General features: G+C 37.5%; 1 protein-coding gene across 3 annotated transcripts; it reads right to left on the bottom strand.

The window, feature by feature from the left end:
- Positions 1 to 14,623: 14,623 nt before the first annotated feature.
- OLA1 (Obg like ATPase 1) lies at positions 14,624 to 113,377 on the bottom strand. Of its 3 annotated transcripts, none has more exons than XM_030454487.1 (11): positions 113,287 to 113,377; positions 112,791 to 112,891; positions 111,027 to 111,170; positions 102,539 to 102,666; positions 67,293 to 67,468; positions 55,167 to 55,247; positions 54,805 to 54,902; positions 22,133 to 22,273; positions 21,353 to 21,449; positions 19,169 to 19,291; positions 14,624 to 15,147 (listed from the first exon to the last, which is right to left on the bottom strand). In XM_030454487.1, exons 2-11 carry the CDS (start codon positions 112,889 to 112,891, stop codon positions 15,046 to 15,048), a joined length of 1,191 nt encoding a protein of 396 aa, XP_030310347.1. In that variant the 5' UTR covers positions 113,287 to 113,377; the 3' UTR covers positions 14,624 to 15,045. The 3 variants fall into 3 exon arrangements, with proteins under 3 accessions (XP_030310347.1, XP_030310348.1, XP_030310349.1); XM_030454488.1 differs by having other exon boundaries at positions 113,130 to 113,339; XM_030454489.1 differs by lacking the exons at positions 102,539 to 102,666; positions 111,027 to 111,170; positions 112,791 to 112,891; positions 113,287 to 113,377 and adding exons at positions 68,783 to 68,786; positions 83,265 to 83,270.
- Positions 113,378 to 118,084: the final 4,707 nt, after the last annotated feature.

Genomic DNA, 118,084 nt, shown 5'->3' on the forward strand with positions numbered 1-118,084 from the left:
TCGTCACCCACCCAAAGCCAACGCCCCCTGCCCTGCGAGGATGTGGCACCACCCTGAAGCCCAGTGCTTGCCTGTGCCAGGAGAAGGGTCACTCGTCGGATGGCACTGTCCCCAGGCTCCCTGGAGCTGTGCCGGTCCAGCCGAGCTCACTTCTTAGAGCAGCATCCCAACTCCCATCGGGCTCCAGGGCTTGTCGGGTCCCAGGCGCTTCACTGGCACCAGAGAGGAACCAGCGTGGGCACTGATGCCTCTGCGGGGAGGTGACATGAGCCCCTGGCACCGCTCAGCTGTTTAAAGTCAGAGAGTTTACAGTATCCAATCAGCCCGTCGGGGGGAGCAGGGACAGCCCGTCAGGCACAGCAGGAATAATTGGAGGGAGCTCCTAATTAATTTGATAATAACCCTATCCTATACTAACACACTCCACATGCAAAAATGGGTAAAAAGTGCCAATTAGCAGTGGAAGTGAAAAGAAACACATGATGGAGATGCAGAGAACTTCACAGCCACAGCCTGACAGCACACAGGGGTGCAGACACCTCAGCAGCACAGTCCCTCCTCAGGCACCAAAGGGACCTGCTCACATCTTCTGTTGCTTTGCATCTGCTGTAGCCTGCATCTCCCATCGAATGAGTTAGCTTTCTTCTCAGTACTCCCATCTATCAACTTTAGATGGGCTCATAACAGTTTTCAGGGGTGCTCTGAATTGTTTCCCTGATCTATTTTGCAAGACCAAAGATCCTCATCCTCCTGAAATGCATGGGAACCAGTGGGATTTGCATGCCTGAAAGCTGTGGAGTAGGTACAGCCAGCAGAGCAAGGTGGGCATCAACAGACATATTAGTCCTTCTGCAACAGTGTCATCGGTTTTCTTATCCTTCTCCCTACTCATCCAGTCCACCAGGAAGTCAGAATTAAATGAGCAAAGCCACCCCCATGAGCTCCTCTGCCCACCTCACACCACGACCTGGCTGGGGACACTGGAGCCAGCCTGAAGGTGACACCTGCAGAGAGCTGGGACCATGCAGGGACTCCAGAGCTGTCCCTCTCCCTCCACAGCACTCATCCCAACCTGCTTCTAGTCCACAAATCAGATTTAGGACTTAATTCTGGAGTGAAAATACAAACCAGCTTGATGCAGACTAATAGGAAAACAAAAACCAAACAAGAAGGCTATCTTAAATGCTGGTGGCAGGCCAATATCAGTATTTTAAAATTTTCTCAAAACTCTCAACATTCTGTATTGCAACCTAATCCCAGGGCCAAAACTGGCAAATAGTTAAATATATTTTTCAGAAAATAGGTAACTCAGATCTAAAAAGTGTTAGCAGGTATCTTACAGTGACCACTTTTAAACCTCCCAAGAGCACTCAGCTGTACTGAGCTCCAGCTAGCTTTCTGGGCAAATACAAAAGAGGGAGTTTAAGTAATATTTGTGAATGTGGACAAAAGTCTTTGCCCTGTGGATGCTATTGGGATTGCTGGAACAGACAGGCAGTGCTTTACTCATTTCCTAATTTGTGCCTTGCAAAGCAGAGAGCATGTACATTTGCATAGTCCAAAATCTGTGTAGGCAAGAGAATAGAAAGGCCATCACTGCTGGCTTCTGTCAGGGCCAAGAGCAGAGCAAGGGGACCCAAGCCCAGGACCCTGTCCTAACAGCAGGTCCCCATTCACTGAGAAAGGGGTGACTTCCATCTGCTTGGTACCCAGTGCTTGCTTTCAGCCAGGGGATAAGGATGGTTGGGATGAAGTGGGTGACCCAAACAAGGTGGTGTCCCACACCCCAGACTCAGCAGCTCTTGGAGACCTCATCCAGGGAATAAATGGACAGGAGGGTAATTGTGGGTGACTCTTGCCTGGCTGAGGATGCCCGTGCCTGATGTGCTTGTGGGGCAAGACGAGCCCCAGAATCATTTGCACTCCTGTGTATTCTCAGCTGGGCTGAATCCAGGTTTAATGAAGCTCAGAGGAATCCTCTACCTTTGAGGAGCCCCCCAGGCTCCCCTTATAGTTGAGGGTGAGCAGAGGAAGCCCAAAGCCACAGCATGGGATAGAGTGGGAAACATGGCCTGCACCTGGGCAGCAAAGCTAAACCAGATTTCACTCCTCACAGGGCAACACCTCTACCTCTGGGACCAAATCTGGGGTTGAAAACAAAGCCAAAAAAGAAAACCCTCCCCCAGCACTCATAAGCCTCTTCAAAAAGCTTCAATTTAAAATGAAACACAAACCTGGCACCTTGCCATGGGACTCCACAGCTTTTAAGTGACCCCATATGTAAAATTAACCTGAGTGAGCTGTTAAATACTTTAATCCAGCCCTTCTCCCTTGCCCTACAGGCACCTTCCTCCCGGGAACTCTGGAGCCAAATCTTTGCAACAGCAAGCTTTAAATCTGGAAACATTAACCACCCTTCCATCTTGTTAGAGAATGAAAGTATTTTCCAGGGCATAACAAAGAGTAAACTAAATGCCCAAATCAGGGATAAGGCCAACCCAGTCCTGCTGCAAGGAGCTGCAGTGAGACACAGTTTCAAACCCTCTCACCTTTGCTATTCAGTTGTACAGCTCTGCATACCTTGGGTAACACTGAGCCCACCTCAGGCTCCACACAAGCTGCTTTTCTCCATAAAACACTCAGATTTGGAAAGTGTTGTCAGCTGTTAGTGGGAGCACTCAGTCAGGGCAGAGTCTGCCTTTCCAATCCGGCAGCAATCCCTCCTACCATGTCCAGCAGCCAAGGTGTTGGTTGTAGAAGCTGTCCCAGCTGCAGCCCTCAGCTCCCACCCGAGCACACTGCACAGGAGGATGGGTCTGCTCCTCCTTCCCTGGGAATTTATGAATTTTAGCCCACACTGCAGTAGAGCAGATTCATGCCCCAGTAGAAATAAGAAATAAAACATACTTTTTTCTCAGAGCGAAGAGGCCAAAACTGAAGCATAGGACATACTTAGTTAAAAAACCCCAGCACGCAGCTTTGATGTATTTGATGCAGGAAATGACAGGGTTTCTCTAGCTACATTGCTATGAAATCCTAAGTGAAAGATTGCTTCCAGCAGATCTCTCTGATTAAATCTGAAGAGATTTAAGAAAAATAAGATTTTCAATGCCCAATTAATTTTCTGATTAAGAAGTAAAAACAGGTAAGGAACTGGGAGCTGCAGCTGAGATTCAAGTCTTTCTCCTTGATTATGCTCCTGTTTATTAAAGAATTTTAGAAACCATGGTACAGGAGAACAAAAGGCTGAACTTTAATGTATGTGGTATGCCATAAACTAGAACCAGTCCTCCAGATTTTTGCTTTCAGCTTTGCATTTACAAAACAGAAGTTGCCTTTAAAGATAATTTAACATGATTACAGGTCCTTCTCTAGGACTGAAGTTCTCTCTTGAAAGCACCCAGTATATATTACCCCTTCCTAATTTAGTGTTAATAAAAAAAAAAACAAACCTGAAAGGTTTAAAGTTTGAGAACCAATGTTTCATGTTTGTCTCTTTTTCTTGGCATCCCAAAGTCACGCAAAATATTGTTGTCCTTTGCCAGAGAAACGTATAGATGATCTGGGCTTCTCCATGAGGAAAAGAGCTTTATTGCTCCTATGGAAGAGTAGGGAGGAGAAAGGCAGTTCCTCACAGAAAGAGCTTTTCTTAAAAATGCATTAGTAATTATCACCAAAATGAAAAAAAAGTGTAAGTAAGAAATGTTTCTGGGTGCTGAATGAGGATATCACACTCAGCAGAAGTGAGCTGGTATCAGCTGTTCTCCAGCCAGCCTCACAGAACAGATGTGTCATGTCGGTGTTTAAAAACATACAATTGAAAACCAAAACCCTTTCTAAGACCTTCTTTACACACTAATAATCAAGTAGTACATTATTCTCAAGGAATGGCTAGAAATTATTTCTGGAGAACCATGCTACTAATAAAATCTAAACTTCCAACTTTAAGTTTTGACTAAAAAGAGGGAAAACGGCCAAATATTCCCCTGTGCCAGGAATTTAAGAGACTTCCCCGTGCCCAAATCAGCCACAGAGAAATGCTAGAACAAGGGGCTACCTAAAAAAGTAAGGAGGGGAAGTGGGGAATCATCCAGTAGTAAAGTCGACTATACTGAGATTCCAATGTACTGCAGGCAGTGAAAGCTGCCTAACCCCCTGAAGTTTGCAATCCTCATCTAAAGTACTGTGTACTCATAAGTAAAACCTCCTGCCCCAGAAATCCAAGGGAGGGTGAAAGAACTCACTTGAAGGTTTGCCTCTTTGAAAAAGACCTGAGGAAAGGAAAAAAAAAAAAAGGTCCATTTCAGGGCTCACAGAATAAGTGTATTTAGATACTCCTCCTTAAGAAAGGACCCAGATGCAAGCAAGGTTTGTGCCATAGTTTAAATCCAGGTTCCCAGGAAAACTTGCTTACAGAAAGATCAGAAGATCTGAGGATCATTACTGCAGAGGATTCAGAGAAATTATCTCCTAATACACAGTTGAAGACAGAAGTAGTCTTGGTCTCTCTTTGGCTTGAACCTCTACTGAAATTTAATGCTGACAAATCAAAAAGGGATATATCCAGAATCCATAACCCTGATAAAAATGGGAAATCTGTATCATCTTAATCAAAGGATATGCCACCCTGAGCTGGATCTGTGTCTTGTCCCTTGGCCTCAGATGACTCCTGTGTGCTAGAGGTTAAGGGTTTGTTAAAGAATATCTGTTTTGATTAAGTGTCACATACGGCGTAAAACATCCTCTTTATCATTGGAAGTGAAGGTTGGGGGCCAGACAGTGCCTTTTAGTGAGCTTCTAATATAAATTAGGTGTCTTAGGTAATGGGTGGTTTTCAGACAGGATTGATCTTTCTATGGTCCAGTGAAAGTAGGTGTGTTTGGCGAGATGTCACAAAAGCAAGCTTCCTGGCACCTATACTAATGGGCTGGTTACCCCTTTTGGAGTAGGACTTGAAAAATGTAGCACAGGAACCCCCCTCTCCCCCTTCCTAACTTTTTCATTTTCTTGATGTAATGGGCAAAGGTCTATATATCCTTTACTCCTTTGGTATTTCAGTCCTTGTATTTGCAGTATCACTCAGTGAATCTTAAGCCACTCACCCTTTTAGTCACTTACAGCTCCCTAAACTTGCATGGACTTAAAGATGAAGCACTTATGAGTAGACTAGGTTCCTTACTATTTTTATCAGTGTACAACCTTTAAAGAAAAATGTATCAAGTACACCATCACCACCACAACCAAATGATTTCTATTCCCCATTATGTCCTCCTTGGAAACTTTGATTGCACAGAGATCTAGGAAGAACTGTAGAGATGTTAAACCCTAAGTTCCCCAGCCTCAAAAATAAGAGCAAACATGCATTTCTATAGACATCAAAACATTTGTATTTTCCTCTTTATGAAGCAGAAATTCTCTCAGCTTTGTGCAAAGAGTGGCATGATCAAAAGCACAAACTGAGCACACGAGACCCAGAAGCTCTAATGCAGAGTCTAACCATGGACCTCAGGTAAAGAGGGTATATACAAAACAAACCTTTCCTTTATAGTGCATTGACGTGTTGTAGTTAAAACTTTTCTGAAAAGTTGCCGTGGATTTATGAAGAACTGAAAGCACAAATGCACAGTTGGTATTGCAGGCTCATAAACCCAACCAATGAACAAAACCCATAAAACTTTAAAATATGCAAGAATATGTCACATACATTTTAGAAGTTCACTGCCTTTCCCACATACCCACTCATCATTTGGGCGCTGGTAAATATCAAATTTGTTGAAAGTATTTAGATAATTAAGATACAAAATTCTATTCTAATTCTCACTCAGAAAAAAGCTTCTTTGGTCCCCAGTTTGACTGGCCATGCTAACCAAGATCTAGAGAATGAATACCCTTAACTGGCTTACAAAAATGTATTTGTCTTTAGTCAAAAATCTAGGCACATCTAACACTAAGCTCAGAATAGAGCCACTGAATACAGTGGGATTATTATGACTAGAATTGCATTTGCCTGCAAACCGTAACAGAACTGGTCTGAGACATTGCTTTCCTTTTTGGCTATTTATTTTTGGCTATTAAGAGTTGGACTCGATGATCTCTGAGGTCCCTTCCAACCCAGCCAATTCTATGATTCTATTTCAGTGTCAGAAATCTCTGTTAGCATGGAAGACCTAGGCAACATTTTCTTTTTCCCATCTCAGACCTCTCATGCTTGTTTCTGCATGTTTGCTCACTGTTATAACAAGGTAACTTTATCAAAGTGCTTTTAAATGTCTTTCTTTAATTAGAAACATTTCCAAAACCTGATTAGCCAGCTGAACTTCATGTTTTTTTCCATAGCATTAGATGAAGGACATCTATTCTTACTCCCTACATTCCCAGACTGATTCCTAGTTGTCACTTCCTACACTCAAAGGGGACACAGGAACCAGGATTGTGACAGATGGGTGTTTCTGCTCCATAGATCACATACTGAAATGAGAAAAGAGATGGATGTTTTCCAGATTGTGGCTGCTCGGTGGGGACACTCTACATACCCTCCTGAAGAAACTCTCCTGCAGACTTTACTATTTCTCCGTACAGAAGTGACCCTTCAAGGGCTGACAGTTTTCCACGTATTGAGTGGAGGAGAGGTAAAGAGTAAGACCAAAAAACCTTGACCTTTAAAAGAACAAGCTCGTCAAATTCAGGGGACAATTTTCATGAAACAGAGTATTAAATTGTTCTGCCTAAATGCAAGGTTCCCGATTACAGTCCTGCACTCGGGTGTTCTTAATTTCTAATTCCTATTTGTCTTCATTAGATGGGAGAAGGGTGGGTGTTGTGTGCTGTGGTACAGATCCTCCTCAGCCATGGACACAAACCAGAGGCCACCTCTGCTCCCAGCAGAGCCCTGTCTGACCAGCTCACTCCCTGGGACCCTGCCTCCTCCTGAGCTGTTCTCAGCATCCCGCTGCCTCGGGGAGGCTTTGGCTGGTGGCAGAGGATCTGGTGCCACAGCCCAGTGACCCAGCATTAGCTCGCCTACGAGTGCAGGCACTCAGTAAATCTCATTCCTAATCCAAATTGCTCTTGATAAGAACAAAAGCTGCGTGCAAATGAATATTTCCATCTTATTTCAAATTCTAGGTTTCAACCGCAATATTAATGCTATTTTACAGTGTAATTTACTTGTAATAATATGTCATTATTGCCATTTTACAGTTTTCTCTTAAAGTAGTAAAGAAAATGTCTTAAAAGGCACAAATAGCTGCAGCATGAGTCTCCATTCAGCCTGAGAATCTGTGCTCTCCCCTCAGAATAGCACATAATTGAAAACAATGACATCCCCAATGCGTCAAACACTCCAGTCATTAACACATTTTCATTTTGGAATAAAAGGGAACACTTACAGCTTTTTTCCTAAATAGTAAATATAAATGAAACACTTCTCTGCCATTGCTAGAATGGCATCTGCCAGTCAAGCCAGGGCTGACCTTGAACCCTTTCCCCAAGTGCACCCCAAACAAACACACTAGGTTTAGACATGAATCTCCCCAAAGCAAAGGGTTTACCTGCAACAGAGTGTGCAGAAGGCAGCCTGTGATGGGAGAAGTGTCTTTACCAAGTGACAAGTTCCTGAGCACCAGGTATCGCTGGCTTGGCAAGAACTGCAGAAAACTGGGGCAAACCTTTGAAAGCCAAGCTGTGTGCAAAAGGATGGAGACGTTGCAAGAAGATGGCATTGCTCAAGGGAGAAGATGTGCATCATACATGTGATTTTACATGAGTTATGTTTCCATCTCTCCTATATATCTTTAGAGGAAAACTGATGCACCATTAGTGCTCTTCATGAGCAAGGGAACTCAGCTCAACAAAGAGCTGACAATCAAAGTCTTTGTTCTGTGAAAGACTCCACAAACATAAAGGTCAGGATTCCACTGTTTTTTATGAAAAATACGAATATGTCAACAGTTGGCCTTAAGTAGCAGCCATCCCTTGGTGAGAACCGGAAAACCCTATTTATGCCTTGCACAGACTTCCAGCCCCTTTCCATGTATTGTGTCCTCACAGCTCTGCCTTGCCCCCTGCACGCTCCCAGTCCACAGGAGGAGGGATGAGAGTTGTGGTTGATAGGAATGGAGATACAGACACTCCTCCTCCAGGCAAAAGTCCTTCCTGTGCTCTGTATGAGACAACCTGTGCAGCAATGTCTCACACCACCGTGCTGCTCAGGTACAAGCCCAGTAACCTGCTGAGGGACCATAAGGTGGATGCTGCTACTCTGGGGATTTGACTGAAACCTGATGAGTGAAGAAGATATCAGGCTCTGGAAGGAAGGACTTACAGTCAGGAAGTAAAAACATCTTTGTATAAACTTTCTCTCCTTGATATGGCAAGGTAAAAACAATTTTAAATTTTGATTAATCTTTATCCTTGCTCACTTTATAGTGTACTCATTTGCACAGGCAGATGGTTGCATTTGGTCCACCAGGGTGGAGGCCAGAGTCAAGGGCTGCAGGCTGTCTGTGTGGGAAAGTCTAAATGCCATCATGGGCTTCCCATCCTTCTCCCTGGTTCCCACTGCTCTTCACCCATCACAGCACTGCACAGACAGGTGGGGTGAAGGCTGAGATCCAAATGGTCAGGAGGGTTGTGGGTTACACAGAGTCGTCTCCTCAAGGCTGGGAGTTAATACCAGCAGTGACTGCTGCTGAGCAGTTGTGAGATTTACATAGCATTTCCAAAAAAATATGATTTGTCAATGTGATCTCTATCTGAATTTGGCAGAAAAGTATCTAATGACTGGCAAAACAGATCAAGATGATGTTGTTGCAATAACAGATCACATTAGTATTCTCTGTCCTTAGGAAAACCCTTATTAGACCAAGATCCTCACAGGGTCTTATGAATAAGTCAGGAAGGGGCATTAACAACCCTGCCTGAGAGTGTATGAGCTGCAGCCAGTGAGGTGCCAGGTGCCTCTCAGAAAGAGGCACTAGGCTGGATGACTAACAGCAGTTATCACTGGGGATTTGTTGATTTTCTTTAATAATTTGGTCCAGATTTTCTGCTAGAAGAAACTAGTGCCATTCTATTGAAGCCAAGAGAGTACTGCCAATTTATATCAGCAAAAACTGCCCCTTAGTCTATTTTTAATCCCCTTTTTATGTCAGTCTTCATTATCTTATTGAAGAATTGTACCTCAGCCAGATTATTTCCCACCATATGGGCAAGCAACAGACTTGCTACTCAAGGAACAGGAAACTCCAGTAGCTGGAGTACCCTTCCACCTTTGCAAGCACACCTAGCATTGATTGCTGATCTTGGATCTTCAGCTGCATAATTACTGAACTAAGAGAAAATTAGTTTTTGCTTGCAAGCATCAGGACAGCTCTGAATCCACAAATGACTCGCCCCCAGGCAGTGCTGTTTAATTTATGAGCTATTTATCTCTTCGCACACACCCCAGCACAAACAATTATACTTAGTAATTTGTTGATCTTATCAATGGTGTTTGATGTTACTAACTGCTACCTCCAATAATGCTGTGCTTTGAAACTTAAACAGGATTTATAACAAAATTTAGAGACTTCACACGATTCAGATTTCAGGGAAGTTTTAACTCTTTGGCAACTAAAAATTTTCACGTGCAGTTTTCAAAGAAGAGCAAATGTTGCATTATTTGCAGACAAAGTTGGCACGGTGGCCTTTCAGCAGCATCAGAGACCCAGGGAGGAGCTGTTTCTATTCTTCCACGGCATGGATGAGTTTTTCTAGCAGAGGACAAGAGAGGTGAGCAGGGCACCCGCATCCCCTCTATCCCGTCCTGCTTGGGACAGGCTGTAGCAGTGGGTGCAGCCAAACCTCACGTTGCTGTTCACACACCAAGGGGCCGTGTCCTCTCTCAGAGCGCCTCCTGCTACCCCAGCTAGATACCAGTATACTGATAGCAGTATACTGATACTGCTGATGCTGCTATCCTGCTACCCCAGCTCCTCCTGGAAATCTTTTTGTATAGGCAACAGCCTTCTTTGTTACAGAGCAAGGAACCTCTAATTAACCTCTTTACCATAAACCAAACTTTAGGAACCCCTTTGCACAATCTAACTCCTTATTGCTGGAGTGGGCAGCAAACCTGGGGCCACGTGTGCTTACCTCAGGCAGTGATCTGGATTCAGGAAACTCCTCCATGCATTTAGAGCCGTGAGGTGGAGAAGGTCCTCACAAAAGGGCTTCCCAAATCCCGCTCACAAACCTTTCTTCCTCCGTGAGTGCTGCCACCATCATTCATCTCACTGAAACAGCAGGTGAACTCGGAGTAAGAGGCGGGAGCAGTGCAGGGATTCAACTCTGCACTTCCCAGTCCAGGCTGAGCTGGGTCATAGGGTCAGACCCCGAGGCAGTGCCGGGGTGAGGTGTGGGGATGGCAGCTGCGGCGGGCGGGGTCTGCAGGCAGCGCACCCATCCCTGCATCAGCCAAGGGGTTTGGGCCACTGGGGATAAAAACATCATCAACAGAGTGGTACCACTTCTGTCCCTACCTTCACTGAAATGGCCCTTGATGTGTTACTTATCTGCATTTGGACCTACCCCTGTAGGTAACCTCAGCCTTTTCAGTTCCCCCGGCTGTGTCCCGCCAGGCCCAGCGGTGCCGAACCCAAACCCCTTCCCCTCCTGCCGCAGAGCCCCGGGGGGCAGGAAAGCCCCGTTCAGCCCGCACACCTCTGCAGACTCACTCACCTCCCGAGGCTCGGGTCAATCTACATTGCTGGCTTACACATCGGATGTGCTCCTGCAACAGCCACAGGTTGTATTTTCTGCACAGTTTATAAAGCTTTTCTGTGCTGAGCACTTACATTTTCCACGTAGAAAACACAAGGCTGGAGGCACTCTGTAGCCGTGCAGAGCCATAACGAGCCCTGATGAGCAGGCACCTACCAAATCATCGGCTCATGGCAGCAAGCACACACATGTAACTTATTTCACAATATGCAACACGCTGCCATATGTGTCTCTTCTGAGGGATCCAGAACGGGCACTACCTATAGATAGAAGCCAAGAAATATCTGCTTCAAAGACAACCTTGAAACACCGAATTTACTTCAAAACTTTCAAAGCCCAATTGGCACACCACTGCTTCAGTCCATCGGGATACTGAGGATATCACTACTTTGGTTTTTTCTTTTTTCCAAAGCTTCCTGTGGTTTTCTTGATTTAATTGAAGTGAAATTGTGGATTAGTACAATCAAACATGGAATTAGTATGGTGGGGGTAACATCTTTAGTGATTATAAGTTTTAAACAATTACTAATGATCCCACTCCCCCTTCTTCCTTTGGGAGTTGAGTTCATGTTTAGAGAGAAAGCTTAAAATTTACCTAAGTTTTTTTAAACTTAACCTTGCTGCACACATTGCTCTTTGAAAATGCAATTTTATGTTCCTGCTCTGCACCTGGTAGGAGAAATCCTCAGTGTTTAAACCACTTGACAGAAAGGGCCATGTGGGATCACTGCTGACTGCCACAGTAAGGACCGGCAGAGCTCTGCAAGGATGGTCTGAACAAGCCTGGCGGCCACAGGAACATACAACGCTGCACTGAAAAAGCACTTTGCTCTTACCTGTACCACTACGAGGGTTATTTGCCAGTTTCCTGGTGCAGAGGTGGGAGGAGTGGAGCATGCTGCCACCGGGATGAATGCCTGGGGATGCTGCTGCTCCCCACCAGGTGCCCTGCTCGGGACAGGAGGGGCTGAGTGGGGCTGCCCCTGCCCACTGCAGCCACTGCCCAGCGATGGTGACCAACAACAACAAAGCACCGGGAGGGGTTCAGCCACCTCAGCTACAGCACAGCCACTCCAGCTGGAAACTTGTTCTGTGGGAGAGGAGGAAGGACAATGTGGTTTACAACGTGGCATATAGACTCCTTGACTGAGCAGGCCCTCAGGTCTGGGAAGAGATCAGGGTGAACTTGGGTGATGAAGGGGAGAAGGCAGACAGACACCTGCAGCAGGTATGTAAGCCATTACTTGTCTGGGGCAATGTTTTTATTTGACCAGGAGCACACTTTTATGTGATCCTTGATCATGCCTCTTTGCACACACACACACACACACACACACACACACACACACACACACACACACTGGGAACATCAGAGCTCCCCAGATCTACTCCTAGAAGTCCCCCTGCATGCTGGTGCAGCTCAGCTGCTCTTGGTGTCACCTCCACACCACTTCCAGGCACTCTCTTTTGGCCAGCATGGAGGCAGGGCACGCTGATTTCCCTCTTACACCAGCATTTGTCTAATGCCAGAAAAATACCAGTGCTATGAGGCACTGAGGAATGCAAAAGGAAGGGTTAGGACCCCTCCTCCTCCTCCTCTGCAAAGTTCCCTCCTTGACATATTTTGGAAAAGCATTTTCTACAGTTTTCTCACCTTTCTCCAGCTGGAGAAACAAAATATCTCCTAATCACCACCACCATTCCCAGTGAGTACAGACCATGGAAACTTAGTGAAAAGCATGCAGGCAGATTTCACATTTTTTTTTCTTATATAAGAAATGAGAGTAGGATGGACACATTGCACCTGGAGTCATCTGTGCAGGTTGAAATGCATAAATAATGTGTTCTTGGCTTAAGTTAAATCCCAATTCTATTTAAAAGAGTTCAAATTGCTACATAAAACCACAAGTTTCTAGGAGCTGTACATAGATAGACCCACTGAGGACATACAAGGGCTGCCACAAGTCACTGGTGATAGGAGTAACATCTTATCAGATTATTCATTCTTTTAACAAAATTTGGTTTTATTCTGGAATAAATTATTAGCTTCAGTAGTTAAAAGAATAGTTAAAGCAGATAAATACAAACTATTAAGGCAAATTAATAAACTAAAACACAAAATGTATTAAAGTATTTTATAGATGGTGTGGCAAATATTTTAAATTAATTTTCTATTTTCAGGATGCTGTAACAAATTCAGAAACCCCTATGACAAGCAATTTTGTTCAATTTATTATTTTTAGAACAGAGAGGTTTCATGAAGAACATGCATTCAAATCTAAACAAATATGGTTTAATAAATTAAATGACGAAATGTAAAATAAAAATAAATCCATTAATTGTACCGTCCTTTCTAAAAACTTCTTCACTGACACTGAGGTATTTTGGAACCCAGAACAAATTTCAGACAGGAAAAGAGAACACGTTTCAGCAGGCACGACTGCAGTAAAGGGATAACTTCTCTGTCACCAACACATATACTTCACTTCTCAGTCACCTTTCATTGTGTCTAAAACCCAGCACGAGCACCTTGCTGGCTTCCAAGAGAAACAGATAGGCTCTGTTTTCTTTTGGGTTTAACTTTTAACATAAGATTTGGTGGTCCTAATCTTTTCTGGATTACGTAACATCAAAATAATGCCAAGCACAAACAGTAGCCAGGGAGACTACACAAAAGAGAGTTTCAAGAGTTCCAAAACACCCAAAGTCCTAATTTCCCTGCTTTACAACACCCTCCCCCCTCCTGCCACCATGAAAAAAAAGAGATGCTCTTTAAAACAAAATCTACAACTAGGTATTGAAGTCATCTGCCCTCCCTTGTCTTTCTCCTCAGTGCTATTAAAGGCACGATGCCAACTTTCCAACAATGAGCCTCCTGGCTCTGGCTGACCCATGTCTTACTCTTTCAGAAATGAGCAATGAAGCTCAAAGATGGCATCTCAAGGGAAGCCTTGGAGCAGGACATGACCAGCCCTTCCAGTATTTTAAATACAGAGGGGAGGTTAGCTAGTGATATGTAGCCTTTTCAAAGTTTATATCAAGCAAATTTGTCACAGAGTAAGACAGGTATGGCACACCAGCAAGCCACAGGTAAAATCAGCAACTCTACACCAGCCCTACTGAATCTGCAGCTGAAACCCCTGGCACAGGCACCTCAGAAAGGCCTTTTTAAATACATAAAGCAGACTGCAAGTACGGGCAATCCTGCTGCTTGCATTAAAAGAAGAAACGTGGCTTTATTTTTCCCCACAACTTCTTGTCCTGTGTTACCCCAAGAGGCTACTTGTCCCTGCTCTCCCTCCTGGTTAACGTGGCCAAAATGTCCTCTCAGCTGCAGCCTTGTTTCAGCAGAACCCCTCACCTACCTGGCACAACGTGACCTTTTCCTTCACAACACTATCTGTGTCACCCTCCACTGGCCTGAAAACCAGACCTGAGAGGACAGCACACAACATCAGGCACCACTGCTCCTGCCTCCACAATTTATTAATTTCAGGGTAAGAACGAAATACTTTTTCAAAATTATTGGAGCAAACAAGCTTCAGTCTGAAAGGTAACATGATTTTTCTGTGTACATTTCCTTTCTTCAGTGAAAATCATTTACGCTGCACCCTTCTTATTATTGTCTTTCAAGTGAATGTCCATCTACAAATTCATTAACTTTTTTGAGACAAATCATAGGCATCCTAATCTTCTGATTCCCATGAAAGACTCACTTTGGAGATACAATTGCAGCTGCCCCACACTGCCAGTTACTGTATCATACACGTCTTAAAATTCTGTAATCAGCATCCACCAGGTGCCGTATCGCATTCAGCACACCACAGTCAGTCAATACAGACATCCCCAAACACACCAAGGCTGGTTTTGTCAAATGTTTTATTGAGTGTAGACATCTGGAGTACTGTAAAACATGCATTATCTGTAGATTCAAAAAGGAGCAAGCCACATTGTCCTCACTGTCAAACGTGTCAGGCTTGGCATACATGATGGAGATTAATGAAGTATCATGAGAGTAATATGGTTCCTGAAAAGCTTCTACAATTTGGAGTAGGGTCTTAATCGTTTGAAATGCAAAGCTGTTCACATTTAGTGAACTTGCATGTTTGCTGGAGGTGCCATATTTTAATTCAAAACAAACAAGAATAATTTCACTGGGGGAGGGGAGGTTCCCTAGGTAGAAACTGTATGCTTTTTGTTTCCAGATATTTCATCCTAAATAAAAATTCATGTGCTTTTTGAAGCAGCACAGTTTATTTCTGAGCAATGAACAACATCTGATATTCATTTCTTCTTGGGTTGTTGAGGTGTATTAAATTTAAAGAAGATAATATCTCCATCCTCGACAATGTAATTTCTGCCTTGTTGTCTGTATTTTCCAGCAGCCTGTAAACAGAACAGACAAAAGGAAAATGGGTTATTTCATTAGGCATTTTACAGTATTTTCTAATTGTAATTATTTAAATACACTTTGGTAATGAAATGGTACTAACTCAGCATCTGAGTTTGACAGCCACTACTCATTTTGACAGAATTTGCTTTTACATATGTATAAAATACATACAAAAATAATTTAACCTTCACTCAATCAGTTCTGCTTAAATGCCAGCTGCATTACATAGCAGTAAATACGTAAACCCTGGCAAGTCTTAAGATAAAGGACACTAAAACAACTCCTTTTTTTTTCTTCCCAGCTTTCAGACTTTTTCTTCATCTAAAAAACCTGCAGACAGCAAATGCTGGCAGCATGAATCTAAGACAGCATTGCTGGCAGGGGTGATGGGCAACAGTTTGCATCATGGCTATTAAACTGGCCTATGAAGTACTTGTGAGTGGCTGGACACACAAGTACTGTCAAAACTAAAGATGGGAACACTATGCAAAAGTCACAACTGAACATGCCTTGTGCTTCGAGCAGGGCTTTCTTGTCTGCTTGTGCCCAGATAATGAAGGACTGAGGAGCACAAAATACAAGCTCGGGTTTTTTGTCAGAAATTTCCTTTAGAAGAAATTTGCTTCAGAAGGACAGATATAAGAGCAATAGGCTGTGAAACCAGGATTCAGGAGAAGACATACAGACCAAAGACATGAAAAGGAAATTCATTACGAAAATGCTGCACTTGAGGAGAGCAGAAAATAGGCAAGGAATCTATTAAATATCAGTACTTTCCGCATTAGAATTTATTATTATATTATTCTATCTTTATCTCATCGTAATTAAATCTGGTATTGTAGAGGCTACAGAGAAGCTGTGGTATTAGGATTGACAGACTGGGCGGGAGGTGGTCTGCAGAAGCATTTATCTTGAAAAGTGATCTACAATATGGAAAAGTTGAGAGCTTCTGCTTTAGTTCAATAACCATTCCTGTTTTGAAGTTTTCTCTTGCAGGAGAAAAGTGCTTCCATGCAAGACCTCACTGTGCCATTATTCTCAATGACACTATCACAGTGGTGGCATACTAAGATCCCATTACAGGAAAGCTGTTAACTAATGACCTTAGTTGCAGTAGAACAGATCAGATTAATGGTACATAGTTAACTTAGACACCTTTCTTTCACAAAACCTGCTCTGTAAAGCAACACATTTCCCTGTATTGCTGTCTAGGAATTTAGAGGCTTGATAACCTTGTTGCTGTTGTTCCTTACTTAAATATTGTCACCAGCTACGTTAGCCTACAGAAAACTGGAGGTAAGATGGCCTGGACAACAGATACATAGTGCAGCACTAATTATCCCATATGACACTATCGATAAATAATAAAGAGTACTTTGCTAATGTTTTTATATTTCCACCTCCTGGACATTTGTTTAGACTATAAAAGGTTTACTTTCAAGTAGACTTAGTAGTTCTTTCCTTTGAAGATGGTAATAATGCTCAAAGTCAAGAGTAATTAGACTAATTGATGGCATAAACACTAATAAAACAGTGCTGTAAAAATCATCAGCAAGCATAAGCTGCAGGCACAGGTACAGAGACATTTTACAGTCCAATACACTTATTGCTCTCAAAGATTTGCAGAAAAATCTGACTTCTACAAAGCAACAATGAGGATTTTTTTAAGCACACCATTGCACACTGTCAGCAGCATAGACGTCTTTAATAAAAGAGATTTTGACACACTAATGCAAGTTTGTGTATTTTTGTCACCGGTTTACAGTTAATTAAAAGTGACAGTGTTCCTTTAAATTCTCTAGAGACCATTTAATCCATTTCCATTGCTATCAGAAACACTGGTTGAAAAAATCAATACCCATTTGTGAATCTTGAGTATGTATTAAACAAGACACGTCTAACCAGTTCATTTGCACTTGAAAGCAGCCATCTGTAGAAGCCAGCTTTGCCTAAGCAGATATGATTGCTAATAATGTGATATCCCTGTAGACTACAAAGCCCACACAGAGCTATTCAGTGTATAGTTCACAGCACTGGTATTAAATTAGTTATGCTGTACTGGTGTTAGACACACACAAAATCAAACTTAAAAATCGATCAACTCGATAACACACAAAGCAAGCAACTCCCATTACCACTGTTATTTTAGTTGACTCCTAAAAGCTCCCAAATTTAATTTTGAAATTTACCAGCAACATAAAAGTAATTAGCATTGTGTATGGCCAGAAACATTGCATTAAATGCAAATTAGAAAAGACTAGAGTAATACAACACATATTTCCAAGGGTAAGGGTTTTTTTCTAACCTTGATTTAAAAACGGAGTAACAAGTAATAGGTTTGCTTTACAGGTACTTCAAAACAATAAGAAATCAATCATGCGTAATCTGACTACAGAAGTTTGATGTTTAGACTCTCACACTGTGAAAAGCAAATAAAAATACACAAGCAAAAGAGTTATAGATTAATTTAACAGGTATTAACTGATGCAGCTTCTCAGGGAAAACAGATCTGAACATCCAAAACTGTTGCTGGCACAATTTGAATCTTGGTTACATAAAGTGGTTTTTGACTGCAGAATATTAGATTTATTTATAGCTGGGATTTCACTTTACAGCTACAACTCTACTTCCCTTTTCATAAGGCAGTTCACATGCCGCAACGAACCAATTATACTGGGATTTTTTTCCCCTCACTTCCTGGGGTTCAAACAAACCTATTTAAAGTCCCGCTGCTCAGTATGATCTTCCTTAGTGATACCACTGAGAATAAGCTGAATTTCAAATCATAGTTTTTGCATACCTTTCAAGCTATCAAATGAAAACAATAAAGCTGAACCTTTTAAATTCTTTAACACATTTTAGTGTGTAGGAACCTTCAAATACTGAAATTGGTTAAATCAAACTAATGTGCTTTATAATTACAATCTTATAAAATATAGATCTTAATAAAACACCAAAAATACCAAAAAAATTGTATGTGTATAAAATAATGTTTCTCTGCTTAAAGAAGGTGGAAATAATGCAATAGTAACACAGAGAACTACAGCTTCTATAATGACATTTATTTGCATGTACGAGTTCATTTCATATTTAATAACTTCAAATCAAATATAATCCGTCAGCTATAAGAAGGGCACAACTTTGGGCACCCAAGCAGTCTCTGCCCTCTAGTGTTGAGAAAGCAGATAAAACTCTTTCTTAATACAGAAGTGTCACTACAAAAAGGCATGAGCTCAGGACAAAGTTTTGCATTAAATATCTTCACTGTCTACTCAGTAGATAGCAACTAGGAAACTTTAGCTATCACACTGTATTTCTGAAGACTGCAGACACCTACGACTGGCACCCTGACCAATTAAAAGTAAGCCATGGTATTTTTTAGTATTTGAATAAGACACCAAAGGGTAATTGAATTTGAATACTGAAATAGTAAATGTTATGATTATAACTATGCCTGTAGGAGTTTAGGAGTGGCATCTACTAATCCTGGAAAAAAAAAATAAATGAAAAAGGTACATGTTGGTACTTGATATTTTCTTAACAATTTGCATCCCACATTCATAATACCTTCCCTCCAAACTCCAAACAAGATGGCACAGTATTAGAAGAAATATATTTTCTGTGTTTCTTACATTTTCCTTTTAGAGGTGATTAAAAAAATCTGGTATCTCACTGTAAAAACATCATTTTTTCAGAACAAGGTAATCTGAAAGCTTATTAAATTCTGAACACACTAAGATGTAAACAGAGAAAAAATATTGCATAACATTTGGTCTTAATGTAGACATTTAGTCCATAAACTGTCATATCTTGGATACTGAAGTAGTTGCATTCCTGTTCAGTAAGTTGGAGTATTTGAATTCTTTCTGAAGATGAAAATAGATTTTGGTCTCTTGCTAGAGGTGACTGCTAAGATCTGCTTAGCATCAGTAACTTCTTCCCAGTGACAAATAGACGTGAAATGGAAAAATGGCACACATGGAGGAAGGAAGAAGAAAAAGATGGGGAGCTCACCTTGACAGCTGCTTCTGAACCTCCTTCTTTAAAATCTTCATATTTCATTACTTCAGCCATAATGAATCCCTTTTCAAAATCTGTGTGAATCTTCCCTGCTGCCTGAGGAGCCTTCGTCCCTTTCTGTCAAAGGAAAGACCGGAAGAAAATTAATTGCCTTTAAGAAGACTGAATGCAGGAAAGAGGTTTCTCCTTTTTGATAAGCTTTCAGCATCCACTGGAACTTTGTTTCGTATCAGTTAAGGTGTCAGGCATGCAGCTGGATAATTCTCAATACTGGGACCTACAAATAGATGCCTTTGCCACAGATAAACCAACTGGTATTAGAGAAGGGCAGCTTTGTTTTTCCTAATAGGTATCAACATTAGTATTGATTTTAGAAGCTCTGAGAGTGTTTTGTTGTAGGATTCACTTCGATCCCTCACTCTCCACACAGAAAGTGAGGAAAATAAAGACTTTAAAATAACTTTAAAATCAGAATTACTCAAGCCTTTAACTTACACTCAAATAACTTCAAATAAATTACAACATTTATTGGTGAACCACATTTGTAGTAAAAATTTATGGATCTCAAGCCTTACATACTATCTTAAGTTTTTATTTCAGAATTATTTTAGTTAGTCTAACATAGAACAACATAAGTATTCTTACAAAATGTTAACAACTGAATCACTAAAAATAAAAAATCACAGGCAACTATTGTAAGATGATTTAAGTTTACGCAATAGAGGAGAATGCATTATAACTGCATGCTTTAAATTACAAGGACATACATCCTGTGCACATAGAACCATGGAGAGAAATTTGAGAAATAATGGTGACCTAAAGGCTGCTTAATAAAGCATGTTAAAGTGCTAAGGAGTCTGACAGTGTAAAGCACAGTTTTTACAATAAAAGATGTATTGGGTTAATATGGCTACTCACTGATGCTTACCTGACTAAATATATTCGCACATTAAATCAAAGATCCTTACAATCAGTCTTAAGATAAACCAGCTTTCAAATTTTCTAATAAAGAGCAAGCATTTCTCCCACTGAAAACAGTGGAGTTTCAGAACGTGCTTTGAAAAGCTATGGCAAGAAACAGAAAAACAAAACTTCTGCTTGCATATTATTATGGTAGCTATCTCAGGGACTTAAACTGGCAGTGATTATAAAAGGGTGATGATATGAAAATGCTAAAAAAAATAAACGTGCTTACAGGAAAATAACATACTAAAACATATACACAAACTTCCATAGCAGTATTAATAGAAATATAAATTTACTGAAAATTACATTGATTAATGAAAACAAATTAATTCCATTGAATGAAATTAAAAACAGCACTAAAATTCACTGCACAGCACTGAATACACTGATGCGAAAAATTACAGCTCAGTGACAGATCTGCATCTCCACAAGTCAACGTTTCTGTAATTTTTAAGACAGAGTTTGCAACTACGTGCATTTCAAAATATTTTTCAGTACTAATCTTGATATTATAATATATTTACATTCAAAAGCAAACCACTACAGCTCAGCTCTTGATGTCCTCTGGGAATAAATTAGTCAATCTCTACAGCTATAATCATTCTACATCAATATTTAAAATTCCTAATATGATTTTAGGCATTACGTAAGTTCCTGGATAAACACATAAAGCTACCAAAATAAACTAGGTCTGTGAGTCAGTAAAAGACCCGAATTACTGCACACTGACTTTAGGTTTTTGAGCCCAACTGTGTATCCATGAGGAATATAATGATGTTATATTGCTTTTATTGCTGAAAATGTAATCCGAGCAAAGCAAAGGAGGAATGAACCACCCGCAACCCAAACAAACTTAGTGAATACAAAATGAAAAGCAACATCAATTTCACCGCAGACAAACCCAGTCACACAGATTAAGCAAGCACAATACTGGTACGTCTTATCTCTGACCACAGGAGGAGGGTAGACAGATTCTACAGGATGAAGAAATTCAGACTATGTAATAGGCAGAATCAATTGTTACCTGCCTCAATCAATGCAGCTCCACTTTCACTGTTCAGCAGCTCACAAATAATTAAAGTTATCCTGGACAAAAACCTCATCTGTAATGACTAGCTAACCGCCACCATGACAAACTTCAAAGTCAGTGATATCAATCTGAATTCAATAGTGTGGAACTGGATATAGCTGATGAATAAGTATGAATCTTACCCTGATGGTCCATGCACGCACTTCATCTGGGCCTGCAGTGAAAAAGTATTCTAGTTGGAGTGCTGCATATCCAGCCTTAATGATCTTTGCTAAAGCACTGAAAAAAAAAGCCACATTAATACAGTTCATTCAACATATACACATAAAGCAGCTAAATACTCCATGTAACCAATCTACATGGAAAGACATCACATATTTTGAAGACACTGCATTACTTTTATACACACCAATAATCACAGTAGCCTATTTCTTTGAACTCTTTTCAGAGAACTACTTTTGTACTGCAGCCTCATAAAGATAGTATTTTGATTTGTTTATTTGGCAGGATACAGAAACATGGGATAAATTTAAATCACCCTATCAGGCAGCACTTTTGGTCTCATGCGATTTCCAGGTCTCAGGTCACGAAAGCGTAGCAGTTTGACTGATATTCAGTACTGAAACAATTCATTGCAGTTCTTCAGAAAAATTATGGAAAAATTTTCTGCAACATTTTCTTCCCCGTGGATGACGAAATAGTTTTGGTGATCATTCCTTCTCAAAAATATACATAACTAATACCTATGTTATAATTAAAACACTGTACAGAGATGACAGATGACAGTTAAAAACTTAATTTAAAATAAATCTTTTCACTCTGTCTCATGGTAAAGAAAGGAGAAGATTCTCTCTTTATAATGGTAATTACTCTGTCATTTATTATTCTATCAGCGCAAGCAATTAAATTACTGCAAGGAAATAGTTGATAATAAAGTGTAGGGAAAATGAATGCTAATTAACCTTTGTGTCATGTTCTCTTCCAGATACTTCTGTTTCTCCTCAGCACTCATATCTTGCAACTTGAGTTCCAAGGCCCCACTAAAAGGAATGACCAAAGCTCCCGGGTCGTGCTTGTCCACCCACTCTTTAATTTTTATCAACCTGTAGACAACAAAGGGCACAACATTATCTTGTAGTGCATGCATGGCTGTACCACATTCATTATTATCAAGTAGCACATACATATTCATAAGAATTGCACGGTTTTATGATGCCATCTTTTTGTGTATTGCTTTCCAAGGTCAAGGCATTAACAGGCAGCAATTGCTTCAGGTGTACTCCATTAACATTTCACTGTTTCTTGGTTTCTGTCTGGCATTTAATCCATCAGAAATAAGCATAATTTGAGACAGTAACTATGTTTTTGGTAGAGCTTAAATACTTGAAATCTAAAATGATAACTGAATAAAACTTCATAGATCTGTGGACATACGTTTTTCCAAGAGTGATATTTATCAAATGCAGTAAAATTGACAGACTTCAGTTTTTCCTCTCATCTTTTCCTTTTTTTCCTTTAAAAACCCAAACAAACCTCAGTGGCTAGGGCAGCTGATATTAGCAGACAGAAGAGAACACTACAGTCTATGAACTCCTAGACAGCAAGCAGCACCTTGCTTTTTCTGGCTATTGATCTTAGAATATCCTACAGCTAACAAATACTGGGCCATGCTCCTCCTAGCTTCTCCCACCTGTCCTATCTCCCCACGACTAAGCTTCTAGATACTATACTACTTCCTAAGTATTAATTTTAAAATAAAGAATAAAATTTTCCATTCATCTTCAGTAACTGGCAGTATCAGTAACAGTTTGCTGTACATCTAATCATTTTTCTTAGCTGAACAGAACTATGAATTTAGAGCTGCAGCTTTATGGGACTAGTTTTTGTATGCTCAATATTCTATTAACAATTAAGAAAAATCTTCGCTGCAATAGTTGATATTTAAAGAGTGTTTAAACACAGGCATCACATTAATTACTGCCAATACTTTTTATTTTTAATTTAAGGGAGATACTCATAAATTACTTGTACAGAGTTCAGTGTTATTTGTAGGGCACTATTTCTGAACAGGTACGAATGGTAAGAATGACACCTCTGCATGCTCAGTAAGAAAACTCAGGAGGCATGGGAATATCTCCTGTAGACTGAGACACAAAGTACAAAATACAGTACTTTGGGTGCTGTAGATGTTTCAGACCTGAAGCACCCAGCATACAACACAGGGTTTTATGCTTGCTGAGTTCTTTTCTTAGTCCTGCTAATCTCCAAGATTTAGACTAAGGTTTTAACTGCTATTATACTGAAGTGCTTTGAAACTGTGGCCTGTAAACCTTTAAATAATCAATGCAAATGTCACTTCAGGAAAAAATGAACTGAACCACAAGTTCATCAACACACATTTGCCAAAGAAAATAGCAGGGGATCAGAGCTATTATGAGATTAAGTGCATGGCCCACTGAGTAGGGTTTTAGATGGGACAAAGAATATAAAAGTTCACTCAACAGTTTTCACACGTTTGTTATATAAGGCTGGACTTCTATCATTTACTTATGTAAATACCCCATCAGTGGTTTTCAATCCTCATTATACTAATCTTTTTTTCCTCCAGTTACCCAATGAAAATACAGTCTGGTATCCAGGGCTAATACAGAAACACTATTGCCTTAAAAACACCTGATTTGAAAATCACAATAAAGGTGCATTTCTGAACGTGACATGTGATATTTAACACCACTTCTAAAACTGACACATAGTTAACTCATTTATTTTGGCTAAAAAAGCTGCATATCAAAGTTCAGAGATTATCAATGCTAACCCTTTACAGAAAATTTACCTAGAACTGGATCTGCTATTCATAAGTGTACTTCAACATCTGTGCATACAACTTTCTTTAAAAAAGTATCTAACACTGATCTCTAGACTAATTAAGTAATGTACCACATAGAAATACAGAATGAAACATGCAAACTTGAAAAAGTGAAATGAGCATGGAAGTGATGTAAAAAATTGGATCCAAATTCTGTTTGGTAAATATGGTCATTGTAACTAATAAACTAAGAACTATTGTGGAACAACAAGATAAGAAATAATTACTTCGGCTAAAACACCAATTCAGAATAATAATAGTCTTACGACTGTCATTTTAACAGCTTTTCTATTGAGTCCTTAGAGGGATTATTTGCATTCCTCAGGTATTCTATTGTACAATTCAGATGAATAAAGACTTACAAATCATTCCTCTACCGCCAGTGTGAGACTTTGATCCAGTGAATACACCATTGTACCTTAACTATAATTGGCAAAAAACCTGACAGTGTAGAGCATCACAAGCTTAATAACAAAGGAGAATATCTCAAAGTGTTGACAGATGATCTTCATAATGCAGGAGCAGAGCTGGTACATTTTAGCAATAAATGAGCACTGAGGTCTAAAGGTCTCTGAAGTGACTGACATCAGACCTGCTACAGCCTCACTAAAAGAATAAGGTACTGCATCCCCCTCTGTACAGACAGTCGGGTTCTCTGCCTGAGTCTTTCACTTTTGTGACTTTTAGTGTCACAGGAATTACTAAAAAGTACTAAGGAATTCCCCTAAAAATAAAGAAACTAGAACAAGTAAATACTCAAATATAAATACTGATGTATTCCTAAGTTAAATCTTCCCCAAAGCAAAAATGCTTGACTAATGATCAATGCAGTAATAGTACAAGTTTGCTTTCCTGTTAGGGATAACCAAGTGTAACACATTTGGTTATATTCTCTTAACAAATGGTAACAATTAATGTCAAAGTCTGTTTTATTTGAGCACGAAATTTTTCCATGGAAATGCTCTATGTCTGTGAAAGGACAGGACTAGTATTCCCATTTAAGCCTTGGATAAGCAAATCCTGGAGCATCTCTCCATTATTTCATTACACTTGATAATGAATCACAAAGGGTACTGGATTTAAGCCTAAGAGAAAAGACAATTAACATTTTTTTAAAGTATCAATTTTTTAAAAACCCAACACGGTAAAATGTAGCCAAGTAAAATAAAATTTAAAACATAATTAAAACCTAAAACAAAACAGTAGAATTGGCAGAACCAATGACCATGATGAACAGCTGGAACTACTTTAAGAAACAAGTATGTACTCACAAAAACCCCTTCTTGAAAAAGTAAAATGAAAACTATGTAAAAACAATGTACACATGAAAAGCAATTAAAAATATACTCCTTCTTAATTAGGTTTCTAAAAATATAGTTATTAGTAGAGTTAAAACTAAATTTGATTATAAAACACAGAGCAGAATAATAACAGCAAGGGATCTTGCAGAGCATTTCTGGACATCCAACAGCCTTTCCCTATGGACGTGGTTTGGTTCTTCCCTCCTGCCTCCTGCTGCTCTGTGGACAGGAGTGCACCAGCAACTCTTAGAGGGTTGCTGAACAGAAATTTGATTCTATTAATCAGAAATTGAAAAAATACCCTTTCTGGAAAAAAATACAGACCCAAGATACAGTAAGACAACTATTCATTATGCGATAGCAAAAAGAAAAGCTCGAAGAAAAGATGAGCTAAAAACACCAATAAAAATACAAAAACCTTTGTAAAAACCTGACCTAAGAACAAAACTGACAGAAATAAAGCCAGACCTGAACAACTGCAAAGTGAAGACAGCACTCAAAATTCTGCCCAGTGAGAACAGCAAAGAGAAATTAAGATGCTCACATCCAGCTAAGATTGTTAGTGTTGTTTGATAAGGAGATAAGGAAGGGCAAAACCATGTCAGCCTATCTCCTACTAACTCAGAAAAGTTGTACAGACCGAGATAGTTTTCTATACTACTAGATCCCAAAATCTGACAAATTAAATATTTAAGGGAAGTCCAGTTTTTAATTTTGCATCAGCCTGACAAGAAAAAAGTGAAAAAAAGAAGGTGACTTCATGTACAAAAGGACCAGGACTTCTTACATTGAATTGGGATGCAGAACAGACCTTAGAGACAGGTTTAGAAATGAGGGTATTCACTGACAAGGCCAATAAGCAGAGGCCCAGACAGAGGAACTGTGCAGAAGGGAGTGCCTTCACTTTCAAATGGTGATGGTTCCTGAGGCAGAAGAAATCAAATCCTGCAGACAACCAAAATAAAGAGGTAAAAAAGTTGCAGAACATACATGAACTATAAATCAGTATTTGACAGAGTTTCACATGAGAGATCCAGCTGGGAACAGAGACAGAGTTCAGATGGAACTCAGAAGTAGTGATGGAAGAGAGAAGCTGAAGAGAGAACTTAAGCTCAGTGGACACCTGCAAGACAAGATGATCTGAAAAACTGACCCCTGAGAAGAACAATGATTTGTGAAAGTATGCTTTTGTACAAACAAGACAAAAAAATACCCCCATCTAACACATGGAAGGGAAACCACTGTTTTTCTGTTCTACGCCTGAACTACGAGTTCAGAAATCAGCAGAAACAAAACAGCATGGCAGGGAAGAAGAAAATACCAGACAGCACGACAAGAAGGAAAGAAACAAATGTAGATAATAAGATCAAAAGTGATCAAAAGATATAAAAGACTGGAAAAAAAGACCTGCAGATAGGAGTGAGAACGAGACCACCTAGCAATTCAAGCAGTCTTTTCTCATTGGCAGTTCTGAGCAACCCTGGATTTTTAAAACCTTCCAAACTCAATCTGTTTACTGCTTTGTTCCCCAGCTTTCCATACATGCAGCCTAAGCCACGTGTATTTCAGTTTAAATGCATTGGTCTAACTGAGCCTATTATGGACTGGGAATGCACACCCACTATTTCTTTACTGCCACATTTCACACACCTAAAAGCTGTGTGGTCTTCCTTCTTCTATTTTGAGCTTTCCTTGTAAGCCATGTATCACTTCTAACTTTGAACCTTTTTCTGGACACTCTCCAACTCCTGGAAGCATGCAGCACCTACTACACTCCTCAGAGCTCTCAATAATGTTTTACAAGTATTAAAAATAGCTAGAGGTTTGGGTTTTTTTCCTTTTTATAAAACCCAGTTTAACATTTGTTTTTTTCTTATAGCACTGCAACATTACCTCATGCTCAGTTTATAACTTATTGTATGACCATGCTTGACTAGGTGCTCTTAATACTCTATTTCCATAGTTGATTACTCCTGCACAAAATAATTCTCAGAAGTTGCACCTTAGTTCTTTCTTTCCTAATGATTTCTTCTATATCTTGAGATGCTCCTAAATTCTGATTTTGTTCTATACATACCTGGACATCTCCTAGTTTGGGGTCATCTGCAGATTTAACAAGAATGCTCATCACCGAGCTCATTAATGGAAATAAGTAACAGTCTTCAACCAGCAGCTGTTCCTGCAGATCTTATAATGAGATATTCTTCCACTGGAAAGTGAACCACTGATAACTGTGCTCTGTGTGTTATCTTACAGCAGTCTCTTACACTCAACTTCCAGTAGCTTCCTTCTAGCCAATATTCCCTATCCTGTTTATGAGAATGTTGTATGGCACTGAAACCTTTTACGGGCCTAATAAATAACCCAGTATGTTGTGAAATATACTTTCCCACCATATGCAAGACCATTAAATGTATCTAAATACTAGTTAAATGACAATTTAGAAAAGTAACAGCAAACATGAATTTATAAATACAACTGGATTGCTCCCAGGTGATTAAAAACAGTTGAATTATTCCAACATTTTTCTTGAAATTAAAGGAAAATTCCTTGACTTAAAAAGTCTTGTTTCTTCTTTCTTTGTGGCTTTTTTTGAAGCCCCACCCATTATCCACAACTTATCTAAAATGATGATAAATTAGGCAATTTAAAATTTTTTTTTTTTTTTTTGGCCAGGCTTAGCTGATTTAGTGGGATGGGAGAAGACCTAATTCACCTGAGCACCAGTACTGAGCGACACAGGTCACAAGTGATGTCCTTCTCTTCTGCTGTTAACTTGCACAGACTTCACAAAGACCAAGTTCCCAGTGCTGTTCTCACTGCTGTACAGAGATGCATATGCATATGTACTCTTACAAGAAACATTCACAGCTTCAGTAAGCTTAAAGTCCAAGTTCATATAACAAACAAAGAACAGAATGGTGAAAATGGTGAAACCAATGTATACAATGATTTTGCATCACATGATAGGTTAGTGGCAGAAGTTTAGAACAGGAAGCAGAAAGCCCAGGTGGTACTCAGATGTCAGAAATCAACATGCTGAACTCTTAATGCCTTTTTTAGGGTACCCTTTTCCTCTTACACTCCGTGAAAGTAAAGGAAGACTAAAGAGGAAAACAGTAAAGAATAAAAAGGTACTTTCTTCCCCACCATGATATTTTGCTGTTCATGAAGATGACAAATCCACAGAGGGTTTGGGAGTACCTGTTACCAACCTAGGCAATCCCATTTCAACTTGTCAGTGACATTTATTTTTTTTTAATTCCCCTTTCCCAAATGGCCAGGAGGAACACAGCAAACCTTACATTTCAACAGGCCATTTCCCACTTCCCCTTTCCTCCCCCCACAACTTGCATCTCTGACACAGGTTGACTTGAGCCTTCCACAACATTTTTGGGGACTTGTGCCACATCCCATGATCTTACACACCTTATGACAGAATAGGTACACAAAGTACCTCATTCTACTGCACTTTTAAACTTAACTGTAATAAGTTACTTGCTCTTAGAACAAATCCAGAGGAGGGCCACAAAGATGATCAGGAGGCTGGAGCACCTTTCCTGTGATGACAGGTTGAGAGAGTTGGGGTTGTTCATTCTGGAGAAGAAAAGGCTCTGGGGAGACCTTATAGTGGCCTTCCAGTACCTGAAGGTCCCACAGGAAAGCTGAGGAGGGACTTTTTATAAGGACATGGAATGATAGGACAAGGGGTAATGGTTTTAAGCTGGAAGGGGGTAGATTTAGGTTACATTAGGAAGAAATTCTTTGCTGTGAGGGTGGAGAGAGACTGGAACAAGTTGCCCAGAGGAGCTGTGGCTGCCCAGTCTCTGGAAGTGTTCAAGGAGAGACTGGATGGAACTTTAAGCAACCTGTTCCAGTGGGGAGGTGTTCCTGCCCTTCCAACCCAAACCATTCTATAATTCTATGATTCAACTGATACTGTACCAAGAAAAGAAGTTCCTGATGAACACTGTCTTTTGCCATTTCTTACAGATGTGTTCATAACTTTCCTTAATATTCTCCTTTGAAACATAAGTAATCCCAGGCTCTCTGCCTCATGTGTGTCAAAGCAAGTTTTTCCAGGACCTTGATCTCTATCACTGCCTTTATCTTAAATCCCCTATAATTCTGCAAAATTATTTATTAGATGGGGTGACCAGTATTGCACCTACTATTTTAGTTCATGTTACAGACCAGATTCTAAAGATACATTATTGTAACCTGAACACAAGTTTCTTATTCCATCCCCTACCCATCTAGATGTCACACTTGCTTTTCTGACACCAGCTGCACAGGGAAGAGAGGCCAGCACTCCTTGCAGCATATTCACAATGTTCACCAACAAAAACAATCTGGCAAAAAAAAAAATTGGGGGGTGGGAGGGAGGGAAGCGGGGAGTGAAAATTTATTTCTTTCATAAATGCCCTTCCCACGTCTTTACTTTCAAACTGGACCAATTCACTTTCCCATGTATCCTTACAACTGGTTGTGCCAATACAACTAAAGAAAAGGATGCCAAGGATGGGAGTGTCTTAAGTTAGCCTACCATCAGAAAAAGAGCAATGGCATGAAGCCAAGTTCAATAAGGAATTTTGGTAGATTTTATTGGAGAATGCTTGTAAATGGCATGACTCTGAAGTGAAAATTATCCCATATGAGATCACTGAAAAACAGGTTCTTAAAGGCTGAAAAAAATATTAAATGACAGGGGGGAAAACCAAGGCAATATCCTGGAAATTCATATGAAAGTACTTCATGCCCTCATGACAAAATTCTGTTAACAAACTGCCTAATAAAATAGGGAATTAGTATACAGTGATCAGTTTATCTGGACTAGAAAGCTACCTGGAGATATTAACTGTTTAATGGTATGTTAAAAACACATACAGAAATAACATCACACTTACAACTTCATACTATCAACCCCATTTCTTGAAAGTACGTCTTACAAAGATATGGCTTAACTGACATAAAACATTTCTTTTTTGGGGGTTTGCAAGATATGTTGAAACTGTGAAAGAAGTAATACCACAGAACATTATATTACCTGTAAATAGAATATAGATAGCAGTTAATGGACAAAATACTTTTATAATTAGGAGAAATAATGCATGCATAATAACATTGCTGACCTACAACCAAGTTTTAATTAAAAACTACCAAGATGGTGGAAAGACAGGGAAAGCAGCCAGCAGGGTGAGGAAGGTGGTTCTTCCCCTCTATGTCACTCTTGTGAGACCCAGCCTGGAGTACTGTGTCCAGCTCTGGAGTCCTCAGCAGAGGAAAGACACGGATAATCCCTGTTGGAGAGGGTCCAGAAGAGGGCCACAAAAATGTTGAGAGGGCTGAAACACCTCTCCCGTGAGGAAAGGACCAGAGAGTTGGGCTTGTTCAGCCTGGAGAAAAGAAGGCTCTGGGGAGACCTTATAGCAGCCTTTCAATAACTGAAGAGGGCATACAAAAAAGACGGGGACTAACTTTTTGCTAGGGCCTGTAGCAACAGGACAAAGTGTAATGGTTTAAACTTAAAGAGGATAGATTTATACTAGATATATGGAAGAATTTTTTTATGCTGAGGGGGAACAGGTTGCCCAAAAAGGTGGCAGAGATCCCTTCCAACTCTAACCATTCTATGATTCTATGGAAGAGGTACAATAATCCAAAATTACTTTTCCAACTAATCTGTAAAAGAGCTCCCAATAAGAGATTTTTCAGCACTATATACAGCAAACTCTATCTAATAAAAGGTCAGTCAAGGTAACTCTATTTTAAACATTTATAAGAAGTATAATTCATGAAGAATACAGATCTCGAAATCCATTTTTAAAACACTTGTTTCTGGTCTAATTTTAAAGACTTCAGAAATACCACTTTATCCAAACTGTGCTCTCCATTAAAGTGATCAAACCCCATTAGAACTTAAACAATAATGAAAATGGTACTACACTGCTGCTGGAGCACCTGCTGGTATACGAAAGGTTTACAGTGTTGACTTCTCATTGGTCTGCTACTTCTGAAAATTAATTCTGTCTTAATAAAAAAAAAAAAAAAACAAACCAAAAAACAACAAAACCCCCCAAACCAAACAAACATAAAAAAAACCCCAAACAAACAAACAAACCATAGCTCTTGCTGTCAGCAACCATCAAGCACAGTGAAGACTGAACTACTGATGAGACTGCATAACAGGGCTGACTGCAACAAATCATGCACATTACAGTTCATAGTTACAGCATAACAGGCTCCCCTTGAAGCACATATGCTCTGCACTGAAAAAATGCCTTTGGGAAGTCAAATCTTGTTGTTCTTTCTTCTATCATGTATGAAATGCAGTTTTGAAATGTTATTTTGAAAACAACAACAAAATAATTTAAGAAATGTCTGTTTGTAAATTACAGCAGAAGGAGCAAATCTCAGTCACAAGACATGCAAAATGATGAGGACTGAGATACTGCTAGAGATCATGAGGAAGAATCCCTGTTTCATAGTCAGGTTTACATTATAGCATGATAATTTTGTCTATTGGCAGAGCTGCTTATATCACATGGCAAACTGAAGGGTCTTGTACAAAAAAGGTAGGACAATTTATATCAATGCTATTATAGCAAACTTGCAAATAAGCAATATCATAAAAAAGTAAGGAGAATATGTTATCAAAACGCATGTGATGCCTTAAGAGAAACTTTATACAAAATGCACAATGGACAAAACCATTTTTAATTTACATTCAAGTCTTCTACATACTGTGTGCACACAAGCAAATATAACACCATATCCTAACAAAAAATATGTTCCTCATGAAACTTCCACATAATGAAATAAATACATACTAGCAACTCTTTAAATAAGAGCCTATAAAGAATAATTGGGAATATATTCCACTAGTGTCAATTAAAAATGCTGCAATGAGTAACAAATACAGACTGCAAGGTGTTAATTCTGGCTTTCACAGAAGGTCACATACTTTAATGAAACCTAAACAAAATTGGTCAGAATATTCCCATCTCAGTTCTCTTAGTGCTATACCCTCTCCAGCTCACACATGACAGAGGAGAAGCCTTCCTTGCTTCTCCAGAATTAGTCTGTGTGATCTTAATTGCAGAGCCCCTCCAGATCACAGAATTCACATAGATGCTCTCTTCCTCCCTCCATCACCTGTTAAGGACTCTGCAAGTATTCAAATTGCCAGAGTCAAATATTACCCTAAAAAAAAGCTTCAGATTTAAGATGATAAACCCTGCTTATTCCACTGCCCCCTCACACCATTACCAAGTACTAACATTTTGTGATAAGATGATACTATGAGTGATGCTTTAAGAAACAACTTGAACAAGACTAGTAGTAAGAATAATAGCAGCTGGTGATGCTGCACTAAGTTGGAAGGGATGGAGGCCTTGTTGAAGAAAGGATCAAACTTGTTATTAGGCTGGAGTATGCTACTCAATAAATCAGAAATTAACTCTGATATTTAACCAGAGAAAGAACATCATCTAAGCTCTCAGTATAAAGAGTTCTTTAGTTCAGTGGTTAATATTCAAAATACAGCACCTCAAAGAATACAAGGCTTAATTTCAGACACCTGATTTAGATACTTAAATTTGCTTTGCTCCCTGTATGGTTAATGAAGCAGGAGGCTCTTCTGAGGGCAATTCAGAGCACTTAAATTAGGGCTCCTGTTCTCACTTTCTTCTTAAAGCATTTTCCATCTCCCCTTTTCATAAGGCTGTTTTAAAAACTAACCCTGACCTTAAGTGCCCAAGATGCGTACATAAAATTATGTGGTGTGCTCCAGTCTTACCTCCTACTGACACATTTCCCCAAAATACTGTCTAATAAATACAACAGCATACACTGTACTGTCACATGAACATGTCCATGTCCAAGGAAAACACCAAATGAGTTAAGGATTTCCACAGTGTGCAGAGATGCCTTGTATAAAATATACTTCACTAATTTGAAAAGCTGTCACAAAAATGTTCAGTTCTACAGACACAGTCTGTTTATCTGTCTAAACTATGGTGAAATGAAAAAAAAAAATCAATATCTGAATCATCTACTAAAACATACTTGTCCTAGGGGAACAACTAACTTTGAGGGGGTTTTTTCAGAAACAGGAATAAGTATCTGGATCAGTGTCTGAAATTATACTCCATTTATCTGACAGACTGTAAAGGATCTGTTAGACATGAAAATTTTTATTGCTAAAAATGGAATGAAGTGAATTTCTGTCAGAAATAAATACTCCTATTCTGTGGGTGGGTGTGTGGAAGATATCTTTATTTGCAAACACAAAACTAATATTTATTTATTATAAAACTACAGTTCACCTAAATTTTCTTATCAATTATGGAATTATGATGCATTGTCCCCAGCAATTTTAACAACAAAAAACTATTTGACTGAAAAGAAGCTCCACCTTGAAGCTCCAGTGCTCTGTGCTGTTTCACCCTTACAAACACTAGCACTAACAACAACAGGATGAAAACGTCAAACCTAAAATACAAGGTATTTTAATTTTTATCACTTGGCCCAGAAACCATTTCTCAATGGAAAGTCAGAACATAAACCCAAAAACATACTAATTCATGTTTAGTCTCCTCTGAGTAAAGAAAAGGCTCCATGTGTAGTGGCATACATGATAGTTGTCAACATAAATGAAAATGTTCATGAATAAAAAACAGGCTGCAGAAAGAGCTAATTATAATATTAATATCAATTGCTAGCTTGCGCTTGCAAATCTCTCATATCATATAAATGCATTGTTTTTGACATTTCTCTGTAGCTAAACATCACATCATTTCACTTTTTCCAAGTAGTTCAAATATGCATGGGATATAGTACCAGGAATGTGTTCTGATCTACAGGTACACCGAAAAAGAAAAAAACCCTATGACATAAATGTGCATTCTTACTGAAGACTAATCTAAAACATCATCAGCCCTCAAGTAAAAAACGAATCTAGACTTGTAAGAGCCTCTATAAAATGATTTCTGCTTTCTGTATATTCACCCTTTCTATTCAAAACCGTACCCAATCATGCAACTGAAAATTAAAGCAACACATACACCCAGAACAATGGTGAAGTTGTAAATTATTCAACTTGCATCCAGATGTATTCTTACCATTAGAAACCTTGCTTATTTGCCTAGAGCTATCACTCTCTCTAGCATGAGTTCTAAGAGGGTTTCAGCAACCAATGAAAAGCACTATTTGATGCACAAAGATTCTTCTTCTACTTTAGAAGTGCCATTGAATTTAGTTTTGGAAAAGGCCTGCTGAACAGGCAAGAACCCTACTAAATGATAAATAGTAAAGAAACATCCTAGCCAAAGGAAAAATACCGCACTGGGCAGTTATTCTAGGACACGACAGTTAACTAATTTCTCCACCAAAGAGTCACTTAATCAAAAGACAGATTCAATGGTATTTTATACTTAAGTTTGGTTGAGCAATGACACCATCAAAGGAGAAATGATCATAGAAAATAACCTTGGTAAACACAAGTAATTCCGTTTAAAGGAAAAAATAAAGCATCCTGTGATAAATTTATTCTCTCATTGATATGAGATATAATTTTCTATGCAGGAGAAATACATCTGTAAAGTATTTCATATTGTGCTGTTTGTGAAACTACTTATTCAGCCAGAGAAGAGGGGGAGTTGGATTTGTGCAGACTGATCTGTTAACAGGAGAACAAACTGGTGTTTAAGGATATCGTTCATCAAGTTTCACAAGTATCAAACTTAGGACTGATATTGTTTAAGAACATTAATGATCTTGACACAAACATCAGTTGCATGCAAAGTTTACATTTGATACAACAGCAGGAGACATTTTCCTCGAGGAAAGTCATCATCATCATCATCAATTGGAAATGACACAGAGGGGGATCATGATGGGTGAAGTCTTCTTCAGAGCATCTCTAAGCCACCAAGACAACACAACAAGGAAAAGGCAAATGCAACCTACAGATCCTACTGGGAAATGCTTCCCTCTGTTTAAACAGGATGAATTAGGTCTGCATATAAGGTATTCATGAAAGCATTTGGAGTCCTATGTGCAGCTGTGGTCAGCTAAATTCAGAACAGCTCTAAAATCAGCAGAGGAATGGAAACCTCATGTTAATGACAGACACAGAGAGAAAACTGATAATGCCTGCTTTAAATAAATACTGGAAGTAAACACCAATTACATTAGATACTGTTTAATCTACAGAACAAAGCTGCCAGAACCACCAATGAAATAAACTAGCCATGGAAATACATAGGCTGGAAATTAGTAGAACATTTTCAACCCAAGACAGCAGCAAGGTTCTGTGAACAGCCTCCCAATACTAAGTGCAAACCAATCAGCTGCTATTAAAAAAACACACCTTAATTAATTTATATAAATCATTATAATAGGTAGCTACCAGCAATGACTGGTTCTGTACTGAAGGCAGAGGTGGGATTACAGTTAGATATGGATTACCACATAGTTACAAGGAAGCACTACACTTGGTGAATTCAGAAGTATATAAAAACTACCCAGAAATGCAAAAGTGTGATAAAGCAGTCTCAGTATCATACAAATCAAGTTCCCACAAGTTTTGTAAAAAGCCAGTGTCTCCACTAGAGAAAAGGAAGACCTCAATCACTACACAGTTGCCTTGGCTGCAGCTAGCCAGCAGCATTAGTCTGGCAGAATGACTATCAAGCAAAAAGTCCTCCCAAGATGGTATCTGCTGCTCAGTGCACCATGCCACTGCTTTTTCAAGTGAGTAGAGATTAGGCATCACTGTTGTAAGCAAACACGACACAAACTCTTGGAAAACCAGACTTCAGAACTCAGCCTCTCGGAAAACTGGTCTTCAGGATTTCTGCTCTTCCAAAATAAAATGTAATAGAAGTCAAAAGTAGCCCTTGACATGGTGTATAGTTACCAGTACCACCCATGAGTAGAGCACAGGCATGGAAGTAGAGGTGCTGCAGTACTTGTACCAAAGTTGGAATTTATTACCCTACTTATCCAAATTAAGAAAATTTAGAAAATTATTTATTTTTAAAATGTGTGAAAATTTAACAGAATGGTCTTAATTGGCACCCTAGGCAGAAATGTGAGATACAGAAGTAAAATCCAGTTCTCCATCACCAAATCTCCAGGCATGTAAAATGCCTTTAACATAAGGCCAGTCCTTGTCCTCTTCCAGTTCTATGTCAGTATTAGTTTTGCTCCAGAGGAAGGGAATCCCATCATCAGAACTCTTCCACCCTACCCAGCCCTGTTGCATTAAGAGCAAGCTTGATCTTTGCATGGAGCAAGATGAGGCTGATTGTAAAGGACAGGGAGATGTTTGGTGTACCCATGAGCAGACAACTCACTGGGGCAGGGTGCATTGCCAGCCTTCATTCTGATGTTTTTTAACTTCAGTGTTTCTCAATGCAACATAAAAATACTTAATATAGCCCTACATAATTTCCAATTTCAAAAAAAAAAAACCCAATAAACATATTATAAACTGAATGCACTCATTACATACCATTACACAACCCTATCTTTGAGCTAATGGAGCTACAGTTCACATTCACTCCTGTAACAATGAGAAGCTACATGAGGGAAGGTGTTCTGCTCTAAGATGTCACAGGTACTTGCCGAGAGCACAGAAACAAAAAGACACAGTACCTCTCAGTTTCATGCCATGCTTTATAGGAGCAAAATTTAGTGAGTACAGTCTCTTCCAACCCTTCTTCTAAAATATGGCCCCTTTCCCATTCCAACAGTTCTTCACATCCTGTTGCTCACTCTGGTCTCTTTTCTCAGTGTAATTCTCCAGTCTTCAAAACATTCCATCCTGCTCCAACAGCTCCTTAGCTAGATGGTTCCGAATGTGACCCACAAAACTTACATCTCTTCATTCAGTTCACACCTTCTTCCTACTCTAGTTTTTGCTAACTCTCACACTCCTGCTTCTTTCTATCTCATTTGTGGGGTTACCAATTCTGGTCCTGACCAGGGACCCACCTCCTACTCAGTGTCCTTCCTTCCTCAACATACAGAGGTAACATTTGGATTAGAGGCACTTCAAAATTCCTGCTGTGTCTGCTCAGTTCTTTAGTTACAGCTATTTCAAAGACAAATGCTTTAGCCACTGTGTATCTCACAGTATTTAGCACTACCTTTACCACTCTACTTTCTTACATTTTGTTTAAAAATAATACAAATACTGAAATTTTAGAATTTGTGTTCTGCACAAAACCAACGCATTTAATGACTTTTCTCAATAAGATGAGGAAAAAGTAATTAAGTAATAGACGGAAAAGAACCAGGCTCAGGAACAAACTACCATTTAAAAAAAAAAGAAAATAAAATCTACTGTATAGCTACTAACATAACGGAGACACAAAAAGAATTCAGTAAAGGTATTGTTTCTTATCAGATACATACAGTAATATTTGTTTTAAAGAAGTATTCAATACAAACCCTTCAGCAGAGTCTAGAAAAGCACAGAAGACACAATTGTATTTCTATTGCCTTCACTTATCAGATTAAAGCTTCTCATTGTAAAGCTAACACTGCATCCTTCCTAGAAATATAAATTTCTCTCAGAAATAGATGTAGTTGATAGGTTTTCTAGCATGTTTATCTTGTTATTCTATGCTGTGATTGTGGTACACGCCATTGGAGCATACAACAAGAAATGCCAAGAGTGCAGGAGACTTGACACGACTCCATATTCTAGCTGTAGCTGCATGTGTCCTCATTTTGCTATTTACCACAAAGAAACCCCAACTACACATTACTAATCAATCAGAAAGAGGATACTATTTTTTAAAATGAAAATAATGCAAAGTATGGAATTTCAGTGACGAGATGCCTAAAACACAAATATTACCCCAGCTAACAGTTATAAAACACTACATAATAAACATTTATGGGGAAAGCACCTACTGAATTTGTGCAAAACTTACATGCTTCAATTTTCAGAAAAGCACCACACTTCCATTCATTCAGAAGCAACCCAGTTTCAGTACTATAGAAGCTGAAGGTACTGCTCAATGCAATGATTCATAGTTTCCCTAATAGAAAGATTCAGCAGTTTTCAGTGGAGACCTTTATTCCTTCTCTGAATAAATGATGCCTGAAATTTTTATTCTTGTTCTAATGGAATTTCAATGGCCTTCACTGCAAATCTACTGGAAATTTTCGCATATTAAGTGGAAAAAATTAAATGATGTTAACCACATTTTAATGTGATTAAGGCTGACAGGGTCATTATTTCTGCTAATCACTCAGTTTAAAAAGCTCAAACAAAACTTTGTAACAGCGACGTTTTTTCTGTTTTTCGGTGTGTCTACAGTAGTTGAGAATTAAAGCCCCCACAAATATAAAACACAGTACATATCATAAAAAAGGATATATAGCAAGTGTTTTCTGCAATCTGTGAATGGATTTTATTACAATTAATCTCAATATTGAAAAAAGGGGGTAGAAATCAATCTCACAAATGTATACCCCTTTACTTCTTTTGTCATCCTCAATCAAAAGACAAAATAGAGCAAGGAAGTATATGTCTCTTTTCTTGTAGCTCCTATTCTTTCATGAAAAATAGAAAATATTTCTGCAAGCCAAGGTTTTACCTTAAACCAAAAGGTACATACAATCACTGAAAATAATTTCTAAGAAAAGTGCCTACTGATCTCTGCAATACAGTTCCATTTTGGTTGGCATAAGCTGGAATATAGGCATAAAAGAGTGAAACAGAGGCAAGCGGCAATGATGAAGAGCAAACACTACACAGTGTCTAGTAGTTTCCTCTCATGGAGGATCAACAACAGAACAGAAAATAAAGGAAACTGCTGCTATGGTCACTGGCTCAGCTTGAGAGCCACAGCCTTGCAGCCAGCCCTGCCTGCACTTGCTCAAAGGTCTGCCATGGAGAACAGCCCTGAACCCCGATGGAGCAGCTCTTCAAGATCAATAACAGCAAACAGAAGCCTTGAGGGTGGTCTGAGAGGGTGGTGGAAGGATTCAGACTGAAAAACAGACTTTAGTTTGTCACATTCACACTTCCAGAGGAGGGGGCATGCTTCTTGCAGGATTTATTTATTGTTTCTTTTTGGCTGGGAGGAGGCTCAGAGTTTTTGTTTGGCTTGGGGTTTAGGCTTTTTGTAGAAGCATTTTCTGTAAAGATCACCACTCTATTCCCTGCCTAATAATTAATATCACCCTCTGTGGAACCACATTTCTGGAGGACCTGTTTCTCTCATGCCATGTTATCTCTTTCCTCACAAACCAAAAACTTACAGATGATGTTAAAAATTTGGAAAAAAAACAACAAACCCCACCAATATTTCAGAATCCAAATTCATTTTTCTACATAAGATTTTTTTTAAGAAAAACTTTTTTTATAGTTACTTTAGAAGAGACTGAAACTGCAGACAGGCTGATTTACATTGATCATTCCCATCTGGTTAAATAGATACATTTCAACCTCACTGAATCACTAAAAAACTGTATTACAGCAGCTTTCTTGAATTACAAAAAAAGAAAAACAACAAAACCCAAACCCAACATTTAAAAAAATATTAAAGAAGATCATTACCTTCTTAACCTTAAGGTACATGAAATTTATTCTGCCCATTCCTTGGCAAAGTATCCAATCACATACACAGAGATTTTTACATCTACTTCATGATTACAACAAAAAATGCCGAGGAAAAGGCAGTAATTAATCATATGCAAGTCTTTTCATATAAGACTTTTACCCTCATGTCTAACATGTACTGCTAAATCTCTTATTTCAACAGCCAGCAGCTTTTTTTCCTAAAGACCATTTGCTTCCTGCCCGAGTACTTTCCATAACCAGAAAATAAAAAAAAACAGCCCAACAGCATCAGATCATTTACGATCAAGGGCAAACTATGTTAACATCAATATCATATTACAGCTGCAGTTTGCAACGTTCTCAAAGAGCAAACATTATTGGTATTGTTGGACTTCCTAGTTTTAGTGTGAAGCCATGCACTAGCACATCAACTAACAACCTCACTGAATTCTTGTGCTCATCTAAGAAGGGACCCTGCTGAATGTCCTAATGCATCTTATTGTGAATCTTCAGCAAATAAAACTTCATGTATGAGCTCATGATGTGCTTTGCTGCTGGAAAGTCACAGGCTCTGTGGGAAGCTTTTTATCTTCCCAGCAGTCAGTTCTCTGAGAACATCAGTGCAGCTACTGTAGTTACCTGTAGATTACTTGTATTTTCTCACATCTGTGTCCAGCAATCTAAACCATGATGATAAAGGGTCATTAGGTTTTGAGTGAGGAAGGGGATGGACTAGACAATTTGCTCTGATAAGCTCCTTGTTGTGAGTGCCAGTTTAGAATGTGAAATTCAGGGTTTTGCACATTCTCAACTCAAAAACTAGTGCTCTCAGAGCTCAAATTAAAAATCATACTCAGCCCATCTTAAACTAAACAAACACACCTTACTTTAATTTTTTAGAGCTAATAATATTGCAATAATAAAATTCTGCCATGGTAAGAAGGACATCAACTGTCTATTAGCCACAAAAGAATTCAGGTACAATTACCAAGATAACTGCTGTTCGGAGCACAGCAAAGCAATTTCCCACAGTGGGACTTACAGTTCAATTTACCAGTTGGGCAAATATTTTGTGCTCTGTAGTGGGCTACAGAGTTAACAGTCACCTGTAACATTTGAGCAGTGTTATGCTTGGAGAAAACTTCTTCAACTTAAACTGGTGTTCCAGCTTTAGCTGTTCCCATGAATACACTTTTTTTTTTCCCAACCCTGTTCTAAGAACTACCTTAAGGCTTTTAAGTTAACATTAATGCAAATTTATGAAAGACCCAATGGTTCAATTTTCCCATTCCAAGCTTCTCACAATGAGGTGGTGTAAGTTAAAGGCTACTTGAAAGAGGTAAGAGAATAAGCACAATGTCACCTATAAAATTATGTTCATCCTTAAATAACTTCATGAGGTGTTAACAGGCTGGTTTTCCTTATGGGGTATTCTTAATTCAATAAAATAATAATTAAAACATTATCATATGGCAGAAGGGTAGATTTTCATATGCAGAAAACCCAGATTATATAATGAACACAGTACACAGTGAGAATGCTACAATGACATAGCCAGGGACAGAGCTGTAAGAATCCTGTAAAAGATTTACAGTGAAATTTTCTGTTGAACTCTAGAGAGAATTATGGTATTATGTTAGGCAATAAACTAATATTCAGGAAGGCAAAGGAGCCTTTGAATATTTCTTAGTCAACACACAAATCGTCACAAGAAAATCAGAGACTTAGGAGTACAAAGAATATAACTACTATACTTCCCTCTTCTCAAAATTAAAGATGAAAATAATTGCCATTCAAACATTAACTCATCAGCTTAGATAGTTCAAAAGGGTTTTTCTCCATTGCCCTTGCACAGATGATGATATCCTGCTATGTTGCTTTTGAGTCTTAATTTCGAGTCAGTGAAGAAAAACATAAGGCTAATATTTTTCACAAAATATTAGGTCTCTTTCCAAAGTAGAATAATAGTAACAATGTGTGCTCATAGTGGATTTTTCAGCAAGATTCAAAGACAGCATTTGAAGAAGAGCTTTTTAATTTTAATTTTAGCCTTTACTTATATTTTATACATACATATCTGCTGGTTCTGGCTTCTACAAGAGGATTAGCTACATACACCACTTGTATTTATTTTTTTTATCACTGCATGGCCTTTAATAAAAATGCAACATTTTGAGAACTAATGCTAACAGTCTGCATCATCAGAGAAAATCAATCCTTAATAATTATTCATACACCAAGTAACTGTAAACCCAAATCATTTCAGAAGACCTGAATGTGTCAAGAACTTTGACAATTATGACTGGAGCCAGGAAACTGTAGCACTGCAGAATTTCTTATGAATTTTGCTAGTTACTTTTTATAAATGCTGTCCTAGATGACAGCTTAATGTGTACCACATGCAATATTTATTCTTCTTCAGTGTCAGACTGTCTAGCCATCCAAGGGAATACAAAGAATGTCACTTATTAGGATAAAAGCACAAGGAAGGTAATCAAGGACACATGTAACATCAGCCAATCATGCCCTATTTCAACATCCTATTCCATTCATAACAGTTCAACAATTATTTGCTTACTGATAACTTGCTTTCAGGCTGTTTGTGTTCCCCATAATGGTGGCTTGCATTTATTTTGCTCTTTAGAATTGGGTACTTGCTGTGCCATGCATGTTTGTCAAAACTTTCTATCTTCTGTCAGAAATAGCTTTAGCACCTCAAATCATTTGTGTTTGTCAGAAATCAGTAACAGAACAATCTAGTTGCCTTCTGTGTCAAAAGAGCACTAACATAACCAGAAATCAGGAACAAAAGGCTACCACACAACCACACGCTGCTCCAAGACAGGCAGCTAAAACCATGTTACTGTTTAACATACTTAGAGACTATAACTATCATTATGGAAAACCTAATAGAGAAATTAGATTTAACAAGAATGGAAAAGCATGCAGACATTATTTCTGCTTTTTAAGCTTGAATAACTAAATTCCTTGGTAGTCCACTGTCTCTTTACCATATTTTTACTTCTTTATTTTACCAAACACCTATACAGAACACTTACCAGCATCTTATCTGCTGATTCCAATATGATGGATTGAATTATGAAAAAGCATTAATTCACAAAGACAAGTAGTGGCAGGCAGATAGAGGGAGCCAAAGACAAACATTTACCCTCCATAAAGTTATTTTTCAATAATAATAATTCTAACAATAATTTTTTAAAACTATGAGGAACTGAACATACATCTGAATGCATGTGCACTTGATTAATCAGAGTATCCTGGGACATAAAGATATTATTAAATAAAAACAGGTATGGATTTAATGAACCTCTGAAATAAAATGAGCTGCAACAATCATCACATGTTTTAGATTGACAACATTGTGTAGGTTTTTCAATGCATTAGGTGTAAGATTATTTTTTAAAAAATAAAAGCCATTTTTTTGAGATTTAACTACATTTTAACTTAAGAACTGCAAAACTGTGCCAGTGGATAAGAACAAGGGTGAGACTTAATATACAGTGAATTTGATTAATGCGTTTTCACCGTTCAACTCAATGAAGTACACAATAAGCACATGTACTTACACTCTTTGAAATAATTTATCTTTTAAATATATCTTCAGGTTTTAGACGCTACTGCCAGAGCACAGAAAATCCCAAATTTAATTTTATTTCACTTTTTTCCAAATTAACAATAATTAAATTCAAGTATTGGTAATAAAGGATATTAAGATGCCCATACCAAATGTCTAATGTAACAGTTTTTCCATTAAACCTATTTAACCTACAAAATTTCCTCACCAATTTCGACAAGAAGCAGCATCTATTCCTGGTTCTTTTCATAGTTCTTTTAATTGTAAAACTAGTGACCATCAGCATTTGAACATTAGCAATTTGTACTGATCATCAGAACAACTCAGACTATGGAAATAGAATACTCTCACAAAACTTTGGGAGGTAAGTAATCTTTCCTGGAAAAAACAAGCAGTAAAATGAAAGCGTATTTCCAAATATCTCATACATAAAATTGCGCTGTATATAGCCATGAAATTACACTAAAAAAACTTAAAATTAAAAAAGCATCTAATTTTTAAATTAATAAATGAAAAATGTGTCTCTCAATTGTGAAACAAAAATTTACTACAGAGCAAAAGCAAAGTTGAAAAGTAGGTTTCAAAGCCACAGTAGATTAGATATTTCCTTCTCAAACATTGTTTCTGTGTTTATAATAAATGATTTGGTATTAATTGATATTCCAGTTATCCCCTATTTGTAGAAAAAAGAACAATAACCCACAAAGTATTCCCCCAGAGAACGGAGATGCTGAAAACCATTCATGAAGAACAACGTCAAGATGGGTATTGTTATCAGACCCCATAAATATCTCAAATAACAACTGCAGTGAGATGAAGAATGGTATATGAATTAAAAGTAACTTAGCTATAGGAACCTGAAGAGATTACAAGAATGCTGTAGTATGCAATGGCAAGAAATGTTTCAAGCCATGCTGCAGATAAATTCAATTTTAGAGGTACATACATGTACTTGTTTGCAAATGAGATACACCAACACTGAGAAACAGATGATGAGAGATGCTATTATAGTGACAGTGATTGTAATGTCCAATCCAAATTTCCCCATACAGACGTTTCTGAGAAAACAATACAAGTAATTCTCTTGTTATTGCTGAAAAAGAAACAGTATTATCAGAGGGTTTTCTGCCTTTAAAAATTCTAAAACGAAAGCTCATCTGATCTGCCAGTTATTACAACTGTTGATGTATCTACCATGAGAATGAAAGACCAGTTCTTCTTTCAAAAAGCCCTAGTTAAAAGCAGCAGGGATCCTAAGGCAGGGAAGGAGCCACTCACATTGCTCCCATCATACCAATAGAGACCACAGCAACTCACCTCTCTGCAGCCAACAACCTTCCACACAAAAATAACCGGTGTGTTTTAAATGCCATGTCAGGTACAATAAAAATAATGACCCAACAGAGGGTAAAAGCTGGAGACACATACCCATACTATCTATTTTTCTCTTGAAAGAGTAATTTATTTGCTTTACAGACTATGCAAGCACAATTTCTATTTCTATGCTGTCTAGTTGACAAAGACAGCCTCACAATGCTTATTCATTCTGAAAGACACAGGGCTCAATACATAAATAAATAATAGATAACTTCATATACAATAAAGTAAGAATAAAAACTACTATAAAGAATAATAATCTCTCCACATTATTTTAAAGTGGCTGTGCACAATTCTCTATTAGCTAATTTTTAAAGCAATAAAGGGGAAAAACCCTTCTAAAAAAAATGTATATATATAAAATCCTACTTTCTAAGATAAGACCTTTTCATTAATGGGACAAATTCCTAGCCTAGTTATACTCTAGGCTCTTAAACCAAGCCATAGCATAGACAGATCAGTACCCACACCTCTCTCCCTGTAAAAATTCTCCTGGAGTTCAAACATGAAGAAAAAGGTAACTTGATTCAGCATCTTAGTAGATAGAATTTTAACTGCAATGAGGTAAGTGAAACTTACAGAACTCTTTAACTATTTTGTGTTATAAGCCAATAATAAACATAAAATGCAGCACAACAGAGCTCCTCTTCTCCAAGTATAAGATACTCATTTTCAAACTATGAATATTCCTTATCTTTGAGATATTCAGTTGAGAAGATACTTCCATCTTACTTCCTTCTCTTTCTCTCGTCAATATTATTTCATCTCAAAATCACTGCAGCAAAGGTGGCTGTGCTTCTAATACACCAAGACAAAGCAGTAAGGAAACAAAAAATGCTCTCCTCTTTATTAGTAACAATGTTTCTAATCAGGAACTGGAAATATGAAAGGGATTTTGGCACCACCATCTACAGGGTCACATAGATAACCAAACTACTTTACTCTAAAATGAGTAAAAAGTGAAATCATTACTGAACTATTTAGTGTTGAAATCTGCATCTGAGGTAATGACACTGTAGAGAGATGACAGCAGTGATGCGGTGGCTAGTACCCCAGTCTTGTCCAAAATGCCCGAGGACCTGTTAATGGGGTTGCATTGATAATGTTCAGGACTAATGAGCCTGCACTGGAACATATTGTAAATTTCAGAATCTGGTCCTCAATATGAAAGCCAGGTTCTTAAGTTGCTAACCTTTTTCCCTTTCTTCCATTCTGCAACCAAGACAAGCAAGGAAAACATTGTTTCTCCTTCACTTTTTCCGTTTTGGTCTACAGACTCCACTGGAGTCCTACCGAAGAGAGATGCGGGCTCTCAGAAATAGAAGCTAGTCTCAAGCTAAAAACATAAGCCAGAGAAAGCAAGATAAGCCACACTGAAGCTAAAAGTCTCACTCTACATTATCAAAAAATACCTCAGGCTACTTTAAATTCCCAAACTCATTTAGTTGCCAGGTTGATTGACCATACGTTGTTATGTTGTCAAAAGCTACACTCTAACTTACAAGAAGTAAGAAGGAAGCAAACCTACCTTCGGGCAAGAAAGCAGCACATTGCTTATAGCCAGCTATATCTGTAACAGCAGTGTTCAGGGGACCACAACTACATACAACATACACTTAAGTCACTTCAGACCCATTTGGAAAGCATTGGAAAAAGAAGACTGATAGAACACAGTTTCTCTGCAGACATAGTTAAAGAGATAAATCACTGATACAGCTCCAGGGGAAAAAATATGCAATTACTAGACAGTATCAGTATTTTTATTGAGTAAATTAATTTTAAAGTAGAGAACACTTCTTTAAAAAAATGTTTTGTCTGTGATTTCACCAGGACCAACACTTTTAGAGAAACAAGAAGAGATAAAGCACAGGCTTCCCAAACCATGGAATCTCAGTAGCAGAACATGGAATCTAAGTAGCAGAAAATTGAAGCCCTTTATAGATCATATGGGGAAGAAAGAAGATCAATTATTTATCAGTTTCTGCATATGCACTATGCAGTAACGAAATCTCCACTGAGACATCTCTGCACCTCAGGTTTGTTTCTAAGCAGTTTGAGCATTAAACTGAAGCATCAAAAGAATGCTGTGCCCGATGGTGCATGCAGGCAGGAACACCTCACACTGCAACAAAGTTTACATCGTTTCTTTGGCAATGTCACCACATGCCACTTTTCTGTGGAAATCCCTCTTGCCTTACATATACACTGAAAGAAGCAAAGTTGTGTAACTGATCTGAAACCTAAGTCCATATTATTCTCTCCTCTAGTACTATATACCTTAAATAGCATGGGTTTATAAAGGTGATAAAAATATTTATTGAGAAGTCACAATTCCAATGAAGTTCAGGAAGAAACCGTTCCTGAAATACAAAGATATTCCTTCTTACCCTGCACAGGTTTAGATAATTTTGGATTCAGTTACATTTTTGTCTGTTGAAGTCTACCATCTATTGCTTTAGATTTTGACTGTGAAAATCCATTTAAATAAAACATCATATGAATTATCTGATTCTTTAAACTGCTATACTAGTTCATAAAAAGTACAGTTAGCAGGTAGCAATCCGTAACTCTACACTGACTATAGAACTGGTGGAGCGCTGAACAACCTCAAAGCTTTGATTGTTCAGTATTACAACTGTACCCACAGAACTGTGTATAAACAGCTTGGGAATCATGGTGATGACAGGCAAAAAAACATACACCAAAAAGAGCATCTGGAGAGAGAAGAAGAAATGGAACAGAAGATGGGAAGCAAAGCTGAGTGGCTCAAAAGGTTTGACCTGACACGCAGCTGGATGAGGCAAGGACTATTCCTACACACAGGAATGAAGTTACTCACAGCTGCTTTCACTCAACACATCCTTACTGATATGAAGTGTTAGTGCACAATTCTTTGGCGTTATTCTGATGATATAATCAGTTTGATGCACATGGATGCCCTCAAAGAATACCAGAGGTTTCTGGCTCTGCTGAGCTGGTGTTTGGTGCTGTGGTATGCTGGGCTGTCATCTATCACTCACAACATTGCAGAAACTCTTCATTACTCTGGTCATCCTGCTCTCTACAGTCTGCAGCCTTTGATGAGTTGTAAGAACAATTTGAAGCTACCTTTATCTGCCCAGGACAGGCCTTTCCAAAATATATAGGAGATTTCTCTGCACCCCCATGCCCCATTTTACCAGTTTTGAGACCTCATATATCCTAAGGACATTACTGAGGCTTCATTTCCGGACTTCGCAGCCTTTGCGTTAGCCACGGTGCAACCAGGTAGACTGAAATTTTCAAAAACAGCTTCACCATACAGCATTGCCCATTTTTAAAACATGCCAGAAACTTCTTATGTGAAAATTTTTACTGTCCTAATGCTTAGGAGCTGAGACTTCATGTCTGGCACAGAGCAAACTTGGTGTCAGAGACAAACCAGTGCACTTGTGCAAAAATCCATCCAAATGAGAAATTCATAGAATTCATGTCCTCAGCAGCAAAACTCCTCAAACTTAGCAGTGAAATTTCTGTAATTCACAACACCTACCTGCAAGTAGAGCACTGGAGTGAAGCCACATTTCTCTTGTAAGGTGCTTTTGTGTCTGGGTGAGGTTACACACGGGCAGCTGAGAGCAGGGACCCATCTTCATGCTTAAGAGAAATGTCCCCAACACCTGCTGTTCCCCAAACAATGTGCATTCACATTCAAAGGGATGGGAGACTCAAGAGGGGGAGGCAAAGAAAAGCAAAGCAGGAAGTCTGGTGAGAGAAATCATCCAGACCAAAGGACTGGACTGGAACTAAGCCAGCAAGAAGGGGAAGAAACGAGAGAAGGGAGAGAGACAATGTGGCAAAGACCCACAGAGAACACTTCAGCTACATAAAGGGTAGGGAAAAAATTTTCAGACAGAACAACTGAATGAAGTCAGTGAAATGGGTAAGACCAAAGACCTCAAGAAGTCAACCTACAATGTCACAGAAAGGTGCTAGAAAGCAAAGGCACTGCAATTATGTTGATGGATGATAAATTAATTTGTATTCATTCATTTGTAGAAGACATAATAAAGAATAATTGTTTATTAAGCAAACAGCATGAACTATCCCCTGCTAAAGTAGGTAAATGCTCTATGGAAATCATGTGACATCCTAAAATAACAGGAGTTGTATGGTACTTTCTCTATCAGGCAGCAAGGTTCAACAAGAAGGCTAAATTCTGGATGTCATTAACTTTGAGTATCTGACTCAACAGCTTGTGGGTGCAAAACTCCATTTACATGCAGATAATATAAATAATATTTTAATGTTTAAAACAAAAAACATTTGTCAGGCTGCAACAAGACGTGAAATATATGTAAGAAATCCTTAATTTTGCAAATCTGTCAATGTAGAAGACAGCTTTAAAATCCTTAAGCATCTATGTTAAGATGGCATCTCAGTACCATGATGGTGATGATTTAGAGAATTCCACACCAAATATATTCTCAAAAATGTAAGAATAAAATTTAACTACCTAAACATTCATGCCTGTATGACTTATTATATATTTAAGTATACACAATGCAATTCAGGAAATAAACATACTTCAACGAAAGCTGCCTTCTGCCCTCATTCAAGTATCTTCCAACATCACTGACATGCTGGTATTTGCAAGTAACTGTTTGCTCCAGAAGCTGTAGCTGGATTAAGGCTAAATCCCAACATACAAAAGTGATGCAATTCTGTTTGTGTCTGCACTGCAGAGGCTCATTAACAGCAGCACCCTTCCCTTCAGAAGAGGAACAACTTTTAGGTATTTGATACAAATGGGAATTTTTTTGTTTTTAGCCAAATTGGCAAAGTTCATCTATTTCAGAAAGCATTTGAAAAGGGCTGAAACTTGCACAGAAAAAGGAGATTGTGTTTCCGTGGGAATAAGATGGAGATGTTTCACATTTTCATTGAGTAACCATATTTCTAGTTGTAGAAGAAATGGAGCTGGCCTCAGCTGTTCTTTCCTTTCATGTTATTTTCTGTGAATTTATTTACTAATATTCTTAAATATACATGTCTTGGTATTGCCTGTTAAATTATGTTTTGCTTCAAATTATGTCATGTTAATATTACCATTTTCATCAATTTTTGCTTCTTTACATTTTTAAATCATCTTTTTTGAAAAGTCACAAACCAAAACACAGGCAAAATATTTTAGAAAAACTGTCACTAATTTTTTTTTTTTTTTAAAAGACATCGAGTATATATTGCTAAAAAATTTAAGAAAAGGCTGTATAAAAATAGTATCTCCAGGACTTCTCTAAAATCGTACATTATGTAAGGGTGGAGTGGGAGGTTTGGGAGCTTTTCTTGTTGTTGACTTTCCTTTAACTTTTATTTTCTTTTCTTATTGTTAACGGGCATACTGAAGCCATGAAAACATTCTGGATGGCATTTCTTCTCCTGCCACCACCCTCTTGCTGTACCAGCACATGACATTGCCATACTATGTTGCCAAGATGGGGAACACATAACTATTACATGTGTTTTGCCCTTGGGCCCATACCCAAAGAAATACAACCAAGAACACCAAGTCTCTCTTCACCAAGAGATGATAACTTCCTTTCCTAACTAGTTTAAAAGTGAAAGACTAAGTGAAGCAAATTAATTCATACTCAAGCCCATTGAACTTTCCTTGTACTTTACTCATGGTATTTTTTCTTTACTTCTGCTCCCTCCTCCCCCCCTTTTTAAAATATATTTGGAACATCTGAAGCAATATGCGGAAGATGAACAGAAAAGAATTATTCACTCTCATACTACAAGATCTAAGGAGCATCAAATGAAATTATGATGTGGCTGACTCAAAACAAGCATAAGGAAGCACTTCTCTGTATAGCACATAGTTAAACTATGGAAGTCCCTGCTCCAGCATATTGGGATGCCAAAAGTATACTCGGGTTCAAAAGGTCAATGGCTAAATTTACAGAATAAAAAATTAAAAATTATTAACCAGAAGTACATAGTATCTGGTTTACTCAGTACTACAATAACAGATCACAAGAATCTGGATGCATACATTCTTTTTGCTTAATCCATTCCTGGACTGTTCAGGAATGTTCATCTCTGGACATCTGTTGGTGGCCTATCAGAAACATAATACCAGAATAGATAAGACCTTTTATCTGACCTAATTATGCCTCCTCTAGCTTAAGAACACTAAAAATGCTATAAAAATTAATGGGGAAAAGGTTATTTACTATGACATAGGCACCACCTTTCTAAATACACAGGAATAAAATACTTCAAGAGAAGCACCCTAGCCCCTCAACACAGAATGCCTACTGTAACATTTTGCAAAACAATCCCTTGAAAATAATGTTAACAGACATTTGGATATTCAACAAGTCTGAAATATATTAGAGATTAGTTCAAAAATCCATCTCAAGTCTCAGAGGACTTGGCTGCAATGCCATAGGTATTAGAAAAACCTTAGCAGCATAACGAGCTCTTTAAATTAAAGTCTATGCATAGGATAAAAAAAATTCACTTGCTTAGACCTGAAGAGTTCAGTCAAAAGATCAGCCCAAGCAGCTTTGACACAAAGTATTCCTGGTGCTCAATGGGAAGAATCAGTCCAAAACACTGAATCAAACGATATGCTAAGCATGGTCTACTCATTAATAGCCTACTCATTAACTAGCTCACTATATTTCATAATTAGAATACATATTATGACCCACTAAAAGTACCCTCTTTAGCAAGACTAAAATATAAACCTTTAATTAGGTGAGGGGCTGATAAATCTCATGTCCTGGATTTACGTGACATCCTCTGACTCAAAAAGCAGTTTTAACTGAAAATTAACTGGCTTAGTTAGACTGCTTTCATGGACAACTCGAACGCACGTAAACCATCTTAAGGTACTAAATCCCTGTAAAAAACATCGGGAATTATTAAAAGAACAGCTTAAGTATTAATTTAGAGCTCAGCAATATGTAGTACGAATGGCTTCAGTGGATTCCCCCATACGACATCGTGATTACTGTCATCTGATCATAACACAAGTGCGACGAACACAGCTGCCATGTCAGCCTCTCTTCAGGGGCTAGGTCTTAATCATAAATCAACTGAATGACTAATTCAACATTGTTAAAACCCCCAAGTAACTCCCTGGAGCCATTCCAGCTTTTACGTCTTTCAAAAGGTCACTACACCTACTCAAACACACAATATTTGTATCTTTCACAGTGTTTTCTTCTTTTTTCAGATTGAAAAATAACCTGTTAGCACTTAAATGTAAGTGTGTTTTAACTAACAATTGAAACGTTCTGAAAGAGCAACCCAGTAAAATAAAGACAATTTTATTTTTCCTCTCTACCCACAATCAAGAAGTATCTCTTCTCCTTTGCTGTGTAACACACTTTTATAGTTAGAAAAGTCTTATGAAAACGTTCTACTATTGAGCATTTCCTGCACTGACCTTACTTTTGTTACAGCTGTATTATAAATTAAGCTCAGAAACAAACTTTTTCAAGTTGAATGACTAGTCTAAATGTGGCTTGCATTTCAAATACAAACCTCTGCCCCCCAAAATAATAACAAAAATCACAAATTAAGTGTCATCTTGCAGTAAAACGTATTCTAATCATTTACATCTGCTTGCACCACACAACTGACAAAAGCCTACCGTTAGCATCCTTCATAGAAAACATTTATTCTGCTCTTAAATATAAAAGCTACGTTGCATAAACAGAGGATTTAAAGCTGTGGCAGAGTGGCTGAATGAAAGAAAATGGCAATCTTTCTGGTTCTAGTAGATGCCTTTCCCTATCACACAATGTTTCCCACTCATAAATACATGACAAATACTTCCTCAATCATTTTTTACGAGCAGGGATGCACAGGGGGTAGTCAATGGCTAGCTTGAGGGAAAATAGGAACAGCGGGAGGCAGAAACTGTACTGAAAATGGCTATGTGGTAAATTCTCTTCTGGAACATCACTCAGCTACCCAGGCTTTGATCTTTCAGCTACAATTACACTCACATCCATGAGATCTGGGCATACTTTTTAAAAACTAAATCATTAATTGTAGTAGAAACGGTTAAACTCTTTCACTATATGATTCCTCAACTCAAATATTTTAATATTTTTTTTTATTTTTTACAAATTAAAAATTGCAATTTATACAAAGATTTGCTTTCAATTGGATTTAACTATGTCATCATTGCAACTACCCTCACAAAAAAACATGGGGTGACTGGCGACAGCTAAATCACAGACTGGCGTCTCCTAAGTAGTCTGTCTACCATTAGGGTCTGGGAAATGGCATTTACTGTACAATTAGAGCCAGTGAGCTCTACCTGTAATCATCCAAATACAGGTGCGAGGATCTTTTTTGGACAGGGAAACCAACTCACACATTTTCACATAAACTTCCCCATCTATACTGCTACAGCAAACATCAGGAAACCTCAACATTTCTATGCAGAAAAAAATATCACCTGGCAATAACAGCAAATAAATACTACTACCCCAACTTTAAAGACTTCCTTGGGTAGAACCATTTTTAAGGTTTATATCATCATACCCAAAAAACATTCAAAGAGGAAAAAAATTAATTTAAAATTACGTGAAAAGCTCACATTATCACATGGATTATCAAGTTTATTTTTAAGTCTGTGTTTTGGGCTGAGAGGGTTTGCTATTAAATAGGTTAAATTTTGTTCTTCAACACTAACACAAAATGTCTTGGAGTATCAAAAGGACAGTATTAGTTGCAGTAATTTCACAGAATTTATTCTAATGATTTATTGGAGTTAACCATCTGACATTAATTATTGTTTTGGCTTCCAGTCTATGAATGTTTATTTTTCAGTTTAAAGCCTTCTCACTCTTTGATATCATATGGAAATGAGAATTTTTAATGGAAAATTGAAACCATGTGCATCTAAGTACTTAATGAAGTACAGGGAGAAACAGAGAGTGCACTTTAGGAGAATTCAGATATTCCGTTTTAGAAACTTTTGATTTGTTTGGATGAGTTAAAGGCATATATATGTTCACAAACATACAGTTACACATCTTCAAAGTATGTCACAAGTACAGTCTTCAAAGATCAGAATAGCAACAAAAAGTTTGTTGCTTGGCTGTTGTTTTTTTAAAACTAAAAATACTGCTACAGGGTTTTCTTCATCATATACTAGCTTAAACTGTTCACTCCTCCACCAGATATTTATGCCATCCAGAGCTGCCAATGACATGGTAAATGCTGTGCTTCTCAACAGCTGATTCCCACCATATGTCTACCATGCTAGGACTGTATCTTCATCCAGCTCATTCAGTGTCTGGTAGATTGATTTTGTAACCATCACATACTTAAGTCATAATATTGATGTCAGGAATACTTGACTAAAATGTGCACTGTTGATGGTATTACAGCCCATGAAAACAGGCCTGCAAACCATAAGCAAACTGCAAGCAGTGGCAAGGAAGCCAGGCAACCAACTGCAAACAGAAGAGTTCTATTAAAGCGTGCAATTTTGCCACAGTTTGAAAGATTCCTGTGCAACTTGCATAGCTTTACTCCAATGGCATTCAATTCATTCCTTTGGAATGAAGATGTTGTTCAGACAATCGGCTATGTAACATGATAAAACTATGTTTATTTGAATCAGTACTTGTAAATCAAATCTGTTTTCTTCACAGCTAATGAATTCATGTAAAAGTGTAAGGAAAAAAAGCATATTCTTTTCTATTCTGCACTTTCATTCGGGGTTTCACCATATGCATTGTACTCAAACAGCACATCAATGGGACCGTAACAAGTAACAAACGTGCAGCATTAATTTTTATTTCTATTTTAATTAAAATATTTTGTGATCTTCATGTGCAAGGAATTATTCACCACTGAAAAATGTGTAACACATAAATAATTAACCTGGACACACTCACCACTTGTTTTTCTTTCTAATGTAGTCCTTCTCAGAGAGGTTAACCAAGTAGATCATCGGTTTTGAAGTAAAAAACAAATGTTTGTTCAAAACATCAATCTAGAATTGAAAATATAGGAGGAGAATTTTAAAACCAAGTTATACCAGCCTGAGCTAAATTTATGGCCATTTTCCTCAGAGCATGTCTGAGAAGGCAACAGAATTAAAGTGTAATACATAGATCACTGATAAACACAGAATGAGCTGAAAAATTTAATATTCAATACACTTTAATAGGAAATCCTTAAAAAAAACCTTTAAAAAAAGCACAGTAACAGGTATCAAAATTAGAAGTCAATTCATGGGACGATATTTATAGCCTACCTCTTTGTCATTCCAATCATGATAGAAGCGGACAGCTTTCTTTTCATCTATTACCCAGGTCTTGATTTTGCACATTACATCCTACACAAAATCATGAAAAAGCAAAGTCAAAAACTCAGCTGGATATCAGACTATTCTCTTCCATAAACAAGGCATGTATACATTAAGACTGAAATCATACATACAAATTAAAATTAGATAATACCTTTTAAAAATAAATCTTTACTCTCCCAGAAAACCAGAAATTGCTGCTTTAAAAGTCACTAAGGAGCAATATAGATTATTAAAGTGATACAAATCCCATAATTAGAAAGTTAAATACATGATACTCAAGCATCATCTCTCTCCACCACAAAAATTAGCGGAGCTCATAAAATATACGTAAAAAATCACTATGTTTTAGATTGCTTTTCAAACTCAGTAAGACGCGACAGTTCAGCATCCAGCGGGAGAGACCACGTACAATATAAACATGCCATTAAGAAAAGGGAACGGGTGGGAAAAAAACACAGCAAATATCTTTTTTTTTTTTTTTTTTAAATTGTGAGCAAAAGAAATTGAGCCTATTATTGATGATCCACCCTTCAAGAAATTAATTCAAATGGCCAAAGCCCTTTTTATTCCGCATTAATTTTTTGCCAACACCTTCTCCCTCCCCCCAAAATGAAACCTGCCAAAGCCTCCATTACACAATGGCAAGAGCCTTGCACTGGTGACCTCCAACCAGCTGCATTCACTTTCAGAACATCTCTCTCGGCAGGAAATCTAAAGGCCTTTTAGTTAGCAAGCTAGTGTGCATTCAGAAGGAGTAACTGCAGGAAGAGCCCAATGTGCTTTGTTTCTCTGGCCTTTCTTCACAGAAAGATTAATCATCTGTGAAATGGAAACGGCAAACAGCAAGTGACACAAACTGAACCCTTCAAGCCTTTCCTCATCAGTTTTGTGGTCGTGAATCTGAAAGCTGCGTGTGGCACGGTTCTCCTTACAGGCAGGTGTTAATAAAAGGCTCTTGGGTCTGAAAGGTCAAACTCGGCTCTTCTAGGAGTAGTACATTTTAGAGTTGCCTATTTTTTGTTGTAGATAATTTATGATCATGCTTTAAATAATGCATTTGTTAGGTTATAACTGACGCAACTGAGAACTAAGATCTCTGAAATACAAGAAAACATTCCCTAAACCACTGAGCACACAACACTTTTTGCACTTAATGCTATGTGGTTGAAGTACATTTACAAACAACCACAAATAACATCAGTATTTACTACAGCCTTTTCTTGTCTTGCAGTTGCTTTAGTGAAAAACAAAGAAAAAGCTCTTCTAAATCTTCAGATCCTGATTTGAAACCCTCCAGGAACAGGACTCCCCACAGATTTTAACAAGGAAGGGGCAAGCTAGAACTTTTAATGAAATCTAACATGTTCTGCTGAAGAATAATCACTTTTACTCTCCTATAACTGAATTTCACTCATAAATGTTTAAAAGTGGCTAATATAACACCATTTCCTACAAGGAGAAGATCAAAGTGCTATATTACAAATGCATTATGATTAAAAAAGCACTGTGCAGCTTTGCTATTAACTGTTCTTTAAACCCTAAAAGGCTTCCCATAGATCTCACTTGGCACTGCATATACAACCTTTGACAAGTAATGTAGACCATTTTTATTCATTGCCTAAAATTGTAGGCAATTATGTGCGTCACACTGGCCACCTGCAAATTCTGAATGCCTGCTCCAGTTGTCAGAGCAAAAAACTAATGTCGGAGGGGATTAATCTAGGGGGAGAGAGTCCTCTTTAATGGCTCCAGCAGGTGAAATGGCCCAGCTGGTTACTGTGATGAGTGGCCAGAACAGCTTATGTAGAGACATGCAACAAGATTACACATAAAGAAAAGAAAACAGTGGTACCATCTCATCTTTAACCCTATGTACTTTTTACTTTTTAATTACTCTGTATAATAAGGGAACCAATTCTACTGATGGGTACTTTTAATTTAAGATCTTTATCTTAAGCTTTTGCTTAAATAGACAGATAAAATCAACACAATCTCCAAGCTTCCTGCTCAGCACTGAAGGAATTCCGATTACACACTACTTTGGGTTTTTAACTAATTCTGTAAGCACAGACCACATCTACCATGTTACTCTCAGCATTACATTTCCCTCACAATAGCAATGCATTATTGCATTTGAATTTGAGTTGATAAAAAAGCTGACAGAAAAGACATCACAGTACAAGTTACCAAAGCCAATCTTGTAGGCGTAAGCAGCAATGAAATGGGTTTTTTTTTGTCTGTAAGGGTAGAACAGAACACAGAACCTGTAGAAGCATCAACATACCAAATGAAATTTGTTCCTTCTAAAACCTACCTAAGCACATAGTTGCCAATCAAAACTTCTCTTCCACATTCACCTGCTACCTAAAGTGACACATCTAAACCCATTTTGGCAAAGGCCTAATTTTCCCGAGTTCTCATTTAGGTACCTGACTTGATGCTGCTTCTGACTGTTGTTCTAAAGAAGAAATTACACAACTAACTTCTCCAGGGAAGGCTGACAAACAACAGAATATGCTGGGGAGAACTGACAGCTGTATACTTACAATTTTATTGTAGTTTTGCAGAGAAGATGCCAAAGCATTGGAAAACTTTCTTTAGATAAAAGGAAGGAAACATAACCAACTATAGCAGTAAAGTCTAAAAGTGGTGAGGCAGGAGGGCACGAAGAAAAAATATGGAAATAATTATTCAGCCAAAGTAAACTTTTCTTTGCTGGTCTATCTGGACAGTTGCACCACACAGAAAGTATGGCAGAAAGTCCAGAACAAAAAACAAACAAGCAAACAAAAACACAACAAAAAACCACACAAAAACCCCCAAAACAAACAAACAAACAAAAAGAGAGATTAACTGAGATTCCCCTGTATCAACACTGGTGTCCTATTTAAATTTTACATGATCCCTTAACAAGAAATCATTAAACACCAATGATAATATATGAAGGGCAACTATTTCCTCATAATTCTTTTGCACTCAGCTGCCCCAATAACAAACAAACCCCCCACACACACAGTGTCAGGTTATATCTCAGGTAGCACCATTTTTTCCTTTATTCATTGCTCGTGTTTAGGCCTGGTGAAAGAGTATGAACTGACTTTTTTATCTTCACTAACACTGCAATCATCATTTAAAGACATTTAATCATTACTCTAGTTAACTCCAAGATGCTTAATAAGAGAATATACTGCAATGATCCACTTTATTCCATTTGATCTGGCCTCCCCAGTTCCATACTTCAAGGTCAATCTGTCACCAGCAGAACGATCCACTTCATGTTTGAACAAATTTTGATTCTTGTTCTGGTTTTCAGCTAGCAACATTATAGAAAGTATCATTTAAACGAGCTGCCAAACCCCCCTAAGAAAATCCAAGTTACTTATAACTGTCAAGACACAGAATAAAAAATACCACTGTTTTAAACACTGGATAATTTCTGACTATGTACTTGGCAATGCATTTAGCACAGGTGAATACCTACTACAGTTACCCATATGCAATGCAGTGATTTTAATTTATGTCCTGCTCACATTACCCTAAGGTGGCAAGTAGTCAACCCACAAACACTAGGCAGGCCTTAAACAATAAGTCCAACAGTATAAAATACAATGAAGAAATACATTTAAATTGCATTTAGGAGATTTATCAAGACATGCTCATGAGACACTACTGTGTAGAAAAATGTGCATATATTAATAAACTCTCTGGATGGATGATAGTAATCATGTGTGCCAATGCCAGATTCTTCTCACAGCATGAGGGACTAAACTGGAGCTTGGAAAACTCACTTGCCTACTTGGCATCAGAGAATTGTGAGTTTTTTGTTGTAAATTAGCAGGGCATGTAATTAACTTCCGCAAATTTAATAAAGAAGTAAGCAGTTGTGAGGATTATCACTTCACACTTCAAAGTGCAAGTGAATTCTCCATGATTCTGCAGGCAGTGCAAAAGCCTCTGCAATTACAAAGAGTAACTGTAAGTACAGAAGGCTTTTTTCCCCCCCACCAAAGGAGCTGTTGCTGGGATGTGCAGAGTATTTCTTGACACCTCATTCATTTCCCTCCAGAACTCCCAAAATGTAGTAACTGACAAGCTCCCTGTAAACCCTTCAAAAGCAGGTAAATACTATTCATTAAAATGTTTCAGTTGTTCAAGATTCTATCATCTTCACTTCGCTGCTCCTCGGAAAACTTTAATGAGTACCTAAATGTTACCTTTAGCTCTTGGTTAGCTCCTCTTGCTTCATACAGGAACCCAGCACCACAGCATAATCAATAACAAAGGCAGTGGTGTATAATTAATATGTTCAGAGTTCCCTAACGAACTTGGCTCTGTGACTTAAGGTATTTAGTTCAAAAAACACTGCATACACTAAATGCATTCAACATCACCTGACCAGTAGGCATCAGAATATAACTGTAAATAGAAAATCCAGTCAGTGTGTTTTGGGCACTCCAAACAAATAATTTGCATTTTGCTAGCTAGCACTTTTTATCAATGGCCTAAAAAAGACCACATTAATGACACAGATTCTGAGAACAGCAAATTACTAACAACATTATTTAATAAAAGCAAACAATGTTTTCCAACACAATAAATTCAAGGTCATACACTTGCTGAGTGAGCGACAAGGAAGGGTGAATACAGTATTTCCTAGGTAGAGGACTTCCCCCTTGTGGGAGGGACTGAGAAGACTTGAGGGCTGCAAGTGAAGGAAGTGTACTGTAACTATAAGTCTAATGCCATCTTTGAGCATATAAACAGGCTCATGTACCTTGTGAATAATTCTACACTTATCTCTGTAGAAGTAGTGAAAATTTTGAGAAAAATATTGGTTATGAAAAAGTGCTTATATATGAAGGCTAACTTTTCTTAAATCTCATACTTTTATATATTTCATAGAAATATACAATTAACAAAAAAACAAACAAACAAACAAAAAAACCCAAAACACACAGTACAGTTTTTTTCACATTAGCATGCAGATTTCAAAAGGCTGAAACTTGAAGATTGGCAAATACAGAGAAAAGCTGTGTCTTATTTCTAAGCAGTAAAGATAATGAATCACTGGCACAACTTACACAAGTTACAGTCACTTCTCTCCAGCTAGAAAATAAAGCTTTTTTTCCCCTAAAATAAACATTTGATTTTATCCACAATTATAAGAATAAAACTGGGAGATGCAACAGATCAAACTAGATAATAATTAGTATTTCAGCTGTCTCCAAACTAGCTATGATGGTTTTCCAGATACAGACAAGAACTAGACTACTTGCAGTACTCATAACTCACTAAACTGTGCTGCTCCAAAACCTGTTTACTGTGCACACACCAATTTCCTTGTCAATGCAAGGTGTACAGTGTGCACCACAGCCTGTCCATTCATGGCTTCCTTGGGAATCTACTTTTAGGTCTATTTTGCATAGCCACAGCTCCACTTTTCCTGGAGGTTTTTCCTGGTGATTTAAAAGTGAGACTGCAGTGACAAAGCAATAATTTATAGTAAAAAAAAATGTTTAGAAACAGTGGTATTTTAAAAGACAATAAAGACAAAATTTGCAATTAAAAAAAAGAAAGGAAAGATCTGTGTTTTTCAATTGTGTTAAGTGCTTAAATAAGCTCTTAAGAAAGAGAACAAGTCAGGTACTGAATCAACTGGAGCGACAATGAGTTCCTCTGTGATACAAAACAATGTCTAATCTCTTACAATTCCCTTGCTCACTGACTTTAATAAAAATACAATGGAAGAAGTAATGGATTTAGGACAAGTGTGTTATCCTTCTATTCAATACCTTAAACAGAGACAGTACAAGCTGCACACGATACAAGATTTACTGAAAGCTTGTTGCCAATAATGTTTATGAACCACAGCAAGTACTTAGACCCACAATATCCTACAAGCTTTCCAAGCAATATAATTCATGTCAGTATTCACTAAAGATTTCATGTGTGGATCATTCTTGCAAGTTCTAAGGCATTATACATAAAATTGTATAGTCACTTGTAACTTCCCAAAGAAAAACGTAGTAAGAATATAGAAAGCAGTCTACTTACAAGTGATTATTTTTAGCAAGCCAAAAATTTAAAAGGGATATTGCACTGAAAAGTACAACAGAACATCTTCCATAGGAATTCAACTAAATGTTTCTTAATGCATCAGCCTACACACACTTATTTCCAAATAAATCTGTGTGTAAACGTACTCATTCTAGATGTCAATTAAGCCAACCGGAAAAGGTGTCTTTTTCAGAATACAGCTTCATTATTACAACAATATTATATATGATACTAACTACTTTGGTGTATGTATGTACTATATTAAAATTACACTGTGGCTTGTATCCAGACATACCCAGACAGACATTATTTATCAAAGTAACTACTTTAAGTCACTGCTTAAACCTAGACAGTAGAGACCAGCCTTGACAGCAAGTATTTAAGCATTGACTTCTTTCTATCTGTAACACAAATGTGTGTATTTACACATTATGTACTTTTAAGTCAGGCTTTACTACTGATTAATTCACAAACATCTGCCACAAATATTTTCCTGTTATATTCAGAATGTTCTCCCAGAATGAACTTTAATTTCTTCTAAATACCACATTAAGCACAGTAAATGGTCCACTAAAGATTTTAGGCATAATTATATGCATTAAGAATATAAATATTTCCTCGATTCCCTATGATTTAACATTTAAGTTGCTAATTGTAGCAGCCATCAGCAGAAAGTATGTCAACAGTGTACACATATGCTGCTCCTTTCCTTCCATCTCCAGTAGAACAAATTGGCCTCTCAAACTGTCCTCAAAAAAAGAGACAAAAAAAAGCCCCAAAACCCCACCCCAAAACAAAAAAACCCCACTCAATTCATCATTGTATTTATCTTCAACTCAGAATGTATGAAAGGTGAAAATTCCCAACTGATACCATCAGTTGGAAGAAAAATGAGTTCACCCATCCATGAGAACTCTGGCAAGCACTCGCAGCCTGAGGTCAGTGAATTCTGCTCCACACCATCCCATTCCTCAGAATACTGTGGGGGGAAAGATTTTCACTGTGTTTTAACATGGAATATATTGATAACGAGAAGAAACTGAATCTACCAGCTATCTGCTGTTTGTGAAGTATATTCCACGCTGTGTCAGTAATTTCAGATGAACAAAAAAGTCTCTTCAAATAATTACTGTATTATCAAGACAGGACCAAGATGTCAAACGAAAGAGAGGAGTAGGGACATGGTATGAATCTGGGGGTGCCCTACAAAGGGACAGGAGTTGGACTTGATGATCCTGATGGGTCCCTTGCAACTCAGCATATTCTATGATTCTACTTAAAACAACATTAGGAAGATTTTCTTTATTCCTCATAGCACATCTGCAAACAGATGCTTATACTACATGTCTAAGATCATTATACCAATCATTAGTTATCACTCAAAGTAACAAAACAAAGCCTGATGCCTTTCTTGTCAGTTATATATACATTAGATGGTTCTGATGCCATAACATTTAAAAGAAGTCTCTAACTGTTCTTTTCATAACTGCAGTTACTTTTGTTCTAACAAAATGTGCCTGATTGGAAAAATTCAGCTTATTTTAAAAGTGACAGACTTTAACAATGGAATTTAGATATCTTGTAGGACTTGTAAGAGCACCCCTCTTTCAATTGTAAGTTCAAATGCAGTGAACATTGATCTTGACCTACTGTATAAGTCGATTTCACCTGCAAATTGGAAGCTCAAACACTGCAGACATTGATACTGACCTAAAGACTTTGTCTTCATACCACTAACATCAACAATGTGCATGAAACTCAATTATAAATAATATTCTCATGGCCAGACACACAAATTCCAATCCCATTACCATTAAGAAATAGTCTGCACAGGAATTCAAGATTCAGCACACTAACAAAGGGCTGAAGGGACAGCTGTCTTTTGCAGAGTGTCAATCTCTAAGGACTAGAGTTAACTCATGCAGGAAAGGTTATGTAAGATAATCCTGCAATAATGTTCACTTAACCATATTACATTGTATTAACTTGAAGACGTCTGTCTCCAGGACTGAAAAATCCATAAATAAAATTTTTTTATTTTAAAAACAAGTTTTAAAATTTGTCCATGCTGATATATAAATTCATATAGATTTATATTTTACTTTGAAATCTCCTGCCACCCAAAATACAGCTGAATAAGATAACAATACAGCTTAATTCAAAATCTCTCATTTCTCTGCAGATAACAGCAACAGAAAGATTTTAAATACAGCAAAATTAGTCTGGTGGCTTTTTGAAATACTTGTGTTGATTTAATACATGCAAATATAAGGGACATTTTTGTTCTATAATCTCTTTAGAAGGTTATAGCCAAAATATTTGAAGGTACACTGTGTGTCTGAAAGACTAGTACCCTTAGTAAGAACAGACACTCATTCTAAGGCAGCAGTGAGAACACTTGTGAAACAGACAAAAACATACGTGTAAAGGAAGCTATTCCAAGCCTATGTCAACATTACATGTTGCTGATCTTGGACCATATTGTGTCATTGATTTTTAAGTAGAACTTGAAAATTATTTCATCGATGGCTCCTTAACAGCAGTTGGCTATTTTATTTCTGCTGACAGGGGACTAAGAAATCAATTCTCTGAGAGACACCAACAGTTAACACTGTATTCAGCTGCACAGCCACATCACTGCACAAAGGTGAACTTACCAACTGTATGTAATGTGGGCTTAAGAGAAGGAAAAATTACAACTAACAAGTTAGAACAGAGGATGTTGGGCAATCAAATGCAAATCTCAGATTTGAAGAACTGTTGGCTGATACAGACTGACAATTTTCTTATTTGTCCTAAATCTTTTAGAGATTTCAGAATACCAAATTACAGTTGTGGAGACTTACAGATAAAGAGAATCCTCAAAAGCAGACAATTCATACTTATGAAATGAGGAAGAATGAATTCTACTTTGAGTTTGGTTCCCTGAACACACAGTGAAATCCCCTTTAATGCCCCAACAATAACTCTATGCATGTGACATGGAGATTATAACCACTCTGAAATCAGTAACTCCTCCTTAGCTTTCATATTTAGGTTATTTGTTGTACTCAGTAAACTACCAATGGAAAAGCATGCTTGACTGAGGATCAATATTATTTCTTTTCTTCCTCAATAGAAGTCAAAGCATTCTCAGAAAAAGTGGAAAGAAACAAAAAATTAATTCAAGTTGTAGATGCTTTTGTTCAGCAGAAGAAAGCAAGCCACTGAAGGGTTTGAAAGTGAAACAGGTAAGAGAGTTTACAGTATCTTTATCTGAATGAACCACAGAACTTTCCAACTCTCAACTACTTACAATTCCCAACAATTTCTTCAGTGTCTTTCCCTTAAATTACTTCCAAAAGAATGGGAAAAGGCAAACAATGAAAAAAAGAATTTTAACAGTGCCTCAAAAACAAAACAGAAAACAAAACCCAAACAACCTGCAAATGCCAAGTTTTTCCCTTGTAACCTCCCTAGTTTCTCTGAAAGTGAAAAATTACTTTTTATGAAGAACATTCAGAGCACAGACAAAGCCTTTTGTTGCACACCTCTGCAATGTTAAGAACAGAATATTAGCATTGACTATGTAATATATTGGTAAATAACTTTAAAAAGCAAATCCTGAGTTTTCTCACAGCTTCTTCCTTCTTCAAAGACAACCTGCTCAAAATAATAAAAATTCCAGTCTACACTGTCTCTGAATGATTCTTCTGCCCTAGAAAGTGGAAGCCTTGAACAGTAGCTGCAAGCTGCATGGAAACATTACAGACCGTGGTGGACAGGGAGTGCTCTCTGTGCCCAACAAACTACCTGGAAAATCCAACAGATTACAGAAGTACAGAATTATCAAACCAAAATACAATCCTAACCTTCAGCTACTGCTTTAGGGAGGCGTAATCTTTTAACTGTGTTTTCCACCAGTCCCATATGGTTTCCCTCCTAGACCCCTAAGTCATTTGCCGCACTGTTAATCATGCAGTGTGCTCCATAAATGCAAGCAGAGCATTGCTCTGCGACACAAAACGTGAAAGGGAACAAGGCAAAGCAAACTGTGCCTCACACAACACAGTGGCTGAATGTAGAAATTAACCCATCTAGTGGCTGGAAAAGCCCAAGAATCTCTGTTACAATCTTAAAACTACACAGATCTATTTCTAAAAGCTGTGTAAGTGGGCTTAGGGACTGATTTACTAAGAAAAGTAGCCAAACAGAGCTTTCACAGGCCTTTACCACTAAAAGAAGTAATTTTACTAAGGTCTAATGTCTACCTTGCAATTCAAGCACACAACTCACAAAGGAAACAAGCAAGAAGGTCCAAGATCAGTAGGACTCAAAGACATAACAAAGACAGCACTTCCCTGAAGAGATTCCCTAGTGACTGTAGCTCCTACATGCAGCTTTTGTCTCAAGAGGAGAATTAATTTGTGCCTTTCCACTCTGTTCAGCCACCCCTTTCCATGAAACAAAGGAATCTAATGCCTTTGAAACCTCTATTGTTGTTTACAAACTCAGCTGAGATTAGTCAAGTGTAGCAGCTGTTATTGAGAGCACAACTGGTGGAGCAACACAAGGAGCAACTGGCATTTGCTGTGTGTGTGTTCATAAAGAGAGGATCAAAAACCCAAGGAATGAGAGGATGTGTAAATTCCAAACACAAGGTAGCAAAGGCATTTTGACAGGTGAACTATAGATGAACAGCAGATGGAAGAAATAGGTAAAGAGAGGGATGAGAAACTAAAGCCAGATAAAGATAGATTAATAATGCAGATTCTGAAGTTTTCTATTACTCATTGAAATTGCATTTCTAGATTCAGGTTTTTTATTTACTGTCTCCCTTGACTGAAGAATAATCTGACATGTTCAGTTTCCAAATACATACCAACTTCCTGTAGTTATAAAACTAGTAACAGCAGCTCTGCATACAGAAGCAACTGTACCTGCTGCCAACTAGTTACATGATGACTATTAAGAATTTTATTTAACACACTTTAATTACGTCCCTTTGCAGTCACCAAAAAGTGCTGTCTTCTTACCTAGCACAGGGAGAAGACTGATGAAGAGTAGTGCTTCACTAACAGAAGATACCAAAGAAGTGCTTTTTAACAATACACCATGAAGATTAACATTATGGAGAGGGATGGTGTTCACTTTCGTTTCCTATTGGCTTCCAAACACTAGGGCCAACAAATTTTATTGCACTTCAGTGCTGACAAACTAAACACCAGCACTGGTATGACAATTTTTTTTATTATTACCTGTTATCTAAAAAGTTACGGGAGAAAACAGTATTTTTCACTACTAAACTGTTAAATATAAATAGTCTGTTTCCTATGGAATTCCTATTACACTGCTGTAATAATTAGCGAATGCACTTTATATACCACCTGAAATATTTATAGAATATTAAAGAAAAATTAATAACTAGACTGGCAAAATGTAGCAGATTCACAAGTCAAGTGGCAGTAAAATAATAATTTGCAAAAACATACTCTGAAGTTGATAATTATTAAGTTTCTAATTTACAAAGAAACACCACTACTACCCTGTGATAACAGATTATTTAAGCAGCTTTCCACAACAACATTCTAAAAGTAATTTCATCTAGTAGTCTTTATTTAACAGTGAAAGACACAAAGTGCAACCACATTTGGTGGCTACAGGAATTCTAGTATCAAAATCAAGAATAATTCAGAAGAGACTGCTGGACTTTAAATTACAATTGAACACTGACTGATGAAAACCTGATGAAACATTAGGAATTCTCATAAAACTGTGTCAGCAAGAAAGTAACAGTTAATTTTTTTAAATTACAATTACCTTTTATCACTGAAACCTTAGGCTGTCAAAACAGCAAGTAATCTATTCTAACCATTTTCCAACTCAGAATAATAATTACTTGAAAATACACAGAAAATAGTAGTAGTGTTTCATACTATCCATGTGTGAGATCAATAATGAAACTCAAACAATACAAATATTTCAATTCAATACAGAGAGTACTTAGTAACCTACTTCCATAGGTCAGATACTTACATATTCAGGCTTTAATTTCTTGTCTCCTCCTCTTACAGCTACTTTTTCAAGCTTGTCTATACTCTGCAAGATCAGCTCCTCATCTTTAAGTCTGAGTTCTTCATGTATTATTTCGATGTCACGAACAGGATCTACGCTTCCTTCAACATGAGTAATATCATCATCTTCAAATGCTCCTGAAACAATAGAACACACAGATTATAAATTAAACTAAAAATAAAAGAAAAAATAAAATATATATATATATGTATGTATACACATAGCATACTATTAAGTCACAGAAGTTTGAGATTAAACAGTAAAGTCACGAGGATACAAGCATCATCTGCAATATTTTATAATCATACTGCTTTGTTCTGTTAATTTATGTATCATCTTTAGAATCCAAAGCTTTATAAAGACAGATACAAAGCACAGCACTTTGCCATTTCAGTAGAGCACTTAACACATCTTTAGGAGTTTCTTCTAAATAGGAACAAGCTAAAACACTTTTCTGAAAATAGGTACCACTGTATTTAACAGCATTTAACCTAGCGGTAGCAAACACAGTAGCTAAATTGAACATCACAGAACATTTTAATACACGCAGTAATGACTAAAAGATTCATGGAAAGAAAACCTTACAAATCACCCTGGCAGCCCTCACTGGCAGACCAATTTTATGCATTAAGAAAAAAAGAAGTTCTAGACAAAGAATGCTGAAGTTCTGAATGACTCTTGGTGTTTCCAAGGGAAACAAGGCTTAGAAAAAAAAGGCCTGAAATCATCTGGCAGACCTCGTCCCTGTTTCAATCTACTTTATCACTGTGGTTCTGACGGTGATTAGATAATGAACCACTCAGACACACAATTTACACAGCAGCTAATTTCATCGGCCTGATTTGAGGGTATGGTTTTTAGGGGGCCATCAAAGAAGCAGATGAAGGTGCATTTGTCATATATGAGTGACAACCATTCACACTATCTGAACAAAATGGTGCTGGCCCTTATTAGAAACACATGCTATTATCACATATTTAAAGTGCAGTTGAAGCCATAATTTCAAATTGCCAACTGGAAACATAAGGGTAAAACAACCAGATATTACTGAAGCATGTGTGCTGACTTCATGCCCTTCTGAAGACAATCTGGCAACATAATTCAACTAGGATTTAAATTAACAGATAAGATGCATCACAAAGAAAACCTCACCTCAAAAAAATCTAAGATATATTAAAAATAAAAACATTAGCAATTTATAACAGTTTATTACTTGTTCCTGGACCAATTTTCATAGTATTTGCATGCCTATCCTGTAATATTAAAGATATGCCTGAGAAATCAACCACAAAAATAATTTTACTTTAATATTACCAAAATGAAAATCAACTGTTTTTTACACGGGAAAACAACCCCAAGCCCATTTCTGGTACTAAATATGACATAGGAAATAGGGTAAACTACAAACAACCCATTAGCTGATAGACAGAAAGCTGGGGTTGTTCTCATGCGCATCTTGAAGTTTGTATTTTCTTTTAACTTACTGAAAACAGAGGCTTTTAGCAATAAATATTTTACATCAAAACACGTGGTAAACAGGTTTAAAATGTTGTCAGTCATACGTCAAAACAATTTTTACATAAGTTTCTGAAAAGTCTTTATATAGTGGTTACTACAAGTGGTTACTTCTCCTCTCCCAGCAGCTGCCTCTTTCCAAAGATGATCAATGGGCTGCCTTGGTACATGGAAAATCACCTCAGCCATGGATCCAACTCTGATGCTGGCCATGACAGGAAAAGAGGCTGCTCTGCCATACGGAAACTCACTACTCTACTGTATAACCACCCCAGGCAATTACAGGAGAGATACTGTAGCCTTTGCCTTCCATAAATCCCTGTCTGTGCACCTCACTCTATGGGACATGGGCTGTTTGGATGAACAGATACTAGAAAACATAACAGCTCTGTTCTGATGTACAAGGAAAATACTGAATAAAAACAGGAGGGAAGAGGGGAAAGTAGGAAGATGTCACCATACAGATCAAAGAAAAGTCTATCTGCCAGCCTTCTCAACAAATCAGTAGGATTTATGCAGCTTAAAAAAAAAAAAAAAAAAGTTTAACTTTCCTCCTCCTATTAAGAAAAAAGTGTCCATTATCACCTAATAATACATTCTAAAGTTGTTTAGATCTTCCTTCTCCATTTGGTATCCTTTGGTTTAAAAAACAAAACTAAAAAAACCTCAGTGTTAAACCTAAGAGAAAAGTTCCATGACTATAAAGATCTCATATTTAGAACAGAAAAATATAAGGTAAAGTCTGTTTTGGTTTTAAGGAAGAATGAATTTTACTGAAAAAGCATATGTAAGATGAATTAGTATTAAAAAAAACAACCAAAAAAAAACCCCCCCACATATAAATAATTAGCTACATTTTTTTCTTCACCAACAGTTAAATACTTCTCTAACCATTATCTTCACTCCTTCACATTTTTCCACTCCTTTTAACAAAAAAATCCAGTTCTTTATTCATCCAAACCCAATTAATTTTATGTAATTCCATCTCAACAAAACTGAATCTATACTTCAGCTCTCAGCCCACTAAACACCTTAGCCAATGGACAGTTCAACATTTTGCCTGTATTTTCTTCAAGTCTCATCCTCCCATCAGCTCTCCTCATACCTGTGTCAGCAGCCATCCTGCAGCTCATTTTGGCAACATCCATGAGGAGACCCATAACTGGCAATGGGCAATTGCCTGTTCAGATAAGGAGCCTCTCTACTGAACTGATGATTTCCTATTCAAGGCAAGAGGTTAGACTTTTCTCCTTCTCACCAGGTCTCTTGACCCTTCTTATGGAAGAAATGGACTCTAGTTCTATATTCCATTCTGGGCTCAAATTCTACATTTAGAGGAAAAGTACATTTTCTTAACTTGGAAAGGAGAAAAATCTATCCACAGCTGTGCTGAAAAAGGTCATACTTCTAAATAGATAGGAAACCCATTAAATTAATCACAGCAGATCTTTTTCAAGTTACCAGGAACACCAAGAAGACAGAGATTCAAATCTCTTCCCATTGAGATGGCTGCAGTCCATAAGGAATGGTTAGGGGTAAGACATTGTATGCTCAGAAGGCCAAATCAGCATCCATGTCCCAGATTTTGGCATAAACTGAGAGACTCTTCGTGATAAGCAACAGGCATTGAACTTGAGTTGTCAGTCTCTTGTTCAGGGTTTATCAGTGCTGACTTTAGTTAACTTAAAACAGACCAGTCCCTGACTGACAGCCTAGCCAGAAGCCAGACAATGGGATACACAAGAAAGAAAGGAAAAGAGAGGCACTGCTATGATCAACGAGCCTTAGTTAGAATTTTGTCTCTCGTAGAGAAATGGTTTACCCAGTCCCTGGTCTAAAAAATTTAGGTAGGAAAAAATGGAGCTGCAGAACTGATTCATGAAATAGGACAATTAACAGAAAACCAGTCTACTGTTTGCAACTTACAAAGATAAAATTAACAACTATATTAATCTACAAATCTTGCCCAATATGGATACAGCAATACAGAAAAGTCAGCTGGGAAACCCTAATCAGTAATTTCATTATTTAAAGAACTGACTGCAACTTCCCTGGTGTCTCATGTATTCCACTAGAGGTAATACATATTTTTATTAGAAGTTAGTCAACCTTTCAAAAAGAAGTTGAGCAGAATCTACCTCTATCCTTTATATTTTAAGTAACCTACCTCTAAGGTTTTTTTTGTCCCTAAGCATATCCCATGAAATGCTGATGGATTTGCTCTCTTGCTTGAAAGATACACCCCTGCCTCTTCCTTTGGTGTAGAATAACTAATACTACAGAATTAGAAAAATCAATCTTGCTCTAAGTAAACAAATCTGCTGTGTTAAATTCCCATAATGTTATAGTGGCATGCAGATACTGCTATTAAAACAAGGCAAGTATTTAGATAGGAAGATAGCAAAGCATAACACAACAGCAGAGATCATTTTGCCATCTAACAGCAATACCAAAAGTAATGACTTAACTTGAAGTTACCAGAAATTAGGAGGCTGGAAATGATCCCTGTCACACCCAGCTCCTTCTTCTGTCATTAGTGGGCCCAAATTTAAAGGATTCTCCAATTTCAGAGAAGGATTTTCCTTCAACTGAGCACTTTTTCAGGGATGCTTGGGTCAAAGCATGGTGAGCTTAAAGTGCAGGGAAGCAGTTTGGATCTTTTCTCTATAGCCAGAAGAGCAGCAGGAGCTTTGCACTGGGTCCTACTCCCTCTTGCTGCCCTCAGGGCACCTGCAGAATCCACCTGGCAATGACAATTTATTTTTTTTAAGTTGTTCAAATATAATACCAAGAGGAGAGAAGTATTTTTAAAGCAGGATTGAAGAAGTAATGCAGTGATTGTTAGTTCTGCACTTTGCTTTCAAGTGATACTAGATAAAAAAAGATCCAGGAAATGGAATGACTGGCTGGAGAAGATGTAAAACCTCTAGTTTTTCCCTAAGGAAGAGCAGGATCTCTGTTTGTCAGGTCTTGATGACAGCCAGGACACACAAACAGTATCTTCTCTTCACATGCAAAAGTAAGAGTAGATAAATATGCATATAGCATAGCAGCAACAAATGCCACATTTGAAACGGTATCACCTAATGGCATGCACGTTTCTTTCTATTTCTTTCAAGAATCAGCTTCAAAATTCTTTGACAAAATTTACCTCTCAGACTCCAGAGATTTTTGCATTGCTTATGTTATACCTGTCAAGATCTGATGACTGTATGTTATGTATTCATCTGAACAGAACCACTACACTTAGTTACAGGCTATCATCAACCAATTCATTCTCTTGCTAAAATCAAGTCATCCAATTACTCCTTGACTAATCAAGGCTGTTTTGGCTTTTTCTTTTTTCAAAAGGTACTCAACAGCATAAACAGTTCACTTACAAGAAATGGAAAGGGGCTAATCAGCAGAATTATTGTTTTGCTGCCACAATTTGCAGTATTTAAATGTAGTTGCTGATTGGACTGAAAGTTTTATGATATAGCATAAAAAACTAGTTTGACACAAAAACGAAGCTGCCTATAGCTAAAACTTTATTATTTCTGGAGGCTCTAAGCTGCCACCAAGGAGATAAAAACCAAATCAGAATAATACTACTCGACTTACCTTATTCTGTTGTTAATTGCAATTATGGGAATTGACTGATATCTTCGAGGTTAATTTATATTTTATATACCAGTCACTTCATTTCTTTAATTATTCTTATCCTTAAAGTAAAATGGAACGAAATATTTGGCTAACATTAGACTCCACATAACAGCATCTTACACCTTATTTTATTTATAAAAGACAAGCAACTGCATTTGGTTATGTTATGCTTTAAGTAAGAGAGATATTTACAATTTGATTAGAATCTGAACTGCACCACAAGCTGAAACTCCCATCACTATTTAGGGTAAAGACCAGCCTTTTTTGTCAGTAAGCTGTAAAAGAATGTTGAATAACATCAGCAAAAAACAGACCTAAAGACTAATTAATACTTGCATTTCCTCTCCTGCACACATTCAGCAACTATTAGGCAAAAAGAGGTACTCATCACAGACTGATAGGGCACATCACAATACACATAATACATACCCTGTTATAAGTCCTGAAATAAATTAGCAATAATATCTATCTGGCTACTTACTAGGGTGGGAAATGGGAGGGGAGAACAAAAAGATACAAAATAGGATAACTTGGGAGGCATGGGGCTAGAAGCAGGGTATTTCTTTGACCTATCAAAAGAAACAAGACTACAAGTGCCAAAAAAAATCAGATTATAAGCAATATCTGTACTTAGCTTGATGTGCTACCATCAGTATTGAAAAGGGTTAAACAGTAAAAGATACTGCTATTTCTGACTGAGGTAAAAGTATATTGAACATTCTATAATGTTCTAAAAATTTGATGATGGCACATTTTGCTATGTATACTCATTAGAAGGGCAAAAGAATACTACCAGGGTCAACATTTTAAAGCTTCTTAAAAGTAGTATGTGTTAACAAAGAAACAACAAATAAAGTAGGTTTAGCATGTTTTCCCTTGAAAGCTAAATTCAAGTGAAATTAATCACCTGTAACACAAACCTAATACTCTTTAAAGCAGAGCAATTTTCAGTTGAAGAAGGTGCACCTGCCTACATCTTCAACATAAGCAAAATCAAGTACAAAAACATTAAATAAAACGCTGTAAGTAAACCTTGACTTCTGAAGAAAGAATTTTTTCAGACATCTTTTGTGGCTTTGTTTTGTGCTACAGCCCTTTAAGTTTTGTCTTCATAAAGCCGTAACTAGTTGTAATCACTTGCAGTCTAATTGTGGACATTTATCTGCTTTTCTTATGCATGGAACATAGCTATTAAAGCTGAATGGTGATGGTGTGAAGTATAGGTTAAATTGGGTGAAATTAAAGCAAATTACTCTGGGATGTGGAACTCTGAAAATAGAAACCACCAATGATTTGCAACCCTCTTGATGATCAGCTTCACAGAACCCTAAATGACAAGAAAACTTACATATTTTAAAGTTAACTAGATTTTTTTTAAATAATATGTATAAATTTATTTAAAATGCAAGCAGTCACTGTTGCAATAATTATTTTGTTTTACCTGCATCGTAGAAATATAAGAAAAGGTTTTAATTCCCATTAAAAACACTTGTTTTTATTCTAAAGTTTAGCTGATTTTTAGCAATAGAAAACAGTTCAGAATATTAGTTGAGACATTAATTACTTTGCACACAACGTTACAGTTTATGCATACCATATGGCTATACAGAGACAGGAAAGTAAAAGCAGCTGCTCTGGGCTTTCTTGAGTGGTGCAGCACCAGAATTCAAATTCCTTACTTACCCTTCTAGGTGAGCAGCTACATTTACCTTGCCACACCCTAGTACAGCATCACTCAAGAGATCACAAGCCAAGCACCCCTCCCAAAAAGTCTGGAACAGCAGCTGAATGGCAGCCTTTTCAACAGCAAACCTATTGAGAGCATTTGACAAAACAGGGCAAGTCTCCTGCACTGGCAGACACACAATGTGAGCATGTAGCAGCAATGCAGGATTTTAAATTACTGTAGTATCAACGTCTTCAGCATAAAAAGAAATTACATTTGCATGAAAGTACTCATCAAGCAAGTACTGCACAAGGTGAGAGATGAGAACTATCCTCAGGAAACATTGAGGCAAAACAATTCACTTCAGGACATCTAAGTCAGCAGAAGAAATCGTGATTCTGTTCCTACAGGAAGCAGTTTTTAACACAGAAAAGTTGTTACTGAGACAGTAGCTCCTGTGAGCTTATCTGTAAAATCCTGTTTCAGAGCCCTTACCCTTGAGTCTGTCTGACAAATATTAGTGATTTATTTCAAATGTAAAATCTGTTTACTTGCCATTGCTCTTTCATCCTGGCACCACTGGGATGTAGTCAACACTCTGCAGGCAAAACCTTTTACCTGCTGAGATTTGCTATCAAGTTGGTCACACTGAGTAAAGGACATTATTTGGCAGCTGAAGGAATAAATCTTTAAGGCCCTTCAAGCCTCTGTTTGCAGAGGGCTCTGACTGCCCTTGATCATGTATTTGAAATATTATCACTGCAATGCCTTCCAAATAGTGCTTGCGACAAAATCCTTGGTTACTCTTCTTGCAACAGGCTTTACCCAGCATCAGAGCACATGGTAATCTCCATGGACTCACTGTAGGAAGGGCAGCATTCAATGTAAAACTTCTGAGATGGCTAACATACCACATAAATTATTTAAAACACAAATTCCCTAGAAAAAAAAGATAGCACCTCTGTTCAGATTTTACCCAAATACAACTGTGTTAACTGCAACAAGAACAGGCCCTTGGAACCTAGCCTGGTTCCCTGCAAAATGCTGAAAAGCCAAAAAGGCTGAAGAAGCATTTGCTTCAGAGACAAGTGCACTTGTCAGCCTGAACTCAGCCACTCCCCACTTTATGTTATTCTCTGCTGTAATGACTGAAAACCTTTCTTTGAGAGGTTAAGTTGTGAAGAGAGAAGCAAACAGGGACAAGGGAGAGTCTCCACAGTATTGCCCTCCCTGCTGAGTGCTCCCTACAGTGGCACCTCCTGCACAGAGGACAGTGCACAAACATCAGTGGGTACCCTTTAACACACCTGTGTATCCAAATCCCAACTGCTCACAGAAGACAATTTTCCTGCTCAATAGTAGACTGGAGCTCAGGTCTTCGAAATCTGATAGTATCTACACTGTCCAAAACATGGGTCCTAATCAGAAACCATTCAGAAAGTAAAAATGTGTCTGTATGTGTATATCTGTTTATTCTTATTACTTCCACTATCCATGGTGAACTTTACCCCTTCTTTCTGAAGGCTGGTCATCAAGGTCTTCTCTTTAGGAATACTCAGTGCCAGGCTCTGTGGTGTCAGTCTGGACTGGAATCTCTAATGAGTCACCATAACAAAATAAAATTGCTAACAATAACCATGTTTTTTTAAAAATTATTTATAAAAATCAATAATAGCAACCAGCACACATAAGCCAAAACTCACAGGGCAATTCTATCTGACCTTGAATGACCAGATATAGAGGAAATACTTTAATTATTCATGGACAGTTCATCTGGGCCACAGATTGACTACACCAAAGATGCAGAAATATTAAAAAAACCCAAACCAATTGAAGCCCTGAAGTTTTTATTGGGTCTGGCATCGCACTATGTAGCAATTCCCACAACTGTACTTCTGAACCACTTTGGATACTTAAATGCTGCAACAGAGTCCAAGCCACTAAACTCTGCTGAGTTCACCTTGGCTCCTGCTCAGAGCCAGCCTGACTCTGTTCTGCATTTTTCAACACCCTGGAGAGTTATGGTCTTTGTAAAATAATCAATGGAGAATGAAAATTTAGTTCAACAGAAAATGCAAAATCACAACCGTCCTGGAACCCACAATAAAGGGTGTAAAATTGTTTCAAGAAGGCACCTTTTCTTCAAAAACATTTAAAACAATGTCTTACACTATCTAAATACCTAAACAAACTTCAGTAAGTTCGCTTCAAGAGATTAGTTGTCTAAGCAGTTCCCAGATATTCTGAAATTTAAAATTCTATTTTTGCGGTGTTAAAGCAAAAGCACTACAAAACCAGGCAACTTATTGCAGTGCCTTAAAAAGAACTGCTGTAAAATAGATTGCAGAATTTGGCAGAGTGAAAAAAAAAAGGAGGAGAGACCTGACAACAGGTAACATGTAAATCAGAGTTCATGAAGACGTAAAACAAGCAAAAACTGTTTAATCATTGCTGTTATGTATGTGTATGGTCTATATAAGTTTGTAATGAAGTGCTGTGTTAAGTCAATAAAATATCTTTAAAATAAAAGCAAAAAGCCTCTTATTAATAACCTTAGAAAAATATGCCTTGTCACGTAATCTTCCCTCTGGACATTCTGACCCAAATTCATAACACAATACATAACCTTAATGCAAAAGCAGCAATAAAATTCATCTGGATAAATGCTTTGCAAATCAATTAAAATTTTATAAGAGTGCTGCTTATCTGGTTTCTATTAACAAATCTTGTAAATAATAAAAAATCATTAGCTGGTTAAAAGACAGTTCATTCTTCCTACATGGTTTTTCGCATGCAATGACTACTTGTTAACAATTTAAAAGCGATGTTCTTAGGACCTCACATAATGGTACAGGCTTGAAATCACAAGAAATATCAAATTATCTTTTTAGAACCACACCTGAAATACTAAAAACAAAAAATATATAATTTGCATCTTAATTGAAATGATAGAGCTGATGAAGGTTTGCAGTATCTCCTGTGCAATGCTCAGACTTTAATATAACAATTAACCAGATAAAACTCAATACTAATATTTTACTGTGGATGTTTCTAACTTCCCCGTCCTTATAAAACTCAAAACAGCCTCCCAACAGAAAATTAAGCATATTACTTGCTATCGATTGGCTGACCAGTTACATGGGAAGTAAAGAGTTATTTTGTACATTATTTCCAGAAGGTAATCCCTACCACTCCGGTATTTCCTTTTCTTTCTATTAACACCTTACTTCAATGACAAGTGCACTGTGGAACCTGTGGGTTCTGTTCTGTAACTATCTGGCACCATCTAGTAGCCATTGGTGTCTTCTTTACTAAATCCCATTAACAGAACACGTAACAAGGACAGTATTGAACAGATTTGCAAGATATAACACAAACTTATTTATCCAAATTCCATGCGGTCAAATGAATGTTTTATGTTGAATTAGGTAAAGACAGCTATAGCCAGTAGCTACTTGTACACAGAGCAAATACCTCCTACCTACCTTGAAAAAGCACACTAAATACTTCAGTGTACATTGAAGTTTCCAAGTAATTTAAGAATCTGACATCAAATTTTAGCAATAGTTGACAAAATGCATTGCTTGATGCATCTATGCAGTTTCTGCTCGTTCCCTTTCACTCTTCTCATGAAAACACTTAAGTAAGAAGCTCAGAAAGAAAACATATGCTTTGATTAACTTGAATTGTGTATATTAAAAAATGGTTTTTTTTTCCATTATTGTCAAAGCACAGTATTTGGCAGGCCATAAAAAGGGGGGTGGGGTGGAGGTAGGGGGAACGGTGTGAGGGGCAGTAATATGAGCATATTGAGGCTACTTCTTTATGTTCCTGAGGTGTGACTGGGTAGAAATCTTTATTTCCAGTGGTTCCCCACCATCCTGCTTCTTGCAAAAATAAATATATAATGTGATACTTTAGCAACATCTAACCAGAGCTTTTTAAACTGAAACGGTTCTTCTCCTTTCACTTTAGATGTCAAATCCATCACAGAATTTTGTTTTTAAAAGACTTCCTCAATGAAGCAGTTCATTTTTCTGCCATTTAGCTCACTGTATTTTTACAAGCATCAGGCTGAGCAAACTATGATTGAGAGAAGCCATTTTATGCACATTGCTGTTGTCCCACATCATTCAGAACAAACCTTTTTAGATCGTTAACTACCACAGGAGTGCTGATTACACAGGCACCAGCAATTTCCTAACCAATGACCACCTGAACAATGATGTGTTCAGCTTCTCAGACCCTGAAGCCTTTCAGGGGTGAATCATTTCACAGTTTGGAACTAGATCTCCATAGCAACTTCCCTTTGAGGGTTTTAGAATCACCATCCCGTAATTCTATGATCATCAAGCTCAACCATTCCCAATGGTTCTTTTCACAGCAGATGGAAAAGGAAGCCTTGAAATTTTACAGTCTATTTCAAGCAATTCATCTGGCAGCCTATTAGAATTCAAAATATTTCGACCTTCAATCACAAAGCATGTTATCTGAAGCTGTGGTGATCTCAAGTCAAGACAAGCAGACGTTTTAGTCTAATCATCCATGATGAGAAGAGACTGACAAAAACTCTTAATTCAACCACCATCAAAATGCTTATTTTAACTGCATGAAAGTCTTTCAACAGGCAATGAAAACACACCATGTACCATTTTATCACAACCTTCCATTCAAGGGAAATATGAATTCCGAATATTGGCATGGATCTTTGCACTCTCAGACTGCTTTTGAACAAATATCTGCTTCCTAGAAGTCAGTAAAAATCCAATTCCATCCTATTATTTTCAACAGCTGTCAAGAAAAATGATGGAAGCAAACTGCAATAAACTTCTCAGGACTGAGTACAATAATGCTGTAAATTAGTTACTTATTGATTTATCCAGTTTGTCATAAGCATCTTTAAGGAATTTAAATCAGTTATGTCTGAGAAAATAAATACCAATTAAATTCTGAAAACATAAAACTGGTTAAAATCTTGAAGCAAAGCTCAGTTTCAAAATAATCACAATCAGAGAAGAGTTTAAAGTTTTTTCCTGCCATTTCCCAATTCCAAACTTAATTCCCTGTGTTTAAAGAAACATTTTTCTACTCTTTAATGTCCCACTCAAACACTTAAACAATCCCACGGGGGCAGAAAAGCTATAAACTTCAAAATCTTTTCACATAAAGCCCAAGTTCATTCATATTTTTTATCAACCTTAAGCAAGTTAAATTTAAATGATCTGGAATCTCAGTTACACACTGCCTAATAAAAAAAAACAAACCCAAAAAACCCCACAACAAACAAACAAAAAAACGACCCAAAAAACCCCAACCCCCAACCAACCAAAAAACTCAGATGCTTTTTCCCCACCCCATCCCAAAGGCTCTACAAAACTCTACAAATACTTTATTCTTGTTAGTACATTTTTATCAAAGTCCAAAGACTTATCACTAACTACACAAACACAAGTTATCTGGTGACTGAAGAATCCAGAAGAGTTGCACCTTTCCTTGATAAAAGGCCACCACCTGTATCTAACAGGACAAGCAGTAAGTTGAGGGGGGGAAAAAATTAAAAATTAAAATTAAAAAAATTAAAATCTAAATATTACCACTTAAGGACTTGGTAGCGAGACTTTGATACTTAAAACAACAACTGCTGTAGAATGTGTCAAACTTAAAAGAAACAGCACAAGGACCCACCTGTACCAAAGCCCCAGTGAATTTCCTCTGTGAACAGTTATATAAGGGAAATTAACAGGTGTGTTACACTTTAGAACATCTGTAGAGGCAGAATACTGAATTGTTTTATTTTCTTTGAATAAAACAATGTGTCTTCAGTGTCCCAAAGCAGTTACTTCACTTCAGAGCAACCACAATTGAGACCCTCTCTACAGCACTTAAAATGCCACATTTTATTACACTGCAGGGAAAAATAGAACAAACCATCCCCTCAGCTGATGTTACCCTCCTAGGCATTTACATTGTTGAGCCATACACTTACTCTACTTCAAAGAAAAATTCTTTTAAAAAGAGAAACTTATTTTAAATATCCACAAAACTGTTGTACAATACAATTATTTCATTGACTGATGGCTTCTGGCAAAGTCCATTTGAAAACATTTCTGTAACAGAAATTACAACAAAAGTCTATAGGAAAATAAACTGGCACAATACAGGATTTATCTTCATATATTTTACACCATTTGGGAAGTCAGCTCTTCCACTGAACTTCCTAAAGATCTGAAGGGATGCATGTGAAAATAACCACAAAAATTAACTTAGAATTTAAGAGAAAATTAAATAGAGATTTTAGTCTAGCAATCTGAGAAAGTAACACCAGGAAAAAAACTTCCCGTATATGTAAAGTACCAACTCCTGCAGAGACTAGAGATGAAGGCAGTTATACAGGAACAGTATTAAAATTCCTAGTGGTTTCCAGTGTCAGATCAGTTACATCAATAGGTAATAAAAAAACTACTTCAAATATCTTCCTAAAGGAAGAGTATTTACAATACTCAAAAATTTTGCTCAAAAACTTTTTTTTCAATTTCTTTATTTTAATGTGGAAGGCAGTCAAATATACTTATCAGGTTTAACTCATCTATAAAGCTTAGCTTACCTTTTGTTTGTTGCCCAAAGATAAGCAGTCAGTAAAATCTTCTATTTAGCATCATTCTAAAATTGACTATAGAACTGCCAAGAGTTAAGCATTTTGCTATTTAAAAAGTGCAACTGTCACTGTAGTAATATTTACGTGTGCAGACAGAGCTACATATATGTAATTTATCCACTAGTATTGTAGCTATTACTAAATGTTATTTGAACAGAAGCATTTTTTTTAAACTCTTAAGTGATAGTAAATGATGAGTATCTTGCATTGTACAATTAGACTGTCAGTAAAGGATGCCTATTAGTAACACATATGCAAATCATCTGAGTTACATCTTTACAATCTATTCTATGATTATGCACAGTTATGATTCAAAGTATTTTCACGGTCTTTTACCAGATATTTCCCATAAATAGTAATTTTTAAGTCTAGGAAGCAATTCTTAAAATTGTCTTCATATAATAACAATGAGACTCTGCTTTTAGCTTTTCCTCCTCCCAATATCCCCACCACTGTACCTTAAAAACCTCATGCTAAGCACAGTAGTCACATATTAGCTGACTGTTTAACAATCTAGACTAACCTTAAGTTTACTTCATAACATATAATCAAGCAACATACGGTAATTAAAGCACACAGAAAACAGCAGTTACTAGCTAATTAACATTACAGAAACACTTCTTAATGATAGAAAAAGACAAAGATGTTATAAAAGTACTGTAAGCATAAGAAATAATTTGCTATAATCCCTTATGTAAATAATTAAAAACTCGACCTTAGGAATCCGAAATGATAGTACTTTATATATAAATTAAAAAGGCCAATGTAAGTTATGTACAGTTAGGTAAGCAGTTTAGGGACTACCCTTGCATCACATAGTTCAAGTAGGGCCAGCACCACTGATGCAAATTGTTGCACCTCTCAGGATGGCTAAGTATTTGCAAACACACCGAACCTCTGTATTATCCTTATTCATCCACAGATATACAACTAATACAGTTTCACTATTTTCATAGCAGTAAGATATATTTTGCCATAACCACAGCACCCAAACTGGAGTAAAGAACAACTCAAGCTGTGATGATGGCACCCCAAGCTGGAGTTAGGGGATGGCTGCCTAGACAGCCACTGGATTCATTTAAATGCAATGGTTTCAAACATGAATTCAGCAGTGTATTTCATTAGATAATTGATTCATGTTTTGCAATTAAATTGCCACTCTAGAAGAGTAACTTACCTTTACATGCTTTTTTCAAAACTTCTACTTATTACCTCATATTTTATGTTGTCTTTGGAGAACATATGAAAATACCATGGCACATTTTCTTCCCATTTGTGTTTCACAATTATTCACCTGCTTATATATATGCTTCTCTTATTTATTACTTAACATAATTTTTCAACATCAGGAATTATTTTGTGTCACTCAAATTCTTTGCTAAACTTTCCAAACATAGTGCATATGAAAGTGCATTGCTTTCCCTACAATTTCATAATTACTAAATGGGCAAATACAAGCATTGCAGCTGCAAATTAGTTGCTGGTTAGCAATAAACAAGATCAGGCCTTCCACAAAGTTTGGCACACAACCACAATTAATTTTGAGCTCACATATGGGAACAGAATAGTGCAAAACATGTGGACACCACTGAATGGACGGCAGACTGCCCATCTCAGCAGTATTGCCTTGGTTTCCCACTTACCATAAGCTGGCACATCTTTGGAGGGTTTTGATTTTGAAATCCAAAAAAAGAGCTTATATGAAAGTGCACTCAAATTCTCAAACTAAATATCTACAGTTCTCTACACATGAATGTCATTTGCATCATGCAGCAAAGTCAAGCAGGCTACCAGAAACTGCCTCTTTGCCTGAGGAAACATGTACGTTAAAACATACCCTTCTCTGACTAATTTTAAAAAAAAGTATTTGAAATCCAAGTATTCCAAAATTAAAAATAATCTATATTGATCTTGTCATCCTTCACTTGACTGCTGCCTTTTTAAACATCATTGCTACCACAACTTTTTTAAAAGATTGTGATATAAACTGTCAAAGTCAGAGGCAGTCAGAAAGGACTCTGAAAAAGATCTCGGTTGCTAATTCCAACATCTTTTTCAAGACCTGGTTTGACATTTGTCTTGTTTTCCTGACAAAATAAACCTAAAAATCATTCTTAGGATGAAAATCTTCCCCACCTCAAGACACTCTGGCTTTCAAAGAAACTCTCCAGAAGAAAAGGGCAATACCGGCCATCGTGCTTCTGGCAGTTTCTGAAGTCTCTGAAGAAAATCCTTGTCCATCAGCACTTAAATTAACAATAACCTTCCTCCTATTATTGTAACAAAGTTCCTTGCAATTTTTTCCCCAAAAGCTATCATGTAAATTTTGTCTTCTACCTTGTCTATCTAAAAGAAGCTACCCTTTTTACAAAAATGTATGAAATTATTTTAGGGTTTCTAAAACTAGAAAACTCTCAGTAGATACTGGACAATTATTATATTTTTTCCACACCAGATGAAAGATACATGGCAAGCGCCCTGCACTTCAAAGGACATGAAAAGGGCATATACAATATTTAAGCATTTAGACAGACACCTCTAACACTGCTGCTACAGGTGGCTCCCCAGAGCAGCAAGTCAAGCACCACCATCACTTCACGAAGTTCCACTCAACTTGCAGCCTGCTTGCCATTTGCCCACAGGAAAGAGGACTGACAGGAGCAAGCCAGAAAACCTGTCCTACAGATTTCACACCAACAGCTAGTTGAAAGGAAAATCTGATGGAAAAGAAGATCTCTTAAGAATTACATCCTATTTTTCATCTATGTTATGATTTCAAACCAGTTTAACTTTGTTATGTGACACAGTTCACAGTTTCCCTTTTTGTAACAACACTGAAAAAGCTTACTATACTATACTTACTATACCTTCTTACATAATGAAGTGTTCTAACCTAAACTGGATCAGGGGAAAAAAATCCATATCACAGAAGGAAAATGTTATCCATCTAAGATTCTTTCCCTTTCATTCGGCAGGAAAACGTTGGTGTTCAGAACTTATCAAAGTATCATGCAGAAACTTCAAAAAGGTTAGAAACACACCACAAATCAACAAGAGACTCTTCTCTTGCAAAAAACCTTGAAGAAAGCATAGCTGCTGCATTGGTATGAGAACAGGCCACAGTTCACTCTTGGCAAGCCAGTGTTTACTCAATCCTTATTTTACAAACCTTTTTTTTCTATGAAATAATTTTCTGAAGCTTTATGAGATGTTATTGCAGAAGATAGGAACATTCAAAAGCTACCAGGGTGTTAGGTTTCTCTTCCATCATTTATTTAATAGTACATACATATATACAATCTTTTTCTTTAAATAAATTGGTAGGCAGTATAGCTAAGAAAAAATGTTTAGTGAACAGAAGATGGATTACCTTTGACTTGGCTCGCGATCTTGGTGAAAAATCAGAACTCTGATCACAAGATTATTTTCTTTGTGGTTTGCTGATTACTAACCTTAAAAATGTTCTCCAAGCCATTAAAATCATCTGTTTCTTTACAATGTGCTTTCAGTTACTGGTTTTCAATTTTCAACACAACATTGCTGATAATATTACAACGTTCCCTCCTCCTGAGAGAGGCCTTTAGAGCCTGTTTGCATTCCATGGGAAGACACTGCCTTGCTCTCAGAGGCAGCTCCATCTGCCTTCCTCCAGCACAAGGCCATCCACAAGCCCAGCTTTCATGCCTATTCACTCCAATATATTAAAACTGGTGGCATATCATACATATGAGAATGATTTACGCATTCAAACCGTACCATACAAGTAATCTTTTCCCTTACCAAAGATTTCCAAAAGGCTTTTTCTTAAATATGCTGAATATTTCATTCTAGTGGTGTGGAAACATTTCTGTATGGTGCTTATATAATGCAAAAATAATACACTTCCGTGTAATTACACTTGTTCTGAAACAAAACCCAGCTATTTGTTATCCAAGGCAAAATTTAAAACACAGGATAAAAAAAAAGTAACTTCATACTGGTTTTATGGCTGTGATTTGAAGTTTCTTTGTGTTAACCCCAGGCTTAACTTACCAAATCCCAACAAATTTAACATTCCAATGTGAAATAATTTTCCTAGAGCTGCAGTGGTCTCAAAGTCATCTTTCTAGTCAAGAAGCTTTTAGCTCTCTGAGACTGCAAACAAATAATTGTTTCTCACATTTTCCATCCTCTAGTAAATAGGACCACTGACTTACAAAATCCTGTTACCCAACACCACCCTACATAGAAAGAAAGCAAAAAGTAGAAAGGTAAAAAAAAACCCCAAACCAGCAACTACTACCACATGCAGGGGAATTCTGAAAAACAATTTCCATAAACAGAAAGAGATGAGAGAAAAGCATAACTTGAGGTTTTAGCTGACAAAGGCAGCATTTCTCTCCAGCAGGAGCAAGTTTGAATGTTGCTTATGAGAACCAGATGAAGGGACATGAAGAAGTAGGGACTTGCTGTGTGCAGCTGTAATGCACACTGGAAACGATGGCACTCTGCAGCAACCCGGGGCTGACTGAAGACACTCTCCTGGCAGGTCCTGGCTGCCATCCCTGTGGGCTCCCAGCACCAGCCTTCCTGGGATGCCCACGCTTCCTCTCCCGAATATGTCCTGACATGTTCCTGACCCACAGCAACCAAGCAGAAATCACGTAAGCTGTTCAGACTGCAGCAGCAAGGACTGAGTGCAGGGCAGACAAGAAGAGGGTTGTACATCATAAGCCATCACCCTTAGCACAGGACACAGACAACTGCACAGCACCCAGATGAGAAGTAGTATATATATATATATATATGTATATATCCAGAATCCACTAGTATATATGGTGCTCCTGGACTTAATTGGATCTCTTAGACCATTAAACAGCAAGCTGCACATTCCCATCTACAGCAAGACTAGGAAAAGTGGTGAAATACTTGTGTAAAACAGCAGCTGATCAGCCAGAAGATCAGAATTACAATGTGTTTACCTTTTGAAGTGTCTAGTCCATCTCATTATTTAACAATGCTCACATGATGTAGTCAAAATATTTTAGCATGACAATACCACACTGACCAACTGGAAGGAAAATAAAAACTTAATAATATCTAACACTTTAAAAAATACCTAGGGCTTCGTTAGAAACAAATTACTAAGTTGTTCTGAATGCTGCTGATGCTTAATGAGCAAGACATCTGAAAAAGCTGAGTAGCTGATTGGGCTGACAGGTACCTCTGCACACTCCAGTTCTAGCAGTAGCTCAGGTAAGTCCAACAGTGACACCACAGTGCTTCTGCACAATGGAAAATACATGCTCAAAACAGAACTCCCCAACTGTTTACTCAAAGAGTGCAACGCTACGCATTAATACCCAAAACCACTCACAGTGAAAACATACAGATAGGGAAAAAAAATAATTTCAATCAGCATACCAATGTTATTTTGTTTCAATATGGGACAAATCAACTACAAGGAAAAATTCTCTCCACAGAAGAAGACTGTGTATTTGTAAATGATCAATTAACTCGTGCGCTAAATTACTCATTTTGTGTGGGACAGACATATTAATGCCAGTCTGCAAATGTAATCAATAGAGGAGGCAGAAGGGTATTTAATTTTGTTTTTTATAAATATATAATGATTAGTTTAGGTTCAGACCAAGCCATCTTCATTCACACTGAGCAGAACCTGACAGCAATTCAGGTAATTTAAATCACAAGCACAGTATGACTAAATACAAGAACTGCACCCTTGGAAACGATATAGAAGCGCTTTACATTTGCTCTCTCTTCCTACTTGCTTACATTCACATTACATGAAAAACAAAACCAGGCAAATATATGAAAGTACAAGAGCAAGAATCAGTAATTTACCAATGAGCAGCTTAGAATGACACTGCAATAATAAAATAAAAAATATCATATTGATAAAGTAATTTTTGTTAATGGTTTATCGGTTTAAACATAACTGTGAAATGTGCACATTGAAATAATGCTATTCTTATCAAAGCCACTGCATATGAGACTAGATGAGCACAGCTGCAATTTTTAATACTGTTCAGTATAGCCTTTGGCTTGCATTTAAATGCTTTTTGCATTACATCCCTACAGGATTATTGTTGGAACAGTGCTGTAAACTTTATTTGTGGACTTGAAATACCACCGTATAATTTTTCCCCTTTCCTTGTAAAAGCTTTTATTTAGTGAAAGAAGAAATCTGCCAACATCATGATACTTGGTTTTAAGAAATACACTATCAAAGCTCTAGTGATTTTTGTCCCTGTTATAACCATTAGGAACAACATCCCTGCTCCACCAGGGCCATACAAAATGGCTCAAACACTTAAGCAAACAGAGTTCCCTTCACCATCAGCTTCACCATCTTCACACACCAGAAGTTTGAGAAAAAATGAAATTGCTCGGGCAAGTGGTCCCTAATTTGTAGTATTCCTCAGAAGGGTAAGTTTCTAGATCAACATTATGTGAAACAAGAGGAAAGCTGAGCTTATGTGCTCATGTCTCAGTTCTTCTGGCCCGAGGAAGAGGGGTGACTGCTAAGGATGGCCTTCCCCCAGGACCAAAGTGCAGCCACAGAGATGTCTTCAGAGATGCAGAAGACCCAGTAAGTCCTGTATGCAAATGCTGCAGAATTACAGAGTTGTCATGTATTCCCTACAAAAATAAAGCAATTTAATATAAAAAAAAAAAGGTAGATTTGTAATATCTTTATTTCTTCAAATGGGAACAACACCTGAGATAATTTTAAGTACATGGAAACTTTAAAGAGATGCTATTCCTTTGCTAAGGTATAAGACAGGAACAAGACTGGACGACTGCATACTTAACCAACATACAAAAAAACTAGTAAATTCTACCTGCTTTATTGAACTTTACAAAAAAGTCGTCCTGGACTCAAGACTACAGAATTTGAAGAGCACACAACAGTATTTTCTACTAATTTCTATAGCATTGAATATCTATTTTAACATAAAGAAAACAATTTTAAGAAATCATAAGCCAGTCACATGCAAATTCTCCCCATTCACTTTGAAGTGGAAAGACATATAAATAAAATAAAAATATAGCACTAACAGAGGAACAGAACATCACAGGTTAGGTATTTCCAACAGAGAAAGCCATTCAGTAGGTTATCTGCACAGTCATTAGTACAGTAGGGTCAGAAGCAAAAACTCCTCTGTGTGTTACAAAAACCCGGGTTTGCCTTTGGATTTTATTTTAAAAGTTGCAAACTAAATCTATTCCATCTATATCAGAACGCGTTCATATGGAACAAAACATCTCCTGCAGTCCAGATCACTTTACTGCAAGGCTTTTTTCTCTTGCAATATCATCATGTGCTGGCAATTTCCTACTTGAAAAAAAAAACACTGAAGCCTAACATGTATTTATATCTACTTGTTAAAAAAAGCACAAGAAAAGCCTTCCATAATGGAGAAGGGAGGAGGAATGGAGGGGGTGGGAGACAAGAACAGGACACAAAAAAACACCTTTTCCAAAGCTTGTTCAAGGCAAAAGGACATGTCATGTTAAACAGTAGTCAATAGCTGTATACAACCAGTAAACAAATTCAGCTCGATGAAAAAAGAACTACATCACCATTTAGTGGTTGCAATTTAGATTATTCTAGCGTGTAATACTTTAATTGTATAAAACAAAGCTGATGTCACAAACACAAAAGAACTTCTTGCAAAGCAAGCACCACAAGTAATTTTTATGCTGCCACTGATGGCTGACAAGTGATGAGCACTTTGTTCGAATTTATATACTTACGCATCTAAGGCAACAGGTGGCTTATAAAAAGAAAACACTGAGAGCTTTTTAACTCTTCATTATCAAAATTTTTATAATATGTTTTATCATAATGACTAAACAGTCTCTACAAACAGAAGCTCAACATACTAACTACCAAGATGAACTATGGCTCAGGGAAAATTATCTATTATTTTGATAAAAACAGAAACTGAGGTAAGGTTCTGGATCCCATTGACTTGAGCTCTGCTTACACTCACAATGTTTTGTAATTGAAAAAAGCACTCAATATTTAAACAGTACCTGGTAATACATACATTAAATCAACTTAAGACAAGAAATTCTGTATTTTCTTGCTGTCTTTTCTATATCTATCTCAAACAATTGCTGAATATTGCAGCACAGTAGAAAGAAATTCTTACTTTCAGGTCCTTAAATCATCTGAAAGGGTGATGTGTTTCAGTTGTTGATTGATGTAGTTTGGGACCAAGAGTGGCATTCCAGAAACGCACTGGTTTTTTTCTAAATATTGCACAGCCCAATGAACAGTTTTGTTTTCTTTAAGTGCAGTTATTAAAAAAAACCATCAACATCACACAAAATGCAGACTAATGCTTCTCACAATTGCATTTAAGTGCGAAAAGATTTCCAGACAGAATAAAAGAACACCATAAACACACAGATTAAAGAAAAAATATTAAGAGTGGTATTGACTGATTTAGTTACATTTTTAAAAAATAGGAAGATAAGTTCAGAAGGCAAAAATGCAATAAGCATACCAAAACAATCTTTATATTCTGCCTTGTAATTAAACTATGAAATAACCATCTGCTTATGATTAAAACATTATAGCGTTTGTTGTTCTGGACAGATTGAATGCACATACCAAGATATTAGATTTTTTCCTCTCCATGGCAATTTTACCATCCCATCCCTAACAATTAAAATACATGACACATCAATATTTTTATCTTGTAAACTATATATATCTATATAAATATATAAATACGTATATGTGTATATATATATATATATACACACACACACACACACACAATTTTTATGGTGCTGTTCACTGGATTAATCTTTCTGCTTTATGACATTTCCAAGCAGTGCAGAGCAGCTCAACGCAGTCTTAGACTGCCTATCTTTCAGATTTCCTCTGCTTCTTTCCATATTTTCTCTGAAAGCAAGCAATCCCTCTCGGGTAGTCTGTGTTCTTGTAGCTATACATTTTCTCCCTTCTGAAACTCTTTCACACACTTGACTTCCCTTTCCTACTGTTATTTAGGCTTGAGACATCAATTTTCACATCAAATTACCAAAGCTTGGTGCATAAAAATATTCAATAAGACTCGAGAAACTGTTATCTCAGTCAGTACTGAAATGCAAGCCTCTGCTCAAAAACATTTTAAAGTTTAACTGGTAAAGTGAGCTTGAGGTACAGAAGCTTATCTGCCATCCTTATTGGGAGAAAAATTTGAGTATCAGGGTGAAGGAGGGGGAGAAAAGCAAGAAGGTAGAAATATTAAGAAAGAAGGGGTGCTGTTTGGTTCTATAAAGCATGCTTTTTGAATAAACTGTATCAGAAAGTAAGTTGACCATGTATAGCATGCTTAGAAAATTAATTCTGTATCTAAGGATAAGAAGTAATCTTGCTGCTGTTGTATCAAACAACAGATAAGTCTCACATTTAACTGCAAACTATAAGAACTGCAAGTAGCATTTCCGAGGTATTCCACAAGATGAAATGGTTAGGTTAATAATTAATGCATTATGCTAATTGCCTCAAGGCACTGAAGCTACAGGGTGTCATTTGAGGCTAGAGACCACTTGGCACCAGTATTAAAACAGCTTCCAAAGCATCTCCAGCAACTACTGCTGACAAACATCCAGCACAGTGCTAATTCTGTTCTTCTGTGTGAGATTTCAGACTAAAAATACATCCTGAGCTACACCAAAAAGTAGCTGACAGAAACCTGAGAGAAGCAAACACAAGAATAACAGCTTCCAAAAGTAGAAAAATCCTAACCATTTTAATTTCTGCTGAGATGCTGTTGATAACTGATTAAGAAATGACCACCTGTAAACCCAAACAGAAAAGTAAAAGTTCATCCTTAGCTTAACACAAGCCTGGGCTTCATCAAGGTGAAAAAGAAGTTTTGGAAAGCATTACTGCTTTGGAAAGCATCTTTGTTGAAGGCTTACTAGAAGAATTCAGGAGATTTCCACATCATTACTTTAACATTACAACAAGAGCACAAACACATCTGCAACCAAACCTGCATCTTATAAAAAGTCAGTTTTCCTCAGACTACAGCAGACAACACACAAGGCTTGAAAGAAAGTCTTGCAGACTTGGAAGAAAATAAAAAAGCAAATTAAAAAAAAAAAAAAAAAAAGTATGTAATTTGCTTCATGCATTTCCTATGGTTGCCTTTTTACAAATCTTTTTCAACTTACTGTATCAGCTTCATGCTCCCCCAGCTAGAACAGCACGACTGTTTGCTGGATTATATCTGATTAGAGATGTTAAATCTGATTAGAGAAATGACCTATTTTTAAAATAAACCGGCAAGAAGAATATGGCTATTTTTAAAAGCCAAAAGCCTTTTTACTACATAGTTCTGTGATCAGTTCCAACAGCACAGGAACAAAAGTGACAGCATACAGATGAGAAGAAGTCTTAGGAGTATGGAGCTGGTTCAGCTGCTAAAAGACACACTTATGCAGTGTACAAGCCAGGCACAAAGGATGACTGGGCAGACAACTGTTTTTCTAGAAATTGCATTTTGGCCATTGTGGAAACCCAAATGGTTCCAATAAGCAGTAATTCTGAAAGAAAACTGAATCAAAGGTTTTTCTGTCGGTTTAATAAACTGTCTCACAGACTGAAAAGGTTGCATCTGTATTGGACTACAGAACAGAGACTTTGCTTGGGTGTGACTCTAAAGCTGCTCTTCAGATACGCTCTGCTAACATGCAGCAGCTGCCACCAGTGACTTTTAAGTATTTTTGGGACACAAAGAAAAAGGAAGCATCTGAACTGACACCTCAAGGATCTCAGACAGATTTGCTTGACACACACAAAAAAGGAATTATATTTTAATTGTCTTACAGTTACATAGCTTTAGTAAGGTAGGAGCCTTGTTTGGCTTGTCTAGGATTAGTAACTTATAGACAGAATAAGAAATCCAGAGCCAGCTTCCCCATGGGTTTTCATTTTCAATATTTACTCCACTGTTCAGTACACAGCAGTATCACGTATGTACATCACAGAAATACCAATACAAGATATTCAGAGAAAATTTAATTCATATATTTGGAGGGCTAGAAAACTTAGCAGAGCATAAAGTGTATTCAAAATAACTTGCAAGCATAAAGCTTGTAACAACAATGAACAGATGTCCAAAGTCCGAAAATGTGTGCACATTGGTTTTAGGAATATCGAACACAAGCCCATGACACAGCCAAGTTCTTTTAGTAAAATAAGCCAGGACAAAAAAGGACTCAGTGTTCACTGCTGTTCTTCACAAGCACTTCAAATATTTTATCCCTTCTTCAACTAGATTACTGTCATTCCAGATTTTTTACTTCACATTCTTAGATTTTAGTTCCTATTTAAAGAGAAAATTTTTCAGAGTATCTTTGTCTCTCACCTCTAGGTACTAAAATCTGTACCACTTGCACCTCTACCAGCAGGGGAAGAGTTTCCCTCACCTGGAGACCAACACTCCCACAGATGATGCACCGCAATCACTTCTGCAAGTGTACCTTGTCTATATTAACATGAAGTCGCCTATTTTCACATCATCCTCAGCAGTAAATAAATCAGCTCATATGATATTGACACAGTTGCATATTTGCTTGCCATACTCAACCCTGGAGAAATAAGAGACTGTGACAAAGCTCTGTGAACGCCAACAGTTAACTGCTGCTGCTGCTTCCAAACCTATCATACTCCATGCTCTCAGCTTTGTTAAGGACCATGGTCATCTATGTATAGATTAGGAAATGGAGAAGTGTTTCCAATAGCCTATTTCAAAGTTTTTATTAAAACTCTGCACTATAAAACAACAGCAAAAACTTAGCTCCTTGTCTATTTTGAGGAATAGACTTTTGAAAAAGCATCTTTCTGCAATACTCTTAGCCTACAACCACTCACCTTTCTGATGCAGTCACTGTAGCTAATTAAAGTGATGATGAAAAACTTACCTCTCTGTTCCCAAATTTTTGCAAATAATTGTTGATTATACCTTTTCTGAGGTGGCCTTCCTCCAACCAAAGGAAAACAAGCTTTCAATATTTCATATTTCAACCAGAAGAAAAAACAATCTCTGGTATTTTTCCTTTCAAGCTTTCAAGAAAGCCCAATGTAAAGAAGAAATTACTTACAAAGTATTGAACTCTCACTGTCTCAAAGCCAGGATATCTTACACCACCAGTAAAGTTACCCACTCAAACAGGTAAGCATCTTTCACAAATAGTCACCTGAATACCTTCTAACACTACCACGTAGTTCTTTAAAGTGTTACAGAGATAAACTTCAGTCTCACCTCTATTGCCTAAATAGTAATTAAATACTGCCATTGGACACACCCAACTGTAATTTAAAAGTATTTGTAGGTCAAATAATATAAATGACTCAGTAAAGATAATTTGCCTGGTCTTTATTCTCTGGGGGCAAGGGGGTGGTGTGGTGGCGAGAGGGTTACTGGTCAAGTACTTTTGTGACTCACAGTACAGTATATTAGAAATTTTCTATGTATTCTTCAGAATAGAGAGATTGCCATTGGAACTCAGTAGGTAGCTCTCCTGCTTCTGGCCTACAAGGTCATAGCTTTAAGTCCCTGCTGAGGAAACTTAACAAGTTCCATCTATAAATAGAATGGCACTGGATGCTGTTACTCTAGCAAGGGTGGTGGCCTTTAGACAAGAAATTTTTACATTTTCATCTGTTCTGATAAGAAAAAGAAACTGGACATCAAAAGGCACAAATGAATGACCAAAAATCCAAAAATTTCCAAAATCCAAAATCCATTGCAACTTCAATTAGCGTGGGACTAAAAATTCTCACATTATCAAAGAGAGAAGAACGCAAGAATAATTTTCCTTCTCAGTGAGTATAAGTAACTAGCTAAAATTACACACTTTAGAATATTTTAGACTGAAAGGAAACATTTGAGGTACTGTACAATCAAAATTCTACTTGTGACACCAAGACACAACCTCAGTGTAAAAAAATGGAATTTTGAAATGGTAACAAAAACATTTGAACATTCACAGCTATCACCTTACTCTTTCTGAAAAAGTGAAGTATACACTTGAGATACTGAATTGTCAGGGATTAAAATGATAGCATTCTGCAATGTATACATTTGTGCTCTTCATACCCACGTATTTGGGGAAGCTTATTTGGTTCTCAGAATAACAATTACTTTTGACAAATTTAAGAATAAAGCCTATTTAAACCCCTGAGTTTATTTGTGCTTTACACCACAGTTATCTGTCATTAGAGGAATATGTATTACAGCTCAGTTATCACTTTTATTCAGCCTGGTGATATAATTTAGAGTTCAATAAAGACAAAGGCTAGCCCACTACAGTCCTGACAATTTTCCAACACCTTTTCCACAATCTGCACTCATGTACCCAGGAAAACAAACTGACTCTTCTGCAAGAGGCAAAGCTGCAAACAGCATACTGCAAAGTGTTCTGAGGTGCAAACCTGTAAGTTTTGTTCATATAAGGGATGAGATCCCTTATAAAAGGGATCATAATGATCATAAAAGGGATGAAAAACATCAGCAATAGAACATGAGATGAGGGCAATGTTACAGTGAGACCTCCTAAATCTCAGAGACACTAATACATGGTCAAGTAATAACAACAGGTCTTGCAAAGGTTATCTGCAATAGTTTAGCTTAGGAGGTTGTCATCCTTCCTGTACTAATCTTATCTGCCTCAGTGAAAAATCTGAGTTAGATTGAGTTAAAAGTTTTCCACATCTGGCCAAGTTAAGCTAGTTGATCCTGCAGTGGCAGTGATCTACTGAACAGAATGCAGGTGTACAAACTGCCTCCCTCATGCAGGTTTAGGTTTAGTGGTAGCACCAGCTGAAGCTGTATGTCAGAAGATTAATAAAAATCCCATCCTGGCCCTTCAACTCCACTACCAACATTTAGGTCAATAAGGTACTAGTATTCAAAACATACACAAGCTTCTTTTCTGTTCTTTGGCTGCTTCTACAAACTACAGCAATAGATGCAGGTTTTGCAGCATAAGCCTTCACCCTAAGACCTCTTCCTATATCACTGTACTGAAGAGTAGGCACATGTGAAAGGTAAGAGCAACTGTACCACAGAGGCATGCATCTCACCCCTCATCTACTGCACATTTCACTTCCAGACACTGCACCCTCTGCTTGATGCCACACAATCACATATTCTTATCTTTTGTGGTTATTTCTCAAGAAATGTTTTTCAGCAGATGTCTGTATGAACATTTCTTCCCTATACCAACACAATCCATGTGCAAAAAGACTGTTGAGCTTCCGTCCTTGGATTCAGAAAGAAAAATCGAACAGCACTAGCCCTTCAAGGCAGCTTAAGGCTAGTAGTACATGGCACTAACATTTATGGCAGATCAGTCACAAGTACTTCTAGAAAATTACCTTCTTTGTACGGTAGGCTACAAATGGCAACTTTGTTCCAAGTGTAAACTTGTGTTTCTCTGAAACAAATCTTTTGACAAGGCAGTGTATTTCTTGAAAATTAGTCTTCCATGACCTATTGCCTCTTCCAATCCCTTTTTAATTGGGCACTTAGTGGGGTTGTTTTTTTCAGCCTCAAACAGACTTTTGAGCTCAAAAAGAATAAAAACCCCACGACTTTATTCAAGTGTGCTTCCTTTTGGCTACTTCATGTTACTTGTAAGGGAAAGAAAGACTTGTATGCATATAAAGTTTTCCTATACAACATAGTTTGCTTCAGAATCAACATCACCTGTTTTCAGAAGGCACTTTCCTCAGTCGTGTTCATTACCACACAGAATGTGGTACAGTTCCAAGAGGGCTGCAAAAAGCCTGATCAGATTCAGCCAGTGGTTGTTATATGTGCATTCTATTTCTACTTGCAGGTACAAAACTGCTACACAGGGGAGAGGAGAAATCTAGCACTCAGCTGCTTCTGTTCGTATCATCTACATGAACAAAAGGTCTGAAGTAAAATAAAGCTGAGCAGCTTCTGAAAAATCCTCTTGTCCTGAACAAAAAGCATTTGCTCTTTCTACAATGAAAAACTAATGATAGCAAATTTGTGTGCACCTCTTAGGAATTTGTTTATTAGCCTCCCTTCTCTTTCAAGGCTTAGCACCTGAATGCTGAGCCCTAAAATTGAATGACATAACACACAGCCTAAAACAAATTACCCCTGGGTGTTGTGTTTTGTTTGGCAGGGGTTTTTGTGATCTGATATTCTGAAAATGCAACATATAATGCATAAAGTCTTATTAATAAAAATTATTTCTGTTCTGGTGATGTTCTTGCTAAAAAGGGGCATAGGATTGCCATTTTCACAACTTTGTGATTGAAAAAAATATCCTGAGCAAAGCCTTGCCCTGAATCAAAACATTTTACAACATTTTGCCAAAAAGACAAATATTAGCACAGTAAGCTGCCTCACATAGCAGCAACTGCCACTTTAATTTGAAATCTTTCACAATTTTTGGTTTTAATATAGAGACCTCACTGAAAGCACATTGAATATTTCACTGAATTGTGAGCTACTCCATATATTTGACTAAATACGTTAATCTAACAACAAATAAGAAGGAAGAGAAAATCTCCATAAGAACTACTCAGTAGCATACAGAAACACAACTCGATTATGCAACATTAACAAGTTTAATATATGCAAACTACTTTTAAACTTTGTTAGCTTCCTGGTGAAAGGTTTGTATTTGTAAATAATTAACCTGAACTTTTTCCTAACAGATAACAACTACATTGAGTAATATAAACAAAAAACAAACTATCTTCAAAAAAATTTATCCAAAATATGTTTTCTGAAACAGTTATGTTTACATAATTTCAAGGTGAATTTTGACACATTATGAAGATGAAAAAACAGCATCAGTATTCGAAATGGAACAGCCAAGCTAGTTGTGTAAACAGAGCCAACACGATTCCCAGTGCACAGAGTGCAGATGCTGATGGGATGAGATGCTACTCACACTTTTTTCACTGAAATGTTATTGCACTGGAGTGTGGGTAAGTGACACCATCATCTGCCTCCTCTCTGTAGCAGGCAGCTTCCAGGAGCAGCAACCAGCAGCTTTGATTTTTTAGTGAACATGGGGGAAAAGGGCATTATGTCTCATTTTGGTAAAAGGTACAGAACAATTAGCATCCTTATACAGAAAATACACACATTTTTATATGAGGTCAAAATATGTAGTCAAAATAGAGCATGCATCTTATTCAGTTAAGTAAGTTGGTTATCACCACTTTATTACAGGCAAATCAAAGCACTGGAAAATATTACTGTAAGTTCCCAATAATCTTTGTGATGATAAAAAATAGAGCTTAGTGAACTTGATTTTAAATGCCAAGCAAAAAATTAGTATGAATAGTCAAATTCACTTCTTATTAGTGTTTATCTCAAAAAGGAATAAACTACACTGCTCATGGGATTCAGATCTATCCAAGGTTTAAGTGATGGCAAACTGGTTTCAACGTTACCCAAATCCCTGAAGAAGGAAGAACCAGGTGGGTGTACTAAACATTTCCAGTTATAACAGACATAGAAATAGAATAAATGCAATTAATATTTCTAAGAGTGTATTTGCATCGGCCTCACCAGTCACTTCTATTGGCTGCAGGGGATGTTATTTACCTAGCTTAATGGTTCTTTCATTCTTGGCACTAAGAGCATTTCACAGATTATCAGTCCCCCCATGCTGCCCCTAAAAGGCAGCTACAGCTCCTCTGCTAAGAGTCAGAGTGCTGCCAGGCAGAGGACCAAAGCAGAAGCTCCTCACCTCTTCCAGCACGGTGTCACTGCAGGCAGCTTGCACCTTCCTCTGCAGGATGGGAACAGCAGACAGCAGCAAGCAGCTGAAGTCTCAAGTTCTTCCACAAAAGCCACTGTTGGCTGCCCTACTGCTTCAAACATGGGGCACTGAACTCTAAGGGTTTTTTTATTTATTAAAAAGAAACACTTAATACCAAAGAACTCTTACAAACAAATTTCCTTCCCATTTCTATAACTTTGAAGAGAAAGACTGTATTTCATTAAAGAAACTAAAAATAAGAAAAACGTAGAACAAATTTTGCAGAAACCTGCGACTGCAGGATATCAGTGGGAAGAGAAACTCAAAAGCACTACGAGCTCTGGCAGCTTAATATCCAGTGCATTCAAAAACTCAACAACTGTAGCAGGGATTAAATACTGACATTGACCATTTTCTTAAGTGAAGTATTAAGAGTAATTTGTAAGTTTGCACTTGTAACAGGGAAGGCATTTTTAGTCCACCAAATAAAGAGGGTAATTTTCTACAAGTACTTGTGACTGACCAGCCATAAAAGTTAAAAGGTAGTCAAAGCCATGCAACTTGAGAAGAAACACTATTACACTCTTCAAACAGCCTGCCTTCTGCCCTCACAAAAAATTGCTGCCTCAGTTAAAACCCTGAAAAATACACCTGAAAAAATGGAAACAGAACTGTCAGAAATGTTTCAAATTAAACAGTGAAACTTGGAAGATGAACAAAGCTGTAACTACTTCACTGGATGTGTCAGATTACTATGGTACATATGCTGTAGAGCCACTATCCAGGACAGACAACAATTTTAAAACTAAATTCCCCATTCATTTACCCAATAAGTAAGCAAGTATATCTGAGGTTTTCATACTTGGATACAGCCAAAAAAAAAAAAAAAATCCCTGTCCCTAAGAAACTGAGATAACCTTTGAAATATTTATTTAGTGTCTTGAGATCAAATGATTATTTTAAATATCAATAGTTACTTTTCAGATTGCACACTTCAATAGAAAGTATCAAAAGACAAGAATGTACTGTTCTGTATAGGAAAATGTATTTACCTTATCTGCTGAGCTAAGAGAATCTACTTCATACTGCTAATTCTACTTCATACATACAAAATTACAGTGGTGCTCAACAAAAACTTCTCTCCTTTTTTTGTCTCATTAACCTGCCATGTGCTGTTCTCACAAGCTACTGTTTCTTTATAGATATTAAAATATACCTCAGACAAAAAAATGTTTTCATCGATTTAATGAACACTATGTATCCCAGGGAAAGTAACAGTGTATCTAGATATGGATATTTGCAGGATGAAATTCCATAAGCATTTCAAGGTGGGAGTACTTTCCTTTTTAAAATTAAGTAAGGAAAGTAGAGAATTAACCAGACATAAATCTCATTTCTCCTCACCTTTATGCCATGCAAGAAATGGTGTATGTAAACACCACTTCCACAGTTTCAAATTATAATTAAATATCTGTTAGGAGTACTTCTGCTGCAGCTCACCTATGTGCCCTATGCTAACTAAATCAACTGGCAACAGCCTTCTTCAAAAAGCATCTCATAATACAAGAGGCAACAACAGTGAATTTTCTTATGGCTGCTTTAAAAAATACAGGCAAACATTTTGTCCTAAAGAAAACACAGCTCGAGACATTCTCAATGAATAAAGGGAACAGGATCAAAACCTTTAGTCTAGGACTATAAAATACCTTCAGTGAGGTTCCCCAAGTTTGGCTCATCTGCTCAACAAAAGCTTTCCATTCCTAGCCAGCCACTTCCTTGCCTATTGTTACCTTTATTAATACAACTTGAGTGAGTTCTCAAACAGCTTTTTGCAAAAATACCAACAGAACCAAGCTAAGTCCAAGACTAACAAGCGTGTCTTCAATATACTCAGGCATGCAGACCTTGAAGTCTACAGCACAAAGCCCACAGTAACCTGCTTCTGACTTTCTGACTGGCGTCCAGAAAGATCAATTCTCTGCAGAGTTCTGCTTCATGTGCTAGCCATTAACACGGGCAGCAATAATGCATACTTCAACAGCCTAAAGACAGGGAGCAACAGCTTCAGTGCTCAGAGGTGAAAATTTGTTCCAGATTAACTCAAAACCCTAGTGAAAATAAACACTAAATTTATCATGCTTTTACAAAGCATGGTCCCCAGATCACTTTCTAATCTATCTCATCTTAACATCTGATCATTCTCGTCCTCTCTTCATCCTCAGCAACACCTCTTTTAAATAATAAAAAGCCTCACCTGCCAGACCACTGCCTATTACCTTTTAGTAAGAGCAACTTGCCTGAGTTTCTTTTAAGCCAGCTTCTACATGACTGCAGAGATTCAATTGCTACCCACCAGGATGAAAACTGAGGGCTGATACCAGGACACTGGTGCCTGAAGAACCAGTCCATTAAGAACTGGGACCAAACCGTGGTCAAGGGCAAAGAAGCTTCATCCTCTCAGGATCTGAAAAGTTTAAGGATTTACAAAAGCATTTTTGTTAGTTTCTGTAATCTGATAGAAACCTTGCAACCTCCAGGCACACCGCAGACTCATAAAAAGGGATTTTCAGAATGGAAACAATTTTGATAGGTGTGAGGGTGTAAAAACACTGCAGCATATAAAAAAGGTTCATACATTTTTCCAACAAAAGTTGGCAAGATATGTTGAAAACTTCAGTGAGTTACAGGTTTTATCTACAGTTTTTGCTGTGTGTTCAATAGATGATGTAATTAAAAAGTTTATAGAGGGCTATTGCTAGCTTTTAGTGCCAAATCTTCATTTTTGCAGTACTATGAGGAAAGAAAGTAGAACTAACACGCACCTTGCAGGGGGGAAAAAAAAAAACAAAGTAGTTTTACATCTGTGAACCACAAAACTTTGCATAAGCTTTTCAGTGGTATTATCATTATCCCTAAGTAATATTTTGAAAGATCTTTGGGTTTATTGGGTAATCAACACACAGAATTTCTTTAGTCCAACACTAGCTTGCATTCTAGCTAAAACATCTAGCAAGAGCAGCATGACAGACAGGGTTAAAAATGTAAAGAGAAGTGCTATTCAAAAAGTGATTCCATTATCTTTTTTGCTTCCAAAAGGAAGAAAAGCAGCAATCATTTCAGAACCATTACAGTTCAGAGTCCTTGAAACTGAAACATGTAGGAAGTAAATACAAGACTACATTAGAAGAAATAAATGTTAATACAATGTAAGTACCCAAACGGTTTTAAAAACTCACAACAATAGTTTCATTCCTCTTTCAGTCCCCAAAGAGAAACACAATTGGTGTTAACTCTTAAAACAGCTACCTGAAACAAATGCTTGGGATTATTGAACATATAGATTAAAATGCATCTTCTCCACTTGGCTATTGTATCTATCTCTTCCTTAACAAGCATTTATGACAAGATATCAAAACAGAGCAAGTATGAAAGAGTTTATCACTTGTTCTCAATCAATATGAGGCAAAGTAATGATTACAATCCTATGATAGCAATGGATTTTGGGAAACTGAACTCCTTTTGGTTCTTCAGTAGTTACAAATATTTAAAATACACTGGTGTATCAGTACAGCCTTCACATACTAAACTGGTTGCTAAAACAATGTACAAGTTCAAAAGACTTATTTCACTCTACCAGTAAGGATCTGGCCTTGCCTTTTCAAAATGCCTTAGTTTTAAACACTATTAACTGCTTAGCTACAACCAAGAGTTCATAGTTTTCTATTCTACAGAAAGTATATATCAAACAACTTTAACAGAAAACAGTAGTACTAGATATTAAGTATATATAAGGCCCAGTTTTCAAAGGAGAATGTTACACACACACAGTTATAGATGGCTTCCAGGTACCAAGACCTTAAAAAAAGGCCAGTGTTCCTGAAAGCCTGTTCTGATTTTTCAACAGTACAAACCTGGGACTGCAATAGCTTGACCCACAAAGTCTGTGTCACTTGATTGAAAACACAGTACCAGCACTCTGCACCAAATTAGTGTCTAGGTATTCTTGATGCATAATAAATTGCATCTGAGATAGCACTTTACCTCTTCATGAAGGATGCAGGCTACAGAGACTCAGCAAGCAGTTCACTACTTTGTATAAGTATTCTTCAAAAAACAAGCTCATGGGAACAAGGGTTCTAAGCTTCTAAATCACTATTACAGATAGGAATATTCCATGCCTTTGGGTTTTGTTTTCAAAACACAATGCTCACCAAACAGTTACCAAATAAAAAGGATTCCTACTTTTAAAATTTTGTCCTATTATTTAATTACTCACTGTATAAGGGCCAACAAAAAGACAGCAACAAAGGTATCCAGTTTCCTCAAATCTACACATACATTATGAAGGTCAATCTCTTCAGATCAGAAGTCTTTTTCAACACTCAATGAGTACTGCAAACCAGTACAGAACATGTACAATATCAACAAGTTTTTAAGTGCCAAATTTGTAAGTACTGTTAACATGACTCCAAAGGCTAGTTCTGTATTATGGTAATAGGTAATAAAGGAGATGGGGGCTGAGGATACTTTCAAAACTCAAAATAAGTCACACAGAAACTGGGAAAAGGACAGAAGTGAGGTTTGTCCTATGAGGAACACAATCACAGAGTCTGCTACTAACTCCATATTTTAATTTTCTACTTCCATTTCATCCTTTTATTATCATACTCCATTCCTCCTCCTTATAACATTAACAAGTCAACCACCATGCACTGGGACAAACCATTACTGCAGACTTCCAAAAACCTAGTTACTTTTTAAGTCTTCAGCACAATGCCAATGAAGACATAGCCATTACAAAGCAGAGGCTTGGGATTTTCTTGGTTGGAAAAACTCAAAACCTGATGACTTTGTGCTGCATAGTAGAAGTTAAAATTAAAGTACAACAGTGCTGTCCTTAAGCTATAGAGAGAACATTTAAATAAGTTTACATACGCATCAGATGAAAGATTCCATCACAGGCGTTAATATGAGACAAGAAGGAATTTCCCAAGCCTTGGCCAGTGTGGGCTCCTTTCACGAGGCCAGCAATATCCACCACATTCAGAAAGGCTGGAATTTTGCTGAAATATAAACGTTAAGTGTTTCATTACTGAAGCATGTTAGCCAAAACTTCTGACACATAAATTCAGAACATGAAAACCCAACATTCCTTTATTCTAGAACAAGCTATACCCAATAGTAGCTTTCTTCCTTATTTAAAGTGCAACATCAGAAAGACAAGATTTGCCTCACCCATGTAAAGCATCCATGATACTTTAATTTCTCTGTCATTATTCATGTAAAACTATGTAAACTAGTTTCCAAGTGTGGAATCATACTGAAAAGTAAATGAATAATCAAACAGGTCGGGAACATGGAACACTGAGGCATAAAGTCAGTCATCTGTAATGAGCAATTTTCATAACACTAAAGGGATCAGACACATAAATGGCCACTGCATTCTGCTATTACACACTTCTAGGGTTACCATTTAGTTCAGTAAGTTATGCAACCTTCTCAGAAGACAAGAGCATTTTTTAAAAACAAAACTGGTGATTCTAGCAGTAATCAGGGTTATGCAGACAATTTGAAAGCAGAAAACAAGATGAAACTGGCATTATAGTGTAAGTAGTCCTGATATTGTCAACCACAATTAACTGCACTGGTTTAGCAGGCATGCCTACACCACATTTTACATAGCAATAACAGAATAGCCATAAAGTTAAAATTACCTTACAAGAAATGGGAAGAAAAGCTCTTAGAAGCTTTTAGAAGGGAAATTCATATGACAGTTTTTAAACTGCAAGCCTTCTAACCTCTGCAGGTTCTCAAGTTGTTTTAAAATGAGCAAATAACTTGGTGGGCATTAGCCTTTTCAGGTATATTCCAAACCAAATTACTTCTCAAAAAACAGTCAAGTCAAGGGGAAAAACAAAACCAAACCAACAAACAAAAAACCACAAAACACTACAAACTAAAACTTTGATAACATGCTGACTAAAAGCACCTTCATATGGTCTGTGCAAATGACAACACCATTATAAGGTGCCAGAGACAGAACCATGGTGAAAACCTGCAAATTACCCACTTGCAAAAGACCAGAATCTGCACACCATAGTCATCAAGATCTCCAGCTTGAACACCTCTTAGTTTCACCAAACACTTTACATTACCACCATCATATTTCATTTATATTTAAAAGATCAATATCTTATGCTGGTTCAGTTTTTCAATCTCCCTCTTACACTTCCCAAGAAAAAATTACTTCTTTCAAGTAAACTAACTTCACAATACAAGATCTGGGCAAAAATCTTTACCAGGGTGAAGCTTCAAGTATCACTAAGCCTGTCAGGTGTGATAAACTAGGAATTTAATGACACTTTTCAAATCATTAATACCTCTGTCTTAAAGGTGCTTAGAAACAAGCATGAATAAAACACGATACCCAGGCAGCTACGCTTTAAAAATATGCAAGTAAATATTTGTAACATAGCACAATATGTTGACTTTTAGCTTTAAACTTCAGTAGTCCCATGAAAAGAAGGGCTCATCCTCAGGAAGACACATGTTATGTACTGCAAATGAATGTTGTTGACTGCAGTAGAAAGAATATAAGTACATTCCAAAGTAAATACAATCAACAAGTCCCAATGTTGGGGTTTTTTAGCAAATTATCTTTTTGGTTTTACTTTTTTACTACCACACAAACTCAAATGGAAACAGCAAATTCTGAAGGTTAACACACTACCAAGAGTAATGCACGTCTGAAGACAGAAATCAGTAACTATTAATACCTTAACCCAGTAACTGCTTTTGCCTGAAAGAACTGCAGAGCTAATACATACTTCAGAAAAAACAGCAGCAACTTCAACTTCCCAGCAGAATTGTTTTAATTCCTTGCCTCTTGACACCTAACTGTAAAGAGCAAGGTAGAGAAATGCCACCCTTTAAAGGGCTTCTCTTTTGTCATTTTAAACTGTTTCATTGAAAAACAAAGGTGGTTTTAGAAATGTTCTCCTTCTATGCTGCCCTCTCATCACGCTGGTAGGATTAACTTCCTGGCCAGCTATCAGAAGAATTCACACTTTCACTACAAAGATGCCACTTAAAGCAAGACAGATACCTTCATATGCAGATGGACCACCCTATCAATAGAATCAGCTTCATTTGGTAGACAATGGAAAGAAGATCCCAGCACTTTTATTTCACAGCTGGCTAATGTGAGCAAGAGACCTTTGAAGACAAGTATCCAGGTTTCCAGGATGTTTTATCACCTTCACCTCGGGCACCACAAAGCTAACATCGTAAGCAAAATAAAAATAACTCCATACTTGGAAGCTTCTATTCTAAGCCTTAATCTGTATTTCACAAGAGAAAGATGAGTAGAGAGAAAAGCAGAAAAAGGCATAAACTAGTCACAGCTACCTATGCTCTGAAGGACAAAGAGTAAATGTTATGATGAAACTGAATAACCAAAAAATACTAAAGAATGTGGCAAAAGTACCATATATCTTGAGTGTGGTTTAGTTCATTTAAATGTACCAAATGTAGAAGACTTAACTGTTCTTTTTTTTTCTCCTCTCAACAGATTAATTTCAATTTCTCTAAGATTAATTAGTCAGCATTAGCATAATGTCACTGACATTATGAGCCACAAACCATCAGCAAAAACAGGTGACACCAACTGATCCTTTGTACACATCAGTGCAACACCAATCTCCCATAAAGCACGTCACAGAAATTTCTATTATAAAACAGATGACCAAATCCAGAAGTATCTCTATTTTAAGTGTAGGTGTCATGGTTGAGCAAGGACTTTTTACTTCAGCAATACAGCAGCAGTGGTTTTGTGTTTGCATTCTACCTTCACTCTGAGCTACTGTGAAACAAAGAGCACAAGACTCACAGGGCCTGAGAAAGCACAGGTCTGTAATCCAGTGGTTAGGGTATTTTTTCAGGAAAAAGTGACTATTGCATCCATAGACTTACGCATTTGGCAGGGGAGGAGACTGACTTCTAACTTTGTTTCAAACCTCTGTCCAAAACAGGCAAAAGGAGTTCCTGTATCTGACTTGTTTGTTCAGTACAGTAGTACTGAACTGTGCAAAGCAAAAAGTTATTGTTTTAAAAAGCATACACATATAGGATATGCAATTTATTGTGCATTTTTCCAGAATTTCAGGGGAAAAGGCACACATTTACTTAAGTTTTCACAAGTGACTGTTTAGTTGAGAAACCTTGCAGGCAGAATACACCTGAAACTTTGACTTAGACTGGAACATCATAACCAGAATGCTGCATCATTCACTGGAGAGGAAAGATTCTGGAAACTTAGACGAAGACAACATCCAAATAATTTCTCTGCAGCATTTACTACAGTTTACTGTAATCTCACATCCACAGGGAAACACTGAAAAGCCACAAGAGCTCCAAGGAAGTTCAAAATGCAGCAATTTTCCAGTAAGCCTGGTTGATAACTCTCATAACACACTTCTTACTCATTTCTTGAATAGTTCAAGAAGTTTCAACTCAAACTCTACCTGACTCTAGTTCCTGCACACCAAAAAGGCCAGATTCTTCAGTATTACTGTAAAATACTCAGCTTCCCTTTTCTCTTCAGTAAAGCCACACCTGCTACTCATCTGACAGTTCCAGCAAAGGCTCTTTCACCTTTAAAAGCTCTCATCTCAATTTTGTTGGAAAGGAAAAGTCTTCCATCCCAAATGTTCACATAACTTATGTTGGAGTAATCTGTTAAGAGTTCACAAATGACCTGAGTAGCAACACAGAAGGAGAACACGTAGATTGTGACAACCTCTTAGGAAGCCATTCAAATCTGAATGTCCTCACTGCTATTTTTGTCTCATTTCCACACAGAAAGGAGCAGCTCAGTCCCTCACACTTCCTGGAGACTGTATTGCCTATTACAGCTTCTGCATTCAATCTTGGGAGCAGTTTTGACCAACTTAAGCAAAATACCACAAACTAGGTGCTGCAGATGAACCCTGGTAATTTCTACGCAAGAACAATTAATTGCATTTTATCCATGGTACTGACAAACAAGACTTGAACTTAACAGTACGTGAACCAGAACTCACAAATCTGCTAGTTAAAGTCTCACATTTACCAACTACAGAAAAGTAAAAGATTCAGTGTGGATTAAGACACATACTTGGTGTCCTGTGTATACTAAATGCCTGCATTCTTTAGCTCATCAGGAAGATATTACACAAACAAAATACAACTAATTAAATTTTGCCTTCTCCCATCAATCAAGTCACCACTACTTAAGGTCTTTCATTCACTGCTGACAAATTTTTCATTTGGAATGCCAGAACAAGCAGCCCAGACAAGATGATTTACACAAGCTCAGAACTGAAGAGCAGCCAAATGAAGTAACACAAGAGGAAGTAGCACATTAACAACAGAATATACTTGCCAATATTTGGTTGTTTTCTGTAAAAAATGGGATTCTTTTAAAGATGCTGATATGCCAGAGATGCATCCAACTAAGTTATTTGTGTTTCACTGTGCAATAACAGGTCATCTTTATTTACAGAGATGCTCTTTTTAAATGTGGAGTAAGTCCCATATGATGTAATTAAGAAAGTTCCACTGCTGATTTGGTTTCTACACAGTACTTCCCACCACCTGATTACATAATTTTGACTTCAAAACTATCAAGCATCTGAGTGTGCTAACCTACAAGAAGTTCAAGAGAATTTCTACGTAATAGAACACAGGACTTTAATGACCTGGGCAACAAGGCAAGTTATTCAGATTTGGTTCAGTATCTGCTTGAGTATCAAAGATCGAACCCATGAATTTTAACAATCTACAATGCAACAAAATAAATCAAAGCAATATGACAGTGCTAGAGGTGAAAAGGGTAGCTGCACTTCACAGAATCCTCCTGCAAAATAACCAGGACTGCTTTAAAACTTGATAAGGCCACTTTTAAGACTGGTTTTAATCTAACAGAAATGTCTGTCATTGCAATAAGCATTGTGTTTTGTGAACACGTATGTGCAAGGCAATGCACCTGCTTACAAGTGCAAACAAGGAATTAAATGAATACTGATAACTTCAGAAAGGATGAACGAAACTATTTACATTTTACTCATTCCTAATTATAATCTCATTTGATTTTAACCACAGGAGGAAGCAGAAACAGATTTTAAAATAATTTTTTTATTAATGTTTTCATACAGGTTGATTACTATCAGCCAATACAGTCCTTCAGTTCTAACTATATACAGTTAAAATATAGCTTAGGCTTACATGGCTTCTACATGAGTATTTCTTTCAGTTTATTCAGATAGTTTAACATACGTTTAAAAATTAATAGGAAAACCTGCAGTGAGATCACTTGGGGCACACAATAAACAAAAAGGAGGAAATAACAGCTTCCTCTATCCCCTCACTCAATATCATATAAGGCTTGAATCAAATATGTCACCACTGAGAGACATCTCCTGGTCAGGCACAGTATGCTACAGCTGAGGCAGTGGGCAGGACCATACATTAAGCCTGGTAAGTATATTATATATACTCAGAGGGTTTCAACATACTTGTGACATAAGATAGTATCACCTGTCCAAATGGCATCTGACATATTTACACTAAAAAAATATTCTTAGGCTTAAAGTGACGAAGCAGCATCTTGATGACATTTAGAGTAGTTTAAACGTAAATTAAATTAGGAACACAATATAAGCTAAAAAAATAACAAGCATTCAGAATTATTTTTAATGTATTAGTCTCTTCTCTTGTTAATATCCACAATTTCATTCACACCTGCAAGCACACAATAGAAAACACTAAATCTCAAGGAAATTTGCTTATCTAATTCATTTGGCAGCAACACAGCAGTTTTTATATGAAATTCCTGGAGCCCACTTCTGTGTAGTCAGTATCACTGAACTTTTTTATTGTAAACAAGCATTAAACATCACTCACTGCTGCAGAAAGAAGCACAGGTTATAAATTCTGGCAGCATACCTTAATCTATTAAGTACAGATTTACCTATACAAAATACTGTCTGAATTGTTGCCTACATCATTTAGGTTACAAACATTTACATTTCCAATTAAGTAATGCCAGTAAGCTTTCAGCATGGCCTAGCAACTAACTGCACACCAGCCCCATCCCAAGCTGATGCTTACTTCTTTTGGAGACAGGAACAGACTGTCAAGAAACAAATGGGACCTGAAGAGTTGAACTCTTCCTCCAATGGCAGAACAGCCACTAGGAATATTGTTGGCAGTACAGTCTGTCTCCCTGTAGCACCACCAATCTCAGCTCAGTGTGACAGACAGTACCTGCCAGCCTGGCCCAGTCCCACTCTTCCCTTGCTTACAGCAGGCAACAGGGCAAGATGCCTTTGGCCTGTCACATATGACTTTAGTTAAAAGAAATTCCTCCCCCCTCTCATTACCCCCACCTCCCAGCAATGATTGCAGTTATCTGATGACTAAGTGTAGCATAGAAGAAATAAAAATCTGAATGCTTTAAATTTTAAAAAGACAGAATTTTGAGGCTAGACAAGACTTTAATTTAAAAACAACTCGTTGTTTATAACACACTCTGCATACACAGATTGATTACATCGACTAATCCAAACAAGTAGAAAATTAACACAGAACATATTACATAAAGATGAACAAAATCAAGACTATACAAGATAAATTAAGGAATTTAAATTACAATTCAGTTGTGTATCTACATGATCATAGCCTTTTCCTCAGCTAGTCTCAAGACAGACAAGCATGAGCAGCCCAGGAAGAGTTAGCTCAGTCTACTATGCTAGGGAATTATCACTAATTATTGCTGCTTTATTACTGTTATAGTAAAATATTAAAATCATGTAAGCAGTGTAAGTGAACTCAGGAGCTATAACTACCCACTAATCCTCACATCCATTGATTTTAATTAACAAGTGCTCTCTTTAACAGTTATAAGACCATTTGGTGAAAGCTAATTTACTATTTATATCCATCTTATTATCCAATTAGTATATTTACTGAACGCAGATTCAGTAGATATACTACTTCCATTAATATCTAAAGGTGACATTTTTCCCAGAGTCTGCAAGTCAGAGAACACACATACAGCTATTTACAATTTTAGCACTCCATGGAAGGACAAATGGCCATAGGCAGGATGCAGGGACAGATAATGATCTCCTTGCCACTTTAAGTTAAAGTCAGAAGTATCCAGTCACAGCTAAGAGAAGCGAGATCAATTATGTGGTCAAAGAAGTAACAACGTTACAATTTAGATCATATTTGTCAACAAAACTGAAAAGACACAGCATTATTTCTGCACAAACAACAACCAGAAAATTTGGTCTGAAGTTCAATAGTTTTATGATCCATATACTACACAAGTATGCTTAATACTCAGAGGAGCATTAAGTATTACGCATAATACTCAGCAGGAAAAACAAGGTAACACATTGTAACAATTTTCATAATCAGACAGCTCCTTATTAATGTATTTTTCAGTAGTTAAAAACTCCACAGGAATTGCAGATGGAAAAAAACTTGTCTGAACCTGAAATTAAGTCAACAAACGGGCTTTTTGTCAGTGACTAATCACCTTTTCTTGATGGCAGGCATGGTCTGGCTCTAAAACTGAGGCCCAGGTATTGAACCAAAGCACAGATATGGATGCTAATTTGTTTTATGATTTATGCACACTTACTCCATTCAAGATACCTCTGCAAGTAACTACAAACTGAAATTAAGAAGTCACAAGTATGTGTTTCAGTTTCTGTTTTCTGAAAGCAACTTAAGTTTTACTGTTCAGGAAAAAATCCAGTCCCCAGACTGAAAATACAGAGCAGATTATGGCAACAGTCAAATAGCAAAATCCATGTGACAAAATTAATACATTCCTAGTTTAAGGAAACAATTAGAAGAGAGAGATATATTCAGGAACTACCCCTGAATATACAGGGCTACAAGTAGCAGAGACTAAAAAGGAGAGAAAGTCAGCATAAAAAAAGGACACAGGTATGTTGACAGATATTTGTCTGTTTGGCCACCAACAGCATATACAATATACTGAATAATAAAAAATACAGGATGGAAATCTTACAAATGAGCAACCTCCTGACATGTTAGGTACATCCACTATTGTTCATTTTCCAAATCTCTTCGGAAGATCCTCCAATGCATCTGGGAGCCACTACCTTCAAAGACAGGAACACCAAGCACCAAATGGTGCTCAGCAATGAGTAGCAGCTCCTGGATTTCTCATTGTCATACCACAAAGTTCATATTGAGCAGGGGAAAAAATATAATCCAGGTTAGATCTCACATTCTAAAGCAGATATCAATAAAAACTTAACTAAAAACACTATAGTTGCATTACACTTCTATGAAAACCTTGGGTTCAGCTGCTTAACTGAAGAAAGATATGAAGAATTTGAGTTACCTTGGAGGTTTGTGATATTGGCACAGGAAGTCAAATCTGTCATCTGGCACAGGTACTCGACTCTCATTTGGATCAATGGTACAGAAAGGAAAATTTTCTGCTGCTGCTTGACTTTTCGTTAACACGTTGAAAAATGTTGATTTCCTATAAATGAAATATACACAGTCTTTAAGAAACTCAAGTTGAAAGGATTTAAAAGGGCTGCAGAGAAACATAACCAATTCCAACCCAAAAGCAATACTGTACTTTCCCTTTACATCAAGGACAGTGACCACTGCCTTTATTCAAGTATAATACACTTCTAAATACAGTGTCCCACTGAATGCCACTTAAGTTTACCTCTCTTTCTTGCAATTGAAAATTCCTGTGACTATACTGTACGTCAGTTATCAGAGAAATTTTAAGTCAAAAGCAAAGTACAGCTCTGCACTAGCTTCTTCTGAGGGAAATAGTTTTGCCAAGACTCAGCAGCTCTTTCCATAACTGTATCGCTTCTTCAGATTTACATATTAGCACAATTTCAGTATCTAAGCAATAAAAGTCAACAATTAAAAAGAGACTAAACTGCTATAAAAAAGCAAAACACATCAGCTAATCCATTACAAGTAATCTTCTGTGCATATGAAGACACAGGTCTACCTTACCAAACATTTTCCACCCTTCCTAAATATCAATGGAAAAATACTGCAAGTGGCATCACTCGTTTAAATTAAGTAGCAGATTATTTTGTTGGTTGGCATTTATTAAACCAAAATAGAGCAATTCTTGAGTTGCTGCTCACAGAGTTCCTAATCAGCAACTGAATCTTCGACTATAAATACCCTAAATTAGTGGGGTTTTTAAGTTTCATGGAACTTCTCAGACACTGGAAAAAATAAATAACCTGAACACAGATAACATGCTCAGAAGTCAGCCATGATTTTCTTTCTAAGTTCCAGCCTAACTCCAAATGCTATTTTTTTGCCAGTGACACATTATACAGGGTTACTGCTAACTACTTGCTGCTGTGCAACTCACCTATACTCTGAAAAATAAGTTATAAGGAAAAGCCAAGAACGCAATGCTTATGTCTCTGAGACATTCTTGAAGATTTTTCTTCTATCTTTTTAAAGTCTGAGAACACTGTGAGCTTCTTTTAGTAAATATGATACACGAATTAATACCAAGTTTCACACTTCTTCTTTTGAGAACCTATAACACCCAGAGAGGAGGTGTGTGACAGAAAGCAATTCACCTTCCATCATCCCTTCCAAACTGTAACTTACACAACTTCTTTCATTACCAACTCTGAAGAAGTTTCAAAAATGTAAGTCCTCTACACTGCCAGTGACACTCAGGATATCACTAACAAACCCCTTCCTGTTTGTATTAACTTCTGAGAAAAAATACCATTTAAAGGGAATTTGCATAAAAACTTGCATTACACATAGCCAACACTGGAAGTCGTGAAATACAAAAGATATGGCATTTTCTACAGCTCAAAAATTGATAAGACTTTTTAAAAATTTTATTTCTTCACTATTATCTTGTCCAGACTTGCACATACCAGCCTCACATTACCCGAGTGTTTTACATCGCTCCACCTACAAGCAGTTCAAGCTAAAGACGCAAGTCTATCACTGAGCAAACAGACTTGACGTGTACGCCTCAGCTTCACCCACAGACTGCGTTAGGTCACTCTACCTGGAACAGAGGCAAACTCAGGTCCGGCCTACTCCTCCTCCCGGCCGCCGGCCCCGGCCCCGCGCTCCCCTGCCCACCTACCCAACGTTTGGCAGCCCGACGATCCCGATCTTCAGGGACGTCCCAAACCTCCCGATGATCGGGTGCGACTTAACCCCGTCGCCTCCCTTTTTCGGGGGCATCTGAAAGCACAGAAAGAACTCACGCTGAAGGCCCCGCCACAGCCTGAGCAACCCGCCGCCACCCCGTCCTCCTCCTCTTCCTCCTCCCGAGAGTGCGCGGCAGCCGAACCCCGGAGGCCTCGGCCTGGGAAAGGCCGAAAAGCAACACACACACAGACAGACACAGACAGACAGACAGACACACAGACAGACAGACACACGGACAGACACGGACAGACACGGACACACACAGACACACCTCCACCCCGCACTCTGCCGGAGACGCGGCAGCTCCCAAGCTCCCGGCAACCGCTCAGCCCAGCCCCAGTGGTTCTCTTCCGCCGCACTCCACCCTCAGCGAAGGGTGGTAGGGGAAGGGAGCAGAACGGAACCGAACCGGGCCGGGCCGGGCTCACCTCGGCTGTCTGCGCGGCCCCCGCCTGAGAGGAAGAGGCGCGAGAGGCTCCTGGCACGCGGGAGACGCCGGCGGAACAGGCGGGGCCGAGGCCGCCTATTGGCTGGGAGCCTCGCGAGGGGAAAGGGCGCCCCGGGAGGGCGGGGTTGGCTCTGACCCGGCCCGCACCGCCCCGACCCTCACTGCCCCGTTCCGTCCCGTCTCATCCCGCCCCCCGCCCCGTCTCGTCCCTCCCGCCCCGCCCTTCCTGTCTGCCTTCACCGTCTTCTTCCTACAGCTCTTTTTATTTTTCTTTTCCTTTCCTTTTCTCCATAAGTCTGCGTGAACCTTATCTTCAGAAACTACCGAGAAGCTAAATACCTGAATGGTATGTGCCGCTTCTTTCTTTTTTTCTTTTTTTCTTTTTTCTTTTTTTTTTTTTTTTTTTTTTGGTGAGGCTTATTAAAACACTTCAGAATATCGTAGGATCGTTTGGGTTGCGAAAAGACCTTTGAGGTCACCGAGTCGAACCGGTGACCCAATGACCCAGCGCTGCCAGGTCCCCGCTACATCGTGTCCCGAAGCGCCTCGTCTGCACCTCTTCTAGATCCCTCCAGCGATGGTGGCTCCACCGCTTCTCTGGGCGCCCCGTTACCGAGGAAATTTTTCCGATGTCCAATCTACACCTCCCTTGGGGCAACTTCGAGCCATTTCCTCTTGTCCTGTCGCTTGTTACTGGGGACAAGAGACCAACCCCCACCTCACTGTCATCTCTTTCCAGGCTGTTGTGGAGCATTGGGGTCTCCCCGGGGCCTTCCTAAGCAACCTCAGCTGCTACTGTTAAGTACAGGGAGAGATGGACCTTCAGCACCCCAGTCCATACACATGTCTGTCCTAGAAGGACCTTTAGCACCAAACAAAGCCCTGACCCTAAGGAGAAGGGGAATAACATCTGGATGAAATTAAGCCCAAACCCTGCATTGCCCAGGCAGATCCCTTGCAGGCTGGGTTAACTGAAAAATAATTACTTTTTTATCTACCTTCATCTAAGTTCTGTTAAGGGAATTAAAAAAAAAAAAAAAAAAAAAAAAAAAAAAAAAAAAAAAAGAGGAAAAAGAAAAAGTTTTCAGTAAGCAAACAATCATTCTCTCAACCTAAATTTGCACTGTCAAAATGTGTGATGCTATTATTTAGGATGTCCTTCTCTACAGGCTTTTTCAGTAAACATGACCTCAAAAGGCTTTCTGAGATGATTATGGCTTGCAAGGAAACTGAAAACAAGAACCTGGACACTTGTGGAAATACCACAAATGAAAGGGAAGCATCAAGACACAAAGAATAAAACTCTTCACTGCAGGCAGAGATGTAGGCTCAAATTTCATGGTCTCAACCCAAAAGTCCTACACCAGTCCAGGAAGCACTGGAAAGGGGAAATACCCAGTGTCCAGGGAAGTGCCCTGAACATCCATATGCTTTTTGGATTCAAAGGAGCACTGGTGGTTGGGCAGACTGCTAGATTTCTGTTCATGCGTATCTAGATATTTATAAAGGTAGCCTATGGCCAAAGGAGCCCATTGTAAACACCTTGGGATTTATTTGTAACAATTTATGTGTCCATTTAATAAGTAATAAAGTAATCATCCTTTTGTGAGGGAATAAAGTAGAGATTTCAAGAAGAAAATACAAACCATTTAGAAGCTATGAAAAATTAATTGTGGAATGTTATAGGAGTCAGACGAGGACTCTTCAAAAAATTAAAGACATTTTCTATAACTCAGGCTCTACTTCTCTGAACCATTAAGGATAGGCACCATCAAGTGTTTGCCTGCTAAGAAAATTGAAGGAGAGATGGCAGTAAAAACTGTTCTTATAGCATGTCCTATTTTAAGTCCATAAGATAAAATTCTCAAAACTTGAAAAACACCAGAGTGAAGGAGTCAAGGTGAGAGTATCGTCAGATTATATATCATCTCTCTCACAATAAAAGGAGTGTAATCTTGAACATAAAAAAAATATTTTTTCTAAGAATGTACATTTTTACTAAGCCTAATTTGGGATTACACATAAGAAATGGTTGCTACAACTTTTCTTTTTTAAGTGACATGAGATTTTTGCAGCAATATAGTTGAAGAAAAGAGTTCTGTATCTGTTCAGAGCTTTTCTGTCAGTACAGAGGTAATCAGTAACAGTCCTTGTAACATGATGGTATGGTCTTTATACAGTCTTAAAATCCAACACTTTACATTTATTAGGGGGGAAAAAAAAGTATCAACCAACTACTTCAGAATAAAATGTAGTTACTCAGCTGTTGAATTAAGCTAATGGATTACTACAACAAATATTTGGAAATACTGAAATTAACCAAAAATATTTATAAATAAACACAGGGCAGCCCCTGCATTCTTTACATCCCTAAATTACAAATTTCACTAATCAAAATTAGTTTCCATTTCAGGAATGGAAACATGGCTCAGTTCTCCACCTTTCTGAAGTTCGAGATAGCCCCCAGTTTTATCCATGCTTGTCCTGTCGACTTTCACAGCAACAGTAAGGGATGGGTTTGCCCAGCTCTAAATAAGACAACAAACTTTCTGAAAAGCTACTTTGGGGGAGCTTTTCTATTTATAATATTCTCACCATGCTAACATTTTGTTGGACAAAATTGTTGTTTGTCTTTTTAGAACAGACATGATAGCTCTCAAAAGATAAATTTCTTGGCTGCCTTCTTGAAATAAAAATATTTAACTTTGCTGAGTATTTGTGATCAAAAAGTTGGTATTTAGTTAAATTTAACTTTTCTTTACCAGTTCATAAACACAATACAGGCATAAACACTTTGCTACATGAAGTAAAGGAGAACTGAACTCTGGAAGAGAAAAAGAAATTGTTAAGATCCTTACTACTTTTGTTGCTGTACTTCAGTATGTCTACACAGGGTGCAGAAGTCTGTGTGTACAAAAATTAGCAAGCTTAAATATATTTTTTAAGTTTATGCTCTTCACACAACACAGTGTAATAATGCCTCCCCCCATTAATTGCTGTATCTAATTTACTGTTAGCATGGCCATTTCATTAAATACAAACAGATAAAGCATTTGATTTCTTCAGCTAGAAATCACCTCTTGGCAAGGTAATATTTCATCTTACATGCATTTTATTTCAAGTTGCTTTCAGAGTCATGGTTTGCCCTGCTTGGCTGCATGTTCCTATCCAAATGTGTCATAAAGGTGAAAACCTCATTTTAAACTGTCATACATAGTTTAAACCATAATAATCTTAATAATATTACATTCAAAATATGTTTTATAAGTTTAATGGAAAAAAAAACCATCTCAATGTCAACTCCCCAATGCAGGAGTGGTGCACAAATACAGCTCATTATGCAGCTGGAACACGTGCAGAAGTCAAACAGCCCTGGAGCAACTGTACCTGATTAAAAACAATGTTTAAGGGAGAGTAATAAAACAAACACCTTGTGGTTTGTGCCACCAACATACTCTTTGCTTTTTGCTGCCCAGAACATATATTTACTGCAAAGTCCCTGCTAACTGCAAAAATAAGTGGTTTTGTAGAACTGAAAGAATAAAGACAGGGCCCCTGATCCTTGCTGTGACCAGGCAATGTTCGGTGCAGCCCAGGGGGTGAGGAGAACAGAGCTGCCTCTGCACACCACAGCTTCCAAATTGCCTGGCTCCGTGGCACTTGGAGGGAGCTGGATGACTCCCAGTAATAAATACACTCAGCACTAAAAAGAAATGATACTCAAGGGCACCGTCTAAACTAGATGGTGTTCATTGAATTCTGTGAAGTTTAAAGGTAGTCATCACCCAGCTGAACTGTGCTTTAATACAATACTTTTAAACCTTATGTTTGGTAGGGTTCAATAGGGTTTGTTCTTTTGACTGTGAGTTCCTACAGTTTCATAGAGACTCCAACCTTATACCAGTCTTTATATGTTTAAATTCATACTATACTTTGCATTTCATACTTAGTCATTGTCATGCTTTTGTATTGTGCTAACTATCCTTGTTTTAAGAATGGTGTCAGGTTTTTAGTGCTGCTCCTGTATCAGTTAAGGTTGCTGTGGTAGCATACAACATCTCACACCCCTTCCTGCAATATCCCAGCTTTGGCAGTCTATCACACAGAACACTCTGATCTGCCACATTAATAACATTACTAGATCATGAGGCTGGAAATTTCAGCTGAATTTCATAAGTTTAACATGGACGATGTCACTAACCAGCATAATGGGTACTGAGATTTTCACAGTGAGAATAGTAAAAGAGAGATTTGGTCACAGAGAGAAAGCCAAAAAGAGAGGTACTACAGTAGAAGAAATTACCTGAGATTTAATTAAATTTTAGCTGGAAAATGGTAGGTCTACTTTGAACTTTTCAGTAGCCTAGAAGTATGGCAGTATAAAAGCAAGTATCAATCTAAAATAAAAATACTTCTATGTATTCTGCTAATAAAAAAAGAGAAAAATATCTTAAATTGTGACTGATCATGGAATGGGCAATACTAGTACCATTGTAGCATGACCACGGGCTTTTTTTCTGCAACTGAAACCCTAAGATATGAAGGGACTGTTAGAAGAAATGGTAGTGGTCTAAGAAAAAGGTTTAGATTTAATTTTATTTAGTGCTGGGGATGTTAACACTGAAGAGTAGGTAATTCAACCCTACAAAAATGCAGACTAGGAATAAGCCCACAGAATTATTTACTCTGGAATCTGTTTTCTAAAAATACTTGGGCACGTCCAGCAGCCTGGGAGATACCAGCAAAGAAGAAACTTTAGGGAAAATTGTATTTTTTTA

This window comes from Calypte anna, chromosome 7, assembly GCF_003957555.1.
Source record: "Calypte anna isolate BGI_N300 chromosome 7, bCalAnn1_v1.p, whole genome shotgun sequence".
Classification (NCBI taxonomy): Eukaryota; Metazoa; Chordata; class Aves; order Apodiformes; family Trochilidae; genus Calypte; species Calypte anna.

Excerpts from the sequence above, each read along its gene's own strand:
- OLA1 (XM_030454487.1), bottom strand. The coding sequence starts at position 112,891 with ATGCCCCCGAAAAAGGGAGGCGACGGGGTTAAGTCGCACCCGATCATC. Across the intron at positions 55,248-67,292 it reads AGAAATTAAAGCCTGAATAT|GATGTAATGTGCAAAATCAA; the intron begins GTAAGTATCTGA and ends GATTTTGTGTAG. Across the intron at positions 21,450-22,132 it reads GAAGAGAACATGACACAAAG|TGCTTTAGCAAAGATCATTA; the intron begins GTTAATTAGCAT and ends TTTTTTTTTCAG.